Source organism: Cetorhinus maximus, chromosome 5 (genome assembly GCF_964194155.1).
Source record: "Cetorhinus maximus chromosome 5, sCetMax3.hap1.1, whole genome shotgun sequence".
NCBI classification, from domain to species: Eukaryota; Metazoa; Chordata; class Chondrichthyes; order Lamniformes; family Cetorhinidae; genus Cetorhinus; species Cetorhinus maximus.
This window is the reverse complement of record NC_135883.1, coordinates 129,154,854-129,299,032: the sequence shown is the minus strand read 5'-3', so window position 1 is coordinate 129,299,032 and position 144,179 is coordinate 129,154,854. Positions and strand designations below refer to the sequence as shown.

The window sequence follows — 144,179 nt, the reverse complement described above, 5'->3', positions numbered from 1 at the left end:
GGATCGACCACAGGAGACTCAGATACAAGTTAACCATTTTGTTCAAGACCATTTCATTCAAGTGAACACATGGAGAGTCTGCCTTAGACTGGCTAAAACAGAGCTCTCCCAATTACAGGAAAACCATCTTTTTTATACACAACTAGTCACATACACATTGCATTATTCAAATTCTAATTTTGTCAGTACATAATCACATGATAAGCAGATGTCTTCAGTCCCAGATGCATATCTTTACTCACCCAAGCAGGGTCCCTTCATCTCATTCTAGCTTGGCTCCATCCCTGGCACTGTTTGTCTTTACCCTTATTTGTTTATTCTCATCCCCGCTTCTGTCTCCTAACTAGTTAATCTCTTATTATTTTCAAGGTTTTCCTGGAGAGTTCTGCTGATATTGACCCATATGGTATACAAGGTGCACCTGGAGAATTCCGCTGACCTTTGGTTTTACTAAAAACATAGAAATCCCTGTTTAACTCTGACAGTCTCCCCTTTTGACCCTTGGCCTATCCAAGATAGCCAATTCAGTGGCATTGTCTTTTCCCTTTACACTCCGCCACCCATCGATATCGGCCAGGTTAACCCCAGCTTAGGGTTTTGAAGTTACTGGGTCAGACCATCTGTACTAGTCGGTCCTTCAATTTAGGCCACTGATTTAATGCTTTGTTGCCCCAACTTTTAAGTCCCCATCGCCATTCCCTGTGTGACCTCCTGGTTCGATAGATCAGGCATGTTAAATACAAAATTAATAACAGCTGGGCAATAACCAGAGCATGGGAGATAATCCAAATCCACTGATATATCTATACATTCGATCCCCAATTCCACAGTTCCTCCCACCAGATGATAGAGTCTATTTGTCTAATGTTGTCAGTTAAGGCACAAGCCTGTTGCTGGAGTGTATAATATGTCTTATACACTCGCTGGGCCTTATCCCGAATTAGGATGAGGTGTTCGGGCAATTGTGGGATAACATAGGAGATCTGGCACAAATAATGCGTCAGATTGTCTTTTACACTTTCCACAGAATGAACATTAACTGTTCCTCTCTTATATATTTCAACCAGTTCTACTTTCCCCACTCTTGCCGGCACCTGTGACTGTATGCACACGGATGGTTATATATGGAGCATGACCTGTTGTACCCGTACCTGAACTCTTACAACTACGTGGTAATACAATGTTTACCATTACCCATGTATGCAACATGGGTTAGCTCTTTCGCAGCACATATAGTCTCCATTGTACAATTAGCTGTAGCATTAAATCCGCGCCTTGCCTCTTCTGTTTCGTATATCAGATGAGTGTGTGCTACTGAGGTGGCTTGTATACTGCATCTATCTAATGAAGTACTAACCATACTATCTTCTATCTCTACTGCATATGGTGGTATATTGTGATATCTTACATAATGATTCCCCCTGATTACCCCTATGTTCTCTCCCCTTTATAACACCCTGCTGGGTGTTGACTTGGGCATAACGGGTATCAACAAGCAATGTCTAACAACATATTATTATCCATTATACATTTGGCATCAGTTCCATACACACGTGTTAAGCCCTGAACTGGTACCCGGTCAAATCGCGATTGTGTCATGAAAGGTTAAAAAAATGTAAATTTGTTACCCATAAAGGGACCATACCCTCATGAATTTGTCTTAAATTCTCCCGTGTTTGTTCAAGCACCCATGATCCATAGGTACTACGGACATCGTTCCTATTTGCATCATCCGAGATGTTCTTACCCATTCAAAATAATTTGTTAATAATGTCTGCATGACCCCCAAGCACAGTGGTCAAGCTCTGAACTGTTCGTGTCAGATCTTGGCCTGGGCCTAGTTGCGTGTCTTGGACCTCTTGCTCCTTTTCTAAAATTTTCTTAAGCTGCGAATTTAAGGTTCAGACCATTCGGTCCACAGTAGCTAGGTCAATGGATTTAACTACCGGGGTTCCTGTACTAAGCACTGTAGCGACATCATCTACTGGGCTGCGCTTCAGCTGGTTCTTCCCCTGGGCTATTGGCCATGTTCCGCTGTTGAACTTAGCGGTTTCTATCATTAACTGACCCATTAAGACAGTATACAGTATTTGAGTATGAGTCGAGCACCATCGGGGCAGGGCTATGTCAGAAATCCAGAACCAGGGGTCACAGTCCAGAACCAGGGGTCACAGTCTGAGGATATGGGGTAGACCATTTAGGACTGAGACGAGGAGAAATTTCTTCACCCAGAGAGTGGTGTGTCTGTGGAATTCGTTACCACAGAAAGTAGTTGAGACCAAAACATTGTATGTTTTCAAGAAGGAGTTAGATATAGCTCTTGGGGTGAAAGGGATCAAAGGGTATGGGGAGAAAGCGGGAGCAGGCTATTGAGTTGGATGATCAGCCATGATCATAATGAATAGCGGAGCAGGCTCGAAGGGCCGAATGGCCTACTCCTGCTCCTAATTTCTATGTTTCTAAATGTTTAGGGCCACAGGTACCAGCTCATGGTGTACATTATTGTACAAGATCTTATTATCATTAATCAGCACAAGTCCATTTTCCAGTCCTGGGCTTGATGTCAGACAAGGTGGGTCACTTTGTGTGGTTTGTGGGGTTTTAAATGCATCTGCTGCGACCGATTGTCCTGTTGTTGTGAATTTGGTGAAGTGGTTGTAATGATCCTTTCCTTGGGGTATACTCCCCACGTCCACCTATTATCACCTTGTGTCCACATTCGCCTATTATTGTCATTTGGACCACAAGTGTCCCAGCCCTGATTTTTGGGGGGAGAATAAGTAAAAAACTGAGCATACCCTGTCAGGCATGCCACGTGTATGTGACTTGCTTTATCACAAAGAAAATCCTCTCATCCCTTATGTTTAAAACATACATTAGTTAGATTCGGGAACTTAAAAATTGAATCAGTCTCCCCAAAGGTGTCCCCACCAACTGTCCATGGGCAGAATTTTCTGCCTGTCGGACGAGTCATGTGTGTGTGAGCGCAGGTGGGCGCAGACCCAATCGCCACCCATGATTGGGTCTGTGCCGCCATTTTATGCGGGCGGGCCAATTAAGGCCTGCCCAGCATGAAACGCGGCTCCCGAGGACAGCGGGGGGTGGGTGGGGGGGTGGGTGGGCGGCGGCGGGACTGCTATGACCGCCAGGTCCAATGGCGACTGGGCGACCTGTTTAAAAGTGCTCCTGCAGCCTTTGCAAAGGCTGTCAAACATGGCCAGTAGCAGGGCTCCCAGAGCGCTGCTGGTGAGCAGGCCAGGCAGGAGGGTAGGGCAGGGGGGGGCACTGTGCCTCTCATTTCTCAGAAGATTGCTTTGCTGCCCTCATCGAGGAGGTGGCAGCACGGCGGGAGATCCTCATTCCCAGGGACTGGAGGAGTAGGCCACCCCACATGACCAAATGCGCCTGGGAGGAGGTGGCGGAGATGATGAGCTTCCGCGATGTGGTGCAACGCACCAGGACCCAGTGCTGCAAGCATTTCAATGACCTTTTGCGCACTGGAAGAGTGAAGTACCATGTTGGCATTGGTCACTTAACCTAGCAGGTAGGCTTTCCCCACTGGCCACAACACCCCCAACTCTGAGTGCAGCTACTGCATTGAATCATTGACCCCATGTGTCTTTCACTGGGTGGGCCAGCAGATATTGCCCATGCCGAAGTCACCCTGAGAAGGCGGTGATGAGATGGGTCCTGCACCCGCAGCATGTGGTACAGTGACACCCACATTGCTGTTTTGGGGGCAACCTGGAGAATCTGCACCTAGGTGCAATGCTGGAACTGCTAAACTTGTCACAGTCAGGGTGCTGACACGCTGGGAGTGGAGCTTCCAAGTGGCGTTGGCACTGATCCATCTGCTGCCCTTTGCACTCCATGTGCTTGCGCCTCCTTGCTTTGCAAGGTTGGACCGTGTGGTGCCAAATGTGATGTAGGCAGCATTTGGCCAAGTGGTGGAGGGGACAGACCTGGCATCTTTGTGTTGGGGTGGGATGGCGACGAAGAGATTCCAGGTACAAATTGCACTAATCAACATTGTTTTCTCCTTTTCAGGAGAAGAATGCTCATAATGTCACTGAGCGGTTGAGGACTGGCGGAGGACCGGCCCAGTTGGCCATCATTACCAGGCTCAAGCAGGAGGCCCTCGATCTGGAGAGGTGCCATGCGCCCAGGTCCACCGGTGTCGGTGAGGCTGGAGTGCCATGGGCAGGTATGTTAGCTCAGCGCTAAGGTCACCATTAGTGTCCCAGAAGCTATGGCACTGCTGAATGTTCAGTGATTGAAGTTTGCAATATGGCTTGACCATTGCTTATGGAAGGATTAGCGCATAGTGATCCAGGGGACAGGGATACATATTGACATTGTCTTCATGTTAACTAATCAAATGTTCTTGTTCTTCCTTTCAGCATCAGTGGAGCAGGGCTGGGAGGAGGAAGCACAGGGGCCCCCTCTCACACCTGAGGGCCCTGAAGCCTCTGACCCACTAGCGTCACACCATCTCTGCCAGGCAGGCACCAGCGCAGAAACTCACACCTCAGTGGGAATTAGATCATCGGCTAGTGTTCCGGGGCACAGCAGTGAGGGCACTTCACAGTCACTGGAGGAGCTGATGGAGACAGAGAGTGCCCACGGCACCAGCAGTCAGAGGACTGCAGAGGACCAGGCACATGCTCAGTCGGTGGCTGATGTGCCTCTGGAGTCGTCCATGAGGCAGCAAATGCTGGAAGTCCAGCAGGGTGTGTGGGAGGATCTGGCGGAGATACATGAGTCTATGCTTGGCTTGGTGTCTGTGGTGGAGGAATCCAAAGTGGACCATTGCCAATGCAATGAACCTCAACTCCGAGCGCCATGCATCCTCCATGGAGAAAGCGGCGACTGTTGTGGAGAGCCTCCTCCAGGAGACCCATCAGAGCTTTCTGGGGATGTGCTCGGACCAGCAAGCCCGCACATCGGCATTGACCTCAGCTGGTCAGTGCCAATATGGGGGATGGTCTGGGCACCAAGTTTCCTAGCTTGGCGCCCATCCATCTACGGTGAGCAGGGAGGTCCGAAATGACCTCACGTCGGCGCAGTAACTGCCTGGTGTCTCTGAGGGCTCCTCTCAGGGCGCTCCAGATGAGGACAGCAGCTCCTCTGCCCCTCTGTCAGTGACTGTTGCGTCCAATGAGACTGTGACAACTGGGGAGATGCCAGCTGTGGAACTGGCCGCTCCCCCCCAGGCAAGGCCAGCACAGGCTCCACGGGCCAGACGAAGGCCGCCAAGGTCATCAAGGCCGACAGGACAGCACAGGGAACAGGCTGTCTCAGATGCCAGTGCCAGCAAGGGGACAGCACCAAGACGTAGCACCCGAAAGCGTAAATTTAAGGCACCTTAGGCACACCACGCGTTTCTCACTGGTGCTTTTGTGTTGCCCCACAATGAGGTCATGATTAGTTGATGTGATGTTTAACACTTTTGACATTTTGTTTCTTTAAGTTCATTTTGTTATATCATTAAATCTAGACACGTGACCATGGCTGAGGGTGCCTCTTTTCCTCTGCAGGTGGATGGTTACCCATGATGTTATGAGTGAGTTGTGTCACATTGAGCTTTTTTGACAAGGCCCTTAGTTAATGTTCCTATCCAAGCCACAGGCTTATGTTGGAGGTCCAACTGTCGTGTTCTAGCTGAAGGTTCGTTGGATTAAAGCCTTCCGGGTGTCCCTGCCTCCCTGCAGTATGCCCGGGTCAGCAGCTACCCCCTCAGGATTTCCTTGTGCATGCTCATCCTTGGACTCACTGCTGGACTCATCGTGTGCAGCCGCAGCCACTACGTATACATCTTCTTCATCCACAGCGTTCCCCTTTTCCAGCACAAGATTGTGGAGAGCGTAGCATGCAACCACTATCACCGAGACATGATCTGGGGGGTATTGGAGTGCGCCCCCTGAACGGTCCAGGCATTGGAAGCGCATCTTGAGAAAACCAATGGTTCTCTCCATCACAGCCCTTGCGGAGACGTGGCTCTGATTGTACCGCTGCTCAGCTTCTGTTCTTGGATGGCGGAGAGGCTTCATGAGCCACATTCTGAGGGGATAGCCCTTGTTACCCAGCAGCCATCCATCCAGCCGGGCTGGAGCACTGAAGAGCCCCAGCACCTGGGAGTGTCTGAGGATGCAGGCGTCGTGGGACATGCCTGGATGCCTTCCACAGACTTGTAGAATCTGCATCCTGTGATCACACACGATCTGCACGTTCATGGAGAGAAAGCCCTTCCTGTTGACGAAGGCACCGGGCTCACCTGCTGGCGCCTTGATGGCCACATGTGTACAGTCTATGTACCCTGGACGCGGGGGAAGCCAGCAATGGCCGTGAAGCCTCTGGCTTGCTCTGTCTGGCTTGCCTGGTCCCAACGGTAGTGGATGAAGGTCAATGCACGCCTGAATAGAGCGTCTGTCACCTGCTTGACACAAGTGTGGACAGCTGATTTGGAGACACCGCAAAAATCACCCACTGACCCCTGGAAAGAGCCAGAGGCATAGAAGTTGAGGGCAACCGTGACCTTTAGCGCCACTGGCATGGGGTGCCCACCCATACAGTTAGCGCAGATCTCAGGCCCAATCATCTGACAGATAGAGTTGACTGTCTCCCTTGAGAGATGGAGCCTCCTTTGGCACTGCACCTCAAACATATTGAGGTAGCTGCTTCGCCGCCTGTATACCCTGACAGCAGGATAGTGGCGTGTTCTGCAGCCCCTTCCGCCTTGGATTTCCTGTAGGCCCTGCACCCCTTGTGCCTGCACCTCTCCTCCCAAAGTTGGCTCCCCTGGAAGCTCCATAGGGACATGTGGCCTCCTCCCCTTCTGCCCCTCTCTTCCTCCTCAGAGGAGGTGCCTCCAGTGGAGACTACAATCCCTATTACCAGGGTAAGGGAAGGCAGTCTGATACCTGGAAGGGCCCACACGGTATGAATCTTCTGGGAGCCTGGAAAACAACACTGAGTCCTGAACCGAAGCCTCTAAATTCTCTGAATGCAGCTCTGAAGCAACCAGCAGCAAGTGATCTCCTAAACTCCTCACTACTCGCTTTGACAAGGCCAATTACCCCTCTTATCCCACCCTTGATTGAGGTTTTGATAATTATGGCCTGCCCGTTTTGCCCGTGTGGTGGCCTAAAAATCGCACGGGCTATGTAAAGTCGGAGACAATTGTTGCCTCAAGGGCCTCAACTGGCCACTTAATTAATGGTGGGCGCACCTCCGTCTCCATTGCACGCCCGCCTAGTGAAATATCGCGAGAGTGCTCGTTGACGACGGCACGCTTTATTTAACGTTTGAGCGGGTCGGGCGCGTGCCTGCCTGCCGAGCTAAAATTTCTGCCCTCGACCTTTGCTTATCTCCCCCTGTCTCAGTTGATGGCCAGATTGTCAAATTCAATTCTCTTAAAACACTGTTTTAAGGCAACAATTGTGTCCTCTTTCCTTAACTCTATCTCCTACCCTTAACCATTCCCTCAAACCATTTTACACACGTAAGCTACCACTTTATCTCATTCAGGTTGTCCGGAGAGACTCTACAATCCAATAAAGTAGTCTCATAACTTTTTTAAAACAGAAATCAAACACTTCTATTTGATTCCAAACAGAAATCAAACATTTCTATTTGACTCCAGGCATTAACATGTTTTGCTTCCTTATCTTCTCCTTAAACAACATTCCATTTTCTCAAAAGTGACCCACTAGATTGTGTCTGACCTTTTTTTTTCATTTTAGAATGATCCCAGATTCATTAACTCTGCCAAAAATTGGATTTCTGACAAGGTCTTGAGTGTAACTTTATATTTTGGGAACAAATTTACACATACGAAAAGCTTGCAGCATTTGAATTAGTGTCAATTGTCGCCAAACCCTTTAAAATAAAAATTCCCTTTTGAGAACTTTATCGAGAACCAAACCTTAACTTTTTAAACTTTGTAAGAACTGTAATTTACACTTTCAAAATTAAAACAACCTCTCTCTCAGGTATATAAATTTGTACCCAGATTAAATGTCCCACATGTTTATTAACATATATTCTTTACCTTAGATAATGTCCTAGTTATTCAAAAGTAACCTGCTAAAATACACAATCTCAAGATTGTCCGGAATTCAAATTACAGTGCTGTAGGAATGCAGATTTCCTTTCCTATGTAATTCATCTCTTCAAAACAAAACCCCTTTTTTTCCATAGAAACTACCTAGACCGTGTGCTTATGCCTTTTGGTTTTCCTAGAATCCTTTTGAATTTCAGGTAGTTTTTAACAAAGTCTGGTTCATCTCAAACAAAGGAAAACTCTATTTTATCTTTACAATAGATTGGAATTGAGATTTTGCCGGAAATCTCAACTCGAACCTTATACTCAAAACATTGGAATGTTTGAGTATACTTTTCCTTTAATCTAATATGAGGTTTTTGACTACTGAAGTGCTGAACTCTACACACAAATGACAATTTTAGGGAAGAAAACACATTAAAGCTCACATACAAATGTTTCCTTGCACACAAACACTTTATTGCACACAAACACACACAAAAATAAAGTTATGTAAATCCATTCTTATAACATTGAACTTAATGACTTAAAACTTTAATACTCTGAACAAAACTTCAAGTAGCAGTGGAGGGAATAAAGGGATCTTGGAGGCTTCCCCTACAGGGACAATCAAACTGACTGAAGCTCACATTTCCTCTGCTCCTGCCTGTCACTGCTCATTAACACCCCTAGGGGTACCCCTCTCTCTCTTTCTCTCTCTGCCCAGCACAAACAGCTCTTATGAGTCAGATCACTTCATTTTTAAGTAATTTACCAAAAGATGAGCCTTTTGGGTCCCACCTGTCCTTCCGCATTTTCTTAATAATTTTCGACTGTCGTTCTGCTATAAACCTCGCGATGGAGACCTCCGACCCCCAATCAAGGTCTATAGTGCACTCTTTCTCCTCCTCCTTCCCTGATTGTATTTTATTTATTTATTCATACTCCGCGCGGATGCCACCGGCGCTGATTTGGCCCTTCACTAGTGACCTCCCTTCTCTCAGCACTTCCTGTACTGAGTTCTCTTTTAGATTCTTTGATACTCGACTGGAGCATCCTCGGGTAGGCTTACTGCACTAACTATGGGTGGTAAATAAACTATACTCACCCGTTTTGCAGCACCACTCCAATGGTTCGAGATGAGTACCCTGCTGACAGTGCCAGATGTTGAGGTGCCTTTTGACGATCGACCACAGGAGACTCAGATAAAGGTTAATGATCATTTTATTCAAGCTAATGCAGGGAAAGTCTGCCTTAGACTGGCTAAAACAGAACTCTCCCTGCATTTGCTTGAATAAAACAATAGTTAACCTGTATCTGAGTCTCCTGTGGTCGATCCTCAAAAGGCACCACAACATCTTTGGACAAGTTTAATTTAATCTCTTTCAACCAATTTCAAGTTAGAAGGCTTGGTCCTCTGCCTTCTAACACCATCACTGGTAGATGTGCTGTTTGGTGTCTATAATGAACTGTCACTCTGGTGATTCCTTTTACCTGGATTCCTTTGCCTGTGTACATTTTCAACTTAGCAGATGTTTGTTCCAAACTTAATTGTTGAGCACCTTTATTTACATATCTGAAAGTGTGTTCTCCTATGACAGTGGTAGAAGCATTTGTGTCTACTTCCATTTTTAAGGGTTTACCATTCACTTGCACAGTGACAATAATTGACTCTGTCTTCCCAACTTTCATGATGAATAAGGAACAAATGTCAGAATTGGTTGTTTCTGGCTCTTCTGCACTATATACTTCATTGGGCTTTGTTTGTTACCTGGAAGCCTGTTTTAATCTCGCCTTGCAATGTTTCAATATGTGCCTGCTTTTGTGACAAAAATAACACTCTACCTTATTAAATGGCCAATCGTTAGGAGTATGATTGTTTCCATGTAGATAAAAATTAGTTCTCAATTTTGCTGCTAAACTGTTTCCTCTAAATGTTTGGTTAGCAGGGTCTGTTTCCAGTTTCGAGGCGGAGTCCTGGCTTTTTGTGCTACTTTCGGCTGACTGTTCCCACCCAACTAGGAGAACGGCACCATTTTGCTCACCTTGAATCACTTGTGAATCCTTTATAGTGCTTTCCATTGCAAGTGTTATTTCTAATGCTCTCTTAAAATTAAGATCCACTTCAGCCAGCAATCTTCACTGAATAGCATTCTCCTGCATGCCACATACCAAACGATCCCTGAGCATGTCATTCAGGGTTTCACTGAAATCACAATATTCAGTTAGTTGTTTTAATTTTTCCACATAGGTAGCAATGGCCTCTCCCGGGGCTTTATTCTGTGCATTGAACCTGAACTTCTACATTGTGACTGAGGGCTTGGGTTGAAAATGTCCCTTAACAAGGTCTACTAATTCACTGAAAGCCTTCGCTTCAGGGACTTTGGGGGGCGTCAAGTTTTGAATTAAATTGTAGGTCTTGCTCCCACAAATACTAAGGAGAATCTCTTTCCTCTTTTCTTCCCCTGTGATTGTGTTGGCTTGAAAGTATAACATGAGACATTCTATATATTGAGACCAGACTTCTATTTCTGACTCAAAGGGATTGATTCTGCCAAACTGTGGTATCTCGATTAGTATATCTTCCTTTCTTTTTAATTATCTTAGATACTCACAATTGCTAGCTAAGGGACAGCACCGGATCTGATTTATCCTTGTCGCCAGTTTGTTATAGAGTTGATTTTCCAGACAACTTTTCTTGATGGAAACATTGAACTTTATTTAAAAGACAGCAGGAGCAACTACTTGCATGCATTAAATCCTATAACTAAAGAAGAACTCTCTCCTAGAGGTTCCCCGTGCTGCTAATTCATTGATTTACAGAGATCATGTGATCTTACAACACTGGATTATTCTTAAAGCTACAGTCCTATGTTTATCAAAACTATAATTACTACACATTTACTTCAATTTTGCTGGGGCTCCTAGATGTCACACCTAGTCAAATGCTGTCTTGATACCAAGGGCAGTCATTCTCCCCTCCCTTTTGAGTTCAACTTTTTTGTCCATGTTTGGACCAAGGCTGTAATGATGTCAGGGGCTGAGTGGCCCTGGAGGAACCCAAAATGAGCATCAATGAGAGGTTAATTCTATGTAGGTGCTGCTTGATAGCATTATTGACAGCATCTTCCATCACTTTGTTAATGATTGAGAGTAGACTGATGGGGCAATAATTGGTCAGATTGGATTTGTCCGGCTTTTTGTGGACAGGACATACCTCGGCAATTTTCCACAGCATTCTCAAATATGAATGATGAAATGTTCATCATTCAGCCAATGCCATCAAAATGGATTAATTGGCTCTTCATCTTGCTGCTGTTCATGGGATCTTGAAAATGGACTGCTGTGGCTGCCAACATAACCAGTGTGGATGCACTTCAAAAGTCATTCGCTGGTCATAAAACACTTTGGGTTGTGAAAGGCACTTTAAAAATGTAGTATTTTTTTCTTTCTATTGGAATTATAGTTTAATTTCAAAATTGTTTTATTTTATTTAACAAACGTGGCTAATGTCAATCACATTAATAGCAATTTATTAATGCTAAATATTGTTATATACCACACTGTCTTAAAAGGACAAAAGCACACATTCCAGAATAGTGGCATCACTACCCATCTCCTGATTTCAAAAAGGTATTTCTTGACTTGAATGGGTCATTCTGAAACCAAACAGCGATTGTCTCAACCCCCCAGGATATATGACTGTAAAGAATAGCCCAGGTTGTGGCTAAACAACCTAATTCCAGCACCATATTTGTAAAGGGGAGCTGTGAGAAAGCACATGGTAAGGCAGCCATGTTGGTCTCCCTATTTAAATCTTTAAGCGCTGTCTGAAAAACTCAAAACACAACAACTGCAGGAACAGCAGCAGCAGAAAGGACAATAACACCAATGCTTTAAGAGCTGGAGACTATAACATCATAATGTCACCAAGTCCATCAATACAGTAAACTGACCTCCTGGTAACAAGACCAAAAGTAACTAACTCCATGACCTGCAGAAAATCCATCTTTTCGAAAGAATCCTGCAACAACTCTGCGATTCATCTTTGGCCGTTGAATTCACTGACTGCACTTCAGGAGTGAAAACTTCTTCATCAGGCCTGCACTGTGTGTTTTCCAAGACAAGCCAATCACATGAATTATGAACAATTCTGTTGTTTATAACTTGTAAAGGTGCACTATTCTCTTGAATTGTATTTTGCTTGATAATGGACAGTAAGGATGGGGAACAGGGGTTTCAGTTATCTCTCGCCCCTGTCCATAATAAGTGCTGCTTATATTTAATGCAGAGTGTCCTGTGGATCACCTGACTGCATAAACATGAAACATGTAACTTGGGTGTAAAGGCCCAAACTGACTCCAAAGCAAAGCAGTGTAAGGCCAGTTCCTCTAGTCCATTATTAATAGCTTGGTAGTATAGACCTTGAGTAATGCTGTTGAAGCTGTTCATACTGCACTTATCAGGGTAAATGTAAAAATGCCAAATTTCAATTAATTCTGCATCAGAAAAGGGGTGCTGATTTGTTGGGAACTCGGCTCTAGTTGGTTGAGATGTTGCCATGGCGAATGCAACACAGAGCGTTTGTCCTCCATGCTTTTGTTTTTCAAAAAAGGGATAACATCTGGACATATTCCTTTTGCCTGAAGAGGACTGAAGCCTGTGTATGAATATTTGTAGCTTCTATAAAACATAAGTGAACTATAATATGAGTCCAACTGATAATCTTAAATTGCTTGTTAGTGTAATTCTTAGCACACTCAGGATTGTTCAGCAAATACTGCCCAAACGTGGAATCACATCGAATGTTAGACATTGTTTATTTTTCTATTCATTCATGGGATGTAGGCTTTGCTGGCTGAGCCAGCATTTATTGCCCATCCCTAGTTGCCCTTAAGAAGGTGGTGATGAGCTTCCTCCTTGAACTGCTGCAGTCCCTGTGGTGTAGGTACACCCACAGTGCTGTTAGGAAGGGAGTCTCAGGATTTGACCCAATGACAGTGAAGGAATGGTGATATATTTCCAAGTCAGGATGGCAGTGACAAGGTAACCCTTGTCCTTCTAGATGGTAGTGGTTGTGGGTTTGGAAGGTGCTGTCTAAGGAGCCTTGGTGAATTCGTGCCATGCATCTTGTAGATGGTACACACTGCTGCTACTGTGCATTGGTGGTGGAGGGAGTGAATGTTTGTGGATGTGGTGCCTATCAAGTGGGCTGCTTTGCCTGGATGGTGTTAAGCTTCTTCAGTGTTGTTGGAGCTGCGCTCATCCAGGCAAGTGGAGAGTATTCCATCACGCTCCTGACTTGTGCCTTATAGATGGTGGACAGGCTTTGGGGAGTCAGGAGGTGAGTTACTCACTGCAGGATTCCTAGTCTCTGACCTGCTTTTGTAGCCACAATGTTTGTATGGCTAGTCCAGTTCAGTTTCTGGTCAATGGTAACCCCCAGGATGCTGATCGTAGGGAATTCAGTGATGGTAATGCCATTGAACATCAGAGGGTGATGATTGGATTCTCTCTTGTTGTGGCACGAATGTTACTTGTCACTTGTCAGCTCAAGCCTGGATGTTGTCCAGGTCTTGCTGCATTTCGACATATCTGAGGAGTTGCGAATAGTGCTGAACATTGTGCGAATATCCCCACTTCTGACCTTATGATAGAAGGAAGGTCATTGATGAAGCAGCTGAAGATGGTTGGGCCGAGAACACTACCCTGAGGAACTCCTGCAGTGATGTTCTGAGTTTTGCAAGCACAGCTTGGTTAAGTATGGTCAGTACAAAGCTGAAGGGATGTGACGTTTGATATGATCGGCCAGTCATTGGAACCTATATGGCCCACATTGTACCCCTCCAGGGTAAAGTATCTAAAAAAAATTAAGCAACATGTGAAGCTAGCCATTTCAAGCTGCTACTGTGCAGTTGCAGTACGAACGGTGTTTTCCACTCATCGGACGCTGCTGCCAAGCCAAAAAGACATCCTGCCAACCACACAAATGAGTAATGTGGTATATAAATTTCAGTGCTGGTGTGATGCCAGGCACATAGGCCATATGTCCCAACGACTGGTGAATTGTATCAAACAGCATGCCCCTTCGGCTTTTTGAAATAGGCAGAGTACTGACCATACTCAACCAATCCATGCTTGCAAAACTCAGAACATAATGTCAAACGTTAGATGTGATTCTGCAGTTGCTGAACAATCCCAAGTATACTAAGAATTACACTAACAACCAATTTAAGATTATCAGTTGGGCTTGCAATCACTTATGCTTGCTGCCTTTGAATAAACAAAAGCATTGGGGACCATAGCTCCCTGGTGTGTTTGCCATGGTAATGCCTTGATCAATCAGAGCTGACTTGCCAACCAATCAGCACCCCTTTTCTCATGCAGTATAAACTGTTCCCTTTGAAATTTGGCATTCATGCATCTGTCCTGATAAGTGCAAGGTGAAAAGCATTGATAGCATGTCTCTTTTTTTCAGCAACACACTAGTTCATTATTCCCAAGTCCTCAGGTTGATTTTAAAATCTTGAACAAATCCAGAGGGCATCTTTCTCATTGATTGATATCCTATAGACGTTCCATTTGCCTCTTCATTTTCAGGCATTGTTTGATGTTTGCTGATATTTTTGTTCACAACAGTAACATGAAGCTTCTGCAGCCTACATTCATTGAGTTCAATCTCTTTTAACCAGTTTAGCAGGCTCAGGTATCTGTAGCGAAAATGCTATCCAATATCACAGTTTCCTGTTAATTATTTACATTGCTTTCAGAGCATCGTCAAGTCTTAGTTTGCTGTTAAAATATTAATCCAAATGGCCATTTTTCTGTTATAAAAACAATATCTATTACAAATCAAGGACATCAATTTCTCTCCATCTTGGATGCACTTCCATGCATTTGTTCCCTAACTGCTGTCTTGTAAATTCAAAAATAAAACCACTCCTTTTCACCACCTTGTACATTAATGCAGTCTTTGCTATTGCTGTGATGACCCCTAGAATAAGTGAATTTTTTATAGCTTGATCAATATATTGATGCATAGAAAATTAAATTCTAATATTTTAACATACTTCCTGGTTGTAAAACTTGACTTTCCATTGACATTTTTTCATCACAATTTTTGTATAATATTATTCCTATTATAAGTTCCTATATTCATATTTATTATGAATTTCTGCCTTAATCTCATCAGTCTGATGTCTGGACACTGGGTTCACACATTGCTTTCTCAATTATTTTTCATCTAATTGTTTTCTTTTGAAACTGAAATTTATAATATCTATTCTTTTATTATAAAACATTACAAACAATAAAAAATACATATTACTAAATAATGTGATTGCCATTATCAGATTAAATCATCTTGTCTGTCTGTCCTTTAGTGTCTTAATGACAATCTTTAGTCCAAGGCTTCTGCCTCTCCCAAAGGCCTAGTCTTGATATTTTTTGCCTAGAGCAGTTTTATTGCTGGAAACTCAAAAAAAAAACCCTTTCTTCATTCTTCAGTGTTTGAGAAACTTCCCCGTACTGGATTCTCCCCCACCCCACCCTTTCCCCTCCCCTCTTTCCATGGTGACACACACTTATACTTATCTCTAGTTGATACATTTATCTGATTTGGCATACTGGCCTGTAAAGATATGCTGATTCCCATTAGACCTGGGAAAGTGGGAATTCTCAGCTTGGAGAATTTCTGCCACCCTCTGTGTTTGTAGCCATTTTTAGGGAAGGCAGAGAAATTGACTCCCCAAACAAATTCTCTGGACAATAGCTGAAATCCATCAGAACAGTCAAGCCATTTCAGCCTCTTTACATATTATTTCATACATATATGTTTGCACAAATATTGTCATGTTTTTAAAATAATATAAATACACCAATCACTCATAAAGGATTGGGATGTTGTGGGTTCATTTATTAAGGCTAGGCACATGAGAACATTTATACAAAGGTAGAAAACCTGAAGCCATCAGCAGCAGAGCTGTGTGCGCTCTATTCTGCTCACAGGTGAAAATGAAACTGAAGCTGGATCATATGACACACTTTCCTTCTAGTGATGGCATGTTGCTATCCCTTAAAGGCATATTACAACATCCCTTTTCGATTGAAAGGTACTTTCCCCCTTCCAAAGAAATCTATTTAAAACATGTTCATGTTTAGTTATGATTACATAAGTGTATAGAACTGGTGAATTTGAGAGTTGAGGTAATCTACTGGTTATGGCCAGATCTTTTAATGGTAACCCTGCCTGGAGGATTTTTTAATTGCTCACAGATTGTTGTTCTTGGTTGCAATTGGGATCTTGTCCTAGATGCAATAGGAATATACAATGTTTGAAGAGCTGAAATGGATCTATTTGTCCTTGGTTATATCTCACCATGGTGTCTTTGTGTGTAATGACTTAATAGGACCTTGATTTCAAACAAATTCTTGTCACCTTGGCTGGTTTGCTACGTACCTTCTGTGAGATCCTGGATGTGAGCTTGTTCTATTTTTAAATAGAAAACTAAATTTACTTACTAAATTTAGTAATCCTGTACCCACATTTTTATCATGCATTTTGGTAATCTTCTCTTACAATTTTAAAAGTTGTTCTCTAATTTCTGAGAGAGTATAATGGGTAAAAATAGGTAAATTGGTATACATTGGTCTGCCAAATATGAGTTCAGTCAGTGATGGAATAATTACATTTAAAGGTGGCACACTCAGATGTAACATTGCAATGTGTAGATCTTGCTTGGTCTGTCTACATTTGAGAATTAGGGATTTCACTGTGCGAATCATTTGTTCAGCTAGGCCGTTAGATCTAGGGTAATGAGGAGAAGAAGTAGCGTGATTGATATTTCACTTCTCATAAATATCCTGAAATGGCTTACCGATAAATTGCGGACTGTTATCCATAATGATCTCTCTAGGCACACCAAATAAACTTAAAATAGCACTTACAGTGTACTCCACAGTTGTACTTGATGTATTGTGCAATTGTCAAATAATGGGGTACTTGGTAAAGTAGGCGACGAAGACAATGAAGTCAGCATCATGAACGTGAAAGAGGTTGGATGCGATTTTGGGCCAAGAATGGATAGGAACTTTATGTGGAATTCATGTGGTTCTTTGTGTCGACTTGGCGTATGCTCTTGACATGCCTCACACTTCTTGATGGAAACTTTAATGCTATTGTTAATTCCTGGATAATAAACTTTCTCTCTTATGAGCCTTCTTGTCCAATCAATGCCCATGTGTGAACAATGAAGCTATTGGAGAATATCATGTCACAAAGATTCGGGTATGATGACCTTCCTACCTTTAGAAATTACTCCTCGGGTGATGCCTAGCTCATCCCAGTAAGGCCAAAATGGTCTCACATGTTCATGGACATGCTGAATTGAATCAGGCCATCCTTTGAGGGTGGTTCTCCACATTTTCTGTCATGTAGAGTTTTTTGCTATTTCTTCTTGTAGCTGCTGGCACCTGTGTTGCGCAAAATGTATCAGATCAATCGATGGACTTGCATTCTCCTGCAAGCATAATGTTGCAGCTCCTTTGAAACTGCCAATTTTGTCAAAACATCCTGGATATTTTGATGTTAGATCATGAGCTGATGTGATAGATGTGATTTCTGAGGTTAATCTGCCTTGTGATATCTGACTGATTCCATGGATTGCTACTAGTGCAAGGTCACAGCATGCTGGTAGCCCTACAATCACTGGGTCTTTAGGCTCCATGATGTAGAACATCTGTGATACCCAGAAGGATTGATTGTACTTGTACTCCAGGATTATGGATCCTGCACATGGAACAAGTGAACCATCGTACACTGAAAATTGCACAGAAGTAGATTTCGCCATGACCTTCCATACTTGTGCATACATGTCTTTTAGAATTCACAGAGATGGTGTGTTGGCATCTGCCCTGAGTCAATCTTGGCCAATAACGAACAGTTGTTAACTTTCTTAGGACAAATAATTCGGATCTTGGCAAACACTTCAGGTGGTGTGACAGTATCTATGTTTCCCATGAGATAGATAGTGTGAAACCTGTGTTCACTGTTCACCATTCTTCGTCTCGTCATGTGCATCATCATCACTTTCTGGTTTGTGAATCACCTCATGTATGTGCTTCTTATAGGATACCAGGTGGTTGCTTGTTGTTTGAAGGTACCCATTGTGTACAGTCCGTTTGGATCAGAGCACATCTCTTTGTAGCTGCTTCAGCCTTTGCTCCAGTGCACTGTTGCTGCCAAAGGCCCTTTATGCCAAATACCTAGCAGAACTGATTAAAAGATGGACATTTCCTTGGTACATGCAGAAAACCATACCTTCCACATGCCTTGCTAGTTTTGGGTGTTCTAATGAGTGCATCAATAATTGGCGTTAGACTAGAACCTATAAGTTTTGTCAACCTGCGAGGATTGCTTTGTTCTTATGTCCATCTTTGAGTAGCTCTTCGATGCTATATATCTTGGGCTTGTCTAGCAGGTTAATGCTTCCATGGGAGTGTTACTCACAATAAGTGCTTGTTGTGGAAGAATGAGTCCAAGATAGTCTTATACCTCAAGCTGGTTTATTCTCAAGACAGCGCTGCAGTGTAGCAGACTCTCCCAGTCCCTTCCACACAGGGATGTTACAGCTGTACCTATTTATAGGTGAACCAATGCCCATCACCTGTTTTAACAATACAATTGTCTTAACAATGTAATTGCTATGCAATGTCACTGCCAGTCAACAATGTGATGAAAGTATAATAATTTTCATAATATTTTTCTGGTTATTGTAAAGTAGGTTTATGGGTGTAAGTATAGGTGGATCTGTCTGTGATTTAATTACATTTGGAGTCGAGTAGACTGCAAGCTTAAAATCATCAAAAGAAGCTCGGTGTAGAAATGTGCTTGAGATTCTAATGAGTAAACATGGATGCTGGCTTAGCATGTAAGGTGTGAAGGGAATTTGCATTTTCAGACAAATGAAGGGATTGTTGAGGGGCAGGAGGTGAGGGGCGGGAGGTTTAGGGGGGATATGAGAAAATACTTTTTTACCCAAAAGGTGGTGACAGTCTGGAATGCACTGCCTGGGAGCGTGGTGGAGGCGGGTTGCCTCACATTCTTTAAAAAGTACCTGGATGAGCACTTGGCACATCATAACATTCAAAGCTATGTGCCAAGTGCTGGTAAATGCGATTAGGTAGGTAGGTCAGGTGTTTCTCATGTGTCGGTGCAGACTCGATGGGCCAAAGGGCTTCTTTTGCACTGTGATTCTGTGATTCTGTGATTGTTGGATTTCAAAGGGATGTTGGTCTGTTTACAACTAGCTAGATAAGCAAGGCTAAGGAGTGTGTTTATTTTTCCCAAAGGTTACTGACAATATTGGCAACATGGAAGGTTTTATATTATGAGGAAGATACAGTTTCAAAGACATATGGAACAATAGAATTTACATATTAAAGAGAGAGAAACATATATAAAGTACGAATGAAAGGCTATTGAGGAGACGGCCATATAAGATCTAACAGGGGTGTGTGAAACAGCCTTCAAGAAGCCTTCAACCATTTGTGCATAAGCCTGCTATGTAAAGTCATTGAAGGTGAGGAAGCCATTTGGAATTCCACTGTAAATAATAATATTGTATTATATTAACTTGCTGGTTTTGTTTTAAATCTAAAAACTATTTTGGATTGTTGCTTTAAAGGGGGTATGTAACCGGGGGGTGAATTTTTCATTTGGCGGGCGGGCTGTTCAGGACCGGGTGCGAAGCTGATTGCCACCTGCAATCGGCTGCACACTGCCATTTTACGTGGGCGGGCTAATTAAAGGCCCACCAGTGTAACACATGGGCTGGTGGTGTTCAGCGTGACCTGTGCAGGCAGGGGGAGGAGGGAGAGTCGAGGCCTGTGCTCTTTCACACATGTGCACGAAGGAGTGCAGCAATCTCCCTGAGGCACAGAGCTGCCTCAGGGAGATCAAGTTAATAATAAAACTTTTTCAAAAATAAAGTGAAAAGTTATTTAAACATGTCCCCTCATGTGACAGTGTCACATGAGCTGGGACATGTTTGCGATTTTAGCAATATTTATTTAATGATTTTATAAAACCTTCAGAAACTTCATCCCGCCTGTGGATGAGGTTTCCTGAAAAACGCGAAGGCCGCTTGGGCTCTTTGCCTGCCCACCAACCTTAAGGTTGGACGGGCAGTGTTGTTAATGAGCTTAAGTACTTTTTTAATGGCCTTAATAGGCCGCTTACCTTTCGGCGGATGCGCAGCCGACTCCGGAGTGTGCCCGCCGGACGAAAGAGCAAAATGACGCGCGATGACATCGGGACGCATGCCTGACATCATCTCGTGTCATTTTACACGTCGGCGTGTCAGGCCTGCCCCTGCACGCTGACGGCAATATTCTGGCCAGGGAGTCAGGTCACTTAGGAATTTTAGGATTTGTTATAGTAATAGGCAATTGTAGTCTTATGTATGTGCTTGAAATCTTTTATGCTGGTAATAAATATTTTAATTCCCTAAAGGTCTTGGTGGACTCATTACTTCTGAATTCAGTGCACATGTCTTCTTGTAATAAATACAAATTGCAGGTCCATTATGATCGCGCAACCAAGTTTCCCTTGTGGATTTGGTCCGCCTGGCACACATCATCTGCCACATCATAACAAAATAAAGATTGTTATTGGGCCTTGACAATGTAATTACTGATATATTGACAGGGAGTGGATCCGATCACCAACTCAACAATAGCTCTGCGTTTGAAAAATCAGAGTTCGTACCCTTTTCCCTGCACCTGCTGATGAAGTGGTCTATGAATTTTGTGGGCTGTTGTTGAAATGACATGAATTCTAGTCGATGAATATGAAAGTTTAACCTGGTTCTGAACTGGTCTTCCACTGGTAGTCCATAACTTTTGGGGATCCTTTAGTTCTTCTGCTGTTAACCCTAACATGTTCAGCCTGTGTAGACCTTCATTCCTAATTGCTAAGTGAATTTTTATGGCTTTCTTATCTGGTTCAGATAGACCTGAATCAAGAAACCATAACTTTCTACTTTGTTTAAACATTTTCAATCTGGATGGTATGTCAGCTGCATCCCAATTCAAACTGGGGAATTTTGTGTACATTTTGACAATATCCCTGTGATCTTCCTCCTTGTTTTATTCAATTTATTGCTTTGAAACTCGCAAAGCCACTCGTTATAATCATAACCTTCTCTGGCCTAACTTTTATTATACTTTTTTTGGTTTCCTTTTCTTTTTTGTTTGACTCTCCCTTGCTCACTACCTTTACAGCCCAAATCCTGTTCACTCGCCTTTCCTGACTGAGCTAACCTACAGCTAGTCCTCTTGACGTGCTATCCCACTCACTGAGCTGATAGGCTATGTGCTGCAATCTCATCACGAGGGATCCGTCTGCTTACCAACTCTTTATTTGAGCACTGTCGGCATATTACAACAAATATAATTTTTTTGTTTTGTGCTTGCTTACAATGAAAATCAATGTCTTCTTTTGGAAACTTGAGACAATATAATGGCTGTTTTTGATAAGCTTTAGCTTTCTTATTCAGTAGGAAACACCTGCTATAACTGAATTTTCTTGATTGTTTCAATGCTCCCTGGTTGACAAAAGAGAGAGATTAATATAGAGAACAAAAAGCTTATGACAGATGTCAGCTGGACAATACAACTGAGAACCAGGCTGAATATGGATGATTTAGAAGACAGGTGGAAAAGCAAATTAAGAGAAGCAAAGAGATAGTGTGAAGAGAGCTTAGTAGCTAATATAAAAGAGAACCTAAAAGCCTTCTATAGACATGTAGGGCAGAATTTTCCCCCCGTCAGGGGCGGGGGGGTTCAGGAGCGGGCGAGTGGAGGTGCGCCTCCGATCGGCGCCCCCAATTGGGGGTGTCCCGCCATTTTATGTGGGAAGGCCAATTGAGTGTATTTAAGACCGAGATAGATAGGTTCTTGATTGGTAAGGGGATCAAAGGTTACGGGGAGAAGGCGGGAGAATGGGGTTGAGAAACTTATCAGCCATGATTGAATGGCGGAGCAGACTCGATGGGCTGAATGGCCTAATTTCTGCTCCTATGTCTTATGGTCTTATGGTCTTATGGTCTAAGGCCTGCCCAGCGTGATCACGTTCACCAGGAAGCGCTATGCGCTCCCTGTGCGGGTGGAGATGTGGTGGGGGTTCCCTGAGCCGAGAGTGCGCTCTTTCGTGCGCATGCACGAAAGTGCGCATTCATCTCCCTGAGCCTAAGTGCTGCCTCAGGGAGATCAGCTCCACATTAAAAAATGCTAAAAATAAAAATTTAAAAATTCCCTGACATGTCCCCTCATGTGACACTGTCACATGAGTTGGGACATGTCCTTCACTTTTAGTTACACTTTTATTAAATTTTTAAAAACATTCATGAAACCTCATCCCATTCGTGGATGAGGTTTAAAGCTTTCTTTGAAGCCCGCCAGGGCTCCTGGCCTCCCCTTAAGGCAGGTCCATTAATTACGTTAAATACGCCTCAATAGGCCATTGACAGGTCAGCAGGTGCACAGCTGATTTGGCTGAAAATTGGGGTGACGTCAGGAGTTCCGCCTGATGTTATCCCTCGTCATTTTACACGTCAGCGAGCAGGCCTCTCCCCCTGCTCGCCGACCGGGAAATCCTGCCCATAGATACTAAAATGGTGGTAAAAGGAGGAGTGGAGCCTATTAGGGACCAAGAAAGGTGATTTATGCATAGAGGCAGGAGGCATGGCTGAGGTATTCAATGGATACTTTGAATTTGTCTTTATCAAGGAGCAAGATGGTACTCAGGTCATGGTGAAAGAGGAGGTAACTTAGGCACTTGAAGGTTTTAAAATTGATACTGGATAGACTGCCTATTCTTAGAGTTGATAAGGCACCTGATGAGATGTGCCCAAGGATACTCAAGGGAGTGAGAGTGGAAATTGCTGAGGCACTGATCATAATTTTCCAGTCCTGTATAGAATTAATGGGGATGCCAGGGGACTAGAGAATTGTTCAAAAAAGTGTCTAAAAATAAACCCAGTAACCACAGGTCAGCCAGTTTAACCTTGGTGGTGGGGGAGATTCTAGAAATGATAATTTGGGATAAAATTAATATTCACTTGGACAAATGTGGTTTAGTTAAGGAAAACCAGCATTAATTTGTTAAGGGAAAATCATATTTAACTAACTTGCTTGAGTTTTTTGATGAGGTAACAGAAGGGGTTGATGATGGTAATGCTGTTGCTGTGGTGTCCATGGATTTTAAAAAGGCATTTGATAAAGTGTCGCACAACAGACTTGTGGGAAAAGTTAGAGCTCATGGAATAATAGGGACATTAGTTCATGGATACAAAATTGTCTGAGCAACAGGACACAGGGAATCGTGGTTTATGGATGTTTTTTCAGACTGGAGGAAGATTTATAGTGGAGTTCCCCAAGGGTTGGTACTATTGCTTTCCCTGATATATATTAATGACTTGGACCTTGCTGTACAAAATTTACAGGTGAAACAAAACTTGGAAGCATTGTGAACTGTGAGGAAGATAATGTGGAACTTCGAAAGGACATAGGGAGGTTGATGGAATGGGTGGATATGTGGCAGACGAAATTAAATACAGAGACGTGTGAAGTGATTCATTTTGGAAGGAAGAATGCAGAGAGGCAATATAAAATAAAGGGTACAATTCTAAAGGGGATGCAGGAGCAGTGGGACCTGGGTGTATATGTTCATTAGTCATTGAAGATGGCAGGAAAAGTTTACAGACTGGTTAATAAACTATGCAGCAACCTAGGTTTTTATTAATAGGGGCATAGAGTATAAAAACAAGGAAGTTATGTTAAATTTGTATCGAACACTAGTTAGGCCTCAAATGGAGTATTGCGTCCAGTTGTTTAGGAAAATTGTGAAGGTATTAGAGAGAATGCATAAAAGATTTACAAGAATGGTCCCAGGGATGAGGAACTTCAGTTACAAAGATAGATTGGAGAAGTTGGGACTGTTTTCCTTGGAGAAGAGAAGGTTAAGAGGAGGTTTGATTGAGTTCAGTATTCAAAATCATCAGGGGTCTGGACAGAGTAGATAGGGAGAAACTGTTTCCATTGGCGGAAGGATCAAGAACAAAAGGGCACAGATTTAAGATAATTGACAAAAGAAGCAATGGTGAGATGAGGAAAAACATTTTCATGCAGCGAGTGGTTAGCATCTTGAAAGCGCTGCCTCAGAGTGTAGTTGAGGCAGGCTCAATTGAGGCACTGAAGAGGGAATTGGATTGTTATCTGAAAAAGAAGAATGTGCAGGGTTATGGGAGAAGGCGGGGGAGTTGTACTAAGTAAATTGGTCCGATGAGAGTTGGCGTTGATGAGCTTGGCTGAATGGCCTCTTTCAGTGCTGTAACAATTCTGTGGTTCTGTGTATTAGGTTTCACATAATATAATACTTAATTTATGTCCATGAGTAAGTCCTCCACATCACTATTCTATGTGAAATCCCCTTGGTAATTAGCTGTCTCAAAGTTTATCTATTATTTGATTGTTTATCAAAAAACTATACAAAGAGAGAGGTGCAGATATCATTGAGATAAGGTTCATTTTCTGGATCGTTAGTGTATGGTTTACTGTGCTTTTATATTGAAGGAAAGACTCTATTATTACAGATTAATATACGGATTATTATATGGTGTCGTTTTTATAGGTCTTCTGGTATCTGCTAGCATGCAATTGACTAAAATGCAAGTAGTTTCTGACTTTGGTGGAATTGTCATTGTTCATGTTTTCTTGTCAGAAGCAGAATTTGAAATTTCATGCCTTTATTTGAAAGGTGTCCCAGAAGCTAGACAAATATTTGCTGAGTTAAAGGTCCAAAAAAGGAAAATTTAAAAAGCACAAAAGCAAAATACTGCAGGTGCTGGAATAAAAACAGAAAATTATGGAAATACATAACAGGTCAGGCAGCATCTATAGACAAGAAAAACAGGTCAATGACCTTTCATCAGACTATGAAAAGTTAGGAATGTAATAGATTTTAAGCAACTGGAAGGATGGAGGGTGGAAAAAGAAAAAAACAGGAAGGCCTGTGAGAGGGTGGAAGATAGGAGAGATTAAATGTCGAAAGGGTTGGTGATGCAAGGCCAAAGGGAGTTTGTAATGGGACCTGTAAAGAAACAAAAGATAGGTCTAGAGGAGGTATGAATTACAGGATGATGATGTTGAAAACAAAAACAAGAGAAAAACAAAAACCAAACCAAAACCCACTAAAAAAAAATGGAAACAAAATATGGGGGCAGAGGTTACAGTCTGAGATTGTTGAGCTCAACGTTCTGTCCAGAAGGCCGTAAAATGCAAAACTGAAAGAACAGATGCTGTTTCCCGAGCTTGAGCTGAACTTCAGTGAAACATTGCAAGAGACCAAGGACACAGAGGTCAGCATGAGAGCAAGATGGAGAATTGAAATGATAGGCAACCAGAAACTCAGGTTCCTCATTGTGGAGTCAACTGAAGTATTTCATAAAATGATCACCCAATCTGAGTTCGGTCTCCTCAGTGTAGAGCAGATCAATAAGCCCACTGATTCCCAGGGCTACTTTGATTACAATTCCTAGCACTCTACATCCTGCAAGGATTTGAATCCATTCTCCCAATTTCTCCATCTCTGTTGCATCTGTCCTGATGATACAACCTTCCATAGAAGCACTCCTGACATATTTTCCTTTTTCCTCAACCAAGGATTTTCCCACCCCTGCCCACCCCCACCCACCATGGTTATATTGGCCCACAACTGCTCATCTGCTCTTGACCTTTCTCTCCCTCCCAGTATCATGATAGAGTTCCCTTTGTCCTCAACTTCCACCCTACCAGGTTCCATATTGAACTGATCATCTTCTTCCATTTCTTCCATCTCCAGCGCAATGCCACCACCAAACACATCTCCCCTTCCCCATCCTTTTCAGCTTTCCTAAGGAACCTTTCCTTCCTCCATACCCTTGCTTTCCCTCCTCAATCAAATCCCCATGCCCTTCCCATCATGCAAGCAGGAGATACAACACCTTCCTTTTCACCTCCTCTCTCCTCACAGTCCAAGGCCCCAAACACTTCTTCTACATGAAATAGCAATTTACATGTACTTCTTTCAGTACTGTATCTGCTGCTCACAATGTGGTCTGCAAAGACAGTTGACTGAAGCTAATTATATGACTGATCTGATTATTTATGTTTGACTGACAGGTCTCTATTCCAGTGCTGATCAAGATAAAACCAAATGGATCCAGATGGGCTTCTGCTTATAGAGTAATTGTTCACTGTTCCCAAGGAATAGTTTCCATAGTAACGGCTGCCCATTGATTTTGAGCGCTGCGATTGATCTGTGAGGACAGGACTAAAAAATCCAATATTTTATTGATCTGTGTTAATCAAAGCTCAATGGTTCTTTCTGGCCATGAGCCATAACAAAGAATGCTGTCACAACAACAAAGTGAGGACATGGTACAGGCTGAACTGAATCCTTAGGTGACAAAAAACTCTCCAAAAATATACTGACAGGATCAGAAATGGAATATAAGTTGCGACAGGAAGGCTCAGCGTTTTCTTTCTATATTTATTATAAAAAATAACTAAGATATACAGTAGAGACATATGAGCAATAGAATAGCAGTTAATACTTAAATACAGTACGTATATATCAACTACAATACACATAATGCAGTAAGTATACTTAACCAGTATTTACCTGTAACACCACAGGAGATCAACGATTTTAAATTACAAAAATCTGAATCATGTCACAGGAATCGGAAATGTGCAGATTTACACCAAATATTTCATTACTCAGATTGTTTATTTTGTTAAATGAAAGACTGTATCTAACACAGAACTCTGAGCAAACAGGAAAGAAAATACATTAAGAAATTCCACTTGAGGATGTAAAATACTTTTAACACTCTTTACAGATTATAAATTGTTCTTTTAGTTAAAATATATACATTTGACTGACTAAAAAAAATTATATTGATTATATATGTAAAAGGCCCAAAATAGGCCCAAGTTGCTTTGGCACTCTTGTTCAGTGACTAAATCAATATAGACTAAAATAAATATTTGTGAAGATATAAAAAGTGCTTAAGTATTGTAATGGTCATGTCACAGTGGAATAGTAATCTAACAGGTCAACATAATCACCTTGTCATTATTGTGTTTCACTTTGTGTGTTTGTTGTGAGCCTTTCACCATTTGCAAACTCCTGTTCTCGTAGTGGATCCACTGACATTTGTGAATATATTTTGTAAACTATCTAAATATTCACCATTCAAACTGTACTCTCAGACAGTTTTTTCATCTTGATTACTATTATCTGTGGCTTGTATCTGTGGATTATTCCTTATGCAGTAAACTAAAATTTGCCCTGCCCAAGTCTTTCTATAAATACCTCAAAATATTTTTTCTTCAGATAAAAGTTTCTGGAGGTAACTAACTGAACACAATGGGGAGGATTTTGCCCTCGTTGGCCGGGCTCGGCGAGGGCAGTCAGCAAGCCAGTCGCCGCCTGCGATCGGGGATGGACCGCGATTTCACGCTGGCAGGCCAAATAAGGCCAGCCCAGTGTGAAACACATGCTGTTGGAAACCTCATCCTGCCCGTGGATGAGGTTTCCTAAAAAATGCAAAGGCCACTTGGCCTTTTGGCCTGCCTGCAAGGTTGGACGGACAGTGAAAAATTTCTTTCCGTTAGCTTTTTAATGGCCTTAATAGGCCTTTTAACTCTTGGCAGGCGTGCTGCTGACTCCAGCCCATGCCCGCTAACCGAAATATCGCACGAGTGCGTGATGACATCTGGACGCTCGCCCGATATCATTGTGCGTTGTTTTACGCTCGGTTGGATCCGGTGCGAGCTAAAATTTCTCCCTGAGAATTTACTATTAGTGATTATATTGGACACACACTTAATGCATAAGGACTCTGTCCTTAGTTGTTACTGAAAATAAATGAATCAATGTAACAATTAAAACAGCAGAGGAATGTCATAAAAATATGCTATCTACTAGTATCACTAATGTTCATTAAAATAGGTAAATTTAACACCTGCCCAATTAATCTAGGGAGATTTTTCCCATTGTGTATGTCAATTATTTAGATATTAGTCTAGAATGGGCGTTATTGAAATTTGTAAATTACATCAAAACAAGGGATATAATTAATTCCTTAAAAGACCAAAGGAAGCTACAATTGGATAATGATAAGATGGGGAAATGGGCTAAAAAATGGCAGACGAATTTAACATCAGTAAGGGTAAGGTGTAATATTTTGGTAAAAAGATGGAAGCAGTAATTATACTTGAAATGGAAGTAGACTGGATGCTGTTGAATAGCAGAGGGATTTGAGGGGCCAGGTTCAAAGAACATTAAAGGCAGCACCTCAAGTTTATTAAAAAAAACTAATAGAATTCTAGGAGAGAGTTAATGTTTTGAGTCCGTATGATCTTCAGAGCTCTGAAGAAGAGCCATACAGACTTGAAACGTTAACTCTGTTTTTCTCTCCTCAGATGCTGTTGGACCTGCTGAGTTTTATCCAGCATTTCTGTTTTTGTTCCCGATTTCCAGCATCTGCAGTATTTTGCTTTTATAATAGAATTCTAGGTTTTATCTCAAGAGATACAAAATCCAAGAGGTAATGATAATCCTACAGAAAACATTAATAAGACCTCAGCAACAGAACTCTGTGCAGTTTTGGACTCCATGCTAGAGGAAGGATATTGTGGCTTTAGGGAGGATACAACACAGACTCACAGGATGCTCCAGTTATGAAGAAGTATAAATATGAAGATAACTTGAAAAACTGTTCTTTTCATGAAAACATTAAGGGGCAATTTGATAGAATTTTGTTTAGAATTATAAAAGGATGAGGCAGAATGGATAGAAGCAGATTGTCTTTCAGTAGTTGGGGAGTCTAAAATGAGGGGCCACAGGTGCACAATTGGATGTAAGAGGTTTAAAATAGTGAGCATGAGAAAATTATTTTCATAGCTTACTATAAGGCTATGGAATTCAATTCCAGGGTTAGTGGCTGTGGCAAAAATAATGCAAACTATGTTAACAAGGGCAGGGAGTGCATGGAAACACCATCATCTCCGAGTTCCCTCATGCACCATCCTGACTTGACCATACATCACTATTCCTTCTGTCATGCCCAGTAAAGGCATGTCATATTCATAACTTTATACATGGACTCTGCTTGTATGGAAGCTTCTGGAACTGTTGTTTATTTATTTAAAATGGACACAGAAGAAATATTAAGATGGCAGATAAGGGGTCAGGTGACCATTGCTTATTCAACAAAAACCATCAAGCTTCCAGAGAGTTATAATTGAATCACCCGAGGTAGGAGATCTCCCCCTGGAATGGAGTATCCAGACAGCACCCCTCTGTGGAACTGTGTGACATTGCGTTAATTCAGGGTGAGTGAAAATAAACAACCTTCTTTATTTTAAACTCACAAAAAGCTTGCTGCTGAATCCTTTAATTGGAATACACACTCCAAGCATAAGAAGAAACACACCTTCCATATAAAACATGTTGATTACGGGCAGTAGGAGAGCACATACATTCTGCTTGTGACGCTTCTTTCTTGCTGGGTCAAAATTCTGCAACTCCCCACGAAACAGCAATGCAGAAGCACATTCGCCGCATAACAAGTAGCTGTTCAAGACGGTCCACCACCACTGCGTCAAGGGCAGGCAAGGATGGCTAATAAATTCCTTACTAGAGATGCTGACATCCCAAGAATAAATAAGAAAAACATCCAAAATAGATTGGATAAGCATGCAAAGGTAAAGAGGATAAAGGGATATGGGAACAGGGCAATTAAATATTATTAGGACCACTTGCTCACATGGAGCGAAACTGCCAATAAGGAGAGGTTGGGCAAATGGCTGATTTGCATATTGTAGGTTTTCTGCTATATGGATATCAAAAGCTATTTATTTATTATAAAAGCGGTTCATTAGTCAGGCCATCTATTAAAAGTGAACAAAAGATCACAAAAGTTATGTTTCTTCTCTACAAAACTGGGGAAGATTTGCCCTATTTGATATTTTTGAGAATAGTAAACTTAGCTAGAAAGAACACATTTATGATTTCACTACAAATAGCCAGCAATTAGAATCTTCTGTCATATACCTATCCATCAATCCTCATGTGTCACATTATTTACACAAAATCTAGCCTTAGTATTTCACCTTTTTTGTCAGACTTTGACTGAAATGCTGGTGACAACACTGGTAGATTTAAATCTGTTGGTTTCTGAGGTGCCCTAAGCTGAATGCAGTCCCTTCTGAATATGTTGCTGGTGAGAGAGGCTTGTGTTTTTTCCTTCGATTGACGCAAGCTCTTCACTATCAAAGTCTGCTGGCGAGAAGGTGGTAAAAGGGCATGTCTCCCACCATTGACCAAAAAAGGTGACGACCCATTTATTCCATGGCGAGGTGTTCTAACCCAGCTGATTTTCTTACTGAGGTTATCTTTGAAAACACTTGGCTTTAGTTTTGGCAATGGGGAAAGCTGAGGTGTGTCAATTAACACAAAATTGCGCCCATCTTTCTCCTGATACCTCCAATTTGCTGCTGCTGATTGGTCTTCCATTGCTTGAAGAAGATCTTTAAATTTAGTTTCATGCTGGGCTGCTGGACTTTTGTAGTGTCCTTTGCTCTCTAGCAAAGATCTGGGTGTTTTTTTACCAAGACTGCCTGTTGTTGATTTGAGATTCCCTTCAATCTGCTGTTGACTTATTGGTTGCAAATGACCATCCTGTTTTTGTTCTTGATGGCCTTGTTTTTTAGCACCATGGGTGACTTCTGACTTGCCTTGAAATTCTGAACTTGCTTGGTCAGATATCCCTCTAGATGAAGACTTGGGAGGTCCAAGATGCACCAGTTCCCTATTGGCAAATTTAGAAACTGCAAATGATACAGAATTATTTTTATATCATGTTAATGGTTAACTAAATCAAATTATAGAATTTAATTTTCAGCTCAATAATATGGTTTGTTGTGCATACAGCATTTAACATTGCAAATCTGAAACTCAGCCATCGATTATCCTTGTTCCAGGCTCTGGCTTATTGATAACTACAGGTTAAAAAAAGCAAAGGTAATATTTTCTCACCGAAGCAAAATTACTAATCATAACTAGCATTAATTTAACCAAGTAAATCCTTTTGATCCTTAATAGTAGCCTTTAAAATTCCAAAAAATAAATAACTAAAACATGCTTGATTACAATTAGGGCCGTCAATGATTTAAAAAAGTAATCATGATTAATCTCTTGTATGAAGATCTTAATCTCATTTGATCTCAAGTATAATTGATATTTAATTGATGTAATTATATCCATCTCAATCAAATTTGTTTTATTACTGCCATTAATACTCACCTTACGAACTGAACTGTAAATTGTGAAAAGTACTTCTGTGATCCTGGGACTGGGAAAAGTCGGGGCTGATCCCGACAGCTGTCCCGCAGCAATTTAATGCTGGGAGCAGCATTATTTGCTTTAAGGTGGGTCTTCTGCCCCTATCGCAGGAAGAAGTCTTGTCTTGAAGAGCTGCCGACCAATCTGATGGTCAACAGCTCTGTAGTCCCAGCAGTGCAAGTGGAAGCACTGGTCACGGCTGGGACTACAGCAGGCCCACCATGGCAAGGAGCCTATGCAGGTCTGGGACAGGGGGTCTTGGTGAGGGGTTGGGGGTGGTGAGGGTGGTAGGGGGGCAGTTTAGGATGCTGGCGGGGGAAGGGTTAAAGGGTTAATTATCTTTGGGGGATGTGTTCCTTCCTCAGGGGGTCCACAAAGGAAGCCCCTCCCCACCTTGCACGACATCAACCTGCACAGACCTAGCTTTCAGGCTTCCCGTATGGTGTGAGTCTCCTTCTGCAGCAGTTAACGTAACAGCACTGGTGGGATGAGGCCCTTAAGGGCCTCAATAGGCCTAAGGGGGATAGGCTACCCAGTAGCTCCCCTGCCCCTGTAAAACTTCAGACACGTTACAGGCAGAAGTGTAGGTAGCTGGATGGCCACCTGCTGGATTTTATGTGCACCTTGGTCCCACTTGCAAGTGTAAAACCCAGCCCATTATGTCACATACATACATACATATATACACATTATATGTATATAAAAAACACATCTGTTTACTCTATTTGTGTTCTATGTATCACATTATACATATATCACTATACTTTTACTTCATATTATAAAATTAATTGTGGAAATGTAACTATCCAGTTCATTAGACTAGTCTCACTAAGCAAAACCCATTATACTAATTTTAAATACACTGACAGATCATTCATGCCTGTGGAAAAAGCCACTCTGAAGTTATGCTCCCACTGATTGCGTCTTCCTAACTTGTATCATCAGTAATTAATTTAAATGATCAAGTCAGTTAATACTTGTGCAATATTCAATGACATTGGCTTTGGTTAAGTGGAATACCTCAAACTTAAATGTTACTAAAACTTCCATCTCCTTTGAGAACGAAACAATGCTCGTTATGAACAAAATTCCATTTATACCTTCTGGGAAGCAGTAGTCCTGATTTTCTGGAGAAATCGCAATCTCTTCTTCTTTAACAACCTCTTTCATTGCAGGGGTGTAAGTGTGCGGCTGGTCCCTTGTCTCTGAGTTCCTTCCATTCTCCTGGTGTGTCTGTTCAGCAGCTTGCTTATTGCCTTGTGATGCTGATGGGAGGTTTTGGTCTGGAGTTCTTGCTTCTGCCTGTTTGCTTTGCTTTATTATTGCATTATCTCTCTATGAATTAAAAAAAAAATCATGTAGCATTTGTATGAAACACTTTGTAGGTTCTTACCGGAAAGAACATTTAACCAACTAAAAGTTTGAAGCATTCTTAGTTCTACTAAGATTATGATTATTTTGTTTGCTACTACCTGAGTGCCCTACCTGGGGGCCTTCACCTGTTTCACTAGCAATTGCAACCACTGCATTTTAACATCGACATGCTCTTGCCTGCAACTTACTGCTGTCCAGAAACCATTCAGTAACAGCACAGATTTTCAGAGTTTATGAACACCTTGAGTTGGATTTTACGCTCCTCTGTAGGTGGCTTTGAAGGCAGGGGATGGGGTAGGGCTCGTAAAATCAGTGACCTACCCACCCATCCCTGACCTGCCTGAAATTTTATGGGGGTGGGGGAGGTTGCAGGTAGCCTGTTCTTCCTGGAGTCTGTTGAAGCCCTTAAGTGGCCAATTCATGAACACTTAAGGACCTCATCTAGCCATCACTGGTATTTTACCCACGGTGGGAGGAGGCCTATGCCATGTTGGAAGCCTGGCTGCTTTAGTTGTTAGCTGCACGGGCTGCTGTTGGACAAGGTGGGGAGGGATCTCTTTTGGGGACCCTCTGGGCCCATTGGAGGCACTCCCCACACCAGGTCATCATCCCCTTTATCCCTCACCCCAGCTTCTTGAACCCAGTTCCCTACTATCCTCACACCCCCTAGCTAAGGTCCACGACCCTGGACTCATCTGGGCTCCTTGGCATGGTGGGACTGCCTGTAGTCCCACTAGTGGCCACTGCTCCTGGCTGGCACTGCTGGGACCACAGAGCTGTAGGCCATCTGATTGGCTAACGGCTCTCTAAGGCAGGGGTTCCTCCTGGGATGGGGTGGAAGTCTCATCTTACAGCAATTAATGCTGCTCCCAGCAGGCTCCCCCTGCCCTCCCACCATTTTAGCCGGCGGGGGTTGGGGGGGTGCCAGCACCACGGTGCCCTGTGAAATTCAGCCTTCACATTAAGAAATGTCTTTGCTCCTTAAATAGGCATAGGGACTGACCAGAAATCCAATTGAATGGGCTGCCATTCACCATGTGGACAGTCCGCTAATAAAATGTAAACAAGGTCTGACCATCAAAATGATGCAAGCCTTAGACTGATGGCATTGGGAAATTGCCTCACCTAACATCTCCTTGAACATTGACCCTGACATTTCAGCCAGCTCTTTTCCAGTTTAAAAAGTCAAAAGTTTCTCCAGTCTTTCCTCATAGCACTGATCCTGTTAATTGAGATCAGCTTTGTGGCTCTTTGCTGTGTTTGACTATCTTGTTGCTTGGCAGCCAGAATTGGCTGCCATATTTAAAATCCAAACAGAGCATAATACAGTTTGTTTATTACCTTCCGTCAACACCTGACATGTTTTAATGCTGTGACAATGTAGTTTAACATCCTATTAACTTTGATGATTGTTCTTAGTTGGATGTATTTAGTGTGTAGTCTACTAATCTTCCTCAGTCCCTTTCAGCTTTATCCTTAGTTATAAATACCATACACAGGAACGCAGGAACTGAAATAAACCATTCAACCATTAAGCCTGGTTTGACATTTAATTAAATCATGGCTGATTTGTAATTCCATTCATAGAATTTGAGTCATCTATTTTTCTTTCCCAGGTGCAGCACCTTTCAATTGTCTGCATCTGTCATTGATCTGCCCATTATAAATATTTTTTCCAACTCATTTTTTTGTTCTTGTTCTAGCCTCCAATTTCACTGGCCCATCTAGTCTGGGACCATCTGCAAATTTGACCACTTTGCACCGAGTATCTGAATTTCATATCGTTAGAAGCATTAATGGTCCCAGTACTGAGCTCTAAGGTGCCCTAGTCAATACTTCATCCCACTCCATCAAAACTCCTTTCGGCCATTTAATAATTCATTTGCAGATTTAACCTGAATCGCTATTGAATTGTCAAGGTAGCCCAGATTATAAAGCTTCTAAAGTCCACCTGGGTTGTCACCAGCACAAAGCTGAGGAGGTTGCTCAGACAATAGGATCTTGCCCTTCTGAATCCATGCTAACTACTCTTAACTAGGCTATTGCTATACAGATAATTCCCAAGTTTACTAACTGTTGGTTTTGTTACTTTATATGAAATGGAAGCAAGACTGCTAGGTCTAAGTTGCATATTCCTGCTTTGTCATTCTATTTAAATGTGGGTAGAGCATTAACCTGGTACCAATCATCTGATGTCTCCTCAGTGTTCATTAACTACAGCATAACATTGTCAGTGTCTCACAAATCTCCCTAGTCTCTCCTGGTACTCTGGGATAAATGTTATTTATCTCTGGAGATTTATTTGTTTTGAGCCTGTTTAATCTATCTAGGACCTTCCTCTCATTTATAGTGAAGCCATTAAAGATACCTTGGGAGAGGGGAGAAATGAGGAGAATTCCGAGGGGATTCTCCTACTCACCTGTCTTAACTTCAATGGAAGACCTGTGGAAACCCCAGAAAAAATGTATAACCTGAAGGATGTAAAGTTTCGGCCTAAGGAGTCATGGGTGAGAAGTAGAAAAATAATAAAATACTTCCAAATTCTTAGGCCTGTTAGGGTTATCATTATTCTATTGTTTGTATACCTTCATCGATAAAATTACCTTTTAGACATTTACTGGATATGGTTTTACTGGATATCATGGTCAACAAATGGCAGAGCCAACTTTCACAGCAGATGACATATCATTTGTTGTATGTTCAGTAGATCTTACGAAGTGGTTCTGAGTCTTAAATGGTTGAACATTAAGCGTTTATTGATAACACATAACTATGTACATATACACAGGGCATAGCCCAAGCTATGAGCTAATTCCATGCTTGCTTCCACACAGGTCTTTGTCCAGCCCACAAGTGATTCTAGTCCCAGGTCATGTATCTTTTTGCATCACACTATGGGTGGCACTGTTTCCCAATCCCACATTAACCCTTGCTATGCAAGATACCCTCATACTACATAATTGACCTTACAGGCAATTACATTAGAGATTCTTGTCTCAAGTTATGACTGTAAGAATCCAAAATGAAATGAGTTCAAGCAACATCATCCTAGTTCTCAGTGGGCACTCACCCACAGCACCAAAGCATCCATAATTCAAAATTACTTGGTTGGTTTATTTTCTGAGAACACAATGAGAGCTGACTTGGGAATTGGAAGATCAATGCTGTATTAGTAATGGTGCTTTTCATAGGTCATGGCTAAGGAAGCTTCAGAGCTTTTCTTTATGAGTATAATTTTAATCCCTATTGCCTGGTTCTGCAGGGTAAATGGACAGTTAAAACTGCTGTAGCTACTTACCTATCTTGGAGACACTAAGGGTTGATGGTTCTCGATTTTAACCTGCTGAACTGGGCGAGGGTCCCTGCCCAAAGTTGGCCAACTACTTTTTTAGATAGGCACGTTGGGTCCCAATGATGTCATTGGGATGCGGCTGCTGTTTTATTTTGGCAACCTATTTGGGAGGATGCAGTAAGTTCCCAAAAGACCTATCCAGTTAATAAAGGATTGGAGCTAGAAGAGACCCAAAAAGCTTCTGTTTTTTTGAAACTGTCCTTGGTGGGCCAGTAGAAATGCCCACTCCCATTCCTGATCAGAAGGACCTCGGGGATGACCCCAACAACTGATCCTTCCCCTACCTGGTCTTGGCAGACAGCTTCCTGGTCATGTAATTTTCTGTCACTTCCTACTGACATCCAGGCCTGAGTAGGTGGTGAGATTTGAAGGAGGTCCTGGAGATAACACACCATAGGACTTATTTCTAAATCTTATCGTTACACATCCGTCCCAAAACTAGCCGTGTTAAAACTGGGTTACACCTGCTTGGTGCTGACCCCGAGGTTGGGATTTTCCGTGCCCACTGGTGTTGGGCGTGTTTGGTGGAGTGAGCGGACAGAGAAGGCCAAAAATCGGTTTCACGACGTCGTGAAACCAGTTTGTGATCGCCTGCTCAGCCTGTCGATGATGGGCCACGTTCCCCACCATTGGATGCTAAAGAACCTCATTGTAATACCTCTGCATATCATCATAAGTTCAGACCGCCAGACTCATCCCACCCACCCGCCCTCACATCGTCCGGCCACATTGGCAGGAAAACACGCCGGTGCAAACCATGTCTTGACAACTGTGACGTGTAAAAGTCGGGATTTAACGCCAGGGCCTTGCTCACATCGCAGACATCTGAGGAGCAGAAGATGCTGGAGCATCTTCTCAGCAACAGGATCCTGGAGGAGTGTTCATGGCATGCTGGGTGGATTCTCATGGACATGGCTCTGCTGTGAAGCAGCACACAGAGGTTGGAAAGTCACCGTTGATGCTCACAATGCATGTTGGTCGAGGAGGTGGGAAAGGAAGGTCTAGGGTCGACTGGGAGAGGAACAGGAGTCAAGGGGGTGAGGTTGGGGGGGGGTGGATTGAAGCTGTCCATGGGGTGAGGTTGGGAGGGGAGAATGAAGGTGTCAGGGGATGAGGTTGGTAGGTAGGGAGTACGGGGTTGGGGGGGGTGGTAACAGAGGAGAAGATGGCAAATGGGGAGATTGGTGTAAGAGTGGGTGGTGGTAGGTGTAAAGGAAGAAGTTCGGAGGGGGGAATGAGTGCGGAGAGGAGGAGTGCAGGGGGAGGAAGGAGTGCAGAGAAGTGGGGGGAATATGAGGGGAGGATGGAGTGCGGAGAGGGGAGAAATTAAGGGTGGAGGAAGGAGTAGGGAAGGGGGTAGGAGAGGAGAAGGGGTTCCAGCGGGAGAAAGGGTCTGGAGGGGCGGAGGGGGTTCCGGGGAGGAAGGGTTCAAGAGGGGGAGATTTCCAGGTGAATGTGCAAGGGAGGAGTCTGATGGGTCCATGACTGCCTACTAGGGAGCGAACTGAGGGTGGGTGTGGTATGGAGGAAGGTTGAGAAGGACCGAGGGCAGAGTGAGGCGGTAGGGTGGGAGGGTGAGGATTCGACACTAGTGTTTAAAGGGATGATGAAGGTGGTTGGTGGGTACTCAGAGGTAGACACAGACCCTGGGGTGGGAAAGGGGAGGTGGGGGAGGTGAATGAGAATGGGGGTGGGATTTTTGGCAAGGAAGGGAACATGCACATTCCATTCACCAGGACATCCCCAAAGGTAAAAGGTTGTGACTGGTGGGTCATGGAGGGGAGGGGGAAGATGACGCTGGAGGGTCAACTGTTATGGGGGAAAGGGAATGGGTGACTGGGGGAGGGTAAAGGATAGGGGTGTGAAAATAAAACCGAATTAGCACCATGCTGTCCAAATCGAAAGTGAAATGACAGACATGGTGGGCGAGATCAAGTGCTGCATGAGAGTGTGATCATTGGGTGTGCGGAGATGCACATCAACTCAGATGGACAACTGAAAGTGAACCCCAGCAGGCAGCATTCAAAATGCTCAGGACATTGAGGTATGATACATGAGGGATCCACATGCATTAGAGAGTGCTTCTGCTGCGGGCTTCCAACAGCTCTGCGTGATGTTCCCATGCCTTCCGCTCACTCTCCAGGATGAGTTGGAAGGCCAAATCTAGAGGTTCATCATTTGAGTTGTACCTCACAGATGCCTGATCCCCAGCAGTCCTCCGAATGCCAGGGAGCTTGCATGAATCTGCCTGTTGCTGCTGCAGACATGTGTATCCAGATTGTGAACCTGAGACTTCTCTACATCTAGGCCCCATCAAGGTGTGTGTCTCTGTGCTGGTGCAGGGTGTGGGTAAGCTCTGTGACGGATCTCCTTGGCTGTTTATTTCCAGCTCTTCAATGGAGGAGGTGTCCTCTTGGCTGAAGGTGAGGACATGGCTGCAGCTGAGGGACTGGCTGGCTGAGGGTGTTGGTCACTTAGCAAAGCTCCCTGTGAGCTGAAGTAGAGATGATTAGAGTTTGGCAGCAGTGTCAAAAGCAGGAGAGAGAGCAGTCACATTTGCATTGAGAGAGGGATGATCTGGTACAGGATCCTCACGTGAGTGTTCGCTGCCGACCTCACCAGTCAGCGAGATGGCACACTTCTCAAAGTGAGCGAGGGGCTTGATGTGGGCCACTCCACCCCTGGTCTGGGACCTCTCCCTGCTGATATGAACAGGCTTCTCCTGCATGAAAACAGATGGACAAAATGTGAGCAGGATACATGGCACCGCATGTAATGTTTGTGTGGTGAGCAGAGCCATGGACAGGATGAAGACATGAGCTCAAGAGGGTATGAACCTGATGGAGTTGTGAGAGTGTGTGTGAGAGTTAGTGGTGTTGTCCCTTGAGGTGTGAGATCCCTGTGGATGTGTGATGGGTTTGTGAGTGTGAGTTGAGAATGATGAGAAGAGTGAATTACCCTGGTGGAATGAATAAGACCATTCATCTTTTTGTAGCACTAGGTGGCTGTCCTTTTTTGCAGGGCGTTGGCATTGACCACTGCTGCCACCGCCTCCCAAGCTGGATTAGTGAGGTTGCTGCCCACCCTGCGGCCAGAGCAGGAGTAGAGGACATCACTGCGAGCCTCCACTGTGTCCAAAAGACGCTTGAGGGACATGTCATTGAACCTGGGAGCTGCAGTCTTTTTGCTTTTCAGGGCCGTGTCTTCCTTGCAGCAGTCATGGGCTGGCAGCACTGAGAGGTGTGCGTGCGGATGGACTTTAAATATGGCGCCCAGTGTGCTGAAGTGGCCAGGTGATGGCATGGTGGGTGAATGAGAGCCCGCCCACCATGGAAATGGCGTGTTTCCCGGGAATGCGTAATTAATGTGGCAGGCTTGGAACGATATGGCGTGAAAGGCCGCCATTGTGGCCGACGGGTAAAACATCATTTTACCTGCCCGCTACCGCACTTAGTGCAAATTTGGGACGATTCCGCCGCAGGTGTCTGTCGTGGGTCAGCATATTCATTCCCCAGAACTGGCATTCCTCTACCACAATAAGCAGAAAATTAAGAGGCGGCTAATATCAGTATACCTGTTGAGTTGGCCTTTTGTTAGGGATGATGTTTTCTGCCTGATCAATCCATAGAGTTTTAGATGATAAATTCCATTCTCTTGACTCATTTTTCTATATAACAGAGGAAGAAGTGAAAGAATGTGGATAATAAATTGCAACCAGATTGGAATAAACAAACACTGTTTTTCAATAAAGGAGAATAGATCAAAATGTTGGAAAGAACCCCAAAAAATAGATGAACCAATGTATTGTACCTTCTTGTTTTTTATTCCTTTTTGGTATCGTGCCAATTTTTTCAGTAACAAATAGTAAGTTGCCATGCTGGGGGATGGCCTGTTATTGATCAATGTGTTAATAATCTCTGTAAGCCCAAAGCCAGTCTTTTCTGTCATAAAGTTTAAAACCACTGAGTTTAGTTCATCAGAATGAAGTCTATAAAATAAAGATGTTATTACACGGGTTATTACCACAATGTTATAAAATGCTGTTTTCATATAATAAAGACTGCATTATAAGAAACAGGAAGCCATATACATTTCTGCAGGCTAAGTGAGATTAAATGCTGAAAGTACTTTCTTAACCTTGTAACAGTTTTAATCTATTTCTCTATCATTAGCTCTATCATTATCACGTGCTTACTATCTGTAATAAAGCAATTAAAAATATAATTACTGAGAAAAACTGAGATGCAGAAGTTGGACACTTATGGTATGTAGAGTCATATAAGTTCAGAGGTCAAAGAACAACACCTTAAGGACAGAGGTGTTGGAGTTTGTTTTTGGTGGGTCAATTTCTAGGAGCCAGGTGGATTTAAAGTATTTCTTGTTTAATGCAATAATACATTAGATTTGAGAACGAAATGCATTTTGCAGCAAAATGACATTTTTCAAATTTATTTTTTAAACACATACTGAAACATTTCTTTTACAAAAACGATTAAAATTTTTCAAAAGTTCCACGGTTCACTTCTCGTAAGTACCTGTTCTTGTAAACAATTGAGTGCAGTGGTCTTCGAATGAACCCTTCATTTAACCATTTCTCGTCCATTGCTTCTCTGACACTGGGCCGTTTGGTTGGGTCAGGCTCCAGCAAGGAAAGCATGAAGTGTACAGCTCCTGAGTGAAAAGCACAGCTGTTTCAACAACCTTAATGGTGTTCTGGGCTCTCAGGCAAGCCTCATTATGTAGGCCTGGCTGAGAGCCCAGACATCTAGTAGAGTAGTAAAACATCTGCTCCGAGAGGAAGCATTGATTGACAGCTCACAGGCTCTCTGATTTCTGCTGTCAATATTTGTTTACACAAGTGAAATGGTCTCAAGGGTTTGTGATTTTTGAGATTTTAACTGGATGATTGACACTTTTATTAGCTTGTAGTGTAGATTTTTCTTTCTAACATAGAAGAAAGTTCTGAATGGATTACTTTTTTCAAAGCTTTTTTTCACATCCCACTATACAATCAAGGGTTCATTGGTTCTAGACAGTGTACAGTGGGTCAATGGGCATGGAAGTGCCATAGCTTGGCATAAGGAGTATGAGGGGCCATAGGGGATGGGTGGAAGGGCAGAGCTTGGCATAGGGGACAGGAGGAGCCATTGAGGGTGGGTGGAAGGGCAGAGATTGGCATGGGGGCATGAGGAGCCATTGGGGGTGAGTGGAAGGGCAGAGCTTGGCATAAGGGACATGAGGGGCCATAGGAGTGGGTACAGGGGCATGAAGTGGCATGGATGGGGCATAGGGTGTTTGGAGAATGAAGGGGGTGTTAGCGGTGTGGGCTGAAGGGCCTTTATGTTTTTATTTTAACTGGAACAATGTCCCATGGCACCAAAATGAGCCTTTTAAACAGCCCACCTTGGTACCTGGCGGCCCCTGTGGCTGCCTCTACATTCATCCCAAGTCGGTTGGCCTGACTCCGCCCCCAGCAATGGAGATCCCGCCTTGGCGGGCACTTTCTCCCGAGGCGGGTGAGCCGAACTGGGAATTTTCCCGACTCCCTTTACCCGCCTCGAGGATGGAAATCCAGGTTTACAAATAGTGTGTGTGGTGAAGTGAGAGTGGTTTTGCCAGCTCTCAAGTAAATCACAAAATCTTCAGCATGCAATAATCAGAATTCCACCTGTTCCTATCTGTTGTCAGGCGACATTCACACTCCAGGCCCATGCTGGAAAGAAAGCCTATTTATTTGTCGTCTTGTAGGTAAAATCACCCTGCTTATCGCTTTAGGTCCACAAGAAGGCAAAAAAAACATGCATCCCACCTGCTCTTCCTTTCAGCATAGCTGAAACAGTTCAGAACCAATCATTTGTGCTGTGCCCCTCTCTAGAAGTGTTTAATTTTGTGGTAAATTTAAGTGTCAGCATGTATGGTATTTAAATAGCACCCTGGCTTTCTGACTCAAGCCTCATTCTGAGCACATAGGCTGACATTGCAGTCCTATATCGTTCCCGGGCGTCCCGGCGGCATTCCGCAGGGATCGTTCCCTCCGGGACCCCCTGGCCGCATTCCGCAGGGATCGTTCCCTCCGGGACACCCTGGTCCACTCCTCCATCATCTCCTACCCCTCAACCCCCTCCCACAGCACCTTCCCATGCAACTGCGGAAGGTGCAACACCTGCCCCTTTACTTCCCCTCTCCTCACCGTCCAAGGGCCTAAACACTCCTTTCAAGTGAAGCAGCATTTCACTTGCACTTCTCTCAATTTAGTCTACTGCATTCGCTGCTCACAATGCGGTTTCCTCTACATTGGAGAGACCAAACGCAGACTGGGTGACCGCTTTGCAGAACACCTTTGGTCTGTCCACAAGCATGACCCAGACCTCCCTGCCGCTTGCCTTTTCAACACACCACCCTGCTCTCATGCCCACATGTCCGTCCTTGGTCTGCTGCATTGTTCCAGTGAAGCTCAACGCAAACTGGAGGAACAGCACCTCATCTTCCGACTAGGCACTTTACAGCCTTCTGGACTGAATATTGAGTTCAATAATTTTAGATCATGAACTCTCTCCTCCATCCCCACCCCCTATCCGATCTCCCCCTTTTTTCCCAATAATTTATATAGATTTTTCTTTTCCACCTATTTCCATTATTTTTAAATGTATTTCCATCCATTGGTTTATCTCTGCCTTTTAGCCTATTTCGATCCCTTTCCCCCACCCCACACCCACGAGGGCTATCTGTACCTTTATTATCACATTCTTTGCATGGACTTTGCATGGGCTTCGGGTCCCTGGAACAAACTGGGGTCCTCAGTCCTCACTTGCCAGCAGTGAAACCAGTGATGCAATCTTCCCGACGCAGCCTTCTAATTGGCCACCTCCACACTCACCATCCAATTAAGGATGACAGGCAGGCTCTTGATGCTTCTGGCCCAATCAGAGGGCTGGCAGCTCACGAACATGAACAACTCCACTTGGAGAGGTGGGTGCTGCCGACGCAGGGCAGGGACTGTGAGGGCACCTCAACATGGACACCCCAAAGGTGTGTATTTATGTGAAAAGTTATGAGGGTCCAAGACATGAGGCCCCTCAGAGTTGAGGGGAAACCCCTCCTGGTGCATTGTTTGATTTGCAGGGATGGCCTTTCCTGCCCACAGCATCTACTTTGGGGCATGGAGCCTCCGGCCCTGATGGTCTTCGCCAGTCTGCCCCAGGGATGCTGCCTCCATTGCAATGGCTGTCCTTGTGCACAGGGAGGGGCTGCTTTGCCTACAGCAAAACACTGGCAAGGCCTCAAAATTGCCATTAATTAGGGCTGCAATGATCTCAATTCCCAGCCTGTCTCTGTATTCGGCAGCAGACCCTCCTCCCTGCCCAGCCCGGGAAAATTCCCTGGAGGGAGTACATTGGAAAACCATCATGACACGGCTTCCCTCACCTCCAAGCTTGCCACTAAGGAGTCAGGAAAATCCAGCCCTATAATCCACCCTAACATCCAGATACCATGTACCAACACTTCTGTTAGGTATTCAACATGCCTGATACCTGAAGAGATCTCTGATGGGATTGTACTAATTTCTCCGTTTACCATCTTCTGATGCAGCTGCTTGATGTTAAATGGCTCCACGGTAAATGGTAATGTGCCAGTGAGCATCGCGAACATACTGACCCCACTGTGAAGACAAGACCATGTGGACTGTGAGAAGAATTGTCCATGCAAAAACCATAGATGTAGCCGTGACATATTTGGCACTTCCAATGTAAAGAATGATCAACCGACTATTCTTTATTAACTACCAAAAAAATAACCAATGCAAACTCTCAGCAGCCCCAAAGGGATAAAGCGGTGGATGTTACTGACAATATTTTCAGATCAAATGGGAACCCCAGGAGATCTGGCAGAAGAAATTCATTCTATTATTAAATAAAGGCTGATATCAGAAATCTGAAACAAAATAAATTTAGAACAACTTGTGAAGTGCTTAAGTGGAAAACACGATGGCTGATTGGCAGAAGTGATGCTAGCATGAAACGATAGAAGAAAGAAATGAGAGAAATAAAAGACATAGTAATAGCGTAAATAGTTAAAGGAGTTGGGGATAGGCAGGTAGAAAAGAAAGATTGAAAAACTGACAAGCTGACCAGGTTTCAGGCGAATTGAACAATAAAAGATTGACAATAAAGTGAATACTCATCTTCTAATAGTCCCACCTCAAGTGCTGCCATTCCCCCACCCCAACCATCCCCCCCCTCCATCTGCCCCACCATCAGTTTATATGAGCACCATCAGTATGAAGCTTTCTTTAAAGTGGATATCCACTTGTTGCTTTCAAGTGGTCACATTCTTTCCTTGGAGAATAGTGTGATGTAATGGAAAGATTCACAGTCTGATTAAGCATCAGACAGGCTGCAATGTGACCATCTTTGTATACCAGCCAATAGGGTGGTTAGTTCTACTTGTCTGAAGTGTATTATGGGCTCCCACAACTGATATGCGGAGGGCTGAGGCGGGGCCAACCATACAAACCAGACATGGGTATTCCCCTGGACAGAAGTCAAAGCCAAAATTCTGCTTTCTGCTAATCAGCACCGCCTGGAGTGCAGTTTTCCCTTTTGACTCAGAGACAGGAAGTTATTCCTAAATCAAAGGCTCGCTCACTGGATACCTGTTGTGATACACAAAACATATGTTTGAAGGGTGGGGGAGGAGGCCTGGGATCAATGCAAAACAATAGGAAATTTAGACCATCAAATTCTTATTTTTGTCTAGAACAGAGCTCATCGTAAAGTAGATATTATTTATGCAATATAATTACCCTCAGAAGGTTTGACAAAAATATTTTCTCTAACTCTTCATAAAATCAGCCTCTTCAATTAAAGGCATACAGGAAATTATTCTCTAGTGTTCATTAGTTGTTATATTTCATTGACTATCTATTGGCGAACCAATTTACAGAACAACTTCACAAACAGTTTCACTACCTAATTAATTTACAAATATAGAACCAGTAAGATGTTTCTCTCTGAATCTTGCAAGACAAGAGTTTGTTTCCTTCAGGTCATTCACCAAATGTTATGTCACATTATTTTTTTCCTTTTATGCCTTTGAGTTACAGCTGACGCCATGACTTTAAAAAGGTAGAGTAAAGCTCTCAGAGTTCCAAAGGGTCAATCCCATTTCCTTATTAGGTTTATACATGCTCACACAGACTGACAAAGCAGCTCATCATGTCAAATTTTAAGCTCCTCATTAATCAGGGGAGGCAATGACATTGTGGTATTGTCATCCATGTAATCCAGAGACCTGGTGGAATAATCCTGCCATGGCGGAATTTGAATTCAATACAAATCTGGAATTAAAGTCATGAAACCATTATTGATTGTTTTAAAACTCATCTGGAAGGGAATCTTACCTGGTTTGTGACTCCAGAGTTGACTCTTGTATGGCCTATTGTATCAAACTGCTACAAAGCCTCAAAAAAAAAGAATGAAACTGGATGGACCAACTGGCATCGACGTAGACACCTAGGCAAAGTCCTTAATAACATCTGGAGATAGCGTAGAAATTAGGAGAGCTGTCTCATGGACTTGTAAAGCAACAGCCTGACATAGTCATCCGCACAGAAACATATCTTACAGATCACTTAACATCACCACCAGAGGTGCTAGTGACACAGTGGTATACAGTTGGGAGGGGGTTGCCGTGGGAGTCCTCAACATTGGCTCCGGACCTCATGAACTCTCATGGCACCAGGAAACCATGTACCGTCCTCCCTCAGCTGATGAATCAGTGCTCCTCTATGTTGAACACCATTTGGAGGAAGCACTGAGGGTGACAAGGGCACAGAGTTTACTGTGGGTGGGGGACTTCAAGGTCCATCACCAAGAGCGGCTCGGTAGCACCACTACTGACTGAGCTGGCCAAGCCCTAAAGGACATAGCTGCTAAACAGGGTCTGCGGCAGAGGGTGAGGAAAAAACATACTTGACCTTATCCTCACCGACCTGCCTGCTGTAGATGCATCTGTCCACGACAGTATCGGTAGGGGTGATCACAGCACAGTTGTTGTGGAGACAAAGTCCCGCTTTCACATTGAGAATACCCTCCACCGTATTGTGTGACACTACCACCGTGCTAAATGGGATAGATTTCGAACAAGTCTAGCAACTCAAGACTGGGCATCCATGAGGTGCTGTGGGCCATCAGCAGCAGAGCTGTACTTGAACAATTCATGGGCTGGCAAATCCCCCACTCGACCGTTACCATCAACCAGGGGATCAACCGTGGTGCAATGAAGAGTGCAGGAGGGCATGCCAGGAGCAGCACCAGGCATACCTAAACATGAGGCGTCAACCTGGCCAAGCTACAACACTGGACAAACAGCATAAACAGCAAGTGATAGACAGAGCTAAGCGATCCCACAACCAACGGATCAGCCCTAAGCTCTGCAGCCCTGCCATATCCAGGTGAGAATAGTAGTGGACAATTAAGAAACTCACTGGAAGAGGAGGCTCCACAAATATCCTCATCCTCAATGTTTTGGGAGCCCAGCAGATCAGTGCAAAAGATAAGGCTGAAGCATTTACTACAATCTTCAGCCAGAAGTGCCAAGTGGATGATCCACCTTGGCCTCCTCTGGAGGTCCCCAGCACCACAGGTACCAGTCTTCAGCCAATTCGATTCACTCCACATGATTTTAAGGAATGGCTGAAGGCTATGGGCCCTGTCAATATTCCGGCAAATGTACTGAAGACCTGTGCTCCAAATCTTGCTGTGCCCCTAGCCAAGCTGTTCCAGCACAGCTACAATACTGGCAAATACCTGGCTATGTGGAAAATTGCTCAGGTACACAAAAAGCAGGACAAATCCAACCTGGCCAGTTACCACCCCATCAGTCTACTCTCCATCATCAGTAAAATAATGGAAGGGATTATCAACAGTGCTTTGAAGCAGCACCTGCTTAGCAATAACATGCTCACTGATGCCCAGTTTGGGTTTCGCCAGGGCCACACAGCTCCTGACCTATGGCCTTGATTCAAACATGGACAAAAGAGCTGAGCTCCCCAGGTGAGGTGAGAGTGACTGCCCTTGACGGCAAGGTTGCATTTGACCGAGTGTGGCATCAAGGAGCCCTAGAAAAATGAGTCAATGGGAGTCAGGTGGAAAGCTATCCACTGGTTGGAGTCGTACCTCACACAAAGGAAGATGGTTGTGCTTGTTGGAGATCAGTCATCTCAGCTCCAGGTCAACAGTTCCTCAGGTAGTGTCCTCGGTCCAACCATCTTCAGTTGCTTCACCAATTACCTTCCTTCCATCATAAGGCCAGAAGTGGGGATGTTCACTGATGATTGCACAATGTTCAGCACCATTCGCAACTCCTCAGATACTGAAGCAGTCCATGTCCAAATGCAGCAAGACCTGGACAATATCCAGGCTTGGACTGACAAGTGGCAAGTAACATTTGCGCCACACAAGTGCCAGGCAATCATCAACTCCAACAAGAGAGAATCTAACCATCACCCCTTGGCGTTCAACGGCATTACCATCACTGAATCCTCCACTATCAACATCCTGAGGGTTACCATTGACCAGAAACATAACTGGACTAGCCGTATAAATACTGTGGCTACAAGAGCAGGTCAGAGGCCAGGAATCGTGCGACGAGTAACTTGGCTCCTGACTCCCCAAAGCCTGTCCACCATCTGCAATGCCCAAGTCAGGAGTGTGATGGAATACTCCCCACTTGCCTGGAAGAGTGCAGCTCCCAAAATACTCAAGAAGCTTGACACCATCCAAGACAAAGCAGCCCTCTTGACTGGCACCACATCCATAAATGTACACTCCCTGTGCCACTGACACACAGTAGCAGCAGTATGTGCCATCTACAAGATGTACTGCAGGAATTTCGCCAAGGTCCTTAGACAGCATCTTCGAAAACCACGATCACTACCATCTCGAAGGACAAGGGCAACAGGTGCACGGGAACACCGCCACCTGGAAGTTGCCCTCCAAGTCGCTTGCCATCCTGACTTGGAAATATATCGCTGTTCCTTCACTGTCACTGGGTCAAAATCCTGGAACTCCCTTCCTAACAGCACTGTGCATGTACCTACACCACATGGACTTCAGCAGTCCAAGAAGGCAGCTCACCAACACCTTCTCAAAGGCAACTAGGGATGGGCAATAAATGCTGGACCAGCCAGCGAAGCCCACATCTTGAGAATGAATAAAATAAAAATAAAAATGGAGCTAAGGAAAAAGTATTTGAAAGCAGGCATGATATTCTAGTGAACTGTTCCCTGAGAATGCTTGGAATTGAGTTCATCACTTGAAGTTCAAATATCAAATAGATATTGAATAATGCAACATATATTGTGTATGTATTGGTTTATTAATTTGTGCATTTAACTTTTCCTACAGATTAGGAAACATTGTGAGATTGTTAATAGATACTTGACAAGATTAATGACTTGCTAGATTTAGGGAAGTATTATTCAATGTGGCCTCTACCAGTCCATCACTGTGATCCTCAAGAATTATAAAATGGAGCTTTGACATTTTTGTTAAATTGTAATTTTGGGGAATTTCTGAATGTACTCAGATCTCCAATTGGGGATAGCATATGCAGACTCCACAAGGCAATCTTTTGAAGGCTGTGACTAGTTTGTCCTATGTTCAACAGCAACGGGTAAAATTTTTGGATTTGCACTCTCAGTGGGAAACCTTGCTGAATACGAGGCAAGGTTATGGAACTGAGCTTGGATGTCAATGTACCTGATTTGTGTTCATTTTGTTGAAAAATGTGAGAGCTGTGCAATGGAAACATCAATTTTCTTGTCCGATTCTGAGCTCCGCCCTCCTGTTGAGTCAGATCCCCACTGTGAGTATAAACTATGCCAGTGCTATCACAGGCCTCCTGCTAGTCAACTTCATCCAATCCCATTGGCATAACCTTCAGAATGGATTTGCCAGAGGTGTGCGAGTAGGTTTACGAACAGCTATCTCAATTGTGATGGCACAAGGAAATCCAGAAGTGGGAAGAAAAAAAGAACAAAGTGCCTTCATATTAACCATGCCACTGGTTAGCAAGGCCATTAAAAAAAAAACAAGCACAAGGTTTTCATTTTAGATGGATAGAATTGAAAAATAGGCAAATTATACTAAACTTGTATCAAACCTTGGTTAGCCCACACTGCATGCAGTTTTGGCTGCCATATTGCAACAAATATGTGGAGGCACTTGAAAGCGTGCAGAAAAGATTTACAAGGGTCATGCCATAGTATTTTATGAACTTTCAGTCAATACTCTTAAAACTGGACACAAACAGACTATTAAATGACTGTTGAAAATCATGTGACCTTTGGCATTTGAGCTACAGACAGGCTTAAGTCTCAAGCGAATACCTAATTAAATATGGCCAATCACAGCCACCCAGGGAATTTACACCTTGTTTTGTTTAAGGATGGACTAACACAAGGGCTATAAAATTTCCAGCCAGTCTGTCTCTCACTGTTCCATTCTGGACAAAAGGGAACATCAAAACTCAATTTGTGGCAGACAGAAGTGAATGGGACCTACCAATGACAGTTTCCCCCATCCAAACGAGACTGGATGAATCTCAAAGGTGTTAAACAACAATGTTTAATAATATTGGAATCAGCATACATTGTTTTTTTTTGGAAAAGGATTTTGAACTTATAAAAAGTCACATGATAATGCAGCCATGTTGTGGTCAGCTTTTAAAATCAGTTGGAAGCTGTTTGCAAGCAGTTACACCAAAGCCACCAAACCAGCTGCAAGTAACTCAAGCAGCCAAAGTAATAAACAGCAATACCTCATAAGCATGAGATCCCAGAGAGAGAAGGACTCTCCAACCTTCCAAGTTCCAACTTAGATTTCACCTAAGAATGAACCTGCTGGAAATTCGACTACAGGAAACCTCACATCCTGCTGAAAATTCTTTGCTTTACAAGACCCTTGCTTCAACTTTAACGTATCAAAAACATGCAAGAAACTACAGGCCTGGGTGTTAGAGATCGTAAACCAGAGACTGAGATCATTGTAAACTATAGCAGTACATTACTTTCACCTGTATTTAGTCATTATGTGTGTGAGTGTGCATGATGTCACATTTAATTCTGGGTAATTGTGTGAGAATAAATAACCTTTATTTTCAAACTCACAAAAACTTGCTGCTGTATTTATTTAAGTGGGGTATACACTGAGGGCAAGAAAGTACACCCACTTTCATTGCAAAATATACCATTTACAGATACTAAAGAGAACATGTAAAATCTGTTTATGACACAAGGACGATATCTGAAATGCATGAGTATACATGTTAGGAAAGGAATTTAAAATTTTTTTTTAATGGGATGAGGGTGTCAATGACAAGGCCAGCATTTGTTGCCCATCCCAAATTGCCCTTGAGAAGGTAGCGGTGAGCCACCTTCTTGAGTCGCTGCAGGCCATGTGTTGTAGCTACACTCAGTGCTGTTCGGAAGAGAATTCCAGGATTTTGACCCAGTGACAATGAAGGAACACCATCAAGTTCCAAGTCAGGACAGTGTGTAGCTTGGAGGGGAATTTGCAGGTGGTGTTGTTCCCATGCATCTGTGGGTTTGGAAGGTGCTGTTGAAGGAGCTTTGTGAGTTGCTGCAGTGCATCTTGTAGAAGGTACACACTGCTGTCACTTGTTGATGGTGAAGGAAGTGAATGTTTAAGGCAGTCGATGGGGTGCCAATCAAGTGAGGTGCTTTGTCCTGGATGGTGTTGAGCTTCTTGAGTGTTGTTGGACTTGCACTGGTCCAGGCAAGTGGAGATTATTCCATTACACTCCTAAATTGAGCTTTGTAGATGATGGACATCATTTTGGGACTTAATGAGTTACTGCCTGCAGAATTCCCAACCTATAACCTGCTTTTGTAGCCAGAATATTTATATGGCTAGTCCAGTTCAGTTTCTGGTCAATGGTAACCTCCAGGATGTTGATAGAGGGGAATTCAGTGATGGTAATGCCACTGAACATCTGGGGGCGATGGTTGGATTCTCTTTTGTTGGAGATGGTCATTGCCAGACACTTGTGTGGCATAAAAGTCACTTGCCACTTATAGCCCAAGCCTAAATGGTGTCCAGGACTTGCTACATATGGACATGGACTGCTTCAGGATCTGAGGAGTGTTGAATATTGTGCAAGCATCAACGAACATCCCCACTTATGACTTTATGATGGAGGGAAGGTCAGTGATGAAATAGCTGAAGGCGTTTGGGCCTAGGACAGGCTGGGTCTCTTTCATGAAAAAAGTAGGCTGAGGGGTGACCTAAGAGATGTTCAAAATTATGAAAGGTTTTGGAACTCACCACCACATGGAGTGGTTGAAGTGAATAGTATATATGCATTTAAGAGGAAACTAGACAAACATATGAAGAAGGGAACAGATGATTACGATGGTAAATTTAGATTAGGAAAGATGTGAGGAACATTAACAAAGGCATGGACTGATTGGATATATACAGACAGGCCATTCAGTCCAATGTAAATGCGAATTGCCATTGCTAAAATAGAGGAGGAATTCTAGATGAAAGCTTTAAACATTTGGACACCACTGTCCTAGGGAGTAACTGTAAGGGCCAAGATTATTCTAGGGTGAGGCTCTCTTTGTAAAATATTAAAGAGGGTGAAAGGTTATTATGCTTGAATCTTGGAATATAACTTGATAGTCATTTGAGTTGAATTTCTGCATGTGTTGTCCTTCTCATCCACTGTGACATTGATTGAAAAGCCGTGGAAATGACAGAAAAATGTTTTGGAGAAGGGCAGACTGGCTGACAGATCTATGAGAATATAAATTAATGTTAATTATAATAATGAATACAAACTTAACATTCCACTGACTTATTTTAATACATGGATTAATGTCTCTGTTAGAATAGGAGTGTCATGGGAACAGGCTGGGGTGTCTTGACTGCTGGAGTGGTAATCTGGCAGCATGGATTACCCACCCATTATAGAATGCACTTGATTTTCCAATCCATTAAGAGGTTGGCAATCTGCTCAGCCAGGTTGCCAATGTTATGTACTTATTCAAAAAGGGAGGAAGACAAAAAACAGGTAGCTATAGGCCAGTTAGCTCAACACCTGTCATTGGGAAAATATTAGAGTCTATTATGAAGGGTGTAATAGTACAGCATTTAGAAATGCATAGTGTCATCAAGCAGAGTCAGCATGGCTTCATGAAGGGGAAATCATGCCTGACAAAGTTTTTAGAATTATTTGATGGTGTAACAAGCAAGATAGATAAAGGAGAACCAGTAGATGTAATATATTTGGATTGCCAGAAGACGTGCAATAAGGTACTGCACATAAGGCTACTTAATAAGACAAGAGCTCATGGTGTTGGGGGTAGTATATTAGTATAGACAGAGGATTGACTAACTCAGAGTTATACAGCACAGAAACAGGCCTTTTGACCCATTGTGTCTGTGCCAGCCACCAAGCACCTATTTACTCTAATCCCATTTTCCAGCACTTGGCCCATAGCCCTGTGTTCTATGGCATTTCAAGTGCTCATCTATATACTTCTTAAATGTTGTGAGGCTTCCTGCCTCTACCACCCCCTCAGGCAGTGTGTTCCAGATTCCACACCACCCTATGGGTAAAAAAAGATTTCCTCAAAGCCCCTCTAAACTTCCTGCCCCTTACCTTAAATCTATGCCCCCCCCCACACCGGTTATTGACACCTCCGCTAAGGGGAAAAGTTTTTCCATATTTACCCTATATATGCCCCTCATAATTTTGTATATCGCCAACAGGTCTCCCCTCAGCCTTCTCTGCTCTAAGGAAAACGACCCTAGTCTATCCAGTCTCTCTTCATAGCTGAAAAGCTTTAGCCCAGGCTAAAGGGATTTTCTAATGAGGAGAGGTTGAGTCAGTTGGGCCTGTACTCACTGGAGTTTAGAAGAATGAAAGGCAACCTTATTGAAACATATAAGATTCTTAGGGGGCTTGACAGGGTAATTGCTGAGAGGTTGTTTCCCCTTGTGGGAGAGTCTAGGACTAGAGGGCATAATCTTAGAGTAAGGGGTCACCCATTTAAGACAGAGATGAGGAAGAATTTCTTCTCTCAGTGGGTAGTGAATCTGTGGAATTCTTTACTGCAGAGGGCTGTAGAGGCTGGGTCATTAAGTATATTCAGGGCTGAGATAGACAGATTTTTAATCAGCAAGGGAATCAAGGGTTATGGGGAAAAGGCAGGAAAGTGGAGTGAGGATTATCAGATCAGTCATGATCTCATTGAATGGCGGAGCAGACCCGATGGGCCGAGTGACCTACTTCTGCCCCCACATTTTATGGTTACCACCTAAGTGAAGAGGATTAATTACCCCCTCCAGCTTTTAACCAGTATCATCTTGCCTTTGGTGTTTAGAGTTGGAAGAAATCAAGGTTATAAGGTAATAATCTCGCAATTACTACCCTGAGCCATGGGCAAGCTGGCATAGGGTAAATAAAGTCAAGGAATTAAGTACATAGCTCAAAGATTGGTGTGGGAGGAATGGGTTTCAGTTCGTGGGGCACTGGCACTAGTACTGGGGTAGTAGGGAGCTATTCTGGTGGGACAGTCTTCACTTGAACCATGCTGGGACCAGTGCGCCTGGCAAATCGAATAACTAGGGCTGTAGAGAGGGCTTTAAACTAAGTTGGGGGGGGGGGGGCAGGTTCTGGAGAGGGGATACGTAGGCTTACAAAGCAAAAGGATATGGCAGCATTACAGGGCAGCTACTTAAGTAATGATACTCAGAGTATGACAGGAAGGGACAGAGTGTACAAACATAAAAAAAAACAGCGAATAGGATCAAAGGGGGAAAAAGTGGTAAAAAGGCAAAATTAATGGCTCTTTACTTAAATGCATGTAGTATTTGGAACAAAATAAAATAATTAATGGCACAAATAGAGGTTAATGGGTATGATCTTATACCCATTACGGAGACATGGTTACAAGAAGATCAAAGCTGGAAGCTAAATATTCAGGGGTGTATGTGTCTTTTTGAAAGTACAGGCAGGAAGGAAAGGGTGGTGGGGTAACTTTGTTAGTACGAGATGGAATAAGTACAATAGCAAGAAATGACCTTGGATTGGAAGATGTAGAATCCATATGGGTAGAGGTAAGAAATAACAAAGGGAAGACAACACTGGTGGGAGTAGTCTATAGGCCCTTAACAGTAGCTAAACCGTCAGACAGAGAATAAATCAGGAGATAATGAGAGCATGTAAAAAAGACAGCACAGTAATCATGAGTGACTTTAATCTTCATGTAGATTGGGAAAATCAAATTGGGAGAGGTAGCCATGAGCAAGAATTCATAGGGCAGAATTTTCTGCCAATTAAGGCCCGCCCAGCTTGACGTCCCCTGTCCTCCTCTCCCCAAATGCGAGAGTGCGCTCTTTCACGCATGCACACAAAAGAGCGAACATCTCCCTGAGACTAAGTGCTGCCTCAGCGAGATCACTGACAGCTGTATAAACATTAAAAATAGAAAAAAAGTCCTTAACATGTCCCCCTCATGTGACAATGTCACACGAGATGGGACATGTTAATAAATTTCATTAAAACTTTATTCAACTTTTTGTTAGCGTCTATTATAAAGGACGTCATAGCAGGGCATTTAGAAATGCATTGTAAAATCAAGCAGAGTCAGCATGGCTTCATGGAGGGGAAATCATGCCTGACAAATTTATTAAAATTCTTTGAGGAGGCAACAAGCAGGATAGATAAAGGAGAACCTGTAGATGTAATATATTTGGATTTCCAAAAGGTGTTCGATAAGGTACCGCACGTAAGACTACTTAATAAGATAAGAGCCCATGGTGTTGTGGGTAGTATATTAGCATGGATAGAGGATTGGCTAACTAATAGCAGACAGAGAGTGGGATAAGCAGTGAATTTTCAGGATGGCAACCTATAACTCATGGAGTGCCACAGGGATCAGTTCTGGGGCCACAATTAGTTACAATATATATTAATGAATTAGATGAGAGAAGTGAATGTATTGTCACCAAGTTTGCGACTGACACAAAGATAGGTGGGAAGGCAAGTGGTGAGGATGGCACCAAGAATGTACAGAAGGATATAGACAGGTTAAGTGACTGGGCAAAAACTTGGCAGATGGAATATAATGTGGGAAATTGTGAGGTTATGCACTTTGGCAGGAAGAATAGAGGAGCTGAATATTATTTAAATGGAGGAAAATGGCAGAAAGCTGCAGCACAGAGGGGTTTGGCAGTTCTTGTGCATGAATCACAAAAAACTAGCATACAAGTTTAACAGGTAATAGGGAAGACAAATGGAATGTTGGCCTTTATTTCATAGGGAATAAGTATAAAAATAGGGAAGTCTTGCTAAACCTATACAAGGCACTAGTTAGACTACGTCTAGAATACTGTGAACAGTTTTGGTCCCCAATACCTGAGGAAAGATCTACTGAGATTGGAGGCAGTCCAGAGAAGGTGCACTGGCTTGATCCTGGGTATGGAGTTTCTTTTGAGGAAAGGTTGAGTAGGTTAGACCTGTATTCATTGGAGTTTAGAAGAAAGAAAGGCGACCTTATTGAAACATTTAAGACTCTTAGGGGGGCTTGACAGGGTAGATGCTGAGAGGCTGTTTCCCCTTGTGGAGAGTCTAAGACCAGAGGGCATAATCTCAGAGTAAGGGGCCACCCACTCAAGACAGAGATGAGGAGGAATTTCTTCTCTCAGAGGGTAGTGAAGCTGTGGAATTTTTTACTGCAGAGGGCTGTAGAGGCTGGGTCGTTAAATATATTCAAGGCTGAGATAGACAGATTTTTAATCAGTAAAGGATTCAAGGGTTATGGGGAAAAGGCAGGAAAGTGGAGTTGAGGATTATCAGATCAGCCATGATTCATTGAATGGCGGAGCAGACTCGATGGACTGAATGTCCTACTTCTGCTCTTATGTCTTATGGTCTTAAAGTAAAGTGACTTCCTTAAAGCAGAATCATGCCGGAAATAATATAAAATTGTGTACAATGCCTCTCACTTTGCCTTATCTTTCATAATTGCTGTTTGCAGGCAGCCTGCGGCAGACATTTTGGGAGAAGAAAATTGCTCGATTCCCTGGGGCCAGTCAGCACCCATGCAACTTGTGCAGTGATATTGGGCAGAATCATTCCAGATTTGCACTAGGTGAGGTAGCGGGCAAGAAATGCATGTTTTACCTACCAGTCATGATGGTGGCTTTTCACACCGTATTGTCCCAATCACGCCTCATTAATTTTGTATTCCTGGGAAACACGCCATTTCGATGGCGGGCAGGTTCTCATTCACCCGCCATGGCAGCACCTCACCACTTCATCACGCCGGGCGCCACATTTAAAGTGCAGCTGCATGAACACCTCTCAGTGCTTCCAGCCCACAGATGCTGCACGGACAATACAGCCCCGAAAGAGATAAGACTGCAGTCCCCCGGTTTAATCACGTGTCCCTCGAGTGCCTTTTGGATGCAGTGGAGGCCCGCCATGATGTCCTCTACCCCAGCTCTAGCTGCAGGAGGGGCAGCAACATCACCAATCCAGCATGGGAGGCGGTCATAGGGAAGGTCAGTGCCAACGACTTACAAAAGAGGATAGCCACCCAGTGCCGAAAAAGGATGAATGATCTCCTCCGTTCCGCCAGGTTAAGTCACTCTTCTCATCACTCAACTCACACATTCACAAACCCATCACACATCCACAGGGATCTCACTCACTACCAGTTCAAGGGACATTATCAATCACTCTGTCACACACACTTTAATTGTCCTCATCCCAACTGTGAGACACTCACCACCTACGCATGCCAGGCATACTTATCATCTGTCCTGGCAGGTGTCCTAATTACAGTCTCTCCAACTGTATTCATGCAGGACAAGCTGGCACACAACAAGAGGAAGAGGTCCCAGACCTGTGGAGGAATGCCCAAAATCAAGGTCCTCAGGGACTTTGAAAACAGAGCCAACCAGCTGGCCGGTGATGATCTGGACCATCCCTGTGCTGATGGTGAGGTCGGTGCTGCTGTACCAAGTGAGGAATCAGCAGTGCAACATCCATCAGACAAACATGCTGTGAGTGATGTGTCCTGTTTCACAGGCCACGGCCATGCACTCCATGCTTTTGCAGGCACATCTGGGAAACAGTTGATGGAGTCCACAACCCAGGCCTCCAATCAAGCCCCGAGGGAAGCTCAGAAGAAGAATCCGCTGAAGCCCTCCCTGAAGCCCGGTCACAGCGCTCATCCACACCCTCCACCAGCTAGGTGTGTTCACGATCCAACATTCTCAGTCGGTCTCAGATCCCTGACAACTTCTAGGGTCCACAGAGACTGCAGGGATGGCTCCTGGAGGACAAGGGCTATCCGCAGAGGATGTGATTAATGACATCCATGCAGCGGCCTCAGGCTGCAGCAGAGAGAAGGTATAATGATGCACATGCTGCAACTTGCAACCTGGTGGAGCAAACCATCGGGATGCTGACAATTAGATTCTGGTGGCTGGACAGATTTGGTGGAGCCAGAGGGAATCCTGTGTCGTTATTGTCTGCTGCGCCCTTTACAACCTGGTGCTGCAAAGGGGAGAGGAGCTGGTGAGGAGAGGTGGAGGAGCTGGATGTCTCCTCTGATGAGGGAGGACGCCGATGGAGATGAGGGTGAGGAGGTCCTTGAAGGTGACGATGATGGTGATGAGGCCATCGCACTGGCCAGACAAGGCAGGCATGCTAGATTTGCAGAGGATGATGACGACATGCAATGAGGATGCTCCATAGATCTTCACATAACCTCTGTGAATGTCTAACTCCTGTCTGGCTGAGGGCAGCTTGCTTGCGCTCCATGATCAGTGTCATATCATAGAGATGCAGCCATAAAACTTTAAATGCACCTGATCCTTTGCCCGCCTTCAGTACCTGACCCCTTCAGGAGCACAGCATCACTGGTCACAGATGCTGAAGAGATGGGGGCCAGCCCCATCTTAAAGGTGCTGAGAGCACACAGAGAGAATGATGGAACTCTGTGATGCCTGCCCACTACATTCTGGTAGCAATGCCGAGCACCGTCGAGGCGCGAGCGTCAGAAATGTGTCCAGTGGATGTGAGGCCCGAACATCACTTTGGTCTGAAGGCTGCATAAAGCACAGGGAAGAGGCCCTGGACTGAGACACTTGCCTTTATCTTGTGCAGGATCCAAGGTTTCACACCTGAGTAACACGGACACTGCTCATCAGAACAAGGAGCCATAGGCAGGGAGACATTCTTGGAAGTTTATTTACAACAATGAACATTGTGTATAATTGATTAACACGCATGCCCAAGCCATGCAATTACATGCTCTTTAGAGGTGTCAGCTGTGGCTCAGTTCATAGCACCCTCGCCTTTGAATCAGAAGGTTGTGGGTTCGTGTCTCACTCCCGGAAACCAAGAACTGTGAATGTGCTCGAAAGAGTTACAATCTGTGACTGTTGATAACACGAAAGAGTTACATCCTCTTTATCTTCCTAACCCTGCTGTGTCTTGGTGCTCCCCCAACATCCACAGCGGAGGTGGAGGCAGCCTGCTGTCTGTTCCGCTCTGTCTGGAGCTGCTGGGGTCACAGGAAAAGGGGATTTGGATGGGCCAGACACTCCCGAGGTCACTTGGGTGGGTGGTCCCAGGGTGTGCACCTGCTAATCCTCTTCCCTATGGGTGCCCGAGGGCCCCGGCTGACTCCTTGAGGAGAAGGGGTTGCTGGAGTGAGATCGAGCTGTCCCACACCCCTCTCACGTACATACTGTTGGAGGGCAACAATGGCATCAGTGATAGAGTTGAGCCCGCACAGCAATGCAGGACCAATGTACTGGATCAAGGCCATCATCCTACCAATGTTGACCTCGAGCGTTGACATGCCAATGCTATCACCTCAGCTAATGGAAGCCCTTGCAGTTAACATAGTTGACTGTTCATTGCAATAGAGATCTGAGCACCACATGAGTGCAGTCGATGGCACCCTGCACCTGTGGGAAAACTGAGATCTGGGCAAATCCCAGCGCTCTTGCATCCTGGCTGTCCTGGTCCCGGACCGAAATGCACAAAGTTGCGTGCCTTAACGAAGGTGGCATCCGTGACCTCATGGATGCATTTGTGGGTAGAGGCTTGTGATATCCCACAGAGGTCACCTGTGGAGCCCTGAAAGGAGCCACTGGCATAAAATTGAGTGCCGTGGTCACTTTCATGGCCACGGGCAGTGGATGCCCTCCATGTCCGCTTTGTTCCAAATCCTACAGCAGCTCGCAGATGTGGTCGTTCTCTAGACACTGGTTCTCGGTCCTCTGCAGGAATGAAAGGTGGCGTCTATGGACCCTGGATCTAGCTAGGCGCTAAACACCAATGGCTTGTTGTGGCTCTTCAGCAGTGGGTGCAGGACCCCCAGCTGCCCCTTCTTCCAGAGGGTGCTGTTCCTTCCTCTGCTCAACCAGGCATCTTTGTAGCTCTCTTCTCCATTATCTTTGCTCTCTGTAAGCCACGAGGCATACAGCTGGGTCACCAGGCTCCATGCTCCTGATGTATCCATCCTGCAGGATGAAAGAGAGATGCGTGGGTTAGCTTGGGTGTTCTAAGAACCTCTCTTGGATAAGTCTGAAAGCCTCTTAATGCACTCCAGAGAGTGCTGGCCACCACTTGGATGGCCAGATTCTAGTGCACTGCATAGCTGTCCAAAACCCCACCCACCTCTGCCTCACTCCACCTGACTGATTGGCAGCAGCTCCACCCATTGGACTGCACGCTGTGCTCTCTGCTCAGGCGCAGGCATTCTCCTAACCGTGCTGTATGACTGCACTGTTAGCTTGAACGATGAGGTGACTGGTCCAAACCGAGATGTTGACATTGCAAAGGGCTGTGAGCTCCTCCACCAGTGATTGCTCCATGGCCAGCTTTAGCAAGGAGATTGTAGAACATGCCTAGTTGCCCAACTGTTCTGCAGTCCACTAAAATGCTTATTAGTTTGCAGTCTGTGCCCGAGGGGTGAAAAGTTTAGAAGCACCTGGTGGCACTGGCATGCCTCTGCATTGCTTGAGTGGGCGGATAAGCTAGAGGCCTGACTCCACGCATGTTAATGTGGCAGTGTCTGAACTGGCTCAGCTGTGGAGGAATGGTCACTTTATACAAGATTTCCCGAATGCGTGGCCATTTCCCTCCTCCCACCCTGCATGTGATTGTGCCCGCAGTGCAGCCCTTGCTCTCCCCAACTCGCCTCAACCACAGCGTAGCCCTTTTCCCCCCACCTCCTCCACAACTTGCCTCAACTGCAGGGCAGCCTTTGCCCCGGCACTGCACGGTCAGATAGTCGAATTTGAATTCAATAAAATATCTGGAATTAAAAGTCTAATGATGACCATGAAACCATTGTCAATTGTTGAAAAAACCCACCTGGTTCACTAATGTCCTTTAAGGAATGAAATCTGCCATCCTCACCTGGTCTGGCCTACATGTCACTCCAAATCCACAGTAATGTGGTTGATTTTTAAGTGCCCTCTGAAATGGTCTCCAAGCCACTCAGTTGCATCAAACTGCTAAAAAGTCAATAAAAAGGAATGAAACCGCGCGGACCACCGGGCATCGGCCTAGGCACCAGAAACGACCACTGCAAAGGCAGCCTTGTTGACCCTGCCAAATACTCCTTTCCAACATCTGGGGGCGTTTGTCAAAATTGGGAGAGCTGTCTCACAGACTAGTCAAGCAATAGCCTGACAGTCATCCTCACGGAATCATATCTTACAGATTATGTCCCAGACACCACCATCTCCATCCCTGGGTACGTCCTGTCCCACTGGCAGGACAGGCCCAGCAGAGGTGCCGGCAGAGTGGTATACAGTCGGGAGGGAGTTGCCCTGGGAGTCCTCCACATTGGTTCCGGACAACATGACATCAGGTCAAACATAGGCAAGAAAACCCCCTGCTGATTACCACGTGCAGCCCCCATCCCCCACCCTCCCCCTCCGCTCAGATGAAGAATCAGTGCTCTTTCATGTTGACCACCACTTGGAGGACGCACTGAAGGTGGCAAGGATACCAAATGTACACTGGGTCGGGGGCTTCAATGTCCATCACCAGGAGTGGCTCAGTAACACCACTACCGATCAAGCTGGCTGAGTCCTAAAAGGACATAGCTGCTAGACTGGGTCTGCGGCAGGTGGTGAGGGAACCGACAAGAGGGAAAAACCTACTTGACCTCATTCTCACCAACCTGCCTGACATAGATGCATCTGCCCATGACAGTATTGGTAGGTGTGGCCACCACACAGTCCTTGTGGAGATGAAGTCCCGTCTTCACACTGAGGATACCCTCCATCATGTTGTGTGGCATTATTACCGTGCTAAATGGGATAGATTTCAACCAGATCTAGCAACTCAAGATTGGGCATCTGTGAGGTGCTGTGGGCCATCAGCAGCAGCAGACTTGTACTCAACCACAATCTATAACCTCATGGGCCAGCATATCCCTCACTCTACCATTACCAACAAGCCAGGGAATCAATCCAGGTTCAGTGAGGAGTGCAGGAGATGCCAGGAGCAGCACCAGGCAAATCTAAAAATAAAGGTGTTAACACATGCCTACTTGTGTGCCAAACAGCATAGGCAACAAGTAATAGATAGAGCTAAGCGATTCCACAACCAATGGATCAGATCTAAGCTCTGCAGTCCTGCCACATCCAGTCATGAATGGTGGTGGACAATTAAACAACTCACTAGAAAAGGAGGCTCCACTGGAGAAGACCAGTACATCAGTGCAAAAGATAAGGCTGAAGCATTTGCTACAATCTTCAGCCAGAAGTGCCGAGTGGATGATCCATCTCAGCCTCCTCCAGAGGTCCCCAGCATCATGGATGCCAGTTTTCAGCCAATTCAATTCACTCCATGTCATATCAAGAAACAGCTGAAGACACTGGATACTGCAAAGGCTACGGGCCCTGTCAATATTCCAGCAATAATACTGAAGACTTGCGCTCCAGAACTTGCCACACCCCTAGCCAAGTTGTTCCAGCACTTCTACAACACAGGCATCTACCTGGCAATGTGGAAAATTGCCCAGGAATGTCCTGTACACAAAAAGCAGGACAAATCCAACCCAGTCAATTACCGCTCTATCAGTTTACTCTTGATTATCAGTAAAGTGATGTGAGGAGTCATCAAAACTGCTATCATGCGGCACTTGCTTAGCAATAACCTGCTCATTCACGGCCAGTTTGGGTTCCGCTAGGCCAATCTGATCTCATTACACCCTTAGTTCAAACATGGACAAAAGAGTTGAACTCCAGAGCTGAGGTGAGAGTGATTGCCCTTGACACCAAGGCAGCATTTGACCAAGTGTGGCATCAAGGAGCCCGAGCGAAACTGGAGTCAATGGGGATCAGGGGGAAAACTCTCCGCTGGTTGAGGTCATACCTAGCACAAAGGTAGGTTGTGGTTGTTGGAGGTCAATCTTCTCAGTTCCAGGGCATCACTGCAAGAGTAGTGTCCTAGGCTCAACCATCTTTAGCTGCTTCATCAATGATCTTCCTTCCATCATAAAAGTCAGAAGTAAGGATGTTTGCTGATGATTGCATAATGTTCAGTACCATTCGCGACCCCTCAGATACTGATGCAATCCATGTCAAAATGCAGCAAGACCTGGACATGGGCTGACAGTGGCAAGTAACATTCACTCCACACAAGTGCCAGGCAATGACCATCTCCAACAAGAGAGAATCTAACCATGTCCCATTTACATTCAATGGCATTACCATTGCTGAATCCCCCACTATCAACATCCTGGCGTTACTATTGACCAGAAACTGAACTGGAAAAGCCAAATAAACACTGCGGCTACAAGAGCAGGTCAGAGGCTAGGAATCCTGCGGTAAGTAACTCGCCTCTTGACTCCCCAAAGCCTGTCCACTATCTATAAGGCACAAGTACAGGAATACTCCCCACTTGCCTGGATGAGTGCAGCTCCAATAACACTGAAAAAGCTTGACACCATCCAGGACAAAGCAGCCCCCTTGATTGGCACCACGTCCGCAAACATTCACTCCCTCCACCACCGATGAACAGTGGCAGCAGTGTGTACCATCTACAAGATGCACTGCAGAAACTCACCAAGGATCCTTTGGCAGCACCTTCCAAACCCATGACCGCTACCATCTAGAAGGACAAGGGCAGCAAATACATGGGAACACCACCACCTGGAAGTTCCTCTCCAAGCCACTCACCACTCTGACTTGGAAATATATCACCATTCTTTCACTATTGCTGGGTCAAAATCCTGGAACTCCCTCCTAACAACACTGTGGGTGTATCAACACGACATCACTGCAGTGGTTTGAGAAGGCAGCTCACCACCACCTTCTCAAGGGCAATTAGGGATGGGCAATAAATGTTGGCCTAGCCAGCGACTCCCACATCCTGTGAATGAATTAAAAAAGCATATTCCTGCTCCTATTTCTAGTGCTCATCTTAAATACCATGAGAGGAGTTTGGCAGAAAAATGTCTACTCTCTGCCTACCTCTAAGTAGCTCTAAAATGGGGAGAAGTGACAATTAAATATAATAACTTTCATTGTTTCATGTCTAGGTTTCTGAGGGACTGCACAACAGGGCATTTCTCCTTTAAGGTACATCAATTTGTAGACACAGTGCTTTTGTAAATCAGATCTATGAGTCATTTTTGCTTCTCTGTAGGGGGTAAAGCAGTTGAGTGATCAGGAAAAGCAAATTAACTTCAAAGTCTCATTTTAAATTACAGCATTCTGAATACGATCTTTTTCACCCTTTAAATCTTCACCATAAGATCCATTGCCATAAATTGCAACTGGAAATTTGAGAAAAATACGAACACTATCAGTATATTCTGCACAGATTGAAGAATTGTCAGTTATTCTTGGTTTTAAAAGCAAGTTACATACGTTGACCTGTGACAGATTAACTTGCTGGACAGATTAGGTTTGTTGGGAAATTGAATCCCAGGGAAAGTTGTCAATCCTATCCTTTCTTGGCTGAGTTGGCCATTGCTCTTATACTTTGTCACTTTGTCCACCCATGCAGAGCCAGTTGGTAAAGATCATATTGAACTAATTTTATTGCATTTTTTTGATGAGGTAAGAGAGAGGGTTAATGCATAAAAGTGCCACATAACAGGCTTGCCAGCAAGGTTGAAACCCCTGAATAAACGGGACAGTGCCATCATGGATATGAAGTTGGCTGAATGAAAGGAAACAGAGAATAGTGGTGAACGTTTGGTTTTCAAACTGAAGGAAGGTTTATAGTGGGATTCCCCAAGGGTCACTATTAGGTCCATTGCTTTTCTTGATACATATTAATGACCTGAATTTTGGTGTGCTGTGCACTATTTCAAAGTTTTCAGAGGACACAAAACTTGGAAGTATTGTGAACTATGAGGGTGATAGTGATCGACTTCAAGTGGACGTAGACAGGTTGGAGGACACATGGCAGATGGAAGGTAATGCAGAGAGGTGTGAAGTGATATATTTTGGGAGGAAGAATACCAAGGAGAATATAAAATAAAGGATACAGCTCTAAAGGGGGCGCATGAGCAGAAGGAACTGGGGTATCTGTGCACAAATTATTGATGGTTGTGGGAAGGTTGAGAAAGCAGTTAATAAGGCATATGAGATCCTCAACTTCATAAATAGAGGCATAGGGTACAAAAGCAAGGAAGTTATGGTGAACATTTATAAAACACTGGTTCACAACTGGCATATTGTGACCAATTCTGGACACTATACTTTAGGAAAGATATGAAGATATTATATCGGAGAGGGTGCAGAAAAGGTTTACACAAATTATTCTGGGGATGAGAGACTTCAGCCATGTGGATAGGGCGAAGCTGGGACTGTTCTCCCTGGAAAAGGTTGAGAAAAGATTTTATCAAGGTATTCAAAATTATGAGGGGTCTGGACAGAGTAGGCATGGGCAAATTGTTCCTACTGGTGGAAGGGTCAAGAACCAGAGTACACTGATTTACAGTGATTGGCAAAAGAACCAGAGGCGACATGAGGAAAAGCCTTTTTTACTGCCTGTGTGAATTGTGCAAACAAACTTAATCATGGCTTTCAAAAGGGATAATTATCTGAAGAGAAAAGATTTGGGTTACAGGGGAGTGGGACTAGCTGAATTGCTTGTGCAGAGAGCTCGCACAGCCACAATGGGCTGAATGACCATTCTGTGGTTCGCCCTTCTGTGCTGTAATTATGATTCCATGAGGAGCTGTGAAATCCAATTGATCTGAAATTTCACAGCTTTTTTTATCCTTTCACAAGATGTTGGTTTAACTGGCAAGGCCAGCATCTGTTCTCCTACTTGATCTTGAACTGAGTGCCCTTCTTAACAGCGCTGTGGGTGTACCTACACCACATGGACTGCAGCGGTTCAAGAAGGCAGCTTACCACCACCTTCTCAAGGGCAACTAGGGATGGACAATAAATGCTGGCCCGGCCCAGCCGCATCCTATGAACAAATTAAAAAAAAAGAAAATTGGGGCAGAATCTGACACTGCTGGGGTGTCACCCCTTACTGATTTTTGGTGGATGGGGTACAGGTTCATCTTCTTGTCCACCTACCCAATCTCATTTTAGACAAATATCTGTTTCCGAGCTTGAGATTCCAGGTGTTCCTTGGTAACCTATGTCTCCCCTCTGAGCAAATTGCTATACAGGGTCAAATATGAGTCTCACAATTTTTATTCAAATGGCATTCATTCTGAGAGAGATACAGGGTTCTCACCCATTAGCACAGTGTTGTGGTAGCATTCAATTCTTCAGCCAAATAGGCCGATGGACACCTGTCCCTCGTGTTTTAAACTTAAATAAGGGCAACCATGTGGACATGAAAGCTGAGCTACCTGAAGTGAACTGGGATACTAGACTAGAGGATAGATCAATGGAGAAGCAGTGGCAGACATTTAAGGGGATATTTCAAAATACTCAGAATAAGTATATTCCTACTATAAAGAAAAATTCTAAGGGGAGGACTCAACATCTGTGGTTGACCAGAGACGTTGAGGAAAGCATCAAACTCAAGGAAAAAGCAGAAATACTGCACAAAGATGAGTGGCAGGTCAATTGATTGGTCAGAATATAAAGAACGGCAGAGAATGACTGAAAGGTTAAGGAGAAAGAAATTAGAGTATGAAAGGAAACTAGCTAGAAATGCAAAAATGGAAAGCAAGAGTTTCTACAGGTATTTAAAAAGGAAAAGAGCAAGGGAAATGAGTGTCAGTCCTCTAGAGAGTGACAATGGGGAGTTAATAGTAGATAATAAGGAAATGGCGGATGAAATGAACAAATATTTTGTTCTTGTCTTCACGATAGAGGATACAAAAAACATTCCAGCAATAGCTGTAAATCAGGAGGTGGAAGGGAGAGAAGAACTTGGTGAAATTACAATCACTAGGGAAGTGGCATTGAGAAAACTGATGGAGCTGAGGGCTGAAAAGTCTCTGGGTCCTGATGGACTTCATCCTAGGGTCTTAAAAGAGGTGGCAAATGAGGTAGTAGATGCATTGGTGTTAATTTTCCAAAATTCACTAGATTTTGGAAAGGTTCCATCAGACTGGAAAGTAGCAAATATAACTCCTCTATTCAAGAAGGAGGGGAGAGGGAGAAAACAGGAAACTATAAGCCAGTTGGCTTGACGTCTGTCATGCGGAAGGTTTTAGAATTGATTATTACGGAGGTCATTGCCTGCCACTTAGAAAATCTCATGGTAATCGGGAAGGGTCAACATGGTTTTGTAAAAGGGAAATCATGTTTAACCAATTTATTGGAGTTCTGGGAATCTGAGGGCAAATTCAGAGCAGGGAATGGGAGATGGAGAATTAGTGAGTGACTCTGAAAGGCAGAAGAAGCTTAAGCTAAAAAGTGTACAGCACAGGGATTTGGCAGTGTTAAAAGGTGTCTATGTAAATGCAAGGAGAATAGCAAATAAAGCCGATGAGCTGAGGACGCAGACAGATACATGGCAGCTGATATCATTGTTATAATGGAAACTTGGCTTAAAGAGGGGCAAAAATGGCAGCTGAACATACCTGGATATAGCGTTCCAGGCAGGTTAGCGAGGGGGATGAAAAAGATGGGGGTGTAGAATTATTGGTGAAAGAAACAATTACATCTGTGAGGAGGGATGATATACTAAATGATGCATCAAATGACGATATGTGGGTTGAGCTCAGAAATAAAAAAGGGGCAGCCAAATTGCTAGGAGTGTACTATAGACCCTCAAGAGAAGTGAGTTAGAAGAGCAAATAGGTAGGCAAATTTCTGAATGCATAAACAACAGGGGAGTAATAGTTGAAGACTTTGACTATCCTACTATCAATTGGGATACGAACAGTTTGTAGGACACAGAGGGCACAAAATGTTTGAACTGCATTCAAGAGAAGTCTTTTAGCCAGCACATAACAAGCCCAATGAGAGGGGGTGCAATTCTACATTTTGTCTTAGGAAATGAAGCTGGGCAAGTGGATGAAATAGCAGCGGATGACCATTTTGGAAATAGTGACCATAATACAGTTAGATTTATCATTATGGAAAAGGATAGGGGTAGAACAGGAGTAAAAGTTTTAAATTGGGGAAGACACATTTCTCAAAGCTGAGAGGTGAACTGGTGAAAGTAGACTGGGTACAGCTACTGGAAAGGAAAACAGTGTCAAATCAGTGAGATTCTATGGGCACAGTGTAGACACGCCCCACAAAGAAAAAGGGTGGTGCTGCCAAATCTAGAGTCCCCTGGTTATCAAGAAGCATACAGGCTAAGATAAAGCAGAAAAAAAAGAAAATTTCTGACAGTCACAAAAAGCTTAATACTGTAGAAAGCCTAGAGGAGTATAGAAAGTACCGGGGTGAAGTAGAAAAGGAAGTTAGGAAAGCAAAGAAAGGATGTGAAAAAATATTGGCATTAAAATCAAAGAAAACCCAGAGATGTTTTACCAGTACATTAAGGGCAAGAGAATAACCAAGGAAAGGGTGGGGCCTATCAAATATGTACATGGTAACTTTTGTGTTGATGCTGAAGATGTGGGCACCGTTTTTAATGAGTATTTTGTCTCTGTCTACACTTAGAGGGATGATGCAGACAGTCTAGTTAAAGAGGAGAGTGTGTGAAATATTAGATACAATAAGCATAGTGAGAGAGGAAGTACTGGAGGGACTGGCATCCTTGAAGGTGGATAAGTTACCAAGGACAGATGGATTGTATTCCAGGTTGTTAAAGGAAGCCAGGGAGGAAATAGCAGATGCTCTGAGGATCATTTTCCAATCCTCACTAGATACAGGTGAGGTACCAGAGGATTGGACTTCTCCGAACGTTGTACAAATATTTAAAAAGGGTGCGAAGGATAGGCCAGAAAATTATAAGTCAGTCATTCTAACTTCGGTGGTGGGAAAATTATTGGAATTATTGAGAGACAGAATAAACTGTTTCTTAGAAATGTACGGATTGATCAGGGATAGTCAGCATGGTTTTGTTAGGGGAAGATCATGTCTTACTGAATTATTATGGTTTTTTGAGGAAGTAACAAGAAGGATTGATGAGGGTAGTGCAGTGGGTGTTGTCTACGTAGATTCTAGTAAGGCATTTAACAAGGTCCCACATGGCAAACTGCTCAGAAAAGTGAGATCCCATGGAATACAGGGAAAGGTGGCAAGTTGGATCTAAAATTGGCTCAGGGACAGGAAACAAAGGGTAATGCTCGATGGATGTTTTTCCGAATGGTAAGCAGTTTCCAATGACATTCCACACGGCTTAGTGTAGGGGCCCTTGCTGTTTATTGTATATATTAGTGATTTAGACTGAAATGTGGGAGGCATGATTGGGAAATCTGCTGATGGCACAAAAATTGGCCATGTAGTTGATAGTGAAGAAGCTAGCTGTTATGTCCAGAAAGATGTCAATAGTTTGGTTAAGTGGGCAGAAAAGTGGCAAATAGAATTCAATCCGGAGAAGTGTGAGGTAATGCATTTGGGGAGGGCAAACAAAGCAGAATGCTAAATAAATGGGAGGATATTGAGAGGGGTTGAGGAATTGAGAGACCTTGGAGTGCATGTCCACAGGTCCATGAAGGTAGCATGACAGATGGATAAGGTGGTAAAGAAAGCATATGGAATGCTTTCCATTATTGGATGAGGTATTGAATACAAAATCAGCGATATAATGATGGAACTGTATAAAACGCTGATCAGGCCACAGTTGGAATTTCGTGTACGCTTCAGGTCACCACACTACAGGAAGGACATAATTGCTCTGGACAGAGTACAAAGGAGATTTACAAGAATGTTGCCAGTGCTGGAAAATTGCAGCTATGAGGAAAGATTTGATAGGCTAGGGTTGTTTTTCTTAGAATAGAGGAGGCTGAGGGGTGACTTAATTGAGGTGTACAAAATTACGAGGGGCTGAGATAGGGCAGACAGAAAAGAACTGTTTCCCCTAGCTGAGGGGTCAATTACCAGAGGGCATAGATTTAAGGTGATAGGCAGAAGGATTAGAGGGGACATGAGGAAAAAGATTTTTCACCCAGAGAGTGGTGGGTGCCTGGAATTCACTGTCTAAATTGGTGGTTGAGGCTGAACTGCTCAACACATTTAAAAAGGTACCTGGATCTGCACCTGAAGTGCGGTGACCTGCAAGGCTACAGCCCAGTGCTGGAAAGTGGGATTAATAAAGAGCAGTTAGTTTCTTTTATTCTCTTCTTTTTGCCAGCGCAGACACTATAGGCTGCATGGCCTCTTTCTGTACCATAACTTTTCTATGGTTCTATAGTTCTTTGAAGAAGTAATATGCGCCGTGGATATAGAGGAGCCTGCAAATGTACTGTACTTGGAGTTCCAGAAAGCATTTCATAAGTTGCCGCATCAAAGGTTATTGTAGAAAATAAAAGCTCATGTTATAAGGGGTAACATATATTTGATAGAAGATTGGCTGGCAGAAAACAGAGAGAATGTATAAATGAGTCTTTTTCTGATTGGCAGGATGTGACGAGTGGAGTCCCATAGGGATCAGTGCTGAGACCTCAACTTTTTACATTTTATATCAATGACTTAGATAAGGGGAGCGAAGGCACGATAGCTAAATTTGCAGATGACACAAAGATAGGAAGGAAAGTATGTTATGAAGAGGACAGAAGGAGGTTGCAGGCAAATGTAGATAGGGCGAATGAGTGGGAAAAAATCTGGCAAATGGAGTATAATGCAAAGTTGTTCACTTTGGCAGGAAGAATAAAAAAGCAGAGTATTACTTAAATGGAGAACGACTGGAGAATTTAGAGGTGCAGGGGGATCTAGGTGTCCTACCGCATGAGCCACAAAAAGTTAGTATGCATGTAGAGCAAGTAATTAAGAAGGCTAATGGAATGTTATCCTTTATTATGAGAGGAATTGAACATAAAAGTAAGGATGTTATACTTCAGTTTCCAGGGCATTGGTGAAACCGCACCTCGAATACCTTGGGCAAATCTGGTCTCCTTACTTAAGGAAGGATGTGAATGCACTGGAGGCAGTTCAGGGGAGATTTATTAGATCAATACCTGGAATGAGTGCCTTGTCTAATGCGGAAAGGTTAGACAGACTGGGCTTGTTTCCACTGGAATTTAGAAGAGTGAAGGGTGACTTGATTGAAGAATATAAGATCCTGAATGGTCTTGACAAGGTGAATGTGGAAAAGAGGTTTCCACTTGTGGGTGAGACCAGAACTAGAGGGCACTGTTATAAAATTTTAGGACAGAGATGAGGAGAATTTTTTTCACTCAGAGGGTTGTGCGACTTTGGAACTCTCTGTCTCAGAAGGTGGTGGAGGCGGGGTCATTGAATATTTTTAAGACAGAGGTAGATTGATTCCCTTGCCTAACAAGAACCTAAGGTTATTGGGGGTACAAAGAACAAAAAAAAGTACAGCACAGGAACAGGCCCTTTGGCCCTCCAAGCCTGTGCCGATCATATTGCCTGTCAAACTAAAACATTTTGCATGTCCGGGGTCCATATCCCTCTATTCCCATCCTATTCATGTACTTGTCAAGCTGCCCTCTTAAACATCACTATCGTACCTGCTTCCACCACCTCCTCTGGCAGCGAATTGCAGACACTCTCTACCCTCTGCATAAAAAACTTGCCCTGCACATCTCCTCTAAAGTTTTCTCCTCTCACCTTAAATCTATGTCCCCTAGTAATTGACTCTTCCACCATGGGAAAAAGCTTCTGACTATCTACTCTGTCCATGCCGCTCATAATTTTGTAATCTTCTATCAAGTCGCCCCTCAATGGGGTAGATGGGAATATGGAAATTGAAACACAAACAGATCAGCCATGATCTTATTAAATGGCAGAGCAGGCTTGAGGGGCCGAATGGCCTACTTCTGCTCCTATTTCCTATGTTCATATGTTTGTATGTCCCAACTTCCTTGCTTCCTTGGTGGGAGAGGGAGGTACTGGGGAGCCAGGGGTGTGGGAATGCTAAGAGAAGCCTGAAATAACATTGTAAATAGTGGGTTAAGTGCAGGGCAATCAGCTCAAGTTTTTGCGCTGACAGGACCACCAGGTTGGCTTCCCTGGTGCCCATTGAGATGCTCTGCAACTTCTGGATTTGCGTGTAAGTGGACTTCCTGGAAGTTGCGGTGCTGTTGCAGCCTCAATAGTGGTGAACTTCTGGACATTTGCCACTATTTGGACCGCAAGATCTTGGTCATTGATACGTTTATTTTAAGTGAGAACTGAAAGCTAAGACAGCATCGTTCAAGAGAAAGCCCCGCACATTCTGGAAACAAACAACAGATCAGTCAGGGTTTGGAAAGAGCAGAGATCAGGGGCCGGATTTACAAGTAGGTTGGGGTCTAGATCAGGTGCGGGTGAGCAGGCAATTTCTTACCGTCTGGTTCACCACCACAGTCCCGACTCCGAGCCATTTTCAACGGAGGCCAATTATTGTAAATTTTGGGGCCTATTAAGCCCAGTTTCCGTGTCAACTGGGATTTTCAGTCAACAATGCAGGCAGCCCATGTTGGCCTGGACATTGTCATGGACAAGGTGGATTCAGGGGTGAAGGAAGGAATGAAAGGTCAACCGAAGGAGTCCCCACCACTGCACCCCCTCCAAACCCCCTGAACACTCCCCTCCCCCCAACCCTATCCCAGACCTATAACAGCCGCCAGGCCACAGCTGGGCATCTCCTGGAAGGGTTCGCCCTCCAGGATCATGGCAAGGTAGCTGAGGTATTCTAAAAACAAATTTACATGGCTGTCTCCCTTGCAATCTCCTTGCTCAGATGGGCAGCTCCCACCTTGGCTGGTGGAATCACTGAATGCTGGAGAGTCTACCATTGGCTTTCCAGTGTCAGGAGCCTGCCAGGTGCCCCTAATTGAGTGGTGAGGCCGCTTCCTGGCCTTTTATTGCCTGGAACATTAAAAATTGTCATGTGGGTGTCTGATGGCCATGTGTGGTTGGGACCTGGAACTAATCCCTCAAGCCCTTTGAAAATCTAGTCCCATAAATCAGTGCAAGGATTTTTTTGGACAGTGAGATATATTAAATTGCATCAGTTGGGCAGGAGGTTTAGAGGGGACTTGAGGAAAAATTTTTTCACCCAGAGGTTGGGGGGTGTCTGGAGCTCACTGCTTGAAAGGGTGATAGAGGCGGGAACCTTCACAACATTTAACAAGTATTGGGATGAACATTTGAAATGCTATAGCATACAAGGCTACGGGCCAAGTGCTGTAAAATGGGATTAGAGTAGATAAGGGCTTGACGACCGGTGCGGACACGATGGGCCAAAGGGCCTTTTACCATGCCATAAACTCTATGACACTGTGACGCTATGTATATAGACATCCTAGTCCAATATAAATTTTAATCCTTAGCTGTTGTTCCTACCCCAATACTTACATTGACCAGACATCCACCTTGGGACCGTATTTCTTATGGGCCAAGAGCTCTGGAGCAGCGTAGGCTGGGCTCCCACATTGTGTGTTCAACAGCTCCTGGCTGTCATTCTTTAGGGTGTTGCTCAATCCAAAATCTACATTGAGGAAAAAACAAAACAGGGAATGAATACAAAAAAGTCACCTAAATATTCAATAGGTGCACAAGTGTGCACCTTATGTTTTATTTATTAACTTCTGACAATCCTGTTCTCCTTCCTCTCTTGAAGGTTTGAATTTTTTGCTGAAGTTTGGTTCCACGGCTATCAGGTATCTTCCACGGTGGAAGATTACAACTGATGTGTTCCACTTTCTGATTTGCATTATGCAAGGCCTTAGTTTAGGTGGAAGATTGAAAAGAGTGAACAAGCAGGAATAGTTTTCAATTTTTTTTTTATTTGTAACCACAGAAAATCCCTGAATGGCACATGAACAATAACATAGCTTTCATTAATTTGATAAGACATAAGAAACAGAAGCAAGAGTAGGCTATTTGGACCTTCGGTCCTACTCCCCCCTTTCAATAAGATCAAGGCTGATCTGATTGTGGCCTCAAATCCACTTTACTGTCTGTATCCTATAATCCTTGACTGCCTTGTAGATCAAAAATCTCAACCTTGAATATATTCAATGGCTTAGCCTCCACTGCTCTCTGGGGTAGAGAATTCCAAAGGCTAATGACCCTTAGAGAAGAAACTCTTCCTCATCTGTGTTTTAAATGGGAAACCCCTTACTGTATTTGGAAATTGTGCCCCCTAGTTCTAGATTCCCCCAAATGGAGAAACATCCTCTTAGCAACTCTGTCAAGCCCCTCAGGATCTTAAATGTTTCTATATTCTCATTCTTTTAAACTCCAATGAGTTGGAGTTCAACCTTTCCTCATAAGACAACCCCTTCATCCTGTGAATCAATCTAGTGAACTTTCTCTGAACTGGCTCCAGAGCAAATATATCCCTCCCTATATAAGGAGACCAAAACTGTATGCAGTACACTAGGTGCAGTTTCATTAATGCCTTGTACAGTCGAAGCAACACCTCCCTACTTCTATACTCCATCAGCCTTGCAATAAAGGCCAATTAAAGATTATTATAAAGGAATCATACCTTAGCACATCTTTCGAATAAACTTCAATTAATTTTAGATTCCCACTCTTCTTGTTAAACGCCTTTATCTGCATACATTTATATAACATTGGGCATACTCAAATACAGAAATAGTCTACTCCAAAAATTGAGAATTAGAATCTGGCACTCATCGAGGATAACTTTGATTTCTGACGACAATGTCAAAGAGATGATATTGGCTTGGCTTGGTTGAACACCTCTCCTGACTTTTATTTCCATTGAAGTCAATTAGGTATGGTATTTAATGGGTTACTGAGATGACATTGCATGTTTTACACCATTGTTTAATATCATAATTACCATTATTGTGTTTGAATTGAATTCGTATCCCTACTATACAAATGGTGGTTGCAAGCAGCTTATTATAAATGCGGGGTGTAAGTGATTTCTAACTGAGGAATACATTTGGGATCACTATTTTCTAATGATTACTTTATTTTGTGATACACTTACCAACAATTTTGATGTTATTATTTTCATCAAGGAGGAAGTTTTCAATTTTTAGGTCCCTTGAGAAAACAAAAGGAAATGATTTATTTAAATGCAATCATTCCATCTGACCTTTATTTTACATTTAAACTGAGCTTGACTGAATTGTTCAATGCTCTTTGGATTTTTTTCTCTCTTGAATTCTCTGAGTTGCAAATAAGGAGCCCAAACGTCAGTGGATCTACAGTGCTGATGTATCAGAATGTTACCTCTTGGAACCTTTCTGAACTTATCAGGCTTAGGAGAAGAGTCATATTGGACTCGAAATGTTAACTCTGTTTCCTTCTTCACCCATGTGTGTTTTTCCAGCACTTTGTTTTTATTTCAGGAGAGGATTCACTTTCCTGAATTTTTTGGATAAGTTTCTGAGGCACTATGGGAACATTTCAGTCAACCAGTCATCCTACCCCTTCCCACTCCCCATTGTGGAGGAACAGGCCATACTGGAAAGCGGTTCTCAAGGATGCTGCTGCCTCTGGTACACAAGAATAAAAATAGCCCCTTTCTTGAGGGAACCAGGAAAGAGTATCCAAGTTGAGTGCCAGCCTCAGTTGGGCTCCATTCCCAAACTGGTGAAGCTCAGGCCCAAACCAAGGGTAAACTCAGCCTGGAAGCCACATCCCAAGGCCACACTCCTTCTGACAAGTAGCCTTAGCCTAAATATTTGTGGGTAGTTTATCCCAATTTGTGATGGGACCTGCACACAGAGAATTACCACCCTCTGACCCTGCCATTATATTTGAGATCAGGGTGAGGTTCCCTTATGGCTGCAAGGAATCTGTGCCACTACAGACACACCTTGGACTCCCACCAGTGCAGGAGAGGTGTCGCCAGGTTGCCTATAGCCGTCACTCCCAAGCTTGTAAGTGTGAATGATTTGCCTGCTCACTTGTATCAAGCCTGAAGCCAAATCATACAAGATCAGACCCCGGACTGGAATCCAGTACACTTACTCAAAATAGAAGCCTCATTTAGTGCCAAGTATAGTTGCCTAAGAGAAAGTGATGGAAAGCCTTCTTTGTGAAGCAAACTAAATTGGCGCAGGACCACTTCAAAATGCATTGAGTCAAATACATCAGGTGATAAGCCAGACTAGACGGGAGGGAGGGTCGGGGTGGTTGTGTGGTCTGGGGGATGGGGGCGGGTTGCGGGGGTGTTGGAGGCATGCTCCCTCACCCGAAGGATATCAATGAACCAGTTTTTTTTTTAAGCAACATCTAACAGATTGCCAGGTCATTCTTCTGCTACTGGCCACAAATTACCGAGCATATTCAATTCGTTCTCACATTTTGCATGGTGAGATTTAAACTCTCAACCACTGGGTTTGTGTCCAGCACTTTAATCACTATACTGCTTACACAATGCTGAATACAACAAAATGTTAATGTGAAATTTAGTATTGAAGTTACATTAAGCAGTGTGATCACAGTAGAAGGAACTGAAGCTAACTAATTGAAAAAGAGGTCTCTCCCTGATGCCATTGCTGGGAGGATATTCAAGGTTTTGTGCTGGATGATTATGTGCTTAGAATCATAGAATTTTACAGTACTGAAGGAAGCCACTTGGTCCATCATGCCTGTGCCTGCTCTTTAAAAGAGTTGCCCAGTTTATTCCCACACCTCAGCTTTTTATCCATTAACATGCAAATTAGCCCTCTTCAAATACATGCATAACTACTTTTTGAAAGTTTCTATGGAATCTTATTCACTACCCTTTCAGGTAGTGGGTTCCAAATTCACTGCGAGAAAACATGCATCTTCATTTCCCTCTAGTTCTTTTGTCAATGATTTTATCTGCATGATCATTGGTCACTGACCCACTTGTCAGAGGAAACAGTTTCTCCTGACTTGGTCGAATAAAATCCCTCATAAGTTTAAAAATCTCCAAAAAGTCTCCCATAATCTTCTCTGCTCTAAGGAGAACACGTCCAGCTTCTCCAATCTTCCCACACAACTGAAATCACTTATCTCTGGTAGAATCATCATTAATTATCCACATAGATCTTCTGATTTATCCATTTCTCCCTGAGTCTCCTCACTTTCTAGCCTTTCCGAGGCTTTGAAATCCACCCTAAAGTGTGGTGCCTAGAATTATACACAATCCTCAAGCTGAGGCTTAAACAGTGATTTATGAATGTTTAGAATGACTTCCTTCTTTTTGTATTCAAATACTCTCTTCACAAAGTCAAGTTTTTAATATTTATTCTTTCATGGATGAGGACATCGTTGACAAGGCCAGCATTTATTGCCCATCCCTAGTTGCCCAGAAGGTTGTGGTGAGCTGCCTTCTTGAACTTCTACAGTCAGTCAATGTGGTGTGGGTACACCCACAGTGCTGTTGGGAAGGGAGTTCTAGGATTTTCACCCAGCGATAGTGAAGGAACTATGATATAGTTTCAAGTCAGGATGGTGAGTGGCTTGGAAGGGAAATTGAAGGTGGTTGTATTTACATGCACTTGCTGCCCTTCCCCTTATAGATGGTAGAAGTTGCAGGCTTGGAAGGTGCTGTCGAAGGAGCCTTGGTGAATTGCTGCAGTGCATCTTGCTGCCACTGTGCATCAGTGGTGGAGGGAGTGCGCATTCAAGGTGATGGACAGGGTGCCAATCAAGGGGGCTGCAATGTCCTGGATGGTGTCAAGATTCTTGAATGTTGTTGGAGCTACACTGATCCAGGCAAGTGGAATATATTTTATCACACTCCTAACTTGTGCCTTGTAGATGGGGGACAGGATTTGGGGAGTCAGGAACTGAGTTACTCTTCACAGAATTCCCAGCCTCTGATCTGCTATTGTAGCCACAACATTTAAATGGCTGGTCCACCTCAGTTGCTGTCCATCTGTAGACCCCTTGATGTTGATAGTGGGGGATTCAGTGATTTTCTTTTACATTATTCATTCACGGGATGTGGGCTTTGCTGGGTGGGCCGACATTTATTGCCCATTCCTAGTTGCCCTTGAGAAGGTTGTGGTGAGCTGCCTTCTTGAACTGCTGCAGCCCATGTGATGTAGGTACACTCACAGTGCTGTTAGGAAGGGAGTTCCCAGAATTTACCCAGCGACAGTGAAATAACGGCGATATACTTACAAGTTAGGATGGTAAGTGACTTGGAGGGGAACTTCCAGGTGGTGGTGTTCCCATCTATCGGCTGCCCTTGTCCTACTAGATGGTCGTGGTCGTGGGTTTGAGAGGTGCCGTCTAAGGAGCCTTGGTGAATTCCAGCAGTGCATCTTGTAGATGAAACACACTGCTGCTACTGTACGTCGGTGGTGGAGGGAGTGAATGTTTGTGGATATGGTGCCAATCAAACGGGCTGCTTTGTCCTGGACGGTGTCCGGCAACTTGAGTGTTGTGGGAGCTGCACTCATCCAGGCAAGTGGGGAATATTCCATCACACCCCTGACTTGTGCCTTGTAGATAGTGTGCAGGCTTTGGGGAGTCAGGAGGTGAGTTACTCATTGCAGGGTTCATAGCCTCTGACCTGCTCTTGTAGCCACAGTATTTATATGGTTAGTCCAGTTCAGTTTCTGGTCAATGGTAACCCCCAGGATGTTGATAGTGGGGGACTCAGTGATGGTAATGCTATTGAATGCCAAAGGGCCATGGTTGATTTCTCTCTTGTTGGAGATGGTCATTGATTGGCATTTGTGTGGCACGAATGTTACTTGCCACTTGTCAGCCCAAGCCTCGATATTGTCCAGGTCTTGCTGCATTTGGACATGGACCGCTTCAGTATCTGAGGTGTCGCGAAGGTTCTGAACATTGTGCAATCATCAGCGAACATCCCCACTTTTAAGCTTATGATGGAAAGAAGGTCATTGATGAAGCAGCTGAAGATGGTTGGGCCGAGGACATTACCCTGAGGAACTCCTGCAGTGATGTCCTAGAGCTGAGATGATTGACCTCCAACAACCACAACCATCTTCCTTTCTGATAAGTATGAATCCAACCAGAGGAGAGTTTTCCCCCTGATTCCCATTGACTCCAGTTTTTACAGGGCTCCTTGATGCCACACTTGGTCAAATGCTGCCTTGATGTCAAGGGCAGTCACTCTCACCTCACTTCGGGTATTCATCTCTTTTGTCCATGTTTGAACCAAGGTTGTAATGAGTTGAGTGGCCCTGGCGGAACCCATACTGAGGGTCAGTGAGCATGTTATTGTTAAGCAAGTGCCCCTTGATATCACAGTTGATGACCCCTTCCACCACTTTAGTGATGATTGAGAGTAGACTGATGGGGCAGTAATTGCCTGGGTTAGGTTTGTCCTGATTTTTGTGCACAGGACATACCTGGGCAACTTTCCACATAGCCTGGTAGATGCCAGTGTTGTAGCTGTTCTGGGACAAGTCTTCAGTACTATTGCCGGAATATTGTAAAGGCCCATAACCTTTGCAGCATCCAGTGCCTTCAGCCATTTCTTGATATCATGTGGAGTGAATCAAATAGGCTGAAGACTGGCATCCCTGATGGTGGGGATTTCTGGAGGAGGCCAAGATGGATAATCCACTTGGCACTTCTGGCTGAAGATTGTTGCAAATGCTTAAGCCTTATCTTTTGCACTGATCTGCTGGGCTCCTCCACCATTGAGGATGGGGATATTTGTGGAGCCACCCCCTCCAGTGAGTTGTTTAACTGTCCACCACCATTCACGACTGGATGTGGCAGGACTGCAGAGCTTAGATTTGATCCATTGGTTGTGGGATCACTTAGCTCGGTCAATTACTTGCTGCTTATGGTGTTTGGCACACAAGTAACCCTGTGTTATAGCTTCACCAGGTTGACACCTCATTCTTAGGTATGCTGGTGCTGCTCCTGGCATGCCCTCCTGCACTCTTCATTGAACCAGGAGTAATCTCTTGGCTTGATGGTAATGGTAGAGTGGGGGATATGCCGGGCCATGAGGTTACAGATTGTGTTTGAGTACAATTCTGCTGCTGATGATGGCCCACAGCACCTCATGGATGCCCAGTCTTGAGTTGCTAGAGCTGTTCGAAATCTATTCCATTTAGCACGGTGGTAGTGCCACACAACACGATGGATGGTATCCTCAATGTGAAGGTGGGACTCTGTCTCCACAACAACTGCGCAGTGGTCACTCCTACCAATACTGTCATGGACAGATGCATGTGTCAGGCAGGCTGGTGAAGATGAGGTCAAATATGTTTTTCCCTCTTGTGGTTCCCTCACCACCAGCCACAGAACCAGTCTAGCAGCTATGTCCTTTAGGACTCGGCCAGCTCAGTCAGTAGTGGTGCTACTGAGCCATTCTTGGTGATGGACATTGAAGTCCCCCACCCAGAGTACAGTCTGCACCCTTGGCACCCTCAGTGCTTCCACCAAATGGTGTTCAACATGGAGGAGCACTGATTCATCAGCTGAGGGAGGGCGATACATGATAATCAGCAGGAGGCTTCCTTGTCCATGTTTGACCTGATGCCATGAGACTTCATGGGGTCCGGAGATGATGTTGAGGACTCCCAGGGCAACTCCCTCCCGAATGTATACTACTGTGCTGCCACCTCTGCTGGGTCTGTTCTGCCAATGGATCAGGACATACCCAGGGATCATGATGGTGGTGTCTGGGAGATTAATGCCAATGTTATGCCAATAGTTATTTGGTAGTACAGAACTTGAGTATTACTGAAAAAAGACACATGCTGTCGAAGCTTTTAGTCTTGCACTCATATGGTCATTCACAAGAATACCAAATTGTAAAGGGAACAAAAATTTATACTGTGTGAGATGAGAGTGCTGATTGGTTGGCAAGTTGACTCTGATTGGTCGAGGCATTGCCATGGAGAATGCACTAGTTAACTGATAACTGACAGTTAACTGCCAAGCTTTGATTAAATTCAAACCAGACAGTTTGACTGGCATTGGTCAAAGCATTGCCTGTGAAATGAACCAGGGAATGGCTATCACCTATTTTGTTTAGTTGACAAAGGCACAACATGTGTACATGTTTCTTAAGTCTGCAAAGGATGGGGCCCTGCGTATTAATATATGTAGCTTCTAGCATACAGAGAGTTAAGTTAAGTGAGCTACATTCCGAACCTGACTGGTCTTGAATTGGTTGTCAGTGTAGTTCTTAGCACACTCAGGATTGTTTATCAAATGTTGCCCAATTACAGAATCACATCTAATGTTGGACACTATTGCAAGCACTGGCTGGTTAGTCCTTGTGCATGTTTTCAATTTTGGTGTGCCCTTGTCCCACATCAAACAGGAAGAGGTATTTGCTGAGTTTGAACTCCTCTACTTCCAACTATCCTGCCACAAAGCAGCATACACTGAAGATGCTTAATCCTTGAAAGCATGCCTCGTTGTTCTGGCACACGCATATCAGGATTCCAAACGACTTGGCCGATTTTCACATGCAACACCCATGTCTGGTAGCATTGCAAGGCTACAAGGCCAACCCAGATACATATATCTGTAAACCCAACAAAGGAACTGGAATAGTCATTCTTAATAAGTGTGACTATATCAACAAAATGCATATCATTCTGAATGACAGATCCAAATTCATATCCATTGGACCTGCCACTCAGCATGACCAGACAGCCTTGCTTGAAAGCAAGCTAAAAGAACACTTGTTTGACTTGTGTAAGAGCAACGAGCTGCCGGTTGGTATGTATGGTAGAATTTGTCCTCACGGCTCACTGCATTTGCTTATGTATAGGCTGCCCAAGATACACAAAAGTGAGGTCCCTTTACGGCCTATCATATCTATGACTGGTTCTGCTAAACATGAATTGCATGAGTTGCTACAACCAGTTTTGGTCAAGTTTTCCACATACAAGGTGAAGGATTCCTTCACATTTGTGAAAATCATACAGGACTTGCATATCAATAGCAATGCTGTGTCCATGTACTTATTTGATATTGCTAGCCTATTCACCAATGTACCGCTCAAGGAAGCCATAGGCATTTGCACAGTGGCACTATATCTTTGCGATTTAGACCTACCGCCGTTGTCTGAATCAGTATTCATTGAACTTATGAAGTCAGCAATTCGTGCAGTTGAGTTCATTTTTAACAACACCATGTATGCCCAAATAGATGGTGTCACCATGGGATCCCTTCTAGGCCCAGCTCTCTCAGATGTCATTGCTTGGTTTCTTCAATGGAATGGCACTCAACCTTCTAACCCTTGCATAGTTCCATTTCCTGGCACTTGTGTGGTGCAAATATTACTTGCCAGCTATCAGCCCAAGCCAGAATGTTGTTCAGATCTTGCTTGATATGGACAGTGTCCCTTAAGCTTTCTCAACTGCCTTATCAATTTGCTCTGCTACCTTCATTGATTTGTGAGGAGGCTTACCCAGGTCCCTCTGTTCTTGCACCCCCTCAAAACAGTACCATTTAGACTAGCCTCTCTCCACATATGCTGTCAGACCTGCTGAGTTTTTCCAGTATTTTCTGTTTTTGTTTCAGATTTCCAGCATCGGCAGTATTTTGCTTTTACCGATTTAGATTTTATTGTCTCTAAATCTTGCTCCTCCCAAAGTGCGTTACTTCACACTTACCACATTAGGCCAGGATTTTCCCGTCGGCAATTTGGGGGTGGGCCCCGCTCGCCGACGGGAAAATGACGCGGGATGACAGCGGGAGGAACCCCGACGTCATCCCGGTCCCTTTAAATTTTCAGGAAGGCAGGCGGACAGCGAAATCAGCTGTCTGCCCGCCGACCTGTCAATGGCCAATTAAGGCCACTGACAAGATAATTAAGATTGTTAAAGACCCTGCTCATCCAACCTTAAGGTTGGCGGGCAGGCCAGGAGCCCCAGTGGGCTCCTGATAATACATGAAACCTCATCCACTGGCGGGATGAGGTTTCATGTCTGTTTTTAAAATGTTTCATAAAGTTTATGTGTTCCTTATTAACATGTCCCATTTCATGTGACATTGTTACATGAGGGGGACATGTTAATAATTTTAATATTTTTCTATTTTTGGAGTTTTTTTATCTGTCAGTAATCTCCCTGAGACAGCATTTAGTCTCAGGGAGCAGTGCGCTCTTTTGCGCGTATGCTGGAAAGATCACACTCTGACAGTTGGGGAATCCCTCCCCCCCCTGCACAGGAAGCGCATAGCACTTCCCATCGGGCAGGCCGCTGGATGGGCTTTATTGGCCCACCCACTCAAAATGGCGGCGGGCTCTGTTTTGGTGGCGGAGTTCGGCTGCCCGCCTGCCGCCGAGCCGGTGGGGCCCACCCGCCCACCAAGGGCAAAATTCTGCCCTAAATTACATCTGCTATGTATCTGCCCATTTCATCAGTCTGTCCAAATCCTCCTGAAGCCTGCTGCTATTCTGGTCACTATCACCATGTTGCCAATTTTTGTATCATCTGCAAAGTTTGAAATTGCGTGTCCTGTGCACGGTTTCAGGTCATTGATATGCAACAATAAAAGCAACAATCCTCACACTGACCCCTGGGGAGGGAAACCACACTGCATACTTCCCTCCAGTCAGAAAAACATTTGTTCTCTGCCTTCTATCTGTCAGTCAATTGCGTATCCAAGTTTTCACTGTCCCTTTAATACCATGTGCTTCTACTTTCTGAATAAATCTGTTATATGGTACGTGAACTAGTCTTAGTCATAAACAGTCAGTTTTTACAGTGTCTTTGTTGTCTAGTTTGTCTTCAGTCACTTGCTGTTCTAGCCTGATTATCTGCAGTAGTTGACATTTTGTTGAATAGTTTTGTGGGTGCAAGGATTGAGGCGTCATTTGCCTACAGATATAAATCTGGACTTTCCTGACATCTGGTGTGTTTATGTAATGAGAAAACATGGCCAGAGTGTAATGCTCGTCAGGCGGGCATGCACTCAACCAAAATGACGTTGGGCGAGCGTCCTGACATCATCGTGCACACACGCAATATTTCGGTCGGTGGGCACATGCAGGAGTCGGCAGCATGCCCGCCAACAATTAAAAGACCTGTTAAGTCCATTAAAAAGGTGATTGAATGAAATTTTTCGCTGCCTATCCAACCTTACGGCTGGCAGGCAGGTGAAAAGGCCAAGTGGCCTTTGCACTTTTTAGGAAACGTCATCCATGGGCGGGATGAGATTTCCAACAGGCATTAAAAATTAAAAATTAAAACATTTAATTAATAACATGTCCCTGGTCAAGTGACAGAATCACATGAGGGGACATGTTTTATAACATTTTAAAAATCTTTATTTTTAATGCTTTAAACTCTTTATCTCCCTGAGGCAGTGTGCCTCTCTGGGAGCTCTTCCAGCGTGCACCTGCACACATGCGTGAACTTGCACTCTCGCCCTCCCCCCTCCCCCTTACAGGCAGTGCTGAGCGCTGCCACGTGCGTTTCACGGTGGGTGGGCCTTAACTGGTCCTTCAGCATGAAATCGCGGTCCAGCCCCGATCATGGGCAGTGGTCGGCTTCCCACCCACCCCCGCTGAGCCCACCCAACGAGGGAAAAATCTTCCCCTGACTGATTTTCACTACAAGTAAAATGATAATAATGATTGACTTAGACACTGCCTTCTTTGATTGCTCAACATTACATTAATAGAACCAACTAACATATTTCACTTGTTTCAGTGACTTGTTTCAGATCAGCTCGTAATGTCAACAAGTTCCATGATCTCAATGATTGAATAACAAGTTAAGCAACCTTTGCCACTGCATCTAAACACAGTGAATAATTCTTTAGAATATCAAAGTTATTCAAACAGCAACCCTTGCAATATAACAAACTAATGTTAATTGGGTAATTATTGGACCTCCACACTTGTTGCACTCGGGCTGCTGCCAATCATGGAGGTTAAACTGAGGGGCAAAAACATGGGGCTTTCAAAGAACAGCAGTTAGTTGTGGGGCAATGACTGCTGGGGTAACAAACAATGTTCTGGTTGATCTGCTGAAAACCTAACTGTCACTTTGTTTTTCCGGTTAGGAATTTATTGATGAAATATAAAACTGCTTAATATTAATGGAATGCATCAATTTATTGTAAAAGATTTGAATTTTCTGCAGTGCCATGTCCCCAGCTGCCCTCCCAAAAGTGCAACACATGGTGGTGCACATGCGGGGAACACTTTTGGAAGAGCTTTATTTGTCAGGGTAGATTACGGTGGGTTCATTTTCAAGGGCACCATCAAGGTGAGCAATATCAGATGCTGGCCCCCACCAAGAAAAATGAATTTCAGACCATCAACATGAAATGTCCAGGAGGTGTCTGGGCTACGGGATCAGGTGGTGGGCTATGGGGAGTGGTGTGGGGCCGTGAGCACAACTCTTTTGGAGTGGAGGGAAGCACTCCTGCTCCTCTTGTTTCCATGGGAACGCTTTAAATCTTTCTTTTAAAACATACATGGCTGTGGAGACTGCTGAAAAATTCTAACAAATTATGAAGAAGGGTCCTTCAACAGGCATTAGGTCCATCATTAACATATTTAAGGGTGCTAATATCTGACTTGATGCCTGAACAATGATCCCACATATTTAACAATGGGACCAACACCTGTGCATATTAGGCACAAGCTATTCCAGTGTTTTACACCTATTATACACCCTAGGAGTGTACACAACACACACCAACATCTACCCTATTGCTGACAGTCCTGGTAGATTGATGCCATTATCAATGAAACAGAATTCAAATCTGTTATTTACCACCAGGCATTTTCTTTTTTTAAAACAAAGATTTAAAATATTTTTCTGTTACTATATTGTGTATAGCTACTGTGGAAAGGTTTTAAACTACAAAGAAAAATGATTCATCCTCAAATGTCAAATGCAGAGCATTTGGCAAATACCTCTCTTTGGATGAGAAATGGCTCATTGCAATATTACAAAATGCTGGAAAATTCACCAGATAACTGCTCTTAAATTCCCCGATTGATCTGATTTGTGTAATTTTGATGAAACATGGACAGAGAAACATTGTAGACAGCCATTTATGCAGTAGCTATTTTACGCACAGCAAAGTCCCACAAACAACAATGTGACAATAACCAGATCTGTTTTTCTGGCGATGTGGGTCGAGGGACACATTGTCCAGGGCACCAGGAAGAATTCCTCTGTTACTCTTCAAAATCGTGCCTTAGGGTCTTTTACATGCACCCAGCAGGTTAGATGGGGCCTCAGTTTAATGTCTCATCTGAAAGATGGTTTTGTAACTTACATTACAAATCCAGGCAATTACTTTTTTCAGCATGTCAAAGACTTAAAATCAGGATCATTCTGAGCTGGAGTTGTCTTATGAAGATTGATTGAGGAAACTGAGCCTGTATTCTCTAGACTTTCGAAGAATGAGAGGTGATCTCATTGAAACTTACAAAATTCTTACAGGGCGTGACAGGGTGGAGGAAGGTAAGATGTTTCCCATGGCTGGTGAGTCTAAAACCAGGGGATACAGTCTCAAAATAGGGGCTAGGCCATTTAAGACTGAGATGAGTGTCATGAAGCTATTAATGTAAATAATATTATTGGAAATTATTTTTCTTTTAAAATAGAGGGTTAGTCTGTGGGTATGTCTTAATTGGATTAAAGATAGCTAGTCTGGGTGCTTTTTCATTTTGTTGAATACAGCATTCAAAAAGAGGAGTGAAATCTGGCACCTAGATAGCAGAGACCAAGCAATGTTTTTATTATTAATAAAATTGGTACTATGAAAGGGGTTTTGTTGTTCAAAGAGGTGGAGTTCAAAGGGACTGGTGATTCCTTTGAATGTAAATTCTCATTGTGAGTGCTGGGTATAACAGATAGCAGTTGTGTGTGTGCAGGGCAGAGGCAATGTAAGATCAAAGCCTGTAAGCCTACCACTGTATCTGCAAAGTTAAAGGAACTTCATTTTGAATTTGTAAGGAGAAAATGCTTTACCTGGTGTCTGCTTAAAGCCAATGGGTTGCTGTTGCCTTAGTGGAGATTAGTTTGGGTATTTGTTAAAAGTTATGATGATAGTAATTTGTAGCTATGTATGTATATTTAACTTGTGTAAATTAATAAATGTCTCATGTAGCTTGATATAAAAACCTCTCAAGAACTGGTGGTCTGATTCCTGAATTTAGAGCTGCATCTCAAACATACCACTTAAAAATATAGGTTATAACAGTTGTTTAAAGTTTCCCTCTGGCATTTTTAAATAACTCAGCTTTACCAACTGCTGGGTCATAACAATGAGAAAGAATTTTTTCATTCAGGGTGGTGAATCTTTGGAATTCTCTACTCCAAAGGACTGTGGAAGCTCAGTCATTGAGCATGTTCAACACAGAAATTGATAGATTTCTGGAGACTAGTGACATCAAGGGATATGGGGATAGTGCGATAAAGTGGCATTGATTAGCCATGATCTAACTGAATGGCAGAGCAGGCTCAACAGGCTGAATGGCCTATTCCTATGTTAGCTTTCTGAACCTATTAGTGAGCTTTGGTTCCTTTTCTAGTTTGTGCTTACGAGCAAACTCTGCAATAAAAATACAGGTTTACAACTTGGGTGCACAAAGTACAGAGAGGAACTCTGCCCCTTGTTGTTGGAAAAAAGCAGAAAGCAGCTTGACCTTACAGATGGATTAGAGCCATTTATACTAACACAGTGCGTGTTTCATTCTCACCACCAATGTGTCCCACTGATTTATACAGAAAAAAATTCCATCAAAAAACTTACTCTAAGTGTCATAAATGAATACTTTAAGGATTATTTTCTAATTCTGCACTGCTGGCAGCATTATTGGAAATTCAGGAGTGTGTGGTGGATGATCTTACAACCATTTAAATTACTCGTGTACAGCAACTCCCAAATTTCCCTTTGGCTGGAAGGAACCAGTAAACAGTCCCTGTTGTTTAAACTTTGATGTGATAAATAGCTCTGGAGCGGAGAGGGAATGAATAACCGTGACAACAGACAGGTATGTGACAAGCAGGAGCTGACTCTAGGGATGAGCAGGAAGCAATTCCAATTCTACCTGTGTACTATCGCGTGACGATGGAGATGTTCAACTGCTGACAAGATCTGTCTGGTGTACTTTCTCACTTCTTTTTCTTCCAGCTTTTTCTTCTCGGAGATTCGATCCATAAGGTCTCCTCCCTGGCACAACTCCATTGCCATGTAGTAGGAGTTCTCGGTCTCCAGTGTTTCAAACAGTTGCACAATGTTTGGGTGCTTGATCATTTGGTGGATGCGGGGCTCTCTCTTCATGTTCTTCTGCACATAGGTGTCCTGCTTCGCTTTTTTCTTGTCAATCACTTTGATGGCTACCTGTTAAACAAATCAACTAAATCAAATTGGTGAACACTTATAGATGTTGGCTGAGCAATATGACTGCTCTGTGCCTGTTCTACAGACATAAAACAGATGTCTAAGAGTCCAATGTGGTGAGTGACATGTGTGCGCTCATTCCTTGCCAAAGGTCCACCACCCATAATGTTGTATCTAGTTGCTGAAAAAGTGTCCAGGGCCCATTTGGAGGCACTTTTAACTTTTAAGTTAAGGCCCATGATTGTTGTAGGTCCCTTTTATGAAAGTGGTTGCCCCTGGATTCTTGATTCATCCCATCATAACCTTTCTCAGCAAATCATGTCACTAACTATCAGTAAGAACCCTGCAGGAGTACTATATAAAGGGCTCATCCCACCACATAGGTTAGTTACTGGTTTGTCCTCTTAGGCTGCTGGTTAATTTCTGGGCCTTTTTGGGGTGGGCTATTTTCTGCATTCCATAAATGAATTCTGACCTTTGGAAAACAACTTTGTGTTGGTGCAGGACAGATTTAATCTGTTTTGTAAAGAGTTTTGTTCCAGCCATGCAAGGTCTGGTAGGTCCTCCTTCAGGGCTGAGGGTTAGGGGAAGCAGTGAATAAAGCAGGATAGAGCAGGAGCATCTGAATGAAGAGAGGTGGAGGAAGGCAGTGTGCAGGAGGCCATACCTACAAAGGGTCTTCAGGTAGCACTTCTCATACGCCGATATTGCCAAGGAGATGGTCATGGAGCCATGTCACCTGCTGCAGTCCCAACTGGAGCCCACAACTAGGGCATGGGCTGCACTGCTTATCACCTTGACAATTAACTATTCTGCCACGGGCTTTTCCCAGGCTGCAGCAAGTTTCATTAGTGACATATTGCAGTTTGTTGTGCCCTGCCAAAACAGGGAGGTCACTGAGCTTCTACTCAGGGAAGAGCACCTACTTCACATTCCCAATGGATAGAGTGAAGCAGGATAAGAGGGCACCAAGCTTCACCCACATTGCAGGCTTCTTCAAGATCCAAAGTACCCTAAACACTCCTCATCGCTAGCCTGGCATCTTATGGCGGGATTTTTTGCCCCCAACCGCCTCTGCGATCTTCCGGTCCCTCCGCAAGTCAATGGACTTCTGGCTGGGGCGCTGCCTCACCCGTGACAGGGCCGGAAAATCCCTGCCTTAAGTCAGTCAATAGAAGAGTGCAGGAGTTATGGAACTGCCTATGAAGGCTGGCCCCAAGCGCCAAGATAGCAGCCATCTGACATAGCTGACCATCCTACCACTGAACTCACACCTTTCTCTAGTTTCTCTCCCATCTCCCCTTATGCCCTTCCAAGCTCATCTTGCTTGTGAAATCCACCTTCTGTTCCCGCAATCCCATTCCCACTAAACTGATGACCATCCAACTTCCGTCCTGGTCCCTGTGTTAACTGATATTGTTAATTGTTCTCTTTTTTCAGGTGTTGCCCTTCTCTCCCTTAAATCTGCTTTCATCACCCCTCTCTTCAAAAGAACCCTTGACCCACCATCCTTGTAAAATACTGTCTCGTCTCCAGCCTCCCAAATCCATCCCCAACTTTCCTGGAACATCATTTTTGAATTCTTCCAGCAAGGCTTCTGCCATCGCCACAGTACCAAAATGACACTTATTAAAGTCATAACTGACATCCTGTGCGACTGTGATAAAGTTAACCTTCCCTCCTCATCCTTCTTGACCTGTTTACAGTCTTTGACATGGGTTAACCACACCATTCTTCCCCAATGTCTCTGGGGCTGCATTCACCTGGTTCATTCTTACCCATTTAATCATAGCCAGAGAATCACCATCAATTGCTTCTCTTCCTGCACCCACACCATTAACTCTGGTGATCCCCAAAAATCTTTTCTTGGCCCCTTCCTAGGCATCCCATAGGTGACTTCATCTGAAAGCAGAGTGTTAGTTTTCACATTTCCACTGACGGCACTCAGCTCCAGCTCACTACCATCTCTCTCAACTCCTCCGATGTTGTTAAATTATCAGACCGCTTACCTGAGATCCAATACTGGATGAGAAGAAATTTCATCAAATTAAACTTCAGGAATACTATAGTCTTGTCTTCGATTCCCCATTCCAAATGCCATTCCTTAGCTACCAACTCCAACCTTCTCCTTGGCAACTTTGAGAGTAAGCCAGACATTTTGTTGCCTTAGTGTCATTTTTAATCTCCAGATGAGCTTCCAACCACATATTGCACCATTTACCAAGACAGCCTACTTCTAGTTCTTAACTTCACCTGACTTCACCCCTGCCTCAGCTCATTTGCTGCTGGAATTCTCATTCATGTCTTTGTTACCTCTAGGTTTGACTATTCCAACACACTGCTGTTGGCCTCCCATACTCTACCCTCCATAAACTTGAGGTCATCCAAAACTCCTCTGCCCATGTCCTAACTTGCACTAAGTCCCATTCCCCTATCACCCATGCTCACTGACCTACATTGGCTTCTGGACAAGCAACACCTTCATTTTAACATTCTCATTTTTTTTTTAAATCCCTCCATGGCTTCATCCCTCCCTATCTCTGTATTCTCCTCCAGCCCCACAATCCTCCAACATATGTGTGCTTATCTAATTCTGGCATTTAACCATTCCTGATTTTAACTGCTCTATCATTGGTGATCGTACCTTCAGTCGCCAAGCCCTAAATGCTGAAACTCCCTCCCTAAACCGCTCTGCCTCTCTACCTCTTCCTTTAAGATACTCCTTAAAAACTACCTCTGACCAAGCTTTTGGCAATCTTATTACATATCACAGTGTCTAATTGTGTTTTTAATGCTTTAGTGAAGCTCCCTGGGACATTTTATGATGTTAAAAGCAGTAAATAAATTGTTGCTGTAATCGACCGTCATTGGCTACAATGTAAGCTGCAATGGAAACTATCACAGCAGCCAGGAGAGGATTCAACATTGTGGGCACCATTGTCATGTTCATAGAGTTGATTACTTGGTCCTTGTTGGACAGAATGTTCTCCATGCTCTGTGTGAAGCTTTGATACAAGTTGGAGTTGGACTCGTCCATGGTCTGAGTTATTGTGCACTTAGTATCCAAAAGTCCTTTTTACTAAAACAAAAATAAAAATACCTGGAAAAACTCAGCAAGTCTGACAGCATCTGCGGAGAGGAACACAGTTAACGTTTCGAGTCCGTATGACTCTTCAACAGAACTAAGTAAAGGTAAACTAAGTAAACTAATTCTTTTTTACTACTTTGTTCGATATAGTAATTAGCTGTTGTTTAGCTAAGTTACACCAACAGCTCACTGAACAGAACAAGTTAGATTCATAACTAGGGTAAGGCAAGCTGGGAGCCATTTTACCTACTCATAAAATTTTGGTACCTAACTGCATCTCTTAATACGATATTAAGAAACACAAGCTCTGTATAATAAGTCAGAACTTCTGGAACACTTACATATCACAAGGTAGAAATTTGTGGTGGGCAGTTACACAAAAAAGGGCTAGATAGCTTTGGTCCACTCTTATTCACCCCACCTAATATTAATTTCCATGATGCGGGTAGGAAATTAGTCATAGTCCATGAGAAATTGTAGGCATCTCTTTTGATTAGAGAGAGACAATTGGTTAATTAGCTTGAGGGGCAATAGTCCGCATCAAGCAAGGGGCAGGTGAGGAGGCAGATTCCAAGTCTACCTCAGCTGGAATGGGAATAGTGCTGATGGTGTTACTCTGAACCACATGTTAGCCAACTAGCTAACTGAGCTAACCAGCCACTTTCCATATAATGCAACTGACTATTAAGTGCAAGTGGGACGAGATTGGGGCTGCCAATGTGACTTTCGTAGTACCACCAAGCTGAATTTCTTCCCCAAGATATATTTATTGCTAATTACAGTGTTGTCAGGCTGCAGGCGTGACACATGGATGATGGAGCCAGGAGTGGAGCAAATTGGATTAGTGCGAAGGCAGGGCCTATGCTGTGGCGTAAAGTGTACACATACGTGATAGCCACCCACTTTTAAATTCAGTGTTCACTTTGTTAATGACCAACTCAGCGCAAAGCTGGGTCCAACCTGCCTTGTTTAACTTCTGGGCTTCACAGAATGGCCTCTGTGACTGACTGCCATGTGATGTGTTGTCACATCCAGCAAGTGAGGAGGTACCATGGCTCTTGGTAGACAGGGAGCAAGTCCACGCAGCAGCAAAGCAGGAAGTACTGATCAATCTCAGAGATAAGATGCATAAATGGCGATTTTAATCTTGAAGAAGCACAGCAGTAAGAAAATGGATCACAAATGCTGCCTAACCTGAATAAGCAGCATGCAACAGTTCTTAGCCAAGTGTAAACTAAGGAAATTATTGAAGTTTCCAGTGTCTGCCTTTTTTTTAAAAAACAGTAAAATCACATATAAAGGCCACGTAAAAATATTAAATTACAGTCAGGAGATAGGGAGGTTGGAAGAGGATTGGAAGAGAATTAATCACTTAAAATGACTAAATGTAATTACATTATACAATCTTGGTATTTTATCACTTTTTGGATGATAATATTGTTGACTATACAAACAGTGCCCCAAAATATTTCATAAAATCTCATTTTGTCTCATGTTGTATGTGCCTGCATGCCATTGTAATGTAAAGGTGCTCGGTAGAGCAAGTGTTAATGTTGGACTGGAGAATTGCACCACCCATGGTAGGATCTATAGGGCTGAATTTTCCCCCTGTCGGTGGGGGGAAGTTGATGGGCGGGCACGCTTCTGATCGGTGCCCCCGATTGGAGGCGCGGTGCCATTTTACGTGGGCGGGCCAATTAAAGCACACCCAACGTGACGTCCGCACAGAAGCGCTATGCGCTCCCTGTGCAGGCAGGGGAGGAATCCCAAAATCGAGACTGCGCTCTTTTGCGCATGCGCACAAAAGAGCGCATTCATCTCCCTGAGGCTAAGTGCAGCCTCAGGGAGATCATCTGTAAATGTAAAAAAGACAAAAATAGAAAAATAAAATTTCCCTTACATGTCCCCTCATGTGACAATGTCACATGAGTTGGGACATATCCATAATTTTTACACAATCTTTATTAAAAATTTTTAAAGCCTACATGAAACCCCATCCCGCCCGTGGATGAGGTTTCATGTTTATTCTCGTTCCTGCCGGGGTTCCTGGCCTGCCCGTCAACCTTATGGTTGGACAGGCAGGTCCTTTAATTACTTAATTGACCCTGTCAATGGCCTCAATTGGCCATTGACAGGTCGGCAGGAACGCAGCTGATTTGGTTGCGCTCCCGCCTTCCTGAAAACATCAGGAGATCCCCCCTGACGTCACCGCGCATCATTTTACGTGTCGGCGAGCGGGCCCCGCCCCGCCCGCCGACTCGTAAAATTCTGCCCATAGAGTCACATGGTAATAGACTGGGAGAACAGTCCAGAAGGGGCCTGCATGGAGACAGCAGCATCATGCATGACAGTAACTGGGATCTGTACATAGTTAAGAGTTAACAATAATGTGTTCAGAGTGTTCATGTTTAAACATACAAGTCTCAGGATCTCATCATTGAGACATCAAATGAACCCAAAAAACAACATTTGATTCTTCTACATCTGTGTTTTATGAAAATGTACAATCTGACAATTTTATCAGGAGCTAAGCAGCTATTCTTAAAACTACAGTTACCATGGAGATTATTCGTAATATAAAACAGAAGCATAATCAGGATTCAACCCATCATATCTGTGAGTTCTCTGTCAGAGGTTTCCTTTGAATCCTATTCCTCTGCCCTTTTTTAAAACATTTTTTTTCCTTTTTAAGATGGTTATAGATTCTGTTTCCAACAAAATTTCTTGTAGCATTCAATGTCTTTACAGCTCTCTGCATCAAAAAAAAATCCCAATCCTTTCTTTAGTTCTTCTGGTGATGATAAATTATATTTTCTAGTTACTGACTCATAGACCAATGGAAATAATTACCCCCTATTTACCTCCTCAAAATTCTTCATAATTCAGGACATATCTGTCAGATCTCCTCCTAACCTTCTTTGTTCGAATGAAAAGGACCCTGTTTCGCAAATCTTTCTTCACAGCTTTAATTGCTGTATCATTTTAATGAACCTTTTGGATCCTCTCCATGGACTTGACAACTTTCCTAAAGTAAGGTTCCCAAACTGGACAAAATGGGGATGAATTCCCATGGGGAGAGGGGGTAGTTCTTGGAACTTCCATGGAAAAGCTACAAACCCTCAGGGGGACTGTAAGTATAGCATTTACACCAATTTTCTGGTGTTTCTGGGGCTCTTCTGCTTAGATCGTAAGACTTTGCTTTGTTTCCAACTGTTGGCTGTTTCTAGAACACTGCCCTCTGTAATTTTCTACCAGAGTTTGAAATTATAATGCAGGCTGACATTCCAAAGTTACAAACACTGACGGGGGGTGGTGGGGGGTGAGGGGTGGGGGGGGGGGGGGGGGGGGGGGGGGGGGGGGGCTGCATTGTTGGAGAATCTATCCCTTGGATAATACAATGAACCAAGGCACCCATTTGAACAGGCATTCATAAACCCAAGAACTACCCAAAGAAGAGCAAAAGGCTCACTTTATCAGTATTTCTCCTTTATTTAATGTTGCCTGAAAGCAGAATCATCATTCATCCACCTTAATATAATATTGTCACTACACTGCAAAGGTAATCAATTGAGTGAATTGAAGATATTTTGATGTGACAGCATTGGGCTGAATCTTGCTGGAGAGGGGTATCTCGCAATAGGCACCATTAGACAGACCTTTTCCTGCAACATTGAATTTGCACCTTGATCCAGACCATTGTATTATCAAAAGACCTATAAAAAGCCATCGGTCTTCAATATTTTTAATTTTTCTGTTGAGTGTTCACCCTTCCAGCTTGTGAAGTGCTTTGACATGTTCTTTTATTTGTAGATCATCATATGTATTTTACTGAACAAAACTTTAGTCAAATTAAAAGCTTGTATGGTGTTGAGAGGCACTCTTAAAAAAAACAATTAGCATGCTTATACTGTAAATTGTACACTGTAAGCACTTTAAAGCAGAAGAGGGTCAAGCAGAAGAGGAGCAAGATGTCTTCTGAAATGGAATGAGGTGGAATCAATGATAATGGCCAGCAGTAGTGGCAGTCCTCTTGATCTGATATGGAGACTTAAAAGGGAAGGAATGGGCGAGTGGTTAAATAATCTGAGGCTATGTGCTTTAAGTCCAACAATGTCTGCTGGTTCCTTCTGAGAACTGGCATGAAGATTTGTAAAGGCAGAGTTAGAGAGGTCCAAGGGCCAACAATTAAAATGGAAGATTGGTGCATAGTCCAAAGCAGTACCAGCAAGCATCGGCTCCATCCAGGAACACATATAACTATCTGAAAGGGGAGACCAAAGGCAATCTGGGAGAAAAAAAGTGGGAGAGGACGGGAGATGGGCAGGTGGTGGGAAGCCAGTCAACCAAGGCAATGAGATAATGGCAACAGAAGGGTAAAGGACCTGGTATGCTGTTGAAAATGGAGTAGCGTACAAGTCATAGGGCTTATTTTAATTATTTGTCTATATGTGACGTGAGCGATGTAGAAGCCAAGATTTCATTTCTATTCCTCCAGCAAGCTGTGCTTGCCAAACAGCTGCTTCACTGCAGCTCACCAGTTCTGAGAAGATTGGGAAAGCAACTGACTCCCATTGTGAGCCGGCTGACAGTTGCCAGGGAGGGATGGGGAGTTAATCCAAGAATGTGGAAGAAGAGGGCCTTGGATGAGCTGACCTTGGATGAGCTGGCAGAGGTCCAGATTTTTTCTTGTGGGCCCCGGGGAACACTTTAGCACTCCTGAGCTACGAATGAGGAACTTGAATTCAATGTATTGGGCGAATGGGAGATAAAGAGGGTCAACAAGAACATAGCCAATCAATAAGTGGGACTTTGTGTGAGTTAGGATGCAGATAGCAGAATTCTGATTGAGTTAATGTTTGTCTATGGTGGAGCTAAGGTGGCCTAGCTGAAGTTGACAATAATGCACATGGGGATTTTAGTGAGGCGGAGTGAGGTAATAATGAAAGTGGGCAAGGGAATGTAGACAGAACTACTCGGAGATATGATACTGGGTTTAAAGCTTTGCTTGGTTCCAACAGGATGCCAAGGATGTATCCTACACAAGCAGTTGGGCAAAGAGGTGGAATTAAGAGAGCACTGCTGGTTATTAAATAGGACAGTAGCAGTCGGAGAAATAATTAGTTCATCAGAACCTAGGCATGGATTTTCTGCAGGGATTTCCCCCGGTTGTCCCGCAGTAAACCAGCAGAAACTGGCGCAAGTGGTTGTTTCCTTGGAGTTCTTAGCATCTTCTGCTGAAGTTATGGCAGAAAATGAAGTGTGAAAATTCTACCCGCCGATGTCAAACAAGAGGTAAAAGAGAAAAAAATGGGGTAATCCTGGAGTCAAGATTGGTGGTAGAGAAACAAAAGTTATGATCTCCGTAGAGACTGTTAACATTTAAAGAGAAATTTGAACACCCAGTTATTTACTGAAAGAATGAAGCCACAAGTTTCCACAGTTTAAATAAATGAAATTTACTTTATAAGAATCAAGTAAAGCAAATGCTACAAAATAACCATGGTCTTAGGTAATTAACTAAAATTTCATATCGAAAAGCGCAATAAAACAACCACAGATATTATAGACTAAAACCCGCAATGGAACCTTCCTTTTCCAATATGACTCCCTGGGTCTTTGGCTACTTATCAGATTCTTGAAGCTTATTCACTTTCCTAGGAGCAATGCGAAACGTTCTCACGGCTGCCTTGTAAGGTCTGAGACTTTTCAGCTTAAACCCGAGTTTCACTTGCAATTCTTGTGCAGTGACTTTGACAGAAAATTAGAAACACCTTGGTTTCCAATAGCTCTGTTCTCTTGATCCACAGATGCTTTACAGATCCTGGCAAACTTTCTCTCTCTGCCTGATTCCAAGCTGAACTGCTTGTTTTCATTATGAGGGTTTCTTCTTCCAACTCCGAGCTAGGCAAATCTTCCAACCTCTTTTTTCCTCGCAAACTGTGTCCCCAAACTGAGTATGAGCTCCAACCCACATTCTGAGTGGTGAACTATAACATTAGTATATTCTCTGCTTCAAGTGCAGGTCTGGCTAACATTTATCTCTTTTGTTCCCTTGACTCAGTGAGCTGCAAACTACACAAGACCAAAGCTGCAAATGCCTCTGCCTGCTTCTGTGAGCAGAAATCCACAATGATAATTAAAACAAAAGAACCTCCCTAACCCTCACAAACCCACCTTCATGGCAATGTGGCATACCTGGGATGTTTTAAACAGAAATGTAAACTAGTCAGCTTTTACCTTCAAACCCCTCCCCCCCCCACTTTGATTCTGGGGTTCAGATGAATAATGTTAGTCTCTAATGGAGCTAAAGGCCCTTTCTCCAGATTCCCTGGTTCCACAAAGAACTCCCTTGTTTACAAAAGGTGTCTTTAGCTTCTTTGATCTGGGAACAACATGAATAATCCAAGCAATAGTTCATCCATTGTTTAAGTTTTCCTTTTGTTTGCAAAAATATACTTCATTCATAAATTATCTAAAAGAACATTACAAAGCATATCAAAATGGTCATTACAGAAGGTGCAATGATGTTCAACTTTTCTAAATAGCTAAGTTTTCTCCCTTCTAACTCTAAAATTATTAAACAAACACAGGTTACTACTATTGAAACTAATTACCTCAGATCTATTTGAATTGCACTTACTTCAGGTTTGGTTATCAGTGTCTCAATCTGATGTTTCCATTTATCTTGCATTTAACACTAATTCCTAAAGCTAAAAGTTATACCTCCAAAACACATGAATGATAAATCAAGATATTCACAACAAAGTGGATATCATCAGCATGCATATAAATGCTGATGCTCATGAATGATATTGAAATGAGGTAGGGTGTAGACAAGGAATGAAATAGGATGGAGACTTTAGTATTATTATTTCTGCAAGCATGACATGGGAACACCTATTATTGTGGATGAATTTAAAATACATGGTGGAAAGGATGAATACATCAAATAGGCCAGGTTAGACTCATATTCTTATGATGCACAGTACTTACCAAAGAGCAAAATTTCTAGCAATGGAATATTTAAGTAGAAATGGCGTTTTATCAGAATGGTGTACTCAATGTGGAAGGCAAGAAACCCTAGAAAATGGTTTGCGCCCATTTTTAAGCAGGAGCTGAATGGCAGTATCAGCTGCTGCACCTAAACTGATGGGTGGAAGGATTATGTGATATTGGGTCTTTTACTTCAGAAGGCAACCATGGCACTGCTGGCACCAGTTGCACCCCCAAGAAAAAGTTCCCAGTCACAAGAGGAATGAAACTGTTGGCCCAAGTCTACAGTGAATTGGGTCCAGGGGGATGGGTGTCAATAATTGGAAAAGGGGGAAATTGAGCAACGGAAGTTAGTGGTCCACAGATTTAATGTGAATCTAGGAGGAGCGCTCATGCACCTTCTAGGTTTATATTCAGTTGGGCTTAAAAACTCACCTTTGAGTTTCTTCTGGTCCTTCTAAAGAGTGCTACTTAGGTCACTGTAGAGTCAAAAACAACTGTTGGAAGGGTTCTGTGCATTGGCTTCAGGACACCACTTTGCACATTTTAAATGTGACTATTCTATTTTCAGACACCCCATATGGAGCACAGGACCTAACGCCCGAACATACTGTTATTGTTTTTATGCCTAAAAAAGTGAAGCCCAATGCCAATTTTTAATAAAAAATAAATCATATGAGAAATTAGATGAAGGAGGGGATTGAATGACCAGCAGCAGTAACATTGACACTGACATTCAATGGCATTACCATAGCTGAATCCCCCACTATCAATGTCCTGTGGGTTACCATTGCTCAGAAACTGAACTGGACTGATCATACAAACACTGTGTTTATAACAGCAGGTCAGAGGCTAAGAATCCTGCAGAGAGTAACTCATCTCCTGACTTCCCAGAACCTGTCCGCCATCTACAAGGCACAAGTCAGGAGTGTAATGGAACACTCTCCACTTGCCTGGATGAGTGCAGCTCCAACAACACTCAAGAAGCTGGACGCCATCCAGGACAAAGCAGCCTGCTTTATTGGCTCCCCAATCATCAACTTAAACATTCACTCCTTCCACCACCAATGCACAGTAGCAGTAGTGTGTACCATCTACAAATTATTCTGCAGCAACTCACCAAGGCTCTTTCAACAACACTTTCCAAATCTACGACCTCCACCACCTAGAAGAATAAAGGCAGCAGATGCATGGGAACACCACCACTTGCAAGCCACACACCATCCTGACTTGGAAATATATCGCCATTCCTTCACTGTCGCTGGGTCAAAATCCTGGAACTCCCTTCCTAACAGCACTGTGGGTGTACCTATGCCACATGGACTGCAGCGATTTAAGAAGGCAGCGGGATGAGAAATATGTGCTGGTCTAGCTAGCAATGCCCACATCCCATGAAAGAGTAAATTAACACAAAAAAAATAACAAGAGTAACAGGCATAACAATGCATTTCAAAAATTGATCATCACCAATTTTGGAATGAAACGCTCACAGGAAATGTAAACCCTCTTGTTTATTTGAATATGGGGCCCGCGTGGTGTCACTTGTTACCCAAGGAGAAAAACATGGAGGAAATATGCAGAATAATAGTGAACCTGAACAGAAATCAGTCCAGTGCTTCCTATGCAATGTCAGATAGTAACAAGTGTGCCGCAGGCTGGCCCGTAATGAAGCTGATTGGATTTTCACAGAGGCACGATCATTGACAGTCCATAGGTCTCATTAAGAGTTGGTTCTTCAGTAAAAATGATAAGCAGAAAAGTTCAGCATAAATGGAATATAAGGCAGAGTAACGCGAGAAAAGCAAACACATGAATTTTAGTTAGCAGGAGTGAAAATATTAAACAGTGATGAATTCCATCACAGTCGACTTTTCGCCTCACTCCAGATCTCAGATCCTATTTTGAGGTAACAATAATTTTCATATGGGCTCATTAACTTTGTTCTTCTGTGTTGAACTCGAATTGCTTTCATCTGCTTTCTATTTAAACAAATTACCTCAATCAATTAGGATAAGATTCTGGGCTTACCCTCTAATGTACTTATCGTTTGTCATCTATTAATCAGGAGCCAAGCGCAGTTCATGGATCTGTCTTTACCTTTTCCCCCGTTGGAACGTGCAGCCCTTCCATCACCTTGGCAAAGGAACCTTTGTTGATCATCTTACCCACCAGGTAATTCCCAACCCGCTTTGTGTGAGAGAAACTTTTCACCAGGTCCTGTGGTAAGGCAACAAAACACTCCGGCACTTCAGAGTCCTTGCTCGCTTCATCCCACACCGTCAGCACACGCTCCACTTCGCCCGTTTCTAGCAGGACGTCTTCTGGAGCTGTTCTAACCTCTGCAGGCATCGCTGGGGTAGAGAGGGTGAACAGAGCAGCTCCCACTTAACTGTGCTTTGTGCACATCACCCGGAGAATGAACACAGAGCCCATTATCACTGGAGTCCTCCCTGACAGATTACCTCCCAGTTAATGATTTGCATCGAGGCATACTGGTCTCCTCAAGCACAACGATGGCATGGATAATTAACCAAGCTGACATCCACTGTTGTCAGTCATTCTCCCAGCCCATCAACAAAGGATATTCAATCCCACCGTGGAGATTATACGAGAAACTTTGACACAGACAGATTTAGGACTGATGGTCTGGTTTGTAGTGGAGCAATTGTGCAGAGTGGGTCCGAACCATCCATTGATTATAACAATGAGATCGCTTCAAGAAATACGAGTAGAGTCAGCTGTGAAAGCAGACTTTATCAAGAAAGAGAATGAGACGATTGCAATAGTATTTATTTTCAGAGACTATTCCAACAAAACTCCTTCCAAAAATTATGGGCCTCCTCCCACATGAATTTGAGGTCATGCAAAACCTGAATGCCTGTGGCCTGACTCACACCAAGTCCCTTTCACCTATAACCACTGTGCTTGCTGACGTGCAATGGCTCGATTTTAAAATTCCCATCCTTGTTTTCAAATCCCTTCATGGCCTCACCCCTGCTCATCCAACCCTCCAAGATATCTGTGCTCCTCTAATTCTGGCTGCTTGAGCATCCCCAATATTAATCACTCCCCAGTTTGCGGCCATACCTTAAGTTGTCAAGGCCTTAAACTCTGGAATTCCCTCCATAAAGCTCACCACCTTTCTACCCCTTTCCTCCTTTATACTACCCTTAAAATCTATTTTTTGACCTTGCTTTTGGGGATGTGCTAGCTATGATTTTCCAAAGTTCCTTAGATTTGGGAATAGTTCCATTAGATTGGAAGTTGGCAAATGTAACACCATTTTTCAGGAAAGGAGGGAGAGAAAAAAATAGGGAACTACAGTCCAGTTAGCCTAACATAAGTTGTTGGGAAAATGCTGGAATCTATTGTTAAGGAAGTCTTATTAATGCATTTAGAAAAGTTTAGGATGACTAGAACAAATCCAACATGGTTTTATTAAAGGGAAATCCTGTTTTACAAATTTATTAGAGTTTTTTGGGCACGTAACTAGTAAGGTAGATAAAGGGGAACCAGTAGATGTCATATACCTGGATATCCAAAAAAGTATTCAATAAGGTGCCACAGAAAAGTTTAATAGGCAAGATAAGGACTCATGGAGCTGGAGTATTGTATTAGCAAGGATAGAGGATTGGTTAATGGACAAGAAGCAGAGAGTAGCTTTAACAGGCCATTTTGGCAGACTGTGACTAGTGGAGTACCGCTAGGATCAGTACTGGGGTCTCAGCTATTTACAAACCATGTAAATGACTTAGTAATATAGCTAAGTTTGCTGATGACTCGAAGCTAGGTAGAAAGGTAAGCTGTGGGGTGAACATGGGGAGGGGGGTGGATTTGGGGGGCTGCAAAGAGAGCAGGCAAAAAGAGGACCCAGAGGCAGTCAGCAGCACCTAGAATAGTGGGCGAAAAGATGACCTGGGAGCTGTCAGCAGCATCTAGAAGAGCAGGAGAAAGGAGGATCCAGAAGCAGTCAGAAGCACCTAAAGGAGTGGGTGAAGAGGATTAGATGAATCAGATTGGCAAAGATAGCCTGGAAGATGAGTGCATAGGGTATTTTCAGGACTTTTTTTAGAGCAACACATTCTAGCAACAACCAGTTTGCAGGCTACACTAGATCTGGTAATGTGCAATGAGACAGGATTAATTAATGACTTATTGTGAAGGCACCCATAAGTAGTAGTGATCATAATATAGTTGAATTTCACATTCAGTTTGAGGGAGAGAGGAGTGGATCTAAGACTAGTGTTTTAAATTTAAATGAGGGCAATTATGAAGACATGAAGACAGAGCTGGCTGAAGTAAGCTGGGAATTTAGGTTAAGGGAAAGGTAGTAGAGATGCAGTGGCAGACCTTTAAGGAGATATTTCAGAATACTCAGAAAAGATACATTCCAGTGTGAAAGAAAGACTCTAAGGGAAGGACACAACATCCATGGCTAACTAAGGAAGTTAAAGATAGTACCAAATTGAAAAAAAAGTGTATAATTCCGCTAAGATGAGTGACTGGTCAGAAGAGTGGACAAGGTATGAAGAACAGCAAAGACTGACTAAAAGGTTAATACGGAGCAGAAATTTGGGTATGAGAGAAAGCTAGCTCGAAATACAAAACAAACAGTAAGAGTTTCTGCAGGCATTTAAAGGAAAGGAAAGGAAAGGAGTAAGTAAAGTGAGCATTGGCCCTCTGGAAAGTGAATGTGGGGAATTAATTATGGAAAATAAGGAAATGGCTGATGAATTGAACAGATATTTTGTGCCAATCTTCACTTCAGAGGGTACAAATAACATCCCAGAAATAATTGTAAATCAGGAGGTGAAAGAGAGGGAGGGACTTAAAACAATTACAATCACTGGGGAAAGAGTACTGAGAAAATTAATAGAGCTAAAAGGTGAAAGTCCTCAAGGCCTGATGGATTCATCCTAGACGCTTAGAAAAAGTGTCTGCTGAGATAGTAGGTGCATTGGTTTTAATTTTCCAAAGTTCCCTGGGTTCTGGAAAGGTCCGATCAGATTGGAAAGTAGTGAATGTGACTTCCCCATTCGAGAATGGAGGGAGGCAGGAAGCAGGGCCTGAATTTTACCTTTGGCAGGCGCGTGCGACAGCTGGCCTGGGAGTGGTCATAAAATGGGCCCCCGACTGCGATCGGCTCCCGACCAGGATTTCATACTGGCTGGCCAACCAATGGCCAGACAGTGTGAAACGCGCACTGTAAAGCTCAGCACTACTGGGGTGGGGGTGGGAAGCGGGTGGGCAATGACGGTTCCGCGGATGCAGTCGAGCACGGCAAGAAAGCTCCCTGAAAGCAGAAAGCTGCAGACCTGAAAATGCTAAAAGAAAGGTTTAAAAAGCTGCAAAAATATGTCCATGAATCACAATCAATCACCTGAAAATATGGTTGATAAAAATGCCATCCACAGATATTTATTTTTATTTTATTTCATAATGGAAATTTCATCCCGCCCTTGGATGAGGTTTGATGAAAAATGCAAAGTCCACCTTTATTTACAGGCCAGTTTCCCTGGAAGAATAAAAAAGCAGCATATTATTTAAATGGAAAGATATTGCAGAACTCTGACATGTAGAGGGGTCTGGGTGTCCTGGTACATGAATCACAAAATGTTAGTAAGCAGGTACAGCAAGTGATCAGGAAGGCAAACAGAATGTTATTATCTATTGCAAGGGGAATGGGACATAGAAGTAGGGATGTTTTGCTACAGTTGTACAAGGCATTGGCGAGACCACATCTGGAGTGCTATGTATAGCTTCGGTCTCCTTATTTAAGAAAATATATAAATGCATTAGAAGCAGTTCAGAGAACTTGACTGATACCTGGGATGAGGTATTATCTTATGAGGAAAGGTTGGACAGGCTGGGCCTTTATGCATTGGAGTTTAGAAGAATGACAGGTGATCTTATTGAAACACATAAGATCCTGAGGGGACTTGACAGGGTGGATGCTGAAAGGATGTCTCCCCTTGTGGGAGAAACCAGAACTAGGCGACAGTTTCAAAATAAAAAGTCTCCCTCCTACTTAAGATGCAGATTAGGAGAAACCTTTTCTCTGAGGATTGTGAGCCTTTGGAACTCTCTTCCCCGGGGAACAGTGGAGGCAGGGTCATTGAATATTTTAAAGGCAGAGGTGCATAGATCCTTGACTAACAAGGAAGTCAAAAGTTATTGGGGGGTAGGCGGAATGTGGAATTGAGAGCATAATTAGATAAGTCATGATCTTATTGAATGTCAGAGCATGCTCAAGGGGCTGACTGGCCTGTTCCTGTTCCTAATTCGTATGTTCGTATGAGATATAGTCAGGTTAAGTGAGTGGGCAACAAGATGGCAAATGGAGTATAATGTGGGGAAGAGTGAAGTTATTCGCTTTGGCCATAACAATAGAAAAGCAGAATATTGTTTAAAAGGTATGAAACTTCTAAATGGTGATGATCAAAGAGAATTGGGTGAGTTCTTATAAAGAATGTGGAAAGTTACCATGCAGGTACAGCAAGCAAATGGGAAAGCAGCTGGCATGTTGACCTTTATTGCAAAGGGATTGGAGTACATGAATAAAGAAATCTTGCTACAATTGTACATGGCTTTGGTCAGAGCACATCTGGAATACTGTACGCAGTTTGGGTTTCCATTTCTAAGGAAGGAGATACTTACATTGGAGGTGGTACAATGAATGTTCACTAACTGGGTCCCAGAGATGAGTGGGTTGTCCCAAGGTGAGAGGCTGAATAAACTGGGCCCATATTCACTGGAGTTTAGAAGAATGAGAGGCAATCTCATTGAAACATAGAAGATTCTAAAGGGGCTTGATGAGGTAGATGCTAAGAGATTGTTTCCACTGCTTGGGGAATCTAAAACGCAGGGGCACAGTCTTAGAATAAGGGGCTGATCATTTAGGACTGAGATGAGGAGAATTTACTTCCCTCAAAGGGTTGTGAATCTTTGTAATCCTCTACCCTAGAAGGTTGTAGATGCTGCGTCGTTGAATACATTTAAGGCTGGATTAGACAAATTTTTGGACTTTCAGAGAATCAAAGGATATGGGAAGCAGGTGGGAAAGTGGAGTTGAAGCCCAAGATCAGCCATGATCATATGAAATGGCAGAGCAGGCTTGACGGGCCATACGATCTACTCCTGCTCCTATTTCTTGTGTTGTGTACATTTTCTCTCATGAGTAGGATATCATCTAACCTCTGGTGTAGTGTCATTTAACCCATGTTCTTCATCTGAGATGTCGATGTCAGAATCGGATTCAATGCTTACAAATAGTATTTTCAGTGCTTTGAAGAATGACATGTTTCATTCGATGATTTGTGAACCGTACTTCGCAGTGAAAGTTTATCCTTTTGTGTTGGTCATAACAAATGGCTGGATGTCATAGGGGATTGTTTGCTTTCCAACATCACCATCACGTTCCACAAGTGCCTTATCTCCTGACTTTAGTGGCGTAGACCTGAATTTCATGTTTTGCTCTGCATTTACTTTCATTCTATCCTTCTGAACTTGATTGCATTTACCTCCATGTTGATCACTAGCTCATTGTAATACACCAGCATATCATTAAAGACCATCCCACCAGGCTCTTGGATCCCACCAGATCGTCCATGCAAGTCAGCGGGAAAGCATGTTGACGTGTTTCACAACTGCACACGGGCGACGTGCACTTGGCGGCCTTCACTTTGGAGGAACTGAGGTGAGTGAACAGCATCGTTTTCCACAGCTCACCAGGGTTGTCTGTTGCTTTTCAGGTTTCGGGGTGCCGGGCAGCCTGGGTGAAGTGCCTCGGAGGCGACTGTTTTCGGGGGGGTGGTGTCCGGGGGCAACTACTTCCCTGCCACGGAAGTGACTGTTGCTGTTTTTGGGGGTGGGGTGGGGCGACAACTGCTGCCCAGCCTCTCAGGCCACTATAGTTGTTGTCGGGGGGTTGGGGTGTAACTGCTGCCCTGGCATTGGATTCCACGCACAAGAAATTGAGGTGGGGACAGGGTAGGCGAGGGAAGTGGCCATGTGTATAAACTGACCATGCCTCTGCAACTGAAACAGTTCAGGCACAGCCCACAGTGATATAATTGGGGTCGGGCTCCTATCCTACCCACCCGTGGAGTCACCAAAGAGCCACCAATCGCTTACCACCCCTGCCCGCCACCCCCCTCGCCCCAATCACCAGCACAGACTGCAAGTCTGCAACCACTTTATTGGACCCGGGCAGTTGGACTGCGCAGGTTGTACAATCTCCTCGACAATGCTGGCCATGTAGCAGTCACTACTGGAGGCGCTCATAGCCCTTTTAGATCTCAGCAGTCCATTTAGGAGCTGTCTTCCCCATATTTCAGGCTGACAGGGGAGCCATTAGCGCACACATCTGTGGCCATCCGAGGGGTGACTAGCACTCTCCGGGAAGCGTTAAGGGGCAGTCACACAGGGCCAAGAAATTTGCCAACTTCACCCATGCTAACCACATCTCTCTCTCTCTTTCATGCCGCAGGAGGACCACATCAGGAGCATGGAGCCTGGTGAGCTAGCTGTATGCCTGATCCTACAAAGAGCAGAGAAGACGGAGAAATGTGCGACTGAGGCACTGAATGTGCAAAGACAGCAGCAGCAACTTCATGAAGAAGGGGCTGCTGGGGCACTCTCACACGCTGCCCAGGAGTGACAGCGAGCCGTGGCTGGTTGGCGCCTAACCTGGTCGCCCAGGGTCTATAGACGCCACCTGTCATTCCTGCAGATGACTGAGAACCAGTGTCGCCATGTGATGGCTCACATCTGCCACTTACAGCAGAACTTGGCACCAAGGGGCCATGGAGGGCATCCACTGCCAGTGAGTGTGAAAGTGACCGTGGTGTTCAATTTCTATGCCAGTGGCTCCTTTTAGGGCTCCAGAAGCGACCTTTGTGGGATCATAATCTGCCACCCACAAATGCATCCATGAGGTCACAGATTCCATCTTCTCCATGCCACACAACTTTGTGCATTTTGCCCGGGACTGGGACAGCCAGGATGCAAAGACCATTGGATTCGCCCGGATCTCAGGATTCCCACAGGTGCAGGGTGCGATCGACTGAACCTATGTGGCGCTTAGGTCTCTGTTGATGCACATGGTGGACTACATCAACTGCAAAGGATTCCATTCACTGAATGGTGGTATGCGACCACCAGAAACACATCCTGCAGGTATGCACACGGTTTCCAGGGAGTGTGAATGATGCCCACATCCTCCGTCGGTCACAGATCCCTGGAGTCTTCAGGGTCCACAGAAGCTGCAGGGATGGCTCCTCGGGTACAAGGGCTACCCACAGAAGCCGTGGCTGATGACACCCATGCAGTGGCCTTAGACTGCAAGAGAGCGACGGTATAATAAGGCTTATGCTGCGGCTAGCAACATGGTGAGGCAGACCTTCGGGATGCTGAAGATGAGGTTCCGGTGCCTGGACCAGTCTGGTGGAGCCCTGCAATACAGTCCGCAGAGGGTGTTATGCATCATCGTCGTCTGCTGTGCCATTTTTTTTTTAATCATTCACGGGATGTGGGCTTCACTGGCTGGGCCAGCATTTATTGCCCATCCCTAGTTTCCCTTGAAAAGGTGGTGGTGAGCTGCCTTCTTGAACCGCTGCAGTCCATGTGGTGTAGGTACACCCACAGTGCTATTAGGAAGGGAGTTTCAGGATTTTGACCCAGCGACAGTGAAGGAACGGTGATATATTTCCAAGTCTTGTAGATGGCACACACTGCTGCTACTGTGCGCCAGTGGTGGAAAGAATGAATGTTTGTGGATGTGGTGCAAATCAAGTGGGCTGCTTTGTCCTGGATGGAGTCGAGCTTCTTCAGTGTTGTGGGAGCTGCACTCATCCAGCCAAGTGAGGAGTATTCCATCACACTCCTGACCTGTGTCTTGTAGATGGTGGACAGACTTTGTGGAGTCAGGAAGTGAGTCAAAGGCATATGGGATACTTGCCTTTATTAGCCAAGGCATAGAATATAAGAGCAGGGAGGTTATGCTGAAACTGTATAAAACGCTAATTAGGCCACAGCTAGAGTATTGCGTGCATTTCTGGAATCTGCATTATAGGACGAATGTGATTTCACTGGAGAGAGTGCAGAGGAGATTTACCAGGATGTTGCCTGGGCTACAGAGTTTTAATTATGAGGAGAAATTGGATAGAACAAGAACAAAGAAAAGTACAGCACTGGAACAGGCCCTTTGGCCCTCCAAGCCTGCGCCGATCATATTGCCTTTCAGACTAAAACATTTTGCACTTCCGGGATCCGTATCCCTCTATTCCCATCCTATTCATGTATTTGTCAAGCTGCCTCTTAAACACCACTATCGTACCTGCTTCCACCACCTCCTCTGGCAGCGAATTCCAGACACTCACTACCCTTTGACTCACTTCCTGACTCCACAAAGTCTGTCCACCATCTACAAGACACAGGTCAGGAGTGTGATGGAACACTCCCCACTTGGCTGGATGAGTGCAGCTCCCACAGCACTGAAGAAGCTCGACTCCATCCAGGACAAAGCAGCCCACTTGATTTGCACCACATCCACAAACATTCATTCTCTCCACCACTGGCGCACAGTAGCAGCAGTGTGTGCCATCTACAAGATACATTGCAGGAATTCACCAAGGCTCCTTAGCACCTTCCAAACACTTGACCGCTTCCATCTAGAAGGACAAGGGCAGCAGACAGATGGCAACACCACCATCTAGAAGTGGTGCTCCAAGTCACTCACCATCCTGACTTGGAAATATATCGCCGTTCCTTCACTGTCGCTGGGTCAAAATCCTGAAACTCCCTTCCTAATAGCACTGTGGGTGTACCTACACCACATGGACTGCAGCGGTTCAAGAAGGCAGCTCACCACCACCTTTTCAAGGGAAACTAGGGATGGGCAATAAATGCTGGCCCAGCCAGTGAAGCCCACATCCCGTGAATGATTAAAAAAAAAATGGCACAGCAGACGACGATGATGCATAACACCCTCTGCGGACTGTATTGCAGGGCTCCACCAGACTGGTCCAGGCACCGGAACCTCATCTTCAGCATCCCGAAGGTCTGCCTCACCATGTTGCTAGCCGCAGCATAAGCCTTATTATACCGTCGCTCTCTTGCAGTCTAAGGCCACTGCATGGGTGTCATCAGCCACGGCTTCTGTGGGTAGCCCTTGTACCCGAGGAGCCATCCCTGCAGCTTCTGTGGACCCTGAAGACTCCAGGGATCTGTGACCGACGGAGGATGTGGGCATCATTCACACTCCCTGGAAACCGTGTGCATACCTGCAGGATGTGTTTCTGGTGGTCGCATACCACCATTCAGTGAATGGAATCCTTTGCAGTTGATGTAGTCCACCATGTGCATCAACAGAGACCTAAGCGCCACATAGGTTCAGTCGATCGCACCCTGCACCTGTGGGAATCCTGAGATCCGGGCGAATCCAATGGTCTTTGCATCCTGGCTGTCCCAGTCCCGGGCAAAATGCACAAAGTTGTGTGGCATGGAGAAGATGGAATCTGTGACCTCATGGATGCATTTGTGGGTGGCAGATTATGATCCCACAAAGGTCGCTTCTGGAGCCCTAAAAGGAGCCACTGGCATAGAAATTGAACACCACGGTCACTTTCACACTCACTGGCAGTGGATGCCCTCCATGGCCCCTTGGTGCCAAGTTCTGCTGTAAGTGGCAGATGTGAGCCATCACATGGCGACACTGGTTCTCAGTCATCTGCAGGAATGACAGGTGGCGTCTATAGACCCTGGGCGACCAGGTTAGGCGCCAACCAGCCACGGCTCGCTGTCACTCCTGGGCAGCGTGTGAGAGTGCCCCAGCAGCCCCTTCTTCATGAAGTTGCTGCTGCTGTCTTTGCACATTCAGTGCCTCAGTCGCACATTTCTCCGTCTTCTCTGCTCTTTGTAGGATCAGGCATACAGCTAGCTCACCAGGCTCCATGCTCCTGATGTGGTCCTCCTGCGGCATGAAAGAGAGAGAGAGATGTGGTTAGCATGGGTGAAGTTGGCAAATTTCTTGGCCCTGTGTGACTGCCCCTTAACGCTTCCCGGAGAGTGCTAGTCACCCCTCGGATGGCCACAGATGTGTGCGCTAATGGCTCCCCTGTCAGCCTGAAATATGGGGAAGACAGCTCCTAAATGGACTGCTGAGATCTAAAAGGGCTATGAGCGCCTCCAGTAGTGACTGCTACATGGCCAGCATTGTCGAGGAGATTGTACAACCTGCGCAGTCCAACTGCCCGGGTCCAATAAAGTGGTTGCAGACTTGCAGTCTGTGCTGGTGATTGGGGCGAGGGGGGTGGCGGGCAGGGGTGGTAAGCGATTGGTGGCTCTTTGGTGACTCCACGGGTGGGTAGGATAGGAGCCCGACCCCAATTATATCACTGTGGGCTGTGCCTGAACTGTTTCAGTTGCAGAGGCATGGTCAGTTTATACACATGGCCACTTCCCTCGCCTACCCTGTCCCCACCTCAATTTCTTGTGCGTGGAATCCAATGCCAGGGCAGCAGTTACACCCCAACCCCCCGACAACAACTATAGTGGCCTGAGAGGCTGGGCAGCAGTTGTCGCCCCACCCCACCCCCAAAAACAGCAACAGTCACTTCCGTGGCAGGGAAGTAGTTGCCCCCGGACACCACCCCCCCGAAAACAGTCGCCTCCGAGGCACTTCACCCAGGCTGCCCGGCACCCCGAAACCTGAAAAGCAACAGACAACCCTGGTGAGCTGTGGAAAACGATGCTGTTCACTCACCTCAGTTCCTCCAAAGTGAAGGCCGCCAAGTGCACGTCGCCCGTGTGCAGTTGTGAAACACGTCAACATGCTTTCCCGCTGACTTGCATGGACGATCTGGTGGGATCCAAGAACCTGGTGGGATGGTCTTTAATGATATGCTGGTGTATTACAATGAGCTAGTGATCAACATGGAGGTAAATGCAATCAAGTTCAGAAGGATAGAATGAAAGTAAATGCAGAGCAAAACATGAAATTCAGGTCTACGCCACTAAAGTCAGGAGATAAGGCACTTGTGGAACGTGATGGTGATGTTGGAAAGCAAACAGTTTTTCCAGGTAATTCTGTTTTTGTTTTGGATTTCCAGCGTCCGCAGTAGCTTTTAGCTTTTTGTTTTTGCCCCTTCCCTAGTTGGACTATCTACATATTGTCTCAGGAAGCCCTCCTGGATGCACCTTACAAATTCTGCACCATCCAAACCCCTAGCACTAAGTGATTCCCAGTCAATATAGGGAAAGTTAAAATCACCCACCACGACAACCCTATTGCTTTTACATCTTTCCAAAATCTGCCTACATAACTGTTCCTCAATCTCCCGCCGGCAATTGGGAGGCCTATAGTAAACCCTCAACATTGTGACTGCACCCTTCCTATTCCGGAGCTCTACCTATATTGCCTCGCTGCATGAGCCCTCCGAGGTGTCCTCCTGTCGTACAGCTGTGATATTCTCCTTAACCAGCTGTGCAACTCCCCCACCTCTTCTACATCCCTCTCTATCCGCCTGAAGTGTCTAAATCCTGGAACGTTTATCTGCCAATCCTGTCCATCCTTCAACCAAGTCTCTGTAATACCAATAACATCATAGTCCCAAGTACTAATCCAAGCTCTAAGCTCATCTGCCTTGCCTGTTATACTTCTTGCATTGAAACAAATGCATTTCAGACCCCCAGTCCCACTGTGTTCAGTAATTTCTCCCTGCCTGCTCTGGCGTTATTTTCCTCGGAGCAGAGGAGATTGAGGGGGGCCATGATTAAGGTTTATAAAATTATGAGGAGCATAGATAGGGTAGACAGGAAGGAACTTTTCCCCTTGGTGGAGGGATCAATAACCAGGGGGGATAGATTTAAGGTAAGGAGCAAGAGGTTTAGAGGGGATGTGAGGAAGAATTATTTCACCCAGAGGTGGTGGGAATCTGGAACTCACTGCCTGAAAGGGTGGTAGAGGCAGAAACCCTCATAACGTTTAAGAAATATTTGGATGTGCACTTGTGATGCCATGGCATACAAGGCTATGGGCATCGTGTTGGTAAATGGAATTAGAATAGTTAGGTACTTGTTTGGCTGGCGCAGATTCGATGGGCCGAAGGGCCTTTTTCTGTGCTGTAGGCCTCTTTGACTCTATGACTCTGAGTTACTTGTCGCATGATTCCTAGCCTCTGACCTGCTCTTGTAGCCACAGTATTTATATGGCTAGCCCAGTTCAGTTTCTGGTCAATGGTAACCCCCAGGATGTTGATAGTGGGGGGGGTTGAGTGATGGTAATGCCATTGAACATTAAGGGGTGATGGTTGGATTCTCTCTTGTTGGAGATGGTCATTGCCTGACACTTGTGTGGCGTGAATGTTACTTGCCACTTGTCAGCCCAAGCCTTGATATTGTCCAGGTCTTGCTGCATTTGGACATGGACTGCTTCAGTATCTGAGATGTCGCGAATGGTGTTGAACATTGTGCAATCATCAGCGAACATCCCCACTTCTGACCTTATCATGGAAGGAGGGTCATTGATGAAGCAGCTGAAGATGGTTGGGCCAAGGACACTACCCTAAGGAACTCCTGCAGTGATGTCCTGGACCATAGATGACTGACCTCCAACAACCACATCCACCTTCCTTTGTGCTCAGTATGACTCCAACCAGCAGAGAGTTTTCCCCCTGATTCCCATTGACTCCAATTTTGCTAGGGTTCCTTGATGCCATCTTCAGTCAAATGCTGCCTTGATGTCAAGGGCAGTCACTCTCACCGCACCTCGGGAGTTCAGGTCTTTTGTGCATGTTTGAACCAAGGCTGTAATGAGGTCAGAAGCTGAGTGGCCCTGGCGGAACCCAAATTGGGCATCAGTGAACAGGTTAGTGCTAAGCAAGTGCTGCTTGATAGCACTGTTGATGACCCCTTCCATTACTTTACTGATGATGGAGAGTAGACTGATGGGGCGGTAATTGGCCAGGTTGGATTTGTCCTGCTTTTTGTGTACAGAACATACCTGGGCAATTTTCCATATAGCCGGGTAGATGCCAGTGTTGTAGTTGTACTGGAACAGCTTGGCGAGGGGCGCAGCAAGCTCTGGAGCACAAGTCCTCAGTACTATTGCCGGAATATTGTCAGGGCCCATAGCCTCTGCAGTATCCAGTGTGTTGAGCCATTTCTTGATATCACATGGAGTGAATCGAATTGGCTGAAGAGTGGCATCTGTGATGCTGGGGACTTCTGGAGGAGGCCAAGATGGATCATCCTCTCAGCACTCATGGCTGAAGGTTGTTGCGAATGCTTCAGCTTTATCTTTTGCACTGATGTGCTGGGCTCCTCCATCATTGAGGATGGGGATATTTGTGGAGCCTCCTACTCCAGTGAGTTGTTTAATTGTCCACCACCATTCACAACTGGATGTGGCAGGACTGCAGAGCTTAGATCTGATCTGTTGGATGTGGGGATGCTTAGCTCTGTCTATCACTTGCTGCTTATGCTGTTTGGCACACAAGTAGTCCTGTGTTATAGGTTCACAAGGTTGATACCTCATTTTTAGGTATGCCTGGTGTTGCTCCTGGCATGCCTTCCTGCACTCTTTATTGAACCAGGGTTGATTCCCCGGCTTGATGGTAATGGTAGACTAGGGGATATGCCAGGCTATGAGGTTACAGATTGTGTTTGCGTATGATTCTGCTGCTGCTGATGGCCCACAGCGCCTCATGGATGCCCAGTCTTGAATTGCTAGATCTGTTTGAAATCTATCCCATTTAGCACAGTAGTAGTGCCACACAACACGATGGAGGGCATCCTCAATGTGAAGGTGGGACTTCATCTCCACAAGGACTATGCGGTGGTCACTCCTATTGATACTGTTGTCATGGACAGACACACGTGCAGCAGGCAGGTTGGTGAGGATGAGGTCAAGTATGTTTTTCCCTCTTGTTGGTTCCCTCACCACCTGCTGCAGACCCAGTCTAGCAGCTATGTCCTTTAGGACTCGGCCAGCTCGGTCAGTAGTAGTGCTATCAAGCCACTCTTGGTCATGGACATTGGAGTCCCCCACCCAGGGTACATTCGGCACCCTTGTCACCCTCAGTGCTTCCTCCAAGTGATGTTCAATATGGAGGAGTACTGATTCATCAGCTGAGGGAGGGTGGTACATGGTAATCAGCAGGAGGCATCCTTGCCCATGTTTGACCTGATGCCAGGAGACCGGAGTCGATGTTGAGGACTCCCAGGGTAACTCCCTACCGACTGTATACCTCTGTGCTGTCATCTCTGCTGGGTCTGTCCTGCTGGTGGGACAGGACATACCTAGGGATGGTGATGGTGGTGTCTGTGACATTTTCTGTAAGGTCTGATTCCATGAGGATGACTATGTCAGGCTGTTGCTTGACTAACCTGTGAGACAGCTCTCCCAATTTTGGCACTGGCCCCCAGATGTTAGCCAGGAGGACATTGCAGGGTCGACAGGGCTGCAATTGCCGTTGTCATTTCCGGGTGGTCCATCCGGTTTCATTCCTTTTTTTGTGACTTTTTGTAGTTTGTTACAACTGAGTGGCTTGCTAGGCCATTTCAGAGGGCACTTAAGAGTCAACCACATTGCTGTGGGTCTGGAGTCACATGTAGGCCAGAACAGGTAACTCTTTTGAGTCAAAACAATTGAACCAAATTAACAAAATCAGGGACAAAGTAAAAGAAGTCCACTAAAGGGAAACTCCAAAAGTAAAGACAAAATGCAAAGGAAACTTACTAACAACAAATCAAAATGTGATTAAAGGGGTCCATAAAGCACCCCAGGCCCCACGGTGGCAACCGAGGAAGGAAGGCCTTGATGGTGCCGGCGGACACCGTGTGCTCCCTCTCCAGGCACATCCGGCCATGAACATAGCTGCGGAAGAGGGGCATACAGTCGCGTGGGACGACCCCCTCAATTGCCCGCTGCCTGAACCTGTTAATGGCTAACTTGGCCAGGCCCAGGATAAAAGGTATTTTTTTTGTTATTTGTTTGTGTGATGTGGGCATCACTGGCTAGACCAGCATTTATTGCCCATCGCTAATTACCCTTGCTTGGAGGGCATTTAAGAGTCAACCACATCGCTGTGGGTTGTTAGCAAAGTAGCCCAGACCAGGTAAAGATGTTAGATCTCCTCCCCTAAAGGACATTAGTTTACAATGATCTCATTGTCATCATTAGACTTTTAATTCCAGACTTTTACTGAATTTAAATTCTGCTATCTGCCATGGCAGGATTTGAACCTGGGTCCCCAGTGCATTACCCTGGGTCTGTGGGTTACTAGTCCAGCGACAATACCACTACACCATTTCCTCCCCTCCTACCAGTGGTGACCTCAGTGTGTTGGCATGCCGGTGATATCACCTCAGCCTGAAGGTGGACGGACTCCTCCATCGTTCCTTGCAATCCTGATGTTCCCAAGCTTGCCTTTGCAACTCCAGCAAATGTGACATGACCGAGTCTAGAGGCTTGTCTTCTGACTCAGACTCAGCGAGTTCCTGGCCCCCAGCAGTCCTCTGAATTCTGGTGACCTGGGGATTCCCTACTGCCACCTACTGTGGATCAGATAGTGTGATGTGCTCACCAGATTGTGATCCCATGTCTATTCTAGAGCTGTGTCCCACTGAAGTGTGTGTCTCTGCGTTGGTGGAGGTATGGGTGAGCGCTGTGATGGGACTTCGAAGAGGGTGCCTTCAGATTCCCCTTCAGAGGTTTTTTTAGGGCTTGATTGGAGGCCCTGGGTCATGGGCTTTGTCAGCTGTTTGGCACATGTGCCTGCAAGAGCAAGGAGAGATAATTGGTGCACGACACAAGACACAGAATGTTGCACTGCTGGGTCCTTACTTGGTAGAGCAGCACCAGCCTTACCGTCAGCACAGGACCGGTCCAGATTCTCGCCGGCCTTGCCCTTGGTAGGTTCCAGGATGTAGTGTTCTAAGAAACTATCCTGACTACACTCTATGAACTCATTCTCCAGGTTACCTTTGCCAATTTGATTCATCCAATCTATATGGAGATTAACATCACCCAGGATTATTGAAGTACCCTTCTTGCAAGTCCCCATTGTTTCCTGATTTAAACTCTGTCCTACAGTGTAGCTACTGTTAGGGGGCTTATAAACTACTCCCACTGGTGACTTCTCTCCTTTGCTATCTCTTATCTCCACTCAAACTGATTCTACACCTTGTTAAAAGCAAAATATTGTGGATGGTGGAAACCTGAAACTAAAACAGAAAATGCTGGAAAAACTCAGCAGGTCTAGCAGCATCTGTGGGAGAGAAATAGAGTTAAAGTTTTGAGTCCATATGACCCTTCTTCAGATTTTAGACCTTGATCTTCCGAACCAAGGTAATTTCTCACTATTATACTGATCTCATCCTTTAGCAACAGAGCTACCCCATTTACTTTTCCTTTCCTCCTGCCCTTCTGAAATGTCAAATACCCTTGAATATTCAGGTCCCAGTTTTGGTCACCCTGCAATCATGTCTCTGTAATGTCTATTGTGTCCAACAGTAGATGTGATTCCGCAATTGGACAACAGTTGCTAAATAATCCTCAGTGTGTTAAGAATTACTCTGACAACAAATTTAAGATTGTCAGTCGGGCTCGCAGTGTGGCACATTTGTGTGTACTGGAAGCTACAGATACGGGGCCCTATTCTTTGCAGCAGAAAGAACATGTACACACATTGTGCCTGTTTCAGCTGAACAAAGTTAGTGACAGCCATTTGCTGATTCATTCCCCAGAGTAATGTCCTGACCAATCAGAATCAAGCTGCCTGGTTTAAATTTCAAACAATGCTTGGCAGTTAACTGTCAGTCACCATCAACTTGTGCGCTCTCCATGTCAACACCTCTACCAATCAGAGTTCACTTGCCAACCAATCAGCACTCTCTTCTCATATAGTATAAATATGCTGCTTCCTTGACATTGGTATTTTCTCGCAAAATGTCCTGATGAATGCAAGATGAAAAACTTTTTTCAGCAATACTCAAGCTCTGTACTGTCAAATGACATAAGTTGAAATAGTGTGAGATAGCCTTCTGGTGATGATTTTACATGGCTTCAGTGTGGTTTGGTCACACTGCTACTTTCATACTAATGCAACATTGCTTTGCATTGGATTGAAAGCAGCCGCATCACTGGACACTGGCATGTTCACAAATTATTATATCAGCTAACAAGATGGAATCATTACAGATCTCTGTCTTGTTTTCTTGTCTCATTCAAAGTGCTGCTGAAGAGTGGTGATTAGATAGTGCATTCAGGAATGTTGTCTTGTCTTAAATCTGCAATTTTGCCACATCAGCTCTATTTAGTGCAAGGGTTGTTGAGTCTAACATTATAGTTAATATTTTCTTTTGGCAAACCAAATTAGCAATAATACTGTGGCGGATGAATTCCTGGAGTGTGTACGAGATGGATTTTTAGACCAGTACGTCGAGGAACCAACTAGGGAGCAGGCTATCCTAGATTTGGTTTTGTGCAATGAGAAGTGGCTAAATATTAATCTTGATATGCGGGGTCCTTTTGGGAACAGTGACCATGACATGATAGAATCCTTCATTTGGATGGGAAGTAAAGTAGTGCAATCCAAAACTAGGGTCCTAAACCTAAACAAAGGAAACTACAAAAGTATGAGATGTGAGTTGGCTAAGATAGGGGAATTTCATTAAAATAGACAATGGATAATACTTTAGGAACAAATGTATGCTTTGCAACAGTTATACATTCCTTTCTGGTGCAAAAACACAACAGGGAAAATGGCAGCTAACAAAACAAATTAAGGATAGTATTAGATCCAAAGCAGAGTCATATAAAGTTGTTAGAAAAAGTGGCAAGCCCGAGGATTGGGAGCAGTTTAGAATTCAGCAAAGGATGACCAAGAGATTGATTCAGATGGGAAAAAATGGAGTATGAGAGTAAACTTGCGAGGAACATAAAAGTGGACTATTAAAACTTCTAACTATGTAAAAAGAAAAAGGTTAGTGAAGACAAATGTAGGTCCCTTACAGTCTGAAATGGGACAAGTTATATTAGAGAACAAGGAAATGGCAGAGCAATTAAACAACTACTTTAGTTCTGTCTTCATGGAGGAAGACACAAATAACTTCCCAGAAATGCTAGGGAACCAATGGTCTAGTGAGAAGGAGGAATTGAAGGAAATTAGTATTACTAAAAAAAATAGTGCTGGAGAAATTAATGGGACTGAAAGCTGATAAAACTCCAGGGCTCGATAATCTACATCCCAGGGTACTAAAGGAGGTGGCGGTGAAAATAGTGGATGCGTTGGTTGTCATCTTACAAAATTCTGTAAATTCTGGAATACTACCAGCAGATTGGAGGGTGGTAAATGTGACCCTACTGTTTAAAAAAGGAGGGATGGAGCAAACCGCGAGTTACAGGCCAGTTAGCCTAACATCAGTAGTAGGGAAAATGCTAGAGTCTATTCATAAAGGATGTGATAACAGAACACTTAGAAAATATCAACGGGATTAGACAAAGTCAACATGGATTTATGAAAGGGAAATCATGTTTGACAAGCCTATTGGAGTTTTTTGAGGTCTTAACTATTGGAATAGATAAGGAAGAACCAGTGGATGTGGTGTATTTGGATTTTCAGAAAGCTTTTGATAAAGTCCCACATAAGAGGTTAGTGTGTAAAATTAAAGCATGTGGGGGTATGGATTGAGAATTGGTTAGCAGACAGGAAACAGAGAGTAGGAATAAATAGGTCTTTTTCAGAGTGGTAGGCGGTGACTAGTGGGGTACCACAGGGATCAGTGCTTGTGCACCAGCTATTCACAATATATATCAATGATTTAGATGAGGGAACCAAATGTAATATTTCCAAGTTTGCTGATGCCGCAAAACTTAGTGGGAATGTGAGCAATGAGGAGGATGTTAAGAGGCTTCAAGGCGATTTAGATAGGTTGGGTGACTAGGCAAATACATGGCAGTTGCAGTTTAACGTGGATAAGTGTGAAGTTATCCACTTCATTAGGAAAAATAGGGTGTATTACTTAAATAATGATAGATTGGGAAATGTTGATGTACAAAGGGACCTGGGTGTCCTTGTACACCAATCACTAAAAGCAAGCATGCAGGTGCAGCAAGCAGTTAAGAAGGTAAAATGGCATGTTAGCCTTCATTGAAAAAGGACTTGAGTACAGAAGCAAGGATGTCTTACTGCAGCTGTATAGGGCCCTGGTGAGACCATAACTGGAGTATTGTGTGCAGTTTTGGTCTTTTTACAAAAATACAGGGTATCACTTAAATGGAGAATAGCTGCATAATTCTGAGGTGCAGAGGGATCTAAGTGTTCTAGTACATGAGTCACAAAAAATTAGTATGCAGGTATAGCAAGTAATTACGAAGGCTAATGGAATGCTATCCTTTATTATGAGAGAGATTGAACATAAAAGTAAGGGTGTTATGTTTCAGTTATACAGGGCATTGGTGAGACCACACTTTGAATACTGTGTGCAGTTTTGGTCTCCTTACTTAAGGAAGGATGTAAATGCATTGGAGGTGGTTCAAAGGAGGTTTACAAGATTGATACCTGGAATGAGTGGGTTGTCTTATGAGGAAAGGTTGGACAAACTGGACTTCTTTCCACTGCAGTTTAGAAGAGTGAGGGGTGACTTGATTGAAGAATACAAGATCCTGAACGGCCTTGACAAGGTGGATGTCGAAAGGTTGTTTCCTATTGTGGGTGAGTCCAGAACTAGGGGGCACTATTTTAAAATTAGGGGTTGCCCTTTTAGGACAGAGATGAGGAGAATTTTTTTCTCTCAGAGAGTAGTGCGACTTTGGAATTCTCTGCCTCAGAAGATGGTGGAGGTGGGGTCATTGAATATTTTTGAGGCAGAGGTAGATAGATTCTTGTTAGGCAAGAGAATCAAAGGTTATTGGGGTAAGCTGGGAACATGGAAATCAAAACACAAGATCAGCCATGATCTTATTGAATGGCAGAGCAGGCTTGAGGAGCCGAATGATCTACTCCTGTTCCTAATTCTTATGTTCTTATGTTCTTACCTAAGAAAGGATATACTAGAGGGAGTGCAGCAAAGATACACCAGACTGATTCCTGGGATGGCAGGATTGCTGTATGAGGAGAGATTGGGTTGACTAAGCCTGTTCTCATTGGAGTTTAGAAGAATGAGAGGGGATCTCATTGAAACATATAAAATTCTGACAGGGCTGGACAGACTGGATGCAGGGATGATATTTCCTCTGGCTGGAGGATCTAGAACAAGAGGTCAAAGTCTCAAGATATGGGGTAGGCCATTTAGGACTGAGATGAGGAGAAACGTCTTCACGCAGAGGGTAGTGATCCTGTGGTATCCTCTACCACAGAAGGCTGTGGAGGCCAAGTCACTATTTAAGAAGGAAATAGATTTCTAGACTCTAAAGGCGACAAGGTTTAGGGGGAGACAGCGGGAGTATGGTGTTGAGATGGAGGATCAGCCATGATCATATTGAATGATGGAGCAGGCTCAAAGGGCCAAATGGCCTACTCCTGCTCTATTTTCTATGTTTCTATGTTTTCTATTATTGCACATAGTTTTGATTAACAATTAATTTAGTAAATAGCATTTTCCCCTAGGTAGCAGTGATCATAACACAGCTGACTTCTGTATTCAGTTTAAGGGAGAAGCGTGGCTCTAAGACTAGTGTTTTAAACTGAAATAAAGGAAAGTATAAGGGTGTGAAGACAGAGCTGGGAAATTCTGTGAAAGGGTAAATGAGTAGAAATGCAGTGGAAGACATTTAGGGAGATATTTCATAACATTCAGCGAAGATGCGTTCCAATGAGTTAGAAAGGCTCTAGGAGAAGCATGTATCATTCGTGGCTAACTGAGGAAGTTAAGGATAATATCAAGTTGAAAGAAAAAGCATACAATTCCGTGAAGATTAGTGAAAGATTAGAATATTGGACAGAATACAAAAAAAAAAGAAAGAATGACTAAAAAGATAATGAAGAAGAAATTAGAGTATGAGAAAAGCTAGCTAGAAACATAAAAACAAGTATTAAGAGTTTCTACAGGCATGGAAAAAGGAAAAGAGTAACTAAAGTGAGCGTGAGTTCTCTAGAGAGTGAGTCTGGGGAATTAATAATGGGAAATAAGGAAATGGCAGAAGCAATGAACAGGTTCTTGGCCGGAATTTTCCAGCCCCTTGTGCCAGCGAGATCTTCCGGTCCTGCCAATGTGAACGGAGATTTCAGCGGCTTTCTGGCCCCGCCGTGGGGGGGATTTTGCTGTGGGGGGGCTGGAAAATTCCAGCCTCTGTGTCTGTCTTCACTGTGGAAGACACAAATAACATCTCAGAAATAATTCTAAATCAAGAGGTGAAAGAGTGGGAGGAACTTAAAACAATTACAACCACTAGGGAAAGGGTACTGAGAAAATTATTAGACCTAAAAGCTGACAAGTCCCTAGGTCCTGATGGACTTTATCCTAGAGTCTTAAAGGAAGAGGCTGTTGAGATAGTAGATGCATTGGTTTTAGTTTTCTAAAATTCCCTAAATTCGAGAACGGTCCCATCAGATTGAAAAATACTGATTGTAACTTCTCTGTTCAAGAAAGGAAAGAGACAGCAAGAGAACTACAGGCCAGTTTGCCTACCATCTATCATAAGGAAAATACTGGAATCTATTATTAAGGGGGTTATAGCAGGGCACTTAGACATTGTAATGTAATCAGGCAGAGTCAAACATGGTTTTGTGAAAGGAAAGTCATGTTTGACTAATTTGTTAGAGTTCCTTCAGGAAGTAATATTTAGCATGGATAAAGGGGAACCTGTGGATGTGGGGTACTTGGATTTCCAAAAGGCATTTAACAAGGTGTCAAATCAAAGGATACTACACAAAATGATGTGATGTAGGATGTAACATACCAACACAAATAGAGGATTGGTTAGCTAACAGGAAACAGAAAGTAGGGATAAATTAGCCATTTTTGAGTTAGCAAGATGTAACCAGTGGAGTGTCACAGGGATCAGTGTTGGGGCCTCAACTATTTACAATCTATATTAATGACTTTGATGAAGAGACCAAATGTATGGTTGTTAAATTTTCTGATGGCAAAAGATAAGTAGGAGAATAAATTGTAAAGGTGACATAAGGGCATGGGTTTCCATCACCAAGATGATAGCAGGAGCCAGGAAAACTCCCGGCTTGGCTTGCCCACCTTGAGAGAAAGTGCCTGCAAAGATGGAATCTTCATTGCCGGAGGATGGGTGTGGACCGGAGTCAGGCCAGCCGACCTGGTGAAGAGGCTGGAGGCAGCCACAGGGGTTGCTTGGTACCAAGGCGGGCTATTTAAAAGGCCCACCTCAGTGCTGTGGGACTTCATCCCAGTTATAATGTGAAAAGTAAGGCCTCTAGCCCTCACTCCTCTTCCCCCTCACCAGCCCCCCCACACACTCCCAATGTCCCATCCATGCCACCTCATGCCATGCTATGCCCCTCCACCCAGCCTCTATGGCCCCTCATTTCTCCCATGCCAAGGTATGCCCCCAAAAAACTCCTATGGACCCTCATGCCCTCCATGCCAAGCTATGGCACTTCCATGCCCATTCACCCACTATACACTGTATAAAAGCAATGAATCTTATAGTGATCATATTATGTGTAAAAAAAAACTTTAAGAAACAGGGAGATAAAGGGTATAGGGGCTAATCAGAAAGGTAGAGACCACAATCAGATCAGCCATGATCTTATCAAATGGCAGAGCAGGCTCAGGGGGCTGAAAGGCCTACTCCTGATCCAAATTCGTATGTATGCTAGCATGTAAAGTTGGCAACCTCTCAGTCAATTGGAGTTGACTTGCCAACCAATCAACATCCTTTTCTCCTGTAATGTAAATTGTTATGATTGTTTGAAATTTGGCATTCTTGCATTTGTCTTAATAAGTGCAAGATGAAAATCTTTGGCAACAGGTCTCGCTTTTCAGCAATAACTTAGTACCCTTTTGATTTTTCACTGTGGAAAAAAATGTGATTGCCAGAAATTTGAAATAAACAGAAATCATCCTGGAATGTGTAGCTGGTTCATCAACAAAATAAATGTAGGCCAATGTTATCAGCGGCAAGCCTTATTATAATAGGCTAAAGTTATTCTGATTAATGTCTCAACAATTGATAGAATTACACAGCAAATGTCATACCACAGAATTACTACAACCTGCTAGTACTTAAAATTGGCTTTACCCAGTATCTGAGAGATTATTAGAAGTTAATTTCAACAGGGAACAGCTCTCTGGTGGAAGGGATTGAATTACCTCAATAGATTATTTTTAGGGCACTGGTAACAGGCATCTGTATTGTTTAAACAGTCAGTCATTAACCCAATAGAAGTAAACAGATTAACAAGTGTTAAAATAGTACCGATATGGATTTACAAGAACGTTAGCTGGTGGACCAAAATAGTGGAGAACTAGTTAAAGCTATTATTGTGCAGGGCTGTTAGTCTGACTGGTGGTGCAGCATACACACTTTGCCTGTGGATTGATTTTGCCATGAACTGCTGCCTTCAGATTTGATGTTTTGGAAAAAAATCCGAAAAGGATTTCCTATTTTATTTGAATTTGCAAGTTTGAAGATAAGCCAATTTGTGACCGGGTTTGCTGACCAGGGTTTCAATGTGCTCTTTTAATTCTCCTTTTGCTGTTTTGATCTCCTTCCCTATTTTTGCACTATGGAAAGGGCGAATTATTTACTGTTACCAGGAGATAGGCAAATTGGTACCAGTGCTGATCAAAGAGACTTTTTGGAAGCTGGAAGTGTTTACACAGAGGAGTAAATGCTGCTCACTGAAATAGGAGCAGCACCTTTACACCAGCTGAGACTGTGCAAGTTTATGCCAACAAGCAGAACAAGCGATCATATATAATTTGCTGGCTGTGTCAGTATTACCTAATACTGCTTTTCAAAAGTATAATTTCTTCAAGTTGTGTTATCCAGTGTTAAAAGAAAACCAACAGCAGCAACAACCACCAGCAAATCTGCAGTAATAAAAATATCCCAAAGTCCTCCACAGCAGTGAAAAATTAACAAGAACTGAGCAGTGGTGGAAGCAATGGAGATTGAAGGCATGATGCAAGAGGTAAGTCTTAAGGAGGTTTTTGAAAGAGTAAGGTAGGTAGTAAGCCAGACAGGGTTAAGGTAAGGCTTTATTCTAGAATATGGGGCTAAAACTGAATTGGAGTTGGGGGAGAGGGGGTTGGTAGGGGTGGTGGTGGTAGGGTAGGGGCAGTGAATTGCAATGGAAATCAACATTGGGAAAAAGGTGTGTGCTGGAACACAGGGCTGAATGAAACTGCAGAGGCAAGAAATGATAGGAGCATTGAGGGGCTCGTAAAGAAGGAAATAAAGATTTATGGAAACCGGGCAGCTACACATTCTTACACAATTTGTTCTGCCGTAACATTGTCTCATAACAAGGAATGTCAGGCCCCTTTGTTCGTAGAACTGATTTAGACTGATTTAGGCACTTAATAAAAGACATGGTTGACCTTCCTACTTTCCAGGATCTTAACTCAAGCATCTGCAACAGTACACAATGACTCCCGGCTGCCTGCCTGTCTGTTTTTTTTATTACAGCCAATATTATTATAGACACCAATCATTAGCGCACTCTACTTTATTTCACAATATAATCCACACCAAATGATTAGCTATTATACTATGAGCACGACACATTTATTGAATTAAAGCAAATAGTTGATCAACAGAAAATCATACAGACCCTTTATAATTAAATTAGACAGTTCTTTTCAGAGGCTACAGTTAGTGTCTATTCTAATAAAATAAAACAGTTCTGCAAGGAATAGTATGACTAGTATGTATTTATATATATTATATTAGCTGTCATAATCTCTGCTAGTATAGATATAAATTATAAAAAGTAATAGTTCTGCACTGTTGTGACCTTCCCTGTTGTGATTTTCTCTTAAATTCAAACTTGCTGAGAAATGATTGCACCATTTCACAATAAGGATTATGGATGAAAGTACATGCAACCAAATGCCAGACAAGCAGCCAACACTATTTTTTATCCAACAGAGTCAACATTTGTCCCATTTACGCTCCATTGGTAGCATTTAAACTGGTTGGTGTTTTTGGCAATCTGCTGGATCTCAATCCATTCAGCATACTTCAACCACTTCCAATTATATGGGAGATTGGTCTTCACTTGCTGGTGTACAAAAGTGAACACATATACAAAAAAAACAGCATTTACATCAGAATTCTGGCATGTGATGAGCCCACATGTATAAAATGGTGCTGCAGGTTGCTAGGTTACTGCCTTCCAAAAGGAAACCGGAGGGATTTATAAAGGGGGACTGATGTTTGTTACATTTTGGAGGAATCTGATAGTTTGCAGTACAGCTATCATTTCATCCAATTGATTTATTGTTTGTAATAATCTTGGAACAACAGGATTGGCACTGTCAATTGGTGCAATTTATATCAGCATTATGAGTTTCCCTAGGCAGTGATTCATGGGAGTCACAATGGCAGTTATATCACATGCTGACCTCCAGTCAAATCATACACATCCACAATGCTGCCAGAGATGTCGAGGTCACCACAGCACTTAATACCTCAGGTTCATTACAAGCTGCAATAGCGAACAGCAACATTAATCAATCTGGAGTTCACAGATGTACCAAGTTAATGACTGATGCCTCACTTGCTAGAGCAAAACAATTACATCAGTTTCCCATGGGGAATGAGTAACAGAATGAAAGATGAAAGGGCACTGCAATTTTTGCAGATGACAGGATTCTCCACATTGTGGTTAATGGTACCCAAATCACCTAATAGTTACAACACAATGAACCACAAATGTTGCCATATTTTCAGCAGTTTGTGGCAATTAGCATGGGATTCTACAGATGAATGCCTGCTTCCTAAGTGGCAGTCATGATGTTTTTATTTTAAGACAATATATGCTGACCCCATTTTTTAACCCCCATAAAACATATTGGCATCACAGAGACCAAGAATGCCCTCTGTAGCCCTGGTTAGTAATATAGCGTGGCACCAATGCTGAGTAGATACAATGACATAGACAATGAGATGAAGGTACCAAAATCAATAGTGAGCAAACAAGCAGTTTGATAGATTATTGTAGCAGTGAGAAACATATGGAACTGGCGAAAGTCTGCAGGATCATCATGGTGTGTTGTCTGCTGCATAATTTTGCAATCTTAAGAGGCATCTGACCACAGGGCAACTAGAGGAATCAAAGAGTCATAGGCTTTAACAGAACAGAAAGAAACCATTTGACCTATTGCATCTGTGCTAGCTCCCTCAAAGTGCAATTCACTTATTTCCACTCCCCTATCCTTTCTCCATATCCTTTTAATTTTTATGCTTCAAATCAATATCCATTTCTCTTTTAAAAGCTATTATGGATTTCCACAAACTTCCCATTTCATTGTTTTAGTAATGGTTCTAAATTGATGCACATTAGTTAGCACCTCACCACCCAGTGGAAATAGCTCCCGCTACTTACCTTATCAAAACCCCTCACAATTTTGAACACCGCTGTCATCTCCACTTCAATTTCTCTGTTTTAGTTAGAAAAGTTTCTGTTTCTGTACTCTCTCCTCATTAGTTAAACTTGTCATTCCTGTTACCATCTTACTTTAAATGATTCTCTAAGATGATACCAGAGATGAAAGGCTTTAGTTATGATGAGAGTCTACAGAAACTTAAACTTCTCTGCTGTAATGAAAGAAGATGAAGTGGATATCTGATAGAAGAGTGAAAAAGAAATATTACTTTTTTCCCTAATATTACTGTGGGATACTGAAGCAGGCTTATGGATGCGTGTGTTGTGTGTTGTGTGCGTGTCTAGTTAAATTAAACTGCAAGTCCGACTGCAATGTTTAAGCTATCAAAGGGATTAAGTGTAAAAACGCAGGCATCCGAAATGGAGATGGGGTAAACTAAGATGAGTCCCAGCAGATACAGAGTGAATGAAATTTTCATTTTTAGATAAGTTGAGAGTTTGTTTGATTTTCAAAGGGACATGATAAGATATTTACAGCTGGCAAGATAAATAAAGCAAGGTTATTAAGTTTATTTTTCCCAGAAGTGCTGGCCATAATGACAACATGAACAATTTTTATATTATGGGAAAATTAATTTCCAAAGGAAGGTTAAAATAATGGGATTTACAGGTCAAAAGGGAGACATATATTTAATGAAAGATGGAATGATGTATGAGTGTGGCCATGGTCATGTGAGGTCTTGAAGGGTGCACTGTGAAGTAGCAGTTTCTCGCCACCCTGGAGAAGCTTGCTGCTCCAGTAACCAAGGTTTTGTTAAAAGCCTTTGGAATTCCATTGGGAGAGAGAAGTTGTGAAATACCTCCCTTACAGCAACTGTGGGTGCTTGTGGTAATACTGCTGGACATTTTATTAAAAAAGGGTGTGCAGTTAGGAGCCTAAGTAGAGTTGAGTAGAAATATTTTGGGAACTGTTATAAGACTTAGTGTGGGATTTTCCGCACCCGCCCGCTGCCAGGATCTTCCGGTCCCGCCGCAAGTGGATTCCTGGCTGGGGTGCCGCCTCGCCCACAGCGGGTTCCGCCCGCAACGGAGCTGGAAAATCCTGTCCTAAGTAACTGTGCAACTGTAATCTTGAGTGTGTTTAACTTTTTATTTTCTTTTGTTAATAAATGTTCTAATTTAATCTTTAAAATCTCTGAAGGTAGTAGTGGACTCATTACTTCTGACTTCAGCGCACAATCCTTCTCGTAATAAACACAAATTGTGAAATCGCTGTGATAGCGTGGCCAAGTTTCCCTTTGGAATTTGGTTAGCCTGGCAAATACCACCTGCCGTATCATGACAATTCTCGCCCATGGGTTTGACATTGTTCCAAAGGTAAGGTACCCAAAACTGGACATGGTATTACAATTGCTGTCCAAACAATAATTTGTATAGGCTTTACTTTTGAATTTTATGTGCTTTTATAAAGTCTGTGGTCTAATATAGCCTTTGACAACCCTCTGGACCCTCACGTTTAAAGTTATGTGCACCTGAACCTCTAGGTTTCTTTGTTCCATCACTCCTTTTAACATTTTCCATTTAGCACACATTTATCTGCCTACTCTTCCTCCCAAATAAATCACATGATATTTTGCTACCTTGTTTGCACAATTTGTGAACCTGTTTATGTCCTCTTCTAGCCACAGACAGTTCCCATCACAATTCATCACTTTCCCTATTTTGTGACAGCTGCAAATGTTGAGATTGTGTCCACTATACCAGATCATTTCTATAATATAATGTAGGTTAAGAGCAGAGCACTGACCCATCGGGGATACCCTGTTTACATAGACCTCCAACCTGACAAACATTCAATTATCTATTACTCTCTGTTATCCTGTCCTTTATTTAACCTCCTATCCATAAGAACATAAGAAATAGGAACAGGAGTAAACCAGATGACCCATGATGTCAAGAAATGGCTGAAAGCACTGGATACTGCAAAGACTATGGGCCCTGACAACATTCCAGCAATAGTACAGAAGACTCCAGAACTTGCTGCGCCCCTGGCCAAGCTGTTCCAATACAGCTACAACATCTACCTGGCAATGTGGAAAATTGCCCAGGTATGTCCTGTACACAAAAAGCAGGACAAATCCAACCTGGCCAATTACCACCCCGTCAATCTGCTCTCGACGATCATGAGTAAAGTATTGGAAGGGATCATCAACAGTACTATCAAGCGGCACTTGCTTAACATTAACCCCCTCTCTAACGCGCAGTTTGGGTTCCTGCTGACCTCATTACAGCCTTGGTTCAAACATGGACAAATGAGCTGAACGCCTGAGGTGAGGTGAGAGTGACTGCCCTTGACATCAAGGCAACATTTGGCAGAGTGTGGCAACAAGGAACCTTAGCAAAATTGGAGACAATGGGAATCAGGGGGAAAACTCTCCGCTGGTTGGAGTCATACCTAACCCAAAGGAAGATGGTTGTGTTGTTGAGGATCAGTCATCTCAGCTCCAGGACATCACTGCAGGAATTCCTCAGGGTAGTGTCCTGATCCCAACCATCTTCAGCTGCTTCATCAATGGCCTTCCTTCCATCATGAGGTCAGAAGTGGGGATGTTCGCTGATGATTGCACAATGTTCAGCTCCATTCTTGACTCCTCAGATACTAAAGCAGTCTATGTCCAAGTGTCAGACAATGACCATCCCCAACAAGAGAGAATCCAACCATCGCCCCTTGATGTTCAATGGCATTACCATCACTGAATCTCCCACTATCAACATCCTGGGGGTTACCATTGACCAGAAATTGAACTGGACTAGCCATATAAATACTGTGGCTACAAGAGCAGGTCAGAGGCTAGGAATAGTGCAACGAGTAACCCACCTCCAGACTCCCCAAAGCCTGTCCACCATCTACAAGGCACAAGTCAGAAGTGTGATGGAATACTCCCCACTTGCCTGGATGAGTGCAGCTCCCACAACACTCAAGAATCTAGACACTATCCAGGACAAAGCAGCCAGTTTGATTGGCACCACATCCAGAAACATTCACTCCCTCCACCACCGACGCACAGTAACAGCAGTCTACAAGATGCACTTCAGGAATTCACCAAGGCTTCTTCGACAGCACCTTCCAAACCCACGACCATGACCATCTAGGACGACAAGGGCAGCAGATAGATAGGAACACCACCACCTGGAAGTTCCCCTCCAAGTCACTCAACATCCTGACTTGGAAATATATCGCCATTCCTTCACTGTTGCTGGGTCAAAATCCTGGAACTCCAGACTGTGAGTGCACCTACACCACATGGACTGCAGCAGTTCAAGAAGCCAGCTCACCACCACCTTCTCAAGGCCAACTAGAGATGGGCAATAAATGCTGGCCCAGCCAGCGAAGCCCACATCTCATGAATGATTAAAAAAAAAGCCTGCTGCACCATTCAATATGATCATAGCTGATCTTTGGCCCCAAATCCACTTTCCCACGTGCTTCCCAGATACCTTGATTTCCTGAGATACCAAGGGCTGAACTTTCCCCGAATTGCACTAAATCCGGTAGCGGGTGGGTAAAATGGAGTCCTACCCGATGATGAAAATGGCAGGATTTCACGCCGCATCTTCCCGAGCCCACCTCATTATATATTCACTCCCGCGAAACATCTTTCACACATGCATTCAACTGTCTGATCTTATTTACCCTATGCCAATATATTTATGGCTCAGGCAGTAATCCAGAGATTATTACCTCTTGTGGTTCTGCTTTTTAATTTAGCTCCTAGCTGCTCATGCTTCCTCAGCAGAATATCTTTCTTGGTCCTATCTACGTTTCTGATATTCATGTGGAAAATGGATGCAGCCATGCCAGATGGTGGAATATGAATTCAATAAAACTCTGGAATTAAAAGTCTAATGATGACCATGTAGCGACGTTGATTGTTGGAAAAACCCACCTGGTTCACTAATTTCCTTTAGGGAGGGAAACCTGTTATCTTGACCCGGTCTGGCCTACATGTGACTCCAGACCAATAGCAATATGGTTGACTCTTAAATGCCCTCTGAAATGGCCTAGCAAACCACTCAGTTGTAACAAACTGTTACAAAGTCACAAAAAAGGAATGAAACCGGATGGAACACCCGGTATTGACCTACTGGAACTGGCACTGGAAACGACAACGGCAATCTCAGCCCTGTCAACCCTGCAAAGTCCTCCTTACTAACATCTGGGGGCTAGTGCCAAAATTGGGAGAGCTGTCTCACAGACTAGCCAAGCAACAGCCTGATGTAGTCATCCTCACGGAATCATACCTTACAGATAATGTCCCAGACTCCACCATCACCATCCCTGGGTATGCCCTATCCCATCGGCAGGACAGACCCAGAAGAGGTGGCAGCACAGTGTTATACAGTCAGGAGGGAGTTGCCCTGGAAGTCCTCAACATTGACTTTGGACCCCATGAAGTCTCATGGCAACAGGTCAAACATGGGCAGGAAACTTCCTGCTGATTACCACGTACCACCCTCCCTCAGCTGATGAATCAGTGCTCCTCCATATTAAACATCACTTGGAGGAAGCACTGAGGGTGGCAAGGGAGCAGAATGTACCCTGGGTGGGGGACTTCAATGTCCATTACCAAGAGTGGCTCGGTAGCACTACTGCTGACCAAGCTGGCTGAGTCCTAAATGACATAGCTGCTGGACTGGGTCTGTGGCAGGTGGTGAGGGAAGCAACAAGAGGGAAAAACATATTTGACCTCTTCCTTATCAACCCTGCCTGCTGCAGATGCATCTGTCCATGACAGTATCGGTAGGAGTGACCACCGCACAGTCATTGTGGAGATGAAGTCCCGTCTTCACATTGAGGATACCCTCCATCATGTTGTGTGGCACTACCACCGTCCTAAATGGGATAGTTTTCGAACAGATCTAGCAACTCAAGACTGGGTATCCACGAGGCACTGTGGGACACCAGCAGCAGCAGAATTGTACTCGAACACAATCTGTAAACTCTTGGCCCAGCATATAACCCACTCTACCATTACCATCAAACCAGGGGATCAACCCTGGTGCAATGAAGAGTGAAGGAGGGCATGCCAGGAGCAGCACCAGGCATACCTAAAAATGAGGTATCAACCTGGTGAAGCTATAATACTTGCATGCCAAATATCATAAGCAGCAAGTGATAGACAGAGCTAACAAATCCCACAACCAACGAATAAGATCTAAGCTCTGCAGCCCTGCCACATCCAGTCATGAATGGTGGTGGACAATTAAACAACTCACTGGAGGAGGTGGCTCCATAAATATCTCCATCCTCAATGATGGAGGAGCCCAGTACAGCCGTGCAAAAGATAAGGCTGAAGCATTCGCAACAATCTTCAGCCAGAAATGCTGAGTGGATGATCCATCTCACCCTCCTTGGGAGGTCCCCAGCATCACACATGCCAGTCTTCAGCCAATTCGATTCACTCCACGTGATATCAAGAAATGGCTGAAGGCACTGGATGCTGCAAAGGCTAAGGGCCTTGACAATATTCCAGCAATAGTACTGAAGACCTGTGCTCCAGAACTTGCCGTGCCCCTAGCCAAGCTGTTCCAGTACAGCTACAACACTGGCATCTACCCGGCTATGTGAAAAATTGCCCAAGTATGTCTTGCACACCAAAAGCAGGACAAATCCAACCTGGCCAATTACCACCCCATTAATCTACTCTCCATCATCAGTAAAGTAATGGAAGGGGTCATCAATAATGCTATCAACCGGCACTTGCTTAGCAATAACCTGCTCACTAACGCCCAGTTTGGGTTCCGCCAGGGCCACTCAGCTCCTCACCTCATTACAGCCTTGGTTCAAGCATGGACAAAAGGGCTGAACTCCCAAGGTGAGTTGAGAGTGAATGCCCTTGACATCAAGGCAGCATTTGACCGAGTGTAGCATCAAGGAGCCCTAGCAAAACTAGTCAATGGGAATCAGGGCGAAAACTCTCCACTGGTTGGAGTCATACCTAGCACAAAGAAGATGGTTGGGGTTATTGAACGTCAGTCATCTCAGCTCCAGGACGTCACTGCAGGAGTTCCTCAGGGTAATGACATTGGCCCAACCATCTTCAGCTGCTTCATCAATGACCTTCCTTTCATCATAAGGTCAAAAATGGGGATGTTCGCTGATGATTGCACCATTCGCGACTCCATGTCCAAATGCAGCAAGACCTGGACAATATCCAGGCTTGGGCTGACAAGTGGCAAGTAACATTCTTACCACACAAGTGCTAGGCAATGACCATCTGCAACAAGAGAGAATCCAACCATCGCCCACTGATGTTCAATGGCATTACCATCACTGAATCCCCCACCATCAACATCCTGTGGGTTACCGTTGACCAGAAACTGAACTGGACTAGCCATATAAATTCCATGGCTACAGGAGCAAGTCAGAGGCTAAGGGCAGAATTTTCTGCCTGTCGGGCAAGTGGTGCAGGAGCAGGCGCGAGACCAATCGCCACCCTCAATCGTGTCTGCGCCGCCATTTTACGTGGGTGGGCCCGCCCAGTGTGAATCGCGGCTCCCAAGGACAGCGAGGGTAGGCGGGTGGCTGTGGGTCTACAATCTCTGCCGGGTCCAATGGTGACCCAGCGGACTGTTTTAAAAAGCTCCTGCAGCCTTTAAAGGCTGCGAATCACGGCCAGTGGAAGGGCTCCCCAGAGCGCTGCTGGTGAGTAGGCCAGGCAGGAGGGTAGGGCAGGGGGGCACTGTGGCCCTCGTTTTTCTGATGATTGCCTTGCTGCCCTCCTTGAGGAGGTGGCAGCACACGGGAGGTGCTCGTGCCCCAGGATGGGAGGAAGAGCCCCCCCTACATGACCAAACGTGCCTGGGAGGAGGTGGTGGAGGTGGTGAGCTCCCACGACGTGGTGAGACGCACCTGGATCCAGTGTTGCAAGCACTTCAATGACCTGTTACGCTCGGGAAGGGTGAGTATCATGTTGGCATTGGTCACTTAACCCAGCAGGTAGGCTTTCCCCACTGGTGCCAACCACCCCCGGCTCCTCTCCTCACCCTCCACCCAAATCTGAGTGTAGTGACCGCATTGAATCATTGACAGCATGTGTCCATCGCTGGGTGGGCCAGCAGATATTGCCCATGCCGTGGTCACCCTGAGGGGTTGATGAAGAGATGTGCATTGGCCCCGCAGCATGTGGTACATTGAGACCCACATGACTGTTTTGGGGGCAACCTGGAGGAGTTGCACCTAGGCTAGGCGCAATGCTGGAACTCCAGGACATGTCAAAGTCAGGGTGATGACATACTGGAAGGGGAGTTTCATGGTGGCATGGCACCGATCGATCTGCTATCCTGTGTGCTCCACGTGCTTGCGCCTCCTTGCTATGGAAGGTTAGACCATGTGGTGCCTAATGTGATGTAGGCAGAATTTGGCCTAGGGGGAGGTGGTGGGGGACAGCCCTGGCATCTTTGTGTGATTGTTTGGCAACAGCGGGGTGAGGAGGCACTGGAGCCCTGACATGTCCCACTCTGGTTGGGGTGGGTCGTCCGCGAAGAGAGTCCAGGTACAAGTAGCACTAATCAATACTCTTCTCTCCTTTTCAGGAGAAGAATGCACATAATGCTGCCGAGCGGGTGAGGACTGGCGGCGGGCCAGCCCAGTTGGCGATTCTCAGCCGCTTCAAGCAGGAGGCCCTAGATCTGGAGAGGTGCCATGCGCCCAGGTTCACCGGTGTCGATGAGGCTGGGGTGCCACGGGCAGGTATGTTAGCCCAGCGCTGAGGTCACCATTGTTCTCCCAGCAGCCATTGCAGTACTGAATGTTCAGTGATTGAAGTTTGCAACATGGCTTGACTATTGCATATGGAAGGATGAGTGCATAATGATCCGGGGACAGAGATGCACATGACATTGTCTCCACGTTAATTGATCCAATGTCCTTGTTCTTCCTTTCAGTGTCAGCGGAGCAGGGCCAGGAGGAGGAGCAGCAGGGGCCCCCTCTCACACCTGAGGGCCCTGAAGTCATGGACTCACCAGCATCACACCATCTCTGCCAAGTTTCCCAGCTTGGTGCCCATCCATCCATGGTGAGCAGGGAGGTCCGAAGTGACCTCACAATGGCATGGCAGCTGCCTGTCGTCTCTGCGGGCTCCTCTTAGGGCAGCAGCTCCTCCACCCCTCTCCCAGTGACCGTTGCATCCAGTGAAGCTGCGACGACTGGGGAGATGCCAGCTGTGGAACTGTCATTTCCCTCCCAGGCAGGGCCAGCACAGACTCCACGGGCCAGAGGACGACCGCCAAGGTCATCGAGGCCAACAGTTCAGCAGAGTCAGCAGGCTGTCTCAGATGCTATTCTGAGCGATGGGGCAGCACCAAGACGTAGCACCCAAAAACGTAAACATAAGGCACCTTATGGTGCTTTTGTGTTGGCCCGCAATTAGGTCTTTATGAGTTGGTGTGATTTTTAACACCTTTGTCATTTTGTTTTCTTAAGTTCCTTTGGTTGTACTATTAAATTCAGACATGTCACCTTGGCTGAGGGTTCCTCTTCTGCAGGTGGATGGTTTCCAATAATGTTATGAGTGATTTGTGGGACATTCAGCTTTATTAACAAGGCCCTTAGTTAATGTTCCTATCCAGGCAAATCTTGCACTTAGGTATCGAGTATGGAGCCTGAAGCTCAGGCTTGTCCTGGAGGTCCATATGTGGCGTGCTAACTGAAGGGTTCATTGGATTAAAGCCTCCCGGGTGTCCCTGCCTCCCTGCATTATGCCCAGGTCAGCATCTCCCCCCTCAGCATTTCCCTGTGCGAGTTCATCCTCGGACTCACTGCTGGACTCATCGTGTGCAGCCGTAGCCACAGTGTCTACATCTCCATCATTCACAGTTTCCCCCCTTTCCAGTGCAAGATTGTGAAGAGTGCAGCAATTAACCACTATCAGTGACACATGATCTGTGGGGTACTGGAGTACGCCCCCTGAGCGGTCCAGGCATTGGAAGCGCATCTTGAGAAGACCAATGGCTCTCTCCACCACAGCCCTAGTGGAGGCGTGGCTCCTATTGTACCGCTGCTCAGCTTCTGTTCTTGGATGGCGGAGAGGGGTCATGAGCCACCTTCTGAGGGGATAGCACCCGGCAGACATCCATCCAGCTGGGCTGGAGCAGTGAAGAGCCCCGGCACCTGGGAGTGTCTGAGGATGTAGGCGCACTGGGAGCTGCCTGGGTACCTTGCACAGACTTGCAGAATCAGCATCCTGTGGTCACACACTATCTGCACGTTCATGGAGTGGAAGCCCTTCCTGTTGACAAAGGCACCGGGCTCACCTGCTGGTGCCTTGATGGCCACGTGTACAGTCTATTGCACCCTGGACACGGGGGAAGCCAGCAATGGCCTCTGGCTCACTGTGTCTGGCTGGCCTCATCCCAGCGGTAGTGGATGAAGGTCAATGCACCCCTGAACAGAGCGTCTGTAGCCTGCTTGATACAAGTGTAGACAGCTGATTGGGAGACACCACAAAGATCACCCACCGAGCCCTGGAAGGAGCCAGAGGCATAGAAGTTGAGGGCAGCTGTGACCTTTAGAGCCACTGGCATGAAGTGTCCACCCACAAAGTTAGTGGAGGTCTCAGGCCCAATCATCGGACAGATATAGTTGACTGTGTCCCTTGAGAAACGGAGCCTCCTTCAGCACTGCACCTCAGACATATTGAGGTAGCTGCTTCGCCGCCTGTAAACCCAGGCAGCAGGATAGTGGTGTCTTCTGTGGCCCCTTCTGCCATGGACTACCTCTTGGCGCTGCAACCCTTATGCCTGCGACTGTCCTCCCCTGGAGGCTGAATGTGCACTTCTGGCCTCCTCCCGCATCTAGCCCTCCCTTCCACCTCAGAGGTGGTGCCTCCAGTGGAGAATTCAGCTCCCATTTTCAGGCTAAGGGAAGGCTTCCTGAAACCTACAGGTCCAAAAAAGATTCCACACTGCAGTGTGCTGACCTAAAGGTCAATATTTGACAGAGCACACTCGTGACCCCAATGAGCCCTCTTATCCCGCCCATGGATGAGGTTTATACAAATATGCCCTACCCGCCTGCCCATTATGCTCGTGCACCGACCCGAAGATCGCACGGGTACCGAAAAATCGCCATTGATTGGCGCCTCAAGGACCTTAAGTGGCCCATTAATTAATGGCGGGCATGCATCGGATACCATCATGCGCCACCCAACGAAATATTGCAATGGCACGTGGTGACATTGGAACACTCGCCCGACGTCACCGCGCGTCATTATACGTGGAGGTGTGCGGGAAAATTCTGGCCTAGGAATCGTGTGATGAGTAGCTCACCTCCTGACTCCCCAAAGCCTGTCTACCATCTACAAGGCACAAGTCAGGTGTGCGATGGAATACTCCCCACTTGCCTGGATGAGTGCAGCTCCAACAACACTCAAGAAGCTGGACACCGTCCAAGACAAAGCAGCCTGCCTGATTGGCACCACATCCACAAACATTCACTCCCTCCACCACCGAAGCACAGTAGCAGCAGTGTGTACCATCTAGAAGATGCACTGCAGGAATTCACCAAGGCTCCTTAGACAGCACCTTCCAATCCCACGACCACTACCATCTAGAAGGACAAGGGCAGCAGATAGATGGGAACAATGCTACCTCGAGGTTCTCCTCTAAGTCACTCACCATCCTGACTTGGAAATATATTGCTGTTCCTTCGCTGTCGCTGGGTCAAAATCCTGGAACTCCCTTCCTAACAGCACAGTGGGTGTACCTACACCACATGGACTTCAGTGGTTCAAGAAGGCAGCTCACCACCACCTTCTCAAGGGCAACTAGGGATGGGCAGTAAATGCTGGCCCAGCCAGCGAAGCCTACACCCCGTGAATGAATTTTAAAAAATGACAACTGGCTCCTTCCCTTCCCACTTCAAGTTCCTCTCCAACCCTGAGGTGGTGTTGTGAACGTTGGCACCAGGCAGGCAACATGGCCTTGGGACTCATGTCCTTGTCTGCAGAGAACAGAGCCTATCCCTCTAACTATACTGTCCCCTACTACAACTACAACCGTATCCATTCCCCCCACGAATAACTCCCTGCACCATGGTGCAATGTGCAGTTTGCTCATCCTTCCTCCAGTTTCTGCTCTTGTCCACACAAGCTGCAAGAACCTCGAACCTTTTGAACAATTTCAAGGGCTGAGGTTCCTTTATTGCCTCCTTCTGTGTCCCGTGCCTTACACGCAATCACACGCTCCTGTCCTTGATCATGGACCAAATCAGGAGTACCTAGCCTAAAGGATATGACTACCTCCTGGAACAAAGTGTCCAGGTAACTTTCCCCATCCCTGATGCATCGCTGTGTCCAAAGTGCAGACTCCAGCTCACAGCCGTGGGGCCTATGTTTCTCGAGCTGCAGACACCTCCAGCAGATGTGGTTGCCTTGGATCATGCTGGTGTCCACAAGGCCTCACACGCTGCAGCTGCAACACATACTGCAGTATTTCTTCTGGACCCAAACTTAACCTTGTTTCAATGGATGGGTTTTCAGCTGAGTTAAAATCTTGCGCTTAATATTTATTTTACTGCCAAACATATGTGGTACATTACTAAACCAATTTTGAAAATCTACACACACAGTTAACTACCTATCTTCTAGCAATACAATTCTTGGTTTTCTCAAAGAACTCTATTCAATTTGTTAGGCACGATTTTCCTTTTACAAGTCTATTCTGGTTGTCTGTAATTAACATAGGTATTTTAAAGGTCATGTAGTATTATCCTGCATCATGACTGATTTTAGACTGGCTGTATTATCCATTTTCTCCTTTTAAAACTGTTATGATTCCAGCTGATGTAAATACTAGACAAGGGAGTTCTCAGAGTGAAACCTGGCCTGATAGATCCTTACATTTTTTAGAAACCGTGGAGGAAAGTTACTGAACAAATTCACAGGAGTCTGCTGATAAACATGTAACACAGGATACAATATTTATTAAAACAAGAAAAAATGAACTATATTACAACAGACAAAAAGATTGGAAAGGTCTCAAAACAAACACAAGGTGATTCATATTCATACAATTCCTTTACCCCAGCAATATCTTTACAGACACATAAACCAGTGAAGAGCTACCACTAGCTTGACACAAAGGCTTCTTGCTTAGGACTGGCACAGTTGCAAACGGTTTTCTTCCGGTGAATTCCTGAGCATTCACTCAATGCATTTCACCCAACTTGTATCTTTCCCAAAATCTGCACTCTAAACTCACTGTTTCTCCAATTGCAGAGTGAACAAATGAGTTCCCTAAACTCAGTGGGCTTAATTTTACAAGTCGGTGAGCGGTGGCGGGGCCCGCTCGCTGATGTGTAAAATGACGTGCAGTGACGTCGGGGGAACTCCCGATGTTACCACGTCTGATTTAAATTTTCAGGAAGGCGGGAGCGCAGCAAAATCAGCAGCAGGCCCGCCGACCTGTCAATGGCCAATTGAGGCCATTGACAGGATCAATTAAGCAATTAAAGGACCTGCCCGTCCAACCTTAACGTTGGTGGGCAGGCCAGGAGCCCCGGCGGGAACTAGAAAAAGCATGAAACCTCATCCACGGACGGGATGGGGTTTCATGTAGGCTTTAAAAATTTTTAATAAAGATTGTGTAAAAATTATGGACATATTCCAACTCATGTGACATTGTCACATGAGGGGACATGTAAGGGAAATTTTATTTTTCTACTTTTATCTTTTTTACATGTAGAGCCGATCTCCCTGAGGCTGCACTGAGCCTCAGGGAGATGAGTGAGTTCTTTTGTGCGCATACGCAAAAGAGCGCAATCTCAATTTTGGGACTCCCTCCCACTTGCACAGGGAGCGCATAGTGCTTCCCTGCAGATGTCATGCTGGGCGAGCCTTAATTGGCCCGCCCACGTAAAATGGCGCCGTGCCTCCGATCGGGGGCGCCGATCGGAAGCGCGCCCATACATGCCTGCCCATCAACTTCCCCCCCCGATGGGGGGAAAATTCAGCCCAGTCTTTCAGAAGCACCTCTGTCAAACTGATTGTTTTACTGAGTTGTATAACTGATTATTCAGTTAACTACTGTCCCCAATAACCTTGTAGTTTTTCTTATCAGAGAGCTTAAATTTCCTGTCTTCTCTTGCTGACACACTGAACTCTTCCTCTTTCAACTCCTTTCTTTTTCAGTATCTGTGTCCCTGGACCACTGTCACTAGGTAACAGTAAAGCTTTTTCTACTTTGTTTTTTTTCCCCCAGAATCACAAAACCTTTAACCCATCTCTTTAACTTCAGGGGTTGTAAAACTTCATTAAAAAATGTAGATATACAAACAAACCCAAAAGACCTGACCTTTTAGTCAGGAGTCTATCCAAACTCCCAGACACCGAGGCTCATAAACAACCTAAATGAAACTGAAACCATTTTACCTTTCTTAACACGTAAATATATATACTCAGTTTAAAAATTAAACAATGTTCATAACACCTACCCCCAGAAAAAAATGAAAAGGCATCTTTAAGGGGCATTTTCATTTTCTATTAAACTATCCCCTCATCACTATCTCTATGCTACTTATATAGACCTTATTCTAGCAGTAACAATGTATTTACATCAAATATACAAGAAAAAATGACTTTTCAATAAAAATTATATTTCACACAAGTCCATTCTGATCACGACATCCATGTTCTTCCACATTTGAATTCTTGATAAAGCATCTGCTATGATGTTGTCCCTTCCTGTTACATGAATAATTTTCAAATTATATGGTTGTAGCATTAAACTCCAATGAAATAGTCTCAGGTTCTTGGATGAAATTTTGCTAAAAAGGCTAAAGGATTATGGGCCATATAAACAACAGTCTCTGCAGAGTTGTTAGATATCTAGATTTCAAAATGTTGTAGAGCCAACACCAAACTCAAAGTCTCTTTTTCCATAGTTGAATACTTTTGTAGGTAAAAAATTCAACTTCCAAGAAAGGTAACTGACTGGCCGTTCGATTTCCATTTCATCCTCATCTATTAAAATTTCCCCAACACCTACGTTGTTGGCATCAACAATGGGTTTAAATGGCTTAGCATAATTCAGCGTTGCTAAAACAGATACGGTTGTTACTGCAGCTTTCAAGCTGTCAAAGGCACTTCGACACTCCTTTGTCCACTCAAATTTCTTGCCTTTCTTTTACAAGCTGGTCAGGGGAGCCACGACAGTGCTGAAATTCAGAACAAACTTCTGATAGAATCCACTCATGCCTAGATACCCCAAATCTCTTGTTTTGTTTTAGTCACTGGAAAATTCAAAACAACGCTTAGTTTTGCTTCTCTAGGCACTACTTGGCCTTGTCTCACAATGTGGCCCAAATAAGTTACTTCTGCTTTAGCAAATTCACTTTTGTCACGGTTATGACCACATTGACTCTTTGGAACTGATCAAACAATGTATTCAAATATATGTTCCTCCCAGGTTTGGCTGAATACAACCAAATCATCAATATATACCACACAGTTGCATAATCCTTCAATTACCTTGTTGGTTAATTTTTGAAAAGTTGCTGGTGCATTTTTCATTCCAGAAGGCATGACTTTGCATTGATAAAGTCCATCCAGGGTTAAAAAAGCTGATACTTCTTTGGCTGTATCGGTTAATGGAACTTGCCAATATCTCTTCAATAAATTAATTTTTGTAAGGAGCATTGCCTGTCCAATCTTCTCAATATAGTCTTCTAACCATGGAACTGGATATGAATCTGCCTTTGTTGCTGTAGTAACTTTGCAATAATCTATAAATAATCGCTGTGACCCATCTGGCTTCAGTACCATCGCAACTGGTGAGCTCCAGCTACTGTGACTTAGTCTGGTAATGTCATTTTTCATCATGAACTTGATATTTTCTCTCACTTGGGCTCACTACTCTGGATTTAATCTATAAGGACGTTGCTTTATAGGTAAACATCGTTAACATCATGTATGGCTAAAGATGTTTCCCTGGCCTGTTCATACAAATCGATTCATGAGTTTGTAATAGCTTTCGTAAGTCACCTCGACAGTTTTCTGGAAGATAGCTTAATATTACATCTTACTTTTTAAGCACCTCCATGTTATTCAATCTGATGACTGGAGGGCCGACTTTAGAATTTTTGGCTTCTGATTAGTTCTCAGAGTGCTCTGATATTTTTATTTTATTCCCTACTTCTTTTACTACTGTAAATACACTCCTATCCTGACTATCTTCCCTGTTATAATACTACTTTAACATATTAATATGATACACCCGCTGACTTTTCGTCCTATCTGAAGCAATTTACATAATTAAGCTTCTTTTTGAGTTGATAAGTGAACCTTGTTTTTAACAGTTCACCAGAGACAGGTCATACTATTAACATCTTGTCTTCAGTGACAAAATTTCGAGCTTTGGCACTTTTATCTGCTCTGACCTTCATTGTTCGTTGAGCAATTTTCAAATGCTCTTTGGCCAACTCACACGCTTTGGTTAATCTCTCCCAGAAATTTGACAAGTAGGTCAAAAGTGTAGTCTCTGAGCTTTGGTTTATAAATTTTTCATTAATTAATTTAGGGGTCCTCTCACCGCATGCCCATATATCAGTTCAAAATGGCTGAATCCTGTGGACTTATTAGGGGCATCCCTAATGGCAGACAATAAAAATGAAATTAGTTTATCCCAATTATTAAGACATTCTGACAAGAGGCTTTAATCAAGGTCTTTAAAGTTTGATGCCTTCTTTCTAATGCTCCTCATGACTGCAGATAATCAGCTGAAGACTTAAATTGTTTTATTCCCAAACTATTCATTATTTCTTTGAATATCAGTGACATAAAAATTGAGCCTTGATCTGACTGTATTTCCATAGGTAATCCATATCTTGTAAAAAAATTGAACTAACTTTTCCACTTTGTGAGAAATGGAGGTTATTCTTTTTAGTATTTTGGGGGAATATTGTGTTATCCTGTAAAGAAGGCTGTGTGTGCATGTGTGCGTGTGTGCATGTGTGTGTATAAATTATTTAATTTTTTTTATTCTTTCATGGGATGTGGGCTTCGCTGGCTGGGCCAGCATTTATTGCCCATCTCTAGTTGGCCTTGAGAAAGTGGTGGTGAGCTGCCTTCTTGAACTGCTGCAGTCCATGTGGTGTAGGTGCACTCACAATCTGGAGTTCCAGGATTTTGACCCAGCAACAGTGAAGGAACGGAGATATATTTCCAAGTCAGAATGGTGAGTGACTTGAAGGGGAACCTCCAGGTGGTGGTGTTCCCATCTATCTGCTGTGCTTGTCCTTCTAGATGGTAGTGGTCGTGTGTTTGGAAGATGCTGTCGTAGGAGCCTTGGTGAATTCATGCAGTGCATCTTGTAGATTGTACACACTGCTGCTACTGTGTGTTGATGGTGGGCAGATTAAGCTGAGCAGATATTACTGGAAGACAGGTTGACTGGAGCGTGTAAAACATGAAAGGATTAGACTTGAGGTACAAGTTAACAGGTTGGATCTAACATTTGCATTTTTTAGCTAAGTTGAGAATTAGTTTGAATATCAAAGGGAAGTCAGAGGTGACAAGAAACGTGTTTGCATCTTGCAGGAGTTCCACAGGTAAACAGGAGAGGATATATTACATTTTATTGACCCAAAAGCAGAGAAAAAGATAGGGACATGAAAGATTTCATATTTGGAAGTATTTGAGTTTCAAAGAGGTGTGAGAACAATGGAACATGAGATGAAGGGGAGAAAAGGTATTTTAGAGCTACTGTAGTTGGAGCTGGTGGCTGAACTGTGAGTTGTAGCTGTCAACTGTAGCTGTGGGCTATCGGCTGTGTAAGGAATATCTCTTGGAAACAGGCACAGGCTGGGAGAATATGCAGTTTGAATCAGCCATCCTGTCAAGCCAGAAAAGTCTTGGGCTGCAACAAGGGCCAGGATTTTCTGTGCTCGCCGGCATCGGGCGTGTTTGGTGGCATGAGCGGACAATACGGCACAATCAGTTTCACAATAGCGTGAAACCAGTTTGCGATCGTCCACTTAGCCCACCACAGCCATTGGACATTGGGAACCTCATTGTAATACATCAGCATATCATTATTAGGCCAGCCCGCCGGAATCGTCCCCCCAGCTGGATCGTCTGCCCATGTCAGCAGGAAAACATGCCGACATGTTTCATAACTGCACATAAGCGATGTGCACCTAGCTGGCTGCACTTTGCTTGGGACTTCAAGGTTTGTTTTCCCACCTTGCTTCGGTCGGCACTCTCAGTCATCAGTGCCAGACTTCACAAACAGCACCACATCACTTTTAGGGGGGCTCATGGCAAGTCTCTACCTGCCAGATCAGCCATATGTGGGTGGCTTTTCAATGGCTGCAGGGCAAGGACTTGCTTGGCAAAGGAGGAGAAGTGGCCTCAGTCAACGGAAGAGGCTGCAGGACAAGAGCTGTACTGGGGAAGGAGGGTATCCCAGGGTGTCTGTGGGGGCACATGTTGATCTAAGCAATTGGCCTCAAGATGATGAGGGCTGAGGAGGCAGTCTTCAGAGGAGATGAGG

General features: G+C 44.2%; 1 protein-coding gene across 1 annotated transcript; it reads right to left on the bottom strand.

The window, feature by feature from the left end:
* Positions 1-30,233: 30,233 nt before the first annotated feature.
* LOC144681135 (hormonally up-regulated neu tumor-associated kinase) lies at positions 30,234-100,449 on the bottom strand. Its single transcript, XM_078542863.1, has 9 exons — positions 100,198-100,449; positions 87,727-88,019; positions 74,758-74,813; positions 73,146-73,278; positions 43,752-43,879; positions 40,755-40,890; positions 40,030-40,207; positions 32,594-32,828; positions 30,234-30,979 (listed from the first exon to the last, which is right to left on the bottom strand). Exons 1-9 carry the CDS (start codon positions 100,447-100,449, stop codon positions 30,234-30,236), a joined length of 2,157 nt encoding a protein of 718 aa, XP_078398989.1.
* Between the last annotated feature and the right edge of the window lie 43,730 nt (positions 100,450-144,179).

Bases quoted from the DNA above. Each gene is read 5' to 3' on its own strand.
- LOC144681135 (XM_078542863.1), bottom strand. From the start codon at position 100,449: ATGCCTGCAGAGGTTAGAACAGCTCCAGAAGACGTCCTGCTAGAAACG. The intron at 73,279-74,757 runs GTAAGTGTATCA...TCCTCAATGTAG, and splicing joins TAATAACATCAAAATTGTTG to ATTTTGGATTGAGCAACACC. The intron at 32,829-40,029 runs GTACAATACATT...TTTAATTCATAG, and splicing joins AAGGAATAAAAAACAAGAAG to AGAGATAATGCAATAATAAA.